This window comes from Podarcis muralis, chromosome 7 (genome assembly GCF_964188315.1).
Source record: "Podarcis muralis chromosome 7, rPodMur119.hap1.1, whole genome shotgun sequence".
In the NCBI taxonomy this organism is placed as follows: domain Eukaryota; kingdom Metazoa; phylum Chordata; class Lepidosauria; order Squamata; family Lacertidae; genus Podarcis; species Podarcis muralis.
Window position 1 is genome coordinate 71,215,964 of NC_135661.1, and position 144,179 is coordinate 71,360,142.

The following is a 144,179-nucleotide window of genomic DNA, read 5'->3' on the forward strand; positions in this document are numbered from 1 at the left end:
AGTGCAGATGAGAGCCGGAGTGGTGGTTAGGGTGTCGGAATAGGAACTGGGAGACCAAGGTTCAACTCTCTACTCAACCATGAAGCTCACCAGTTGACCTTCGGCCACTCTCAGCCTAACCTACATCCAGGGCTGGATTTTGGTTTGATGAGGCCCTAAACTACAGAAGGTAATGGGGCCCTTTATATATCCAGCTGTCCTTTGTCAACAACAAATTGTCAGTGCTTTTTGTGTTGAATATATGCTATATGGTAATTTATCAACCTAATAGGTATCTAAGGCCATTTGCACATGTTTCCATGCAACTAGTCCATGCAGAATGTAGGCACCCTATATATAGAAAGGAGTGAACCAGTGATATTTTAGGGAGCAGGCTAGCAGGCGGGGCCCATTACTTACATCATAGGAGCCTACAAAACACTGTTGCTGAATGTAGGGTTTTTAAAATTGTTTTTTATCTTATATTTTGGAAATGTACATCCAGGTTTTTTTCCTTTTTGGGGGCCCACAAGAGAGTGTGCCCCTAAGCTATAGCTTGTTTTGCTTATACGTAAATCCGGCACTGCCTACATAACAGGGTTGTTGTGAAGATTTAATTAAGACTGGGAGAAGCATGTAAGCCACTTTGAGCTCATTGGAGAAAAAGGTGGGATATAAATGCAATGAATAAAAAATTGCCCAACCTCCATCCTAAGGTCCTTACGCCAATCAGGTTGAGTTCATAACTCATAACTGCTGCCTCCCACATTGTTTGTGCTGCTAATGCAGGGTGCAAGCCAGGGCAGTGTGCATGGAGGTCTTGGGCTGCTATGGTCCAGTGGAAAGGAAAGCAATACATTTGGCACCAGTTTGGCTGCAAGAGTTGCTGGAAGGAGGCATCCAAGACACCAACTGTCTTAGGGACTCAATTTGTGTAGGGCAGGGTTACCAGACATCCCTGGTTCCCAGGGACAGTCCCCGGATTTGCAAATCTGTCCCCGGACAAATTCCATCCCCGGAATGTCCCCAGATTTGCAAATCTGTCCTTGGGAAACGTGGCAGCAGTGGCCTCAGCAGTCCAGAGCCAGCCTGGTAGCGCAGTTGGGTCTGGTTGGCTTCAGGAGCTGCTCGCTGATGCCGCCACTGCCAAAGGGGAACCAGGGGCGTCCAGTGGTATAGATCTCCTCCCCCTTTTGTTTTGACAGATCAGGGGAGGATAGGGCAGGCGTTGCCCAGTTTTTTTAAAAAAAAACTCTGCGCATTTATGTTTCACAGGGTGCGAAAGAAGAGCTTTGCACCTTGCCTGACAGAGAAACCGTGTTCCTTGTGCCCCTCCTGGGCAATGGCCACCCGCCCGCCACTCCCAAGCGTCCCCCGATCTATCAAAACAAAGGGGGAAAGGGGCAGGAGATTGGGGAAGGCTCAGGAGTCATGGGCGGGCGGCAAACCATTGCCCAGTTTTTAAAAATCTCTGCATATTTATGTTTCACAGGGTGCGAAAGAAGGGCCATGAACCTTTATACAATATGCATGTGTGCTTGGGCCCAGGGTCTTTTGCCTCACCATCCACACTACTGACTCCCTGATGCTACTCAGCTTCCAAAAAAAAGTGTCCCCAGATCCATTGAAAAAGATCTGGTAACCATAGTGTAGGGTTTACTCCTTAGCCTTTTCTATTTCCCATGGAGGCACATATTTGTTAGAAATGCCATTCAGATTCTACGTTCCATTTCCTGCATATATATTTGCGTGTGGTTTGTTTTTGTTTTTTTAAACATTTTCCAACACCCTTTATCTGTCCAAGCTGCAGAAAAAGCAAAAAAAGAACTCAGTAATCCCAGCAGAAGGATGCAAATGAGGTCAACACACAACTGAACTGCGAGTCCTGCCTTCCAGCTATTCAAAGCCTCAATCATGTGCAGCACATGGCGATTACTTGTGGGGAGGGAACTGTTGTGTCCCACCATCATCCAGGACTGGTCTAGACCTCAGAGGAAATACTTCATGGAGTTCAAGGTCAGGTGGACACAGATAAGTCTCCTGGGCGATGGTGTGGTTAGAATCATAGAATTATGAAGTTGGAAGGGACCCTGAGGATCATCTAATTCAAGTCCCCTGCAATGCAGAAATATGCTGTTGTCCTTTTTGGGCACTGAATCTCCAACCTTGGTGTCCTCAGCACCACGCTTTAAGCGGTGGAGCTGTTTGTATGCAGCTAGAACAGGAATGGGAAGGAGCACAGCTCTGGGTCAAACAGAAGCAATGATGCCATTTGCCAGAGCGCCAGGACAATGGACAAGTGCTCCCTGCTTTAGCAGATTAATGAGGAGATAGCAGGGCATTCAAGTTTCGCTGCTGTTTGTGACTGACTAGCAAAGAGGACATCGGAGAATGAGGGAAATGAACGTGCAGAGAGGATTCCTGTTCCATCCCAGCAGCTTAAATGGTAATACTTCTTTGCAAGGTTGAAATAATAATAATAATAATAATAATAATAATAATAATAATAATAATAATAATAATAATAATTTATTATTTATACCCCGCCCATCTGGCTGAGTTTCCCCAGCCACTCTGGGCGGCTCCCAATCAAGTGTTAAAAACAATACAGCATTAAATATTAAAAACTTCCCTGAACAGGGCTGCCTTCAGATGTCTTTTAAAGATAGGATAGCTGCTTATTTCCTTCACATCTGAAGGGAGGGTGTTCCACAGGGTGGGCGCCACTACCGAGAAGGCCCTCTGTCTGGTTCTGTGTAACCTCACTTCTCGCAATGAGGGAACCACCAGAAGGCCCTCGGCGCTGGACCTCAGTGTCCGGGCTGAACGATGGGGGTGGAGATGCTCCTTTAGGTATACAGGACCAAGGCCGTTTAGGGCTTTAAAGGTCAATACCAACACTTTGAATTGTGCTCGGAAAAGTACTGAGAGCCAATGCAGATCTCTCAGAACCGGTGTTATGTGGTTCCGGCGGCCACTCCCAGGCACCAGTCTAGCTGCTGCATTCTAGATTTAATTGCAGTTTCTGGGTCACCTTCAAAGGTAGCCCCATGTAGAGCGCGTTGCAGTAGTCCAAGCGGGAGATAACTAGAGCATGCACCACTCTGGCGAGATAGTCCGTGGGCAGGTAGGGTCTTAGCCTGCGTACCAGGTGGAGCTGGTAGACAGCTGCCCTGGACACAGAATTAACCTGAGCCTCCATGGGCAGCTGTGAGTCCAAAATGACTCCCAGACTGCGCACCTGGTCCTTCAGACTTGATTATCTGATTAAAAGGTTGCATTTCAGCTGACTGAAGAACTTTTGTTCAAACTTCTATGTGTTTTACAAGCTGAACCTATGCAATGACTGCCAGCTAATCCTAATAAATTAGGGGTGGTAGTCAAGTAAGTTTTACTCAGAGTAGACCGGTTGAAATTAGTGCACTTAAACTTCCTGAATATTCTCTAGTACAAGGCCTCTGCTCAATCCATATCAAAATGTCTTTAAAAGATGAATTTGAGGGGAGATATGTTTTTATGCCTCCCCCTCTCTCTCATAAATACCAGAACCCAGCGTCACATCCAATGAATGGTGGGAGATTCAAATCAAACAAAGGAGGTGCTTTTTCACACAGTTCATTGTTAAACCAAGGAAGTGGTGACCATGAGATAAGGTGGCGCTCTCCAGCCTGGATGACTTTGAAAAGGAATTGGACAAATCCAGTGCTTTTTTTCTTTAAAAAAAATATGTTTAGGGGTACTCTCATTTTGACTCCAGAAAATCACCAATTTATAGTTCAAATCAGGATAGATGATAGATAGATGATAGATAGATAGATGATAGATAGATAGATAGATAGATAGATAGATAGTAGATGATAGATAGATAGATAGATGATAGATAGATAGATAGATAGATAGATAGATAGATAGATAGATAGATAGATAGATGATAGATAGATAGATAGATAGATAGATAGATGATAGATAGATAGATAGATAGATAGATAGATGATAGATGATAGAGAGAGAGAGAGATGATAGATGATAGATATAGATAGACAGATAGATGATAGATAGATAGATAGATAGATAGATAGATAGATAGATAGATAGATAGATAGATGATAGATAGATGATAGATAGATAGATAGATGATAGATAGATAGATAGATAGATAGATAGATAGATAGATAGATAGATAGATAGATGATAGATGATAGATAGATAGATGATAGATAGATAGATAGAGATAGATAGATATAGATAGATAGATGATAGATAGATAGATAGATAGATAGATAGATAGATAGATAGATGATAGATGATAGAGAGAGAGAGAGATGATAGATGATAGATATAGATAGACAGATAGATGATAGATAGATAGATAGATAGATAGATAGATAGATAGATGATAGATAGATAGATAGATGATAGATAGATAGATAGATAGATAGATAGATAGATGATAGAGAGAGAGAGAGATGATAGATGATAGATATAGATAGACAGATAGATGATAAATAGATAGATAGATAGATAGATAGATAGATAGATGATAGATAGATGATAGATAGATAGATAGATGATAGATAGATAGATGATAGATAGATAGATAGATAGATAGATAGATAGATAGATAGATAGATATAGATAGATAAATTATTTGTACCCTGCCCATCTGGCTGGGTTTCCTCAGCCACTCTGGGCGGCTTCCAACAAAGATTAAAAATACATTAAAATGTCACACATTAAAAACTTCCCTGAACTGGGCTGCCTTCAGATGTCTTCTAAATGTCAGGTAGTTGTTTATCTCTTTGACATCTGATGGGAGGGCGTTCCACAGGGCGGGCGCCACCACCAAGAAGTCCCTCTGCCTGGTTCCCTGTAGCTTGGCTTCTCACAGTGAGGGAACCGCCAGAAGGTCCTCTGCGCTGGACTTCAGTAAATGGACAAAGTACAAAGGTTCACAAAATGTTTAGGGGTATGCGTAGCCCCCCAGAAAAAAAAGCACTGGACAAATGCATGCATGAAAGGGTTCTCAGTGGCTACTGGTCATGATGGCTACATTATTACCGCCAGTATAAGAGGGAATATGACTCTGGATTCCAGTCACTGGTGATCACAAGTACAAAACAGCTATGGTACTGGTGAGTATTTTGCTCCCAGTTGCATCTTCATCAGAATTCTCTGACATGCCTGCTCCTGGATGGGCATTTCCTTGGCCACTGTTGGGATAGAAGAGGTCTGGGATAGAAGAAGACCTGGACTCTTCTTCGGTTCTTAGAAATGCATAGTTTGACAGCATATGTTTTAAATCTACAATGATTATTTTTGTTTTTAAAAAAATTCAGATTAATTTAGAGATGGGATGGAATTCTGAAAGAACACGTCTGAAAGTGACATGGACTGCAAATAGACTGATTTTTCTAGTCCTAATTATGAGTTAATTTGCATTCCAAACTAGGTGATTATGAATTTTGGCACTAATCACTCGAACAGGCTTGCATTCTGCGCACCTTGCATTGACCTTTACATCAATTTTATTCACACATTCAGCCTTCTTAACATGTATATAGGTGGCATATTTGATCATGTGACGTCTGCGTTTCTGGCTATATACCCCACCCAGTAACAATATTCTTTCATTGTTTCAAAGAGGCTAAAATGTTGAAAAGGGATTTAGCTTGAGAGCCCGTCTCAGACCAGTACCCTGCATTTCAGATAACCAAATTCCGAGAGCTGATGAGTAATTTGGTGCCAAAGGAGAGGTTAATTGAGAGATGCATTTAGTTACAATACATGTGCTTGCATGCCGTTTTGTTTTTGTTGTGGGAAAAGTCCATTATGGGAGTTAATGAGACTGGAGTGGCTTAAATCTAAGGTCTCCGGTTTAGAATTCTTCTTGATCAGACTGCGTGGGCAACATTCCTTAAACCAAGCGTGGGAAGCTACTCCATCTAGCTCAGGAGTGGCCAACTCCCAAGAGACTGTGATCTACTCACAGAGTTAAAGACTGGCATTGATCTACCCCTTTTGGGGGGTTCAGGTCAAAGTTGTTGAGCTATTTTAGGAAGGAAAGCCCTGTTTTTTGGGGATCAGGGCAAAAATGTTGAGCTTTTCTTAGGGTAGCCAAATTTGTTGAGCTTCTTTGGGGTGAGCCAGTGATCTACCACAGACATCCAGTGATCTACCAGTAGATCACAATATACCTGTTGAACATGCCTGATGTAGAAGAACATGTCTCTATCGCTATTGCTCCTACTTTGCTGCTGGTATTGTCAGCATTGTGTACAGTGGTACCTCGGGTTAAGAACTTAATTCGTTCCAGAGGTCCGTTCTTAACCTGAAAGTGTTCTTAACCTGAAGTACCACTTCAGCTAATGGAGCCTCCTGCTGCCGCTGCACCACCACAGTGTGATTTCTGTTCTCATCCTGAAGCATAGTACCTGATGTACTATTTCTGGCTTAGCGGAGTCCGTAACCTGAAGCGTCTGTAAACTGAAGCGTTTGTAACCTGAGGTACCACTGAATATCTAAATACACAAACCCTGCAGTCTCAATACTGTACTGCTGTGGTGGGGGACCGAAGGTCCTCCAAAAATTTGCCAATCCACCTGTTGGACGTGCCTGATCTAGCTCCATATTATCTACACTGACTGGAAGTGGCCCTCTAGAGTTTCAGCCAGAGAGTCTTTTTGCCAGCTAGTGTTGAGTGAATACTTCAATTTCAGTTTCACATTTTTTTCACTCCTCCCTTCAGTTGCTGCTTCAGACTGAGATTCTTTTCGTAGAAATCAGCAGGGAGGCAGATGGGTACTCAAGCAAAGTTAGTTAGCCCTGCCTATCATTGGGCTCCAGTGCCAGATTTACGTATAAGCTAAACAAGCTATAGCTCAGGCTCCAGTTGCTTGGGGGGCCCAAAAAAATGTAAAGGGAAGAAAAACCTAGATGTCCATTTCCAAAATATAAGATAAAAGATACATAAAATAAAACCTACATACAGCAACAGTGCTTTGTGTTGTGTAGGCTCCTATGATATAAGTAATGGGCCCCACCTGCTAGCCTGCTCTCTAAAATATCACTGGTTTGCTCCTTTCTATATATAGGGTGCCTACATTCTGCATGGACTGGTTGTATGGCAACATGTGCAAATGGCCTTAGATACCTAGTAGGTCCATAAATTACCATATAGCATATATTCAACACAAAAAAAAAACAGTGACAATTTGTTGTTGACAAAAGACAGCTGGAGATATAAAGGGCCCCATTACCTTCAGTAGCTTAGGGCCTCATCAAGCCTAAATCTGGCCCTGCTGGGCTCCCTGTGTTCCACCCCACCAGTCTCAAGGAACACCAGCCAATCTCGCTCCATATGATCTGTTTATTGAGCACTCAATTGCCTCCACAAAACTTATGTGGGGGTTATGTTGGCTGTTAGTCATACAGAGTAATGCAGCGGTTTCACCCTCAAAGCCCTAGTGAGGAAGCAGACTCCACACAGATTTTGAAGGCTACTCATTACTTATAGGGCGGCAACTATTAACAAGCAGTAGTATTTATGCGTATCAAGTCCAATTTACAATGTGTTTCTCTCCCTTGAGCCCAAGAGAGGGTCTTCTCCCTTCTTGCTTCCAAAACTCCTTTGAAGCAGTCCATAAATGATAGCTTGTCTGTGCTCACCAATTCCTCCGGGCAGCACATTCTTGGAGTCTCCACACTCGGCGAAACAACCAGCCAACCAACCTCCAAAACCCACCTCTCCTCTCACTACCTAAGACATACACATGCTCACTTTTAAAGGGAATTAACAAATTGACAAGGCAATGATTCAGCGTTTCTGTGACCTTAATTGGAGACACAAGATTTTGCATCTGCTGCATTACAATACTTTACATAGGTTTTCTTTTCCCCAGTAGAATTTATTCTTTGTATAATCCATCTTCTAACAAATACAGTACAAATACTAACAGGTTATACCAGGGGTAGGCAACCTAAGGCCCAGGGGCCGGATGCAGCCCAATCACCTTCTCAATCTGGCCCGTGGACAGTCCAGGAATCAGTGTGTTTTTACATGAGTAGAATGTGTGCTTTTATTTAAAATGCATCTCTGGGTTATTTGTGGGGCATAGGAATTTGTTCATTATTTTTTTCAAAATATAGTCCGGCCCACCACATGGTCTGAGGGACAGTGGACCAGTCCACGGCTGAAATAGGTTGCTGACCCCTGGGTTATACTATGCCTGGACTTTACTGAGCATTCGTTCTGTGTGCGGGGAGGTTATACAATTCATCCTGATTAGCATAATACCGCATTTATCTGTCTTCCCATCAATCATTCATTCATCATGCACTTTTCAGCGCATTTCCCCATCACTTTCCTAGCTGCAAAGCATCTGTTGTTTTGGATTTGTTGCATCAGGCAACAGAGCACTTTAATCCTCTTTAATGGCACACATCTCAAGTTCTGGTATGTACTGCAAAAGTAACAGTCTGGAGCACCCCTCCCGCCTGCCTTCAGGTTACAGATGAGTCAAAAGTCTGAAGGTTCCCACTCTCTGCTCAAGTTTTTTTCTGGGGCAAATGAAAGGGGTCCCTAAAACTTGGGAGGTGAGAACAACTGAACATCAGTGACAAAACATTTGTTGGAAAGATAGAAATGTCACAAATGTACCACGCAGCTGAAACGTATTTAGAGCATGTGGCTTCCCCCAAAGAATCCTGGGAACTGTAGCTTACAATTCCCAGCACCCTTAGCAAACTACACTTCCCATGATTCTTTCATGGGCCACTGGCCCGCCACTAACAGTAAGTGCACCTTAGCAAAAACTCTTTAGAAAACTCCCCACTCTGAAATGTTCATTTGCATTTCATCTCACTACTGTATTCCAGCCAAGGGAGGCAATGACGACGGTTTTGGTAACTAATTGTTGATATTCATTGATTTAAATGTTTTTTAACTGCACACTTACCTGGGAGTAAGCCCCACTGAATTCATTGAAGCTGACCTCAGAGAAGATAATACAGTGGTACCTTGGTTTACAAACTTAATCCGTTCCAGAAGTCCATTCTTAAACCAAAGCGTTCTTAAACCAAGGCGTGCTTTCCCATAGCAGCGGGGGACTCGATTTACAAATGGAACACACTAAACAGGAAGCGGAACATGTTCTGCTTCCAAGGCAACGTTCACAAACCAAAACACCTACTTCCGGGTTTGCAGTGTTCTTAATCCAAGTTGTTCATAAACTAAGCTGTAGGATTGCTTTGTTAAGCAACTGAAAATGTGCTGTCCCACCAGTTAATCAGACAGCAGGTTTGAGAGAGAGAGAGAGAGAAAGAAAGAGAAAGGGAGGAGGGGTGCCAACTTGAATTAAATATGGGGGGGTCAGTAAGCCCTGCCTCACATAATTGATCACATGGCATGGTGCATGCATACCATTTGAATGTCAATGCCCATCAACTTTGGGGGAGGCCTGGCACCCTCAAATATTTTATTGGGGGGCAAAGACCCCTTGGTCCCTAGGAGTTTGCTCCTATAAAAGGGAGAATACATTTAAAGCACAGACACACACAAGAATCCCAGGAAATGTAGCTTGTTAAGGAAGAGGGGAATAGTAGCTCTGTGAGGGACAAACCACAGGTCCCAGGATTTGGCAATGGTGGAAGGGAGGATGTGCTTTTAATGTGCTTTAGATGTGTGGTGTGGAAAAGAAAGGCATTTATATACAACCATTTGACCCTAACAGACCCCCAATGTGATAAATAATTGTGAATCACAAAAAGAGCTTTAACCAATAAAACATGTTAAATCAGAGCTTTAAAGCCAAGACGAGCAGAATTAAAACATTCCATCTCATATAATTCTTAAAAAGCCAAGTGGGATAGGATTTTTGTTTTGTTTTTTCTGCCTGTTCAAAAATAAAAACCCCAACGAGGGACAGGGCCAATCTAAATCTAATTGAGAGAATTCCACAATTGGGGCACTGCCACATATAAGAAGTTTGGGCTCTAGGGAGTTATCCCCAAAGGAGGTCTAATTTATTACATAAGAAGAAAAAATACCACCAAGAAGCTTGGAGGGTGCATGTCAGAACAGGGGTGGAGAATCTTGTTCAGTCCGAGGGCCACATTCCCTTCTGTGCAACCTTCCAAGGGCCACATGCCAGAGGTGGGCGGGGCCAGAGGCAAAAGTGGGCGGAGCAACCAATGTGATTTTTATCTTTCACCGGTAGGCTGGTTTGTCCATCACTTTCTGTCCAAGCAAGCAAAAAGCATCATCAGAGTTCAAGGACATATACCAGGCTGGCAAAAGCACCCAAGGAGGCTGCATCTCAGGACTGCTGAGGGGTGTGGCTTAGGACAGCGCATAGCCTGGGAAGAGTCCTAGGGGCCAGATGGAGAGGGCTGAAGGGCCACATTTAGCCTCTGGGTCTGAGTTTCCCTACCCCTGCTTTAGACCAATTGTTCTGAGAAGACAAATGGCAGCCAGCTCCTCCTTCTCTCCACAGAGATTCAAACAACTGGAGCATTTTTTCCCTGACAGCAAAGCCATGGCTGCTCTCCACAGCTCTCTAGCCATCTGCAGGGCGATCAGATTTTATCTGCACATGGCAGGTAATCAGACCTGCGAATTCCCCGAGACAACTCACGCCAAGTAATTTGTCAGTGGGGATTTTTTTTATTATTATTATTAGTTTAATGACAGATGTGCTAAGAAGGAGTACATTCCTTTCCCCGTGATTCAGAGCCAAGCGGCTACCCGTCGCCAAAGCCGAAATGTAACAGGAAGCCGCGCGCTCGAGCCTCACCCTTGCCAACAACGCAAATCGCACATGCTCACCCTTTGCTTTGCTGCACTGCTAATTAGCATCATAACAAATCTGCAGCTAGCCAGAACTTCCCAGATGTCCCTCTTCGTTTCCCTGTGGGTTGGCACTCAGCATTCTTTTGAAGCGCTAGGAATGGAACAAGGCCCCTGCTGTACCAGGGAGATGCCACCCCAACCATTTGGTCTCGAGGCATCGTGGCCAAGCAATGGGTCTTCAGCACTCAACGTGACCAGATTTCAGAAGCGTGTAAGGAGAATGGGAGAGCAACAGATACAGAAGAATGAATGACCATGAACTTCCCACTTGTTTCTATATTTTCCCATTTTTATGCCCCCTTCACACCAATTGATTGCCTTAATTTTTTAATTTACTAAGCTTATATTATTACATTTTTTTAAAAATCCCCATTGAAATTGATGTGCCTAGATTTGGGGTGAAGGACCTGCGGCCAGTTCATATCCTGCTAGACTACAATTCCCATCAACCCTGATCATTGGCCATGCTCTCTGGATCTTCTACTCTTAACAAGATCTGGTGACTTTAAACCATCAAAAACATCAACATGCAATAGCTACCTGGAATGGCTCCTGAAACATGCATTGCCATCCTCCCAGTGTCCTCCCAGGGACATTGTACAGGAAGAAGAAAAAGATGCAACAGCCTTTTCGTCACCTGACAAAGAATGAGAAATAATGGGTTATATTCAATGTAGCTAACTTGGGTCCATTAATTTCAGTGGCTCTACTCAGAGCAGAACTTTGTTGGATACAATCCAATGATTCCTATGTAATAAACTGACCCACCAGACCTGGCTTCCCTTTTCCATCAGCTAACCTGAGTCTTGTGATCCACAGTCCTGATCCACTACAGGAGAGGCGATGGCCCAAACAAAGGGATGTCAGGAATTCCTGGTTTCCAAGGCATGGCCCACCACATTACCACACACCCTTCACCCCAAAACACCCCATTCTGGGTATTTGCACTGGTTATCACCAGCAGGAATGCTACCAGCTGCAGCTTCTGTCCACCATTTTCAGGACACTAGACAGAGTGCTCCTTAGTGACAGGGCTCCCCTAGTGGCAGAGGCGTGCAGAGCTGGGCGGATGAACACCCCCATCCAAACCCCATCCAGCATGTCAGATCGGAGCTTAGATTGCTCCTCCCAACTTCCAAATATATATGTGGATGACTTCAAAGTGGGATCTGCTCAACTGATTTTAAAAACGGAACTTTTTGTCACCTGTCATAAAGTGTGTGGGTGCAAGATGACAAGCCGCTGGAAAGAGAACTGTCTCCCGAAATCAGTATATCTAGACACCTCTCTTAAAAGTTACCAAAATGAGAGAAGGGTCGAAGAAATGTGACATTTTTCTTAAGTTTTAGGAAACTGAAAAAATCAATCTTTTCAAAACTTTCTCAGGGGGGGATAATTTGGGCAGCTTCCGGTCGGGATTTGTGATATTACATTTGAATGCTGCTCTTAGGATGCCTCATACATTCTTATTTTGTTGTTTATTTGTTAAAAATACTTTAAGATGCCTGGGCTAATCTATGGGTCAAGCTTCCTATGAAGACCATTTCGTCCAGAGTCCAGGAGGCAGTGGCGTAGCGTGGGTTGTCAGCACCCGGGGCAAGGCCAGTAATTTGCGCCCCCTAACCCGTGGATTTGCGCCCCCTAACCCGTGGATTTGCGCCCCCTAACCCGTGGATTTGCCCTAACCCCAGATGTTGCGCCCGGTGCGGCCGGCCCCCCCTGCACCCCCCACGCTATGCCACTGCCAGGAGGTAGTGTTTTTCTGGCACTGAACCATGCTCAAGCTCTCTCGCATCACTTCTGCAACTTCATCCTGATGTTAGCAGGCTTGCAACAATAGAGGGACCTTCATGCATTTATGGTGGAAGTGCGACAAGCTTACTGGGGTTTTGGCAAAGCATTCATGACATTGCTTCCAATATTGTTGGTCAACCACTGAACCCAAACCCAGCTCTGTCCCTTCTGTCACTAGACTCCGATCTAAACCCTTATACAAAACGATCTAACTGTCATGTTGTTTACTGTTACCCATTTTAGAGACCTCTCTCCACTGGAAGGATTCCAAGGGACCATCTGTGATAGGGTGGCAAGGGAAAGTTTGAGATCTGGCTGTTTCTGAGCATCCGACACAACACATATATCACTGATACAAGATGTAACACTCTACTGGAATTGACCAATGAATAAAAAATTCAACAACAACAAATATTTTAAGCTAGTTTTTAAAGCTATGTTCTCGCAAAGTGATATAAAAAGGAAGGAGGGGAAGACGAGATGCAACAGAAAAACAGTCACAGTAGGACAGAGATCATTGGGAGAAGCTACTTATGGTAGTGATTAAAGGACAATGTGAAGAAGTAGATCCTCCAGCCTGGCCCAAATGTCTGTGCTGAAGGGCCAAGGAGAAAGCCCATTAGAAGGCAGTTCCAGAATATGAGGAACACCACTGAGAAGGCCACTATCTCTTCTGCATACCAACCCAACTGATCTTAGCACTGGGCCCTCAGCAAGGACTGTAATAGATCTTAAGGCAAAGGAAGGAATATATGGGTGAAAGTAGTCCTTCAGATAATCTGGACCCAAGTCCTTGAAGGCAGGGGTGGGAAATCTTTTGAGCCCAGTGATCCAGATTGTTATCTCCCACTCCCTGCCCAGGCCAAGTGGGCGGAGCTGACCCAGATGCCTATTTTTGCTCACAGGAAATTTCCAGAGCCCCTCTCAAAACTCTATTTTGAAAAGAGCTTCTGAAAATCCAGCAGTCAGTTGATAATACATCTATCCCTTGGTCATCCGAGAAGCCCAGCTTTTAAGTCCTGGAAAATTCACTTTCTATCTCTGTATGACTGCAGGATCAGGAAAGCACTGTGAGCACCCTGCTTATTATGTATGGAATCCTCCCAACTTCTTGCAGAACTGAACCTATATAGGCTACTATTTCTTGTCCCTTCCAGCAGAACTTGATACAGTGGTACCTCAGTTTACTAACTTAATCCTTTCCGGAAGTCCTTTCTTAAACCGAAACCGTTCTTAAACCGAGGCGTGCTTTCCCTAATGAGGCCTCCTGCCGCCGGCGCCCTTCCACCGTTCAGATTCCGTTCATAGACCGAGGTAAAGTTCTCAAACCGGGACACTATTTCCGGTTTTGGGGAGTTTGTAAACCGAATCGTTCTGAAACCGGACTGTTCTTAAACCGAGGTACCACTGTACTCTAGCAAAGTTTCCCTCAAATTGGGTTGGTCATTGGGTCCCTCTAGAGGCAAAGCTGCACCACTGCGTGTAGGCTGTACATTCTGGGCAATGAAGCATGAAAAGATCTGTCAGATATGTACGCCACAGTTTGTGCTGGGTGCTGCAGGTGTGCTTGTGTGTATGTGTGGGAGGGAGGGAGGGAGGGAGGGAGGGAGGGAGGGAGGGAGGGAGGAAGGAAGGAATCCTTCATTACTAAAGTCCAGAACAAACTACCATTGCTGTTTCTACTCTCCCAGCTGCTAACACATTCTGAAATCAAATATGAACACAGGGGCATCTTACCCACAGAGGCTAGTGGTGCAAGGTGCCAGGGCGCCAAGTTCTGGAGGGTGCCAGGGAAGAGGCAGAGGCTGGACGCGGCGCCTCCTGGCATCAGCTCACCGCCCTCGCCCGCCTCCGCCATGCAGCGCCAAAGCAGCACCGTGCCCGGAGCCTCTGCCTGCCATGGCCACCATGGCACGAAGCGGCCAGCTGAGCCAGGAGGGGCTGCGTCCAGCCTCTGCCTCTTCCCTGCCAGAGGAGCTGCCCTTCAGCCACTGCCCGCCTCCTCCAGCCCAGCAAAGCTGGGTGCGTCTCTGGCAGTGCCGTCCTCCCTTAAAAAGGTCTGCAACTCTGGGAAATGGGGGGAGGGGGAGCACCAGAGGGATCTTTGCACCACGGCGCTGGATATGCTTAAGATGGCCCTGTATGAACATAACAGCCTGCAGGATCTGGCCAATAGCCCATCTAGCTCAGCATCCTGTTCTCCATGTGGTCTGCCAGATTCCTATGGGAAACCCACAAGCAGAATCTGAGCTCTCTCACCTCCTGTGATTTTCAGCAATTGGTATTCAGGAGTGCCTGTCTGTCTCCAACCATGGAGGCACAGCAGAGCCATCATGGATTGTCTTTTCAAGACTGCTGATTAGCATATCTTGGACAGAGGAAAATAGGAAGCTCTCTTGACTCAGGCCATTGGTCTATCGAGATCAGTATTGTCTTCACTGTCCAGCAAATCTAAATCCTTAAACCTGTTCCTCACTTCCACTGTGTATTCATAAGGGATTTGATTTAGATTGTATCTTACCAGCCCAGTGGTCATTCCTACTTTCTTCAGTTTAAGCTTGAATTTTGCTATAAGAAGCTGATGATCTGAGCCACAGTCAGCTCCAGCTCTTGTTTTTGCTGGTACGGAAGTGAGAGCTGGCCCATAAAGAAGGCTGATCTCCAAAGAATTGATGCTTTTGAATTATGGTGCTGAAGGAGACTCTTGAGAATCCCATGGACTGCAAGAAGATCAAACCTCTCCATTCTGAAGGAAATCAGCCCTGAGTGCTCACTGGAAGGACAGATCATGAAGCTGAGGCTCCAATACTTTGGCTACCTCATGAGAAGAGAAGACTCCCTGGAAAAGACCCTGATGTTGGGAAAGATGGAGGGCACAAGGAGAAGGGGACGACAGAGGATGAGATGGTTGGACAGTGTTCTTGAAGCCACAAACATGAGTCTGACCAAACTGCGGGAGGCAGCGGAAGACAGGAGTGCCTGGCATGCTCTGGTCCATGGGGTCACAAAGAGTCGGACACGACTAAATGACTAAACAACAACAACATTGTCTACACTGACCGGCAGTGACTGTTGAGGATTTTAAAAAGAGGGCATCCCCTGTCCTGCCTAGAGATGCCAGGAACTGAACCTGGGACCTTCTGCATGCAAAGCAAGAGGCCTACCAAAATATGGCCCTTCTGCTATCTTGCCAAGTGGTGACTTGTACTACCTTACAGGGACATTGTGAGAATAAATTGGTGGAGAACCGTGCCTGCCTTTTTCCTGCAGCTTACAGATGAACACAAGCAGCCTGAGTTTGTTCTGCCCGTGCCCCATTTGTCCTAATGGCCAGGCGCCGCCAAATCCAAGGTCAGATGAGGACACAGCACTTAGAAAGTACTGCGCCTCTGATGGCTTCAGCTGCTTTGCCACCGTTTCTGCTGAGGCGGCAGAACATCCTGCTGATAAGTGAGCTTCAGTTCATATTTAATGCCACAAAGTGTATGAAATGGAGGGGCTTGTCCAAGCAATGTTGGGACCAGTGCTGATGGGAGATAGCAAAGGATAGCTAAAACCCTGAGGAGGGACATTCTCTTTTTTTATATATACTGTCATAATTTTTATTAAGTTTTGCAATTTTGTATTCAACACAATCATCATTGTCACCAAAAGAATATGTAAGTCCCAAACTCCCCTCTCCCTTGACTTCCCTCAACTTCCTCTTCTGGTTCTTTAGATATTTGCTTCTCCTGCCTATTTTACTCTACCTTAATTTTGTATTCTTTTAGCTTAATATTATTACAGTCTTATCATTTTTATACCATATTTTTTCAAACTACCTCTTACACTTTGTTACTTTCCCAATTGTTACATCTTAACTTTTACAACTGTTTTCTCAGTTGTAAGTGTTTACTCAAACCCTGCTAGTGAGTCCACTTCTTTACAATGTTTCTGTAAATACAGTGGTACCTCGGGTTCAGTACTTAATTCGTTCTGGAGGTTCGTTCTTAACCTGAAACTGTACTTAACCTGAAGCACCACTTTAGCTGATGGGGCCTCCTGCTGCTGCCGCGCCGCCGGGGCACAATTTCTGTTCTCATCCTGAAGCAAAGTTCTTAACCCGAAGTACTATTTCTTGGTTAGCGGAGTCTGTAACCTGAAGCGTATGTAACCTGAAGCGTATGTAACCCAAGGTACCACTGTACACCATATACAGTTCCCAGTCCCTTTTGAAGTCTCTGTTGTCCTTGTCTCTAAGTTTTCCAGTGAGCTTCACCATTTCAGCATAGTCCATCATTTTTGCTTGCCATTCTTCTTTCGTTGGTATCATTTTTGGGCTAGTAATATCCTAGCTGCTGTTATAGCATACATGAGCAGTTTCTTCCACTCTTTTGGCAAGTCTTGACCTGTAATGCCTGGCAGAAAAGCTTCTGGTCTTTTAACAAAGGTTGTCTTAAACATTTTTTTCATTTCATTATAAATCATTTCCCAATAGCTTTTGATTACTTTACAGTTCCACCACATGTGATGAAACGTGCCTTCTTTCTCTTTGCACTTACAACACTTATTGGAGCTTGTTCTATACATTTTTGCCAATTTAATAGAAGTAATATACCATCGATACGGGACGTGGGAGCCTAGGACTTGCCGATCAGAAGGTCGGCAGTTCGAATCCCCGCAATGGGGTGAGCTCCTGTTGCTCGGTCCCTGCTCCTGTCAACCTAGCAGTTCGAAAGCACGTCAAAGTGCAAGTAGATAAATAGGTACCGCTCCGGCGGGAAGGTAAACAGCATTTCCATGCACTGCTCTGGTTCGCCAGAAGCGGCTTAGTCATGCTGGCCTCATGATCCGGAAGCTGTACGCCGGCTCCCTCGGCCAGTAAAGCGAAATGAGTACCACAACCCCAGAGTCGGCCACGACTAGACCTAATGGTCATGGGTCCCTTTACCTTTACCTTTACCTTTACCATCAATACATCATTTTCAGAGGGGGGACATTCTCAATCTGTGCTGCATTCAAGAGACACAGTAAAGGTCCCTTCTTCACAGAAGAGTAATTTCATCACCATGAGACACTTTCAGGTCTTTGGGCAAGAGCACGACCTGCCTAGCATATGTTCCAGCTATCCCCATTCATAGGACTGGCTCTGCAGTTAAGCAGAGGTAGCCAGTTGCCTCAGGAAGTGGGTTCTGGAAGCAGAGAACGACGGCAAGGTGCTGGAGTAGAGAGCCGAGTGTAATTCACAGCCTGTTCTCCTAAGCTAACTTGCTACCCACCAGTGCTGTGGAGAACGTGATGCCATCAACACTGCTGAAGAAAGGTCCTTTCAGCTGCCAGCTTCAAATGTGTATGAGAAACATCAGGCAGCACAACGGGACTTCCTGTTGTTACCATCCCTATTGTTGCAAGACTGACGGCAGACAAAAGAAAGTAGTTCTCCACACAGTGCATAGTTAAGCTATGAATTTTGCTCCTGCAAGATGGCCGCCAAGATGGCTGCAAGATTGGGAGAGGGCCAAGGGAAGTCCTGAGGTTCAGATGGATGTCTGGACCTCAGGACTTCCCTTGGCCCCCTCCCAAGGCCATGTCCCCGACTCCCCACCTCACTCAACTACTTTTGCCTGGTTGAGTTGTGTCCTTGCCTGGTAATAATGCCTCTTGTTTAGATAGATGGAGAGCTGTTCTGGTGGACGCCTTGGGAGACGCTTGCAAAAAGTCATGAGGTCCACAGAGAGAAACCTGGAGGGCTGTATTTAGACCTGTTTCCCCACCCACAATCTAAAAAATAAGATCCAATAAAACCCTTGGTTTTCACATAGCTCGAATGTCACTGAACGCACAGGGGGGAAAGCGGCATCCTTTACCATACCCTCCAACGTTTCTCCAATGAAAATAGGGACGCCCCATTCCATAATGATAATTTTACTCTTTATACCCCACACATCTTACTGGGTTGACCCAGTCACTCTGGGCAGCTTCCAACATATATAAAAACATAATAAAACATTAAACATTAAAAAAAAACCTTCCCTAAACAGGATTGTCTTCAGGAGGTCGGATAACTCCATACCCTAAAAAATTTCTCCTATGAAAATAGGGACGTCCTAAGGAAAAGTGGGACATTCCAGGATCAAATCAGAAACCAGGATGGCTTCTCTAAACCAGTCCCTGGAAAATAGGGGCACTTGGAAGGTCTGCTTTGCTCCTCCCATGCTTCTAGCCTCTGGCTGCATCCACTTTTGACCTCTGGCCCTGCATATCAATGGCAGGTATCAAATATCACCTGTAAAGGAATGTGGTCCTGCCCCTGTGTTCGAGGATCCACAATGGATCTCCTTTAGCACATCTTCTTCTTTCCTCTCTTGATTCCTTCTTTTCTCCCCTTTCTTTTTCAAAGGGTGCATTTGAAGAAGAAGAAAAAGTTCTTTAATTTTATTATTTTTTACATAAAATGCCCTGAGTACCCACTGGTGGGGGGTAGGGGAGGCACAACAGAGACAAATGCACACATCAAATCAGCCCTGCTTCTCTATCCACAAGACAGGATGAACTGGTTCGCCTCCCCCAATTAATTAATTAATAACGGCTGTTTGCAAGTTTCAGCAAAAAAAAATATGGGGGGGGGGTGAATGCTTCACGTAACTGCAGTAATCTAAAGTTTCAGCTCATGAACCAGCTAGAATGGCCGTTATCAGAGATTCCTGGTAGACATTTTCCTGACAATAACTGGGCATCCTTCCCAGCCCTTTTTTTTTTTTAATGGCGGGGCGGGGGGGGGGGTGAGCGTGGAGTGGTGTTTTGAGCTCTATTGTGAAGCAAACACCCAGCACCCTCTACTGGGGGAAAATAATCCTGCTCTTCGAAGCACCAAATTGCTACAATTACCCGAAAGATTCTGTTGCCAAGGAAACCATGCGTTCTGCTTTTTATCGTGTTATGAACATTTACTTTGGCGGTGTTACTCCTCTGCGTCTCAGACTCCAGAGCAGGGCTGAAGGATGGGGGGGGGGGAATGAGTAACGGAGCTGAGCTGCTGCTGTGACTTACAGGCTCAAAGACGCCATGCGCACACATGCACGCAGGCACACAAATCCTTAAGGGATTCCCAGGGATTTAGGGTGGCTTCTCAAAGAGTCTTTTTCTTTTCTTTTCTTTTTTTGCACTGGAGTACACAGAGATGCAGGTATAAAATACAGGCAACGCTATGCTGTTCTATTAATTATTATTATTTTAATTTATTGTTGCTTGCCAAATAAGTCTCCAGGTGACTTGTAAAATTTTAGGAGCATGCAAGGACGCATAGGACAGAACCAATAAAGCTATATAGCAGCAAAAAAAAAATATATATAATCAGTGCACAACAACATCACCATAATCAATCAAATTCGTGGGAGAGGAGATCAGGTTTTACACAGTACTGAAATAATGTTAATGATGGCACCAGGCAGACTTCACTAGTTGTGAAGGACTTGTAGATATTGTCCATCAGTGGTCCTTTTTTAAAATGTGCAGAGGCAAGTACTATTTTTATTTATGTAGCTTACACACACACACACACACACAGCTTATCAGGAGGCCCATTCAGTACGACGTACAAACTTGGGGCAGATCTACACTCATGGTTTATAACGTTAAGGAAGAGTTAAGGAACGATTTTCATAACGTAGATAGACATATGACGTTTTGCTTGCAATGTTAATAATGTGTTATTAAAATGTGACATCACAGGGTGCTGCAGAGCAAACCGGAACCAGCATCAGGGAAACTGCATTGGTACGGACAAAACGAGATAAGGAACATTTTTTAATTTCCTAGTATGCCCTGTGACATTTTAGAACGATCATCTGATATTGCTCTAATAACATTAAAAAAAGATCAGTGTAGATCCAATCTTTAGTGTGGTGGCATCGAGCCTTTGGAACTCCTTGTCATTACATATCAGACAAGCACTAACTCTCATTATCCCGTCAGTGCCTGCTGGAGGTCTTCCTTTTCCTTTTCATCCCAACCTATATATGTATTGGATTTGAAATTGGTTTTATACAGTGGTACCTCGGGTTACATACGCTTCAGGTTACAGACACTTCAGGTTACAGACTCCACTAACCCAGAAATAGTAATAATAATAATAATAATAATAATAATAATAATAATAATAATAATAATAATATCTTTATTGTCATTGCCCCCTCTCGGGGACAACGAAATTACTTGGCTGCTCCATCCACCCAGGTAGGGCACTCCACACAAAATCAAAACAACTATAAAAACACTAATTAAAACAATACAGTATAATACAGCAAGGAAGATTAGATGACTTTCAAAGTCCAGGCTTCCCATTCAGTGCCGAGATCGCTCTGGAGAAGAAGCTGTTCTTAAGACGGCTCGTTCTTGTCTTCATCGTCCTGTATCTCCGTCCTGACGGCAGGAGCTCGAAGAGACAGTGACCAGGATGCCTTGGGTTAAGAACTCTGCTTCAGGATGAGAACAGAAATCGTTCTCTGGCGGTGCGGCGGCAGTGGGAGGCCCCATTAGCTAAAGTGGTGCTTCAGGTTAAGAACAGTTTCAGGTTAAGAATGGACCTCTGAAACGAATTAATTACTTAACCTGAGGTACCACTGTATACGTTTCAATTGTTAGATCACTTCAGAATGTTTTATGGGAAGTGATTCATAAATTTCTGTTTGTGTGTCTGTGCTGCCCCACAAGACAATGTCATTTTTAAGCAGCTTACACAATTAAAAGACAAAAGGCAAATATTACTGCAGTGTAGCAGCAATCAAAATACAACAATAGCCAACAAGCAGTGGCCACAGAGTTCCTTGGAAAGAAGGTTTGACTGCTAAACCACTCTGTAAATCGTAGCTCCGGGAAGGCAGCAGGGCTCACCTCTCTCAACGCTCTCTCAACGCTCTTAACAAACTTCAGCTCCCAGAATTCTTTGGGAGAAATAATGCCTGTTTAAAATGGTATCATCGTGCTTTAAATGCATGGTGTGAATGTTGCCTGAGCCTGACAGTGTTCCTAATTTGGCCTGCAAGGGCAGATCCACATATATTTAAAGTACATCCGACACATTTTTAAAGCACATGACTTCCCCCAAAGAATCCTGGGGACTGTAGTTTGTTAAGGGTACTGGGAATTGTAGCTTTATGAGGGTAGGCTGCAGTACCCATAGTTCTGTGGGGGGAAGCCATGTGGTTTAAATGTGCATTGAATGCACTTTAACTATATGGTGTGGATCTGCCCTTAGAGGGGTTGATCGCAATTTGAATTAATATGTGAACATTATATATAGCTAAATCCTGGAATGGCCAGATTGTACAGCAATTCCCCTGACCCCCATAACAACTAACCGCCAATGGCTTTGGTTTGCCTCCACTGCCAGAGGCTGTATGCTTCGAAATACTAATCACTGGAAACCACAGGTGGGGAAAGTGCTTTTGCACTCCAGCCATGTTTGTAGCACAGTGGACCACATGCGTCATGAGTCCCATGGAGACATCTTGGCAGGATTTGTCAGAGGAGGAGGAGGACTGAGATGAGAATGTGGAATTGGATCCTTGAGGACGGGCCTGGAAGGTTGGGAGATTCTGATCCGGATCCAGATTGAAGGGCTGAGCAGACTTATCAGGAGAGAAGCCCACCTTGGACACCCGGAGTGTTATGTCACAGCAGACTGACGTGAATGCCTCCTATCAGCTAAGAGCCCTCTCTCCTGGAGAGGTGCCTGGAATAGATAAAATATTGGTACAGTGGTACCTTGGTTCTCAAAGTTAATCTGTTCCAGAAGTCCATTCCAAAACCAAAGCGCTCCCAAACCAAAGCGCGCTTTCCCATGGAAAGTAATGCAAAATGGATTAATCCGTTGCAGACTTTTAAAAACAACCCCTAAAACAGCAATTTAACATGAATTTTACTATCTAACAAGACCACTGATCCATAAAATGAAAGCAATAAACAATGTACTGCAGTCACACAGTCAATCAATCAGTAGCTGAACTGGGTTCCACACAGTCACAAAAACAAAACAAAAAAGCAGCGAAAACAAAAAACGGCAAAATAAATAGCAAAAACAGACAGACCTCAGGGTGGCACTCAAAACAGAGCACGTTCAGCTTCCGAAAAAGGTTTGCAAACCAGAACACTTACTTCCGGGTTTGCAGTGTTTGGGTTCCAAGTTGTTTGAGTACCAAGGCGTTTGAGAACCGAGGTCCCACTGTATGTCTCTATGTGACTCCCGGGAATTTGGCTGCACTTCCTCCCCAGGACACATTCCCTTACTGGCCTTGCTCTGTGGCCTTCTTGAATGCTTTTGCCTGGCCAGGATATAATAATGGCTCTTGTTAAGGGGAACAAAATGCGTGGATGGAGGCTACAGAGGTGTGGGTGGAGAAACCTCTGACTTTCCATGGCTGGGGTGTAGCCTACTATACAGAGCAGTCATAGCCCCTGTCCGACCGACTTTGTGCCTCTGGCCTCATCCACCACTGGTATGTGGGCCCCCTAGAAGAATGTTCAGCAGGGAGTGTGGCCCTCAAGCTGAAAAGAGACTCTCACGCTCCGGTCTATATGGTCAAGCCAGTCCCAGGATCCTCTCTCTGCAGTCCTCTCTCTAGCATGCTTTGGCCTAAGTCTGTTTTAACTGCTCTTCCCACCAGTCTGCTGAACCAGAGATATAATTTTTTCTACTACAAAGGCAGCTAATGAGTTACAACAGGGCCAGGCACACGGTGTGAGATTCACAAGCACGATCTCTTTTTGATAAGAGGAGGGATGGGTTTGAGAACTTAGCGGAATGGCCCAGCCAAGCCAACGGTCCCAAATCGATTCTTTCATGTGAGAAGTGCCTTGTGTCGCATGGGATGTCTTTATCGCTTGGGAGGGAAAGATCAAAACGACCAAGGCATGAAGCGTGCTAATAAGCACAGGCACTTAAACGCTTGCTCTGTCCTTCTGCCCAGCATGTATTCATTTAAGCCAGCTGTCACGCTGACCTTCATTCTCTTACGGCAGGGTTTATGCCATGGGATAATGTGAAATTTAACGTCAGATGGAGATTCAGAGGCAATTTCAAGGTAACAAGGAGAAACTGAGCTCAGTATCGGGAGCTGTCACTCAAGTATATGCAGGGAGAGCTCTTACTAGCCCGGTGACTGACTGAACAATATAGCACACCCCACCACAAGGAAGGAAGGAGGAGATACGAAGCTACTGCTTCCATTCACCAGGCTACATGTGTATCTAAGGTAAACAATGGGATGCGGGTGGCGCTGTGGTCTAAACCACTGAGCCTCTTGGGCTTGCCGGTCGGAAGGTCGGTGGTTCGAATCCCCACGACGGAGTAATAATAATAATAAATTAGTATTATTATTTTTAATATAATTTTTATTAGTTTTTTTTTAACATATCATTTTCAACAGTAATTAAACATACTTTTACATCTTATTCAAATTTTTGACTACCCTCAATCCTGTCTGAAAATTTTCCAATCTAATCTCTCAGTATGCATTTCTTATCTTCCCAATACATTTCAAACTCATAACCAATATCTATATCTTTTTATACTTTGTAACACTTTGTATATTTCTCCTTACAAAACTTCTTGTAGTCCTACTAGCGTAATTTGTTGATTACAGTTTCTCTTCAAATAATTCATATACTTCTTCCAATCTTCTGTAAATCTCTGGTCCCGCAGGTTTTGAATTCTTCCTGCCATTTTGTCCAATTCTGCATAGTCCATTAATTTCATCTGCCATTCTTCTTTCATCGGAATTTCTTCTTGTTTCCATTTCTGGGCTAATAATACTCTTGCCTCAGTTGTTCCATATAAACATCTTGCCTATTAATGTCCTGACCTATAATTTATTATACCCCGTCCATCTGGGGAGTGAGCTCCCGTTGCTCTGTCCCATTTCCTGCCAACCTAGCAGAAAGCACGCCAGTGCAAGTAGATAAATAGGTGTGGCAGGAAGGTAAATGGCATTTCTCTGTGCTCTGGTTTCCGTCACGGTGTCCCGTTGTGCCAGAAGTGGTTTAGTCATGCTGGCCACATGACCCAGAAAGCTGTCTGTGGACAAATGCCGGCTCCCTTGGCCTGAAAGCGAGATGAGTGCCACAACCCTATAGTCACCTTTGACTGGAATTAACCGTCCAGGGGTCCTTTACCTTTACCTAAAGTAAATATGCAGACTTCCCTCCCGCTTCAGGATCACGATGTATATTCTTGCCCTCCGCACTGAAAAATGGTGAAATGCCTTCCTCCAATCCTCTGCCCATGGGATGGTAAGTTTGGAAGGGGGCATCTTACAACCCAAAGAAAATGTAGAGGGAAATCAACTTCTTTTAGAAAACGAGGACAACCCCGAGGAAAACTAATTCATGTGCGGATGAATCACTACTGAACTTTGCCAGGGAAGAGATGTACTCATGAGAGATGCATGAGCTTACTCAAGACAAGAGTCATCCGTAACTTCTGATTGCAGCAGCTCTGTGCCGGCTCCTGTAACCTACGCCTAAATTCTCTCTAAGCGAAAGGAGGACTTTGATCAAAACACTCCACACGTTTGACATAACGAGGGGTCTCTGCAGAGTGCCATTAGCCATATAAAAGCAATTGAAGGGAGTTTCACAGGGACTCGGATTGTAGACTGATGCCGCTACTGTCACAGTCTCAGAGGAAATCATGGTTCCTCTTAATTAGCAACAAAGAATCGCAACCGCAAGGACAACATCAAAACATGATTCAGAAAAGATGTAAAGCGCCCATTCGTCTGCTAATCCTGAGTACCAAGCTCATGTGCCCAGTGCAGAAACAGATGGAAGTAGAACTCTATCCTTTGGTCTTAAATTGTTGTTTCTGATGCTAAAGGGGCAGCCAAAATTATCAAGGGACTGGAGCAACTAGCCTATCAGGAAAAGTTCCAATCTTTGGGGCTTTTTTGGTGGGGGGGGGGAGCGAGTCAAGGAGGGCACAACTAGAGAAGGGGGAGAAATTTGATTCAGTTTGCATTCAAAAGCAAAACTACTTAATATCACTTTCCAAAACCATATGCCAGGGTTTCCCAAACTTGGATCTCTAGCTGTTTTTGGACTGCAGTACCCATCATCCCTGACTACTGGTCCTGCCAACTAGGAATGGTTGAAACTGTAGTCCAAAAACAGCTGGAGACCAAAGTTTGGGAAACCCCGGCGTACGTGAACCGAAACACAGCCGCCCTTTGAAATTCACACTTGAAATCTGGCAATGCAGTTTTGCAGTCAAGTAATGTGGACAAAAATGCACATACTAGGGTAAAGTGTGAATATAAGTGCATATATTCATGAAAGTTGCATCCAGAAATGGAATATATTTGGGAAATTTTTATCAGAAAAATTAGCTGGTTATGAGGACTTAAATTGCAAACCAATGTGGAAATGTGGGGAAATGAACTTAAAAGTGAAGAAATGAGAAATAGAGAGAAAACAAAAGGGACAGACTCGCCTAACTTAGACAGTGATGGATGTGCATAAAATTGTGCATGGCACAATGAAAGTGGATAGGAAGGTGCTTTTCTCCCTCTCTCCTAATGCTAGAGCCCAGGGTCATCCAATGAAGCTGAAGGGTTGGAGATTCGGAACAGATGAAAGGAGATTCGGAACAGATGAAAGGAGGTATGTCCTTACACAGCGCAAAGTTAAACTATGGAATTTGATCACATGAGATGCAGTGAAAAGGGTGAAAAGAGGATTAGACCATATCATGGATGAGGCTATCAACGGCTACTGGTTACTTCCAGTATCAGAGGCAATACACTTCTGAATACCAGTCACTGGGCATCATGAACAGGAAAGTGCTATTGTGCTCATGTGCAGCTTCTGAGTTTTCCACCAGCATCTGCTTGACCCAGCAGGACTCTTTCTATGTCCTTAACCAAATTTCTAGTTTAAATTTCAGCTAGTGAACAAGACATAAAGGTAAAGGTAAAGGTACCCCTGTCCGTACGGGCCAGTCTTGACAGACTCTAGGGTTGTGCGCCCATCTCACTCAAGAGGCCGGGGGCCAGCGCTGTCCGGAGACACTTCCGGGTCACGTGGCCAGCGTGACATCGCTGCTCTGGTGAGCCAGAGCCGCACACGGAACGCCGTTTACCTTCCCGCTATAAAGCGGTCCCTATTTATCTACTTGCACCCGGGGGTGCTTTCGAACTGCTAGGTTGGCAGGCGCTGGGACTGAACAACGGGAGCGCACCCCGCCGCAGGGATTCGAACCGCCGACATTTCGATCGGCAAGCCCTAGGCGCTGAGGCTTTTACCCACAGCGCCACCCGCGTAGAGGATTAAGAGAGGATTAAAAAACAACGGGTTGGATCCACTCTGGGGCATACTTAGAACTAGGGGTGGGGGGTGAAATTTGATTAAATTTACTTTTCAAGGCAAACCTACAGAATCCACACTTTCTGAAACAACACACGCACTGAAACAAAACCATCCTTCAAAATGTGCACTTCATACGAGTGATGTGCACAAAAATGCATTCATATGGGTAAAGTGTGCGTATGAATGCATGGTAACATACAAAAACACATGACATACAGGGAAATTACTTTGCCAAAAAAAAGGTGTGTCTTAGGCAAAATTGCATAGAAAAATGTCTTTATTGGAAACAATTTGTAATAAAATGCCAACAAATTTTCATGAGGATTTTTTTAAAAAAAAACAACCACAGATTTCTGCAGAAACACAGAGACCTGAATTTAAGACTGGAAAAATGAGAAACTGAAAGTACCCCAAACTGACAGATCCATCCCTACTTAGAACTTAGATACTTGTTGAAATCGAGAGTCTGCATAAGTCATGCTCATTTCAATGGATGTGCTCTAAACAAAACAAAGCCTAGATCCAATCCAGTGAAAAAAGCTTCCCTAGCTGTGTCATCCTGCAAGAGGTCCAGAAGCGAAGACCTTGTCACAAACGAAGAGGGACCCAAGCTGTCTCCAACTCATATTTCTTGCCTCAGCTCATTGTAGATGAACTTCTTCCATTCCTCTACAATGTGGTGACTATTTTGGAACATGTCGCCAGTGCCCCACTGCCTCTACCTCCAAGGGGGACATAGGAAGCAGAGGGAACTATGGAACTGGGATCCAAATTGTTGTAGAATAGGTGAGCAAGGGAATAAAAAGTAAAGGGACCGCTGACCATTAGGTCCAGTCGTGACCGACTCTGGGGTTGCGGTGCTCATCTCGCTTTATTGGCCGAGGGAGCCGGCGTACAGCTTCCGGGTCATGTGGCCAGCATGACTAAGCCGCTTCTGGCGAACCAGAGCAGCGCACGGAAACGCCGTTTACCTTCCTGCCAGAGTGGTACCTATTTATCTACTTGCACTTTGACGTGCTTTCGAACTGCTAAGTTGGCAGGAGGAGCAAGGGAATACAGGGTCCCAAATTAGTGTGTGGTGCCTCTAGCTCCCACGTTTCATGAAGAGAGGTAAGGGAGGGTGGCAACGTATGCACCTGTCGCACTCAGAAGGAGCACCAAGCAGGTGGGGGGGGTCCTTCCTCAGAGTGAAACATTCTGGGTGAGTTAACCAGGAAACTGCCTGAGATGCTACCTTGCCTCCATGGCTAGAAGTGCTTCACGGTCTTGGCCACTTCAAATACCTTTCTCTGAACAAAATGTGGAGCTGGGCTTTGGCAGTACAGTGTGGCCACACTGTGGATTTCTACAAGCGCATGATGATATGGTCAAGTTTATTTGTGATCAGTGCCAGATTTACGGATAAGTTAAACAGGCTATAGCTCAGGGCCCCACTCTCTTAACGGTAAAGGGACCCCTGACCATTAGGTCCAGTCGTGGCCGACTCTGGGGTTGCGGCGCTCATCTCGCTTTATTGGCCGAGGGAGCCGGCGTACAGCTTCCAGGTCATGTGGCCAGTATGACTAAGCTGCTTCTGGTAAACCAGAGCAGCGCACGGAAACGCCGTTTGCCTTCCCGCCAGAGCAGTACCTACCGGTATTTATCTACTTGCACTTTGACGTGCTTTCAAACTGCTAGGTTGGCAGGAGCAGAGGCCGAGCAACAGTGTAGCACCCTGCTTGTGGTTAACGCTTAGCTGGAATGAAATATTCAACGCAGCAATAGAGAAATTAAAATAATAATTTATTTGTCAGACAAATAAATGAGAGGCACAGTGGTATATGGTTACCAAGCTCTGGCCTGGCCTCCTGCCATTATGGCCAGCACTTATATTCCCTTAATCCAGCCCCCTTTGCTCCTCCTTGGGCTGCCTCTGTCCAATCAGCCTGGTTGGATTTCCTATTGGCTGATTGCTATAACCAATCCTAAAAGATACACCCACATCCTCCTGTCCTTATATGGAGCACAAAGAGCTATATATTGTTACATCTATAAATGACAAATAAGTAATAATATATCTTACATGTGTCTCAACAAGGAATATTAATTACCAGCTCACCTCTTGCCCTCTTCGCCCTATTGCCTTCTAAAACAAATGGTTAATCTTAAATTTTTATCTTAAACATATGTCAAGGATCTTGAGTTTCACATCAACATTGAAAGATCTCCTTCATTTTGAAGGTTTCTAAACAAATGTCTGACAACTATATATCAGGAGCGCCCAGATGGCGTCTTCTTGTCTGGCAGGGGGGCTAGGCTGGTGACTGACTTAATTTCAGGATAAATACAACTCTTACAACTATATGAAATAAGAATCTAGCATTTCTTAAATCCTTTGCATAATTACATTTAAGCCAATATATTTAAGCTAATATATTTCATACATTATCATAGGTAACCTTTTAAAAGAATAAAGCTTCTCAAAGTAGAAAGGAAGGAACTCAGTAAAAAACAGCTTTTAAAAGGAACCCCTTCAGTTTACCCCCCCTTCAGCCATCTGCTCTCCTCTTTAGCTGTTCCCAATATTTATTGCTCTTTTAACTCTCTCAGTTTAAGAAAGAAACTGCCTTTAAAAAAGACTTCCCAGAAATGCTCTTTTTCTGCCAGCTAGATGCTTCTCCATTGCTCTTGGCCTTTTTAACCTTAGGAAGAAGATCTGGCTCATTTTACTGGGAGGCACATTGGTATCATTTTACTCATTCCTAATTATGTTTATCTCTGCTTTTTTTTAATCTTCTGTAACATGTAGGTCAATGTCCTCGCTCTTAGTCTGTAATTCCAGCTTTTACGACTTTGAAAGTTATTTTCCTGCTATAAATCAAGGGGGCCCCTTGTCTTAGGAGAATGGCCAAGGTTTTCTCTGCCTGGCATGAAACATTTATGAATTCAAGCCCTTTTTAGACTTTTTGAACCTGATCAAAATATAAGCCAATATAAGTCTTGATAAAAAATGCAGTCTACATTCAGATGCCACATTCCCCCCTTTCAAGCTCAAGGACCTTCATCCCAAGTGTCCTTGATAGCTTGACCTTCATCATGTTCCTGAGGTAAAGCTCTGTATAGGGCCATGATATGAGGTAGAGTTTCATTTGAAACCATCTTGCTAATTGTACTTCTAAAACATGAAATGATACATGGCATCATACATAAAACCATTACCACTACTGTCAAGAAAAACAAGCAAGACAATAGTATCCCTTTGAGTCCTGTGACATTAGGTAACCAATTGGTGAGCCATCCCATATCCCATCCTTCCCATGTTTGTACTGGGACATGTGCTATATTCTCCATCTTTGTAGCCAACACACGGATTGCCTCACCATTATCAGAAATGTTAAAGCAACAGGCATTCCCTGTCAAGTTCAAGACTCCACATAGGCCTCCCTGCCTGGCAAGTACATAATCCATTCCCATTTTCAGCTGCAAAATGGCGGCTCTACTTTCATCCAACTGTTGTGCAATAAGTCTCAAACTCTGGGCCGTTGCATTGGTTACCAATTCCACTACTGCTTGCAATCGAATTATTCTGTTTAGATTATAAATAGGATCCCGTGCCCCTTGTATGAGCTCACCAGGATTCCAGGAGGCAGGATCATAATAAGCTATAATGCGCTCTGGTGGCCAATCATCAGTACCGCTCCAACTTTGGGTACTTCCTCCTGCTATACGAGAAATATCAGCATTCCTTCGTGTTCGCTTGGCCGAACTAGTGGGCATAATCCACATTGGTGGTAATACCCATCCCAGGAAACAAGTCCCACTCCATTTGGAAGGGAGTTTCTTGTATGCCCATTCTCCACATATCCACCACAACCATCGGGTCTGAGGTTTTTGGTACGTGGAGTACAGAAGGCGAAATATCAAAAGAGGTAGAGAGTTCACAGTGCAGTATGTTAGATTGCCTTTTTCTGTCACAGTTATGTTCCATACCACTTTCCATGCATGAATAAAAGGAGGTGCACAGGGCAAGGTATTCCGAGTTCGATAGGTAGTACCGTGTGCCCAGGTATGACTATTCTTAAAATAATCCCAAGTATAGTGACAATGAGAAGAGCCTATCATGGTAGAATCAGCTGCATCTGATGATTTATGTACACAGAATTCCCCTTGTACAGGTATAACTCATAATGGTTTAGTTGAGTTCCATCCGGGGAAATTCTGTATTTCTGTTTGGTGTGGCATTTCGCTTACCATACCAATGGCATCTAATGGTATCGGTAATAAGGGCATACCTCCCTCTGAATCATCTGGCCCAAGAGAGCAAACAAGGCAATTGGTCCTATTTGCAACATTGGCTACCATTTCAGCTAAACCTACCCACATATTGTGGTCATGGCTGAATCCATATTTAGCAAATTTGGTCAGATTCAAGGACCCTTCCCCTTCCCAAGGGATCAGGATTAATAATAAAATCATGTTGATGTCTAGCATATGCATTCCTTCCACAAAAGATTACCTTATTGTGATAGCATAAAACTATTAGTCCCAATATAATTCCCCCAGTGACAGAAATGGGGAACCACCAAGACCAAAACATATATCCCGAGGATCCCCAGTGAGTAATATCTCTGATAATTGTTCCACAAGGGGGGGCCAGTCAATTAATTGTATTAGAGAATCTTCCCGTTCACAATCGCTGGTTCAGATGCTCCTCAAGCTTCAGGCGTGCGCAGGTCAGCCAGCTTCCAGGTTGTGGCTGCAGCAGGCCGGTCGTCTAATGTTGCCCGTGACCTAGCCCGTTCCCGGTAGGGCTAGATACAGGGGTTTTTGGAGAGAGTCAGTTTTAAAGGATTAGAGGGGTCACCTTTGCACGTCCAACTGCCTTCGGACTTCTTCAAACGGGAGTGATGAATCCAGGGGGTCACCTCAGCTACCTTCACCGCTGTTGGAGTAGAGAGCAAGACGGTGTAAGGTCCACGCCACTTAGGTGCGAGTGGATCACGTTTCCACTCTTTCACCCATACGCTATCGCCAGCCTGGAACTGATGAATCGGCTCGGCAATGCTGCACGGCGTGCGCTCGAGGACCCACCTGTTAAGAGAAACAAAAACACGGGAGAGAGATTGCACTTGTCCCTGTGTCACATGGTCTCCTATTTGTTTAAGGTCAGCTGGAATATCCTGAACAAAGGAGGGCGGTCTCCCATACAGGAGCTCAAAATGTGACAACTTAAGTCTTTTTGTGGGTGCACACCGAACACGAAACAGTGTTATGGGTAACACATCTACCCATCCCAATCCCGTTTCCTGGGTTAATTTTGCCAATTGGGTTTTCAGAGTCCGATTCATTCTTTCAGTTTTCCCTGAACTCTGAGGCCTATATGCTGCATGCAGTCTCCATTTCACTTGTAGGACTCGACATACTTCTTGTACTACTTGATCAATGAACGCTGGCCCATTATCACTTCCAATGCATCTAGGTAATCCAAACCTCGGGATCAATTCAGTGAGGAGTCTCTTAGTTACCTCTCGTGCCTTTTCAGTTCGGGTGGGAAAGGCTTCAACCCATCCGGTAAGAGTGTCTACAAACACAAGGAGATACTTGAATCCCTTAGAAGGGACCAGCTCTGTGAAGTCCACAATTAGACTTTCCATGGGGACATATCCCACATGTTGGATTCCAGGAGGTTGTACCGGTCCCTGCCTGGGATTGTTTTTAGCACAAAGAACACATTTCTGTGAAATGCAAGTTGCTAATTGTGATAGGTTAATAATATACAACTTCCGACTGAGACTCTCTCTGGTTGCAGTACCGCCAAGGTGAGTAGATTCATGATAATTTCTTACAATTGTGCCTGCTAGATGATGAGGTACATAAATCCTATTGTCCGGCAGGATCATCCAACCGTCCTTCACAACTGCTCCTTCCTGTTCAGCCCACTTCCTCTCTTCTGGGGTATAGTGAGGTTTAACTTCTTCTGGAACTACCTCTGGTATGAGGGCTGCTATAAATCCTCCCACAGGCTTTTGGGCTGCCTCTCGGGCTGCTTTGTCAGCCGCATGATTTCCTCTGGTTATTGGATCCCTTCCACGTCCATGACCTTTGCAGTGCATTACAGCAATCTGTTCTGGAGCCCATACTGCTTCTAACAGGATTTCTACTTCAGGTCCATATTTCAAGGCCTTCCCGTGGGCTCCTATTAGACCTCTTTCTTTCCATAGAGCTCCATGTGCATGCAGGGTTAAGAAGGCATATTTAGAATCAGTATAGATGTTTGCCTTACATCCGGCTGCCAATTGCAGAGCTCTAGTTAAACCTATAAGTTCAGCTTTTTGTGCTGAGGTGCCAGCAGGCAAAGCTTCAGCTTCCACAACTTCCTCATTGGTGACCACAGCATATCCTGCTCGTCTGGCACCTTCATGCAGGTAACTGCTACCATCAGTATAATATACAACATCTGGATTTTTCAATGGTTCATCTTTCAGATCGGGTCTACTGGAATAAACTTCATCCATTACTTGGAGACAATCATGTGATTCCTCATCATCTACCTCTGGTAGGGGCAGCAAAGTCGCTGGATTGAGCATATTCACTACTCGTAGATGAATCCTGGGATTTTCACACAATAGGCCTTGGTATCTAGCCATCCTTGGGTTCGTTAGCCAATAACTACCCTTATATTCCATGAGTGTCAGAACAGCATGAGGTACATTCACATACATCGTCTGGCCGAAGGTAAATTTATCAGCTTCTTTGACAAGGCTTGCAGTGGCCGCTACTGCCCTTAGGCATGGAGGCCATCCTTTTGCTACTGAGTCCAATTGTTTTGACAAATAAGCTACTGGACGGTTCCAACTTCCTAATCTCTGGGTCAGGACTGCCGCTGCAATCCCATTCTGTTCATGTACATACAGCTGAAAGGGTTTTTCCGAATTAGGCAGTCCAAGGGCTGGGGCCTCCATAAGTCGTTGTTTGATAACTAAAAAGGCTTGTTGCTGCTCAGGTCCCCATACAAATGGGTCCTTCTCTGCACCTCGAGTGCTTTCATGTAAGGGCTTGGCCAGACTGCTGAAATCAGGTATCCATAGTCTACAAAACCCTGCTGTTCCCAGGAATCCTCTAAGTTGTTTCCTTGTGGTAGGTTCCTTGATAAGGCAAATAGCTTCTTTCCTCTCTGGTCTCAATGCTCGTTGTTGGTGTGAGATGTCAAAGCCCAAATATTTGACCTTTTCTAAACATAACTGTGCCTTTTTCTGGGAAACTCGGTAGCCAGCTTGCCAGAGCAAGTGGAGCAGTTCCTCTGTCCCTTCTTTACAGGTATCAAAATCCTTTGCTGCTAGTATAAGGTCATCTACATATTGCAGAACCACCTTTTCTCCAGGTATTGAGGGGTAACTTGTTAGATCCTTCGCCAAGGCAGTGCCAAATAAAGTTGGGGAATTTTTGAATCCCTGGGGCAATCTTGTCCAGGTTAGCTGGCCTTTTGTTCCTGTTAAAGGGTCTTCCCACTGGAAGGCAAATATAGGTTGGCTCTGTGGTGCCAGCCGGCAACAGAAGAATGCATCTTTCAAGTCCAATACAGTAAAAAATGTTGCTTCTGGTGGGATCAAACTCAGCAGGGTATATGGGTTTGGTACATTTGGGTGCAAGGTCTCGATAGCCTGGTTTACGAGCCTCAAGTCCTGCACTGGCCTGTATTCATCTGTCCCAGGTTTCCGAACAGGCAAAAGGGGTGTGTTCCATTCTGATTGGCAGGGCTTAAGCAGACCATATTTTAATAGGCGGTCCAAATGTTTCTGGATGCCCTCTGCTGCTCGCCGGGGTAAAGGATATTGCTTTACAGATACAGGGGTAGCCATAGGTTTTAAGGTTACTACAATTGGAGCTATATTCTTGGCCATTCCTGGTGGGCTATTTTCGGCCCATACTCCTGGTGGCACCTGTAGGGTTCGGAGGAGCTTGTTTAATTCTGTATCCAATGTGGGTTGGACTTGCAAGGCTGACATTAGGCGCCATGATTGTTCCTTAGGTACTGAGAGGGTAATTATTCCTGCTGCCTTTGATGGCAGTTTCATTTCTGGACCTCGAGGAGTGAAGGTGATTTGGGCCTGCAGTTTGGACAGCATATCTCTACCTAAGAGAGGTATTGGACACTCAGGTATATACAAAAACTGATGGGTTAAACGATGTCCCCCAATCTGGCATTCCAAAGGTTGGAGGAAAGACCTCTTAGCTGACTGACCAGTGGCACTTTTAATGACTACACTTTTGGATGCCTTTTTCTGCAATAGTTCTGGGAGTACTGAGTATTCAGCCCCAGTATCAATCATAAAGTCTATTAAATGGCTCCCTAATTGAATCGTGACCGTGGGCTCCTGGAAGCCTAACTTTATGGAGTCCGGTCGTTCCTAGTCTTGGGTAAAATCCTCCTCTGCCAGTCCAATGAAATTGTCTCTACTCTGTCCTTGTCCAGGTCTCTGATATCTTCCATTTCGGATCATTCCCCGTCCCCGTCCCTGGTTTCTTGGGCCGGAGCCTGGGCCTGGGCCTGGGCCTGGGCGTACTTCTTCCAACCTCAGGGGTTCAGGACACTCCCGCTTCCAATGACCCTCCTTCTTGCAATTCGCACATTGATTCCTTCCCAGTGGTGGATTCCTTCCCCGCCCTCTTCCTTCATTTAAGGGGCGGTAGTCTTGCTTCACTGCTGTGGCTAGCATTACCATCTTTTCCTTCTGCCACTTCTTCTTCTCTTGCTTCTCAGCCTCATCCCTATTCCGATAAACTCGGCGTGCAATGGCCATAATTTGGCTCATCAGCATCCCTTCCCATCCTTCTGATTTCTGAATTTTCTTACGAATGTCAGAAGCGCACTGGGCCACAAATGTAGCAGTAATCATTCTACTGTTTTCAGGGGCTTCAGGGTCAAAAGGAGTCCATATACGATAGGCTTCTTGCAGCCTCTCTAAAAAGTCTCCCGGACTCTCATTTGGTTTCTGTTCTACTTCTGAGACTTTAGACATATTAGTGGGCTTCTGGCATGCCCTGCGGATACCTTGCACAAGCGTCTGGCGGTAAGTGGTAAGTCTGGCCAGATGAATTGCATTGTTTGGATCCCAATTAGGATCTTCCAAGGGAAAGTTATCTTGGAGATGACGGTCAATATTAAAAATATTTCCCACTCTGGCCTGCTCACGCAAATATATCTGTGCCTTTTCAATTATGTCTCTTCTTTCCTCAGTGGTGAACAGAGTATTCAGAAGCTGGCGACAATCTGTCCAAGTAGGACTATGAGTATTTATTATTGAAGTCACCAAGTCCATCATAGCCTGAGGTTTTTCTGCAAAAGATGGGGTGTGTGTTTTCCAATTCATCAGATCCGTAGTTGTGAATGGAATGTACTGAAGGGTTGAAGTTCGAGGTGGCCTTGGTCCAGGTAGCCCGTTAACCAGCACAGGCTCCTCAAGTGCATCAAATACTCTTCTGAGAGGGGCTACTACGTGATCTTTCTCTTCGCTTTGCTCTAGGGGCCTCAAATCATAGGGGATGGTATTTGTCCCAAGGCGTTCTTTTAGCAGCTTAATACGCCTGGCTGTATTGCTTGCTGACCGATTAAGGTCTCCCTGTAACTTCTGTAATAATTCTCTAGGACTTGGATGTACAGGGGTTTGGGGTAGGCAATCAGTTGTTCCACTAAAAGAGACTGTAGATGGAGTTCTACTGGGACTCACAGATGGAATAACCACTTCTGCTTGGGCTTCATTATAGGACTCCAATGCCTCCTGAAGATATTTATCATAATCTATCAAGGAGTCAAGTTCTGTGTCTCTACCCCCATTATTCGTTCCACTTTCTTGCCTTGGGGTTACAACTGGTGGAGGGTTTGGATTATGCTCCCTTCGATGTGGAGCATAGGGTGGAGGTGGAAGCACCTCTTCCTCTGGTCCCTCAAAAATGGGTTTGAGTTTATTTGGCAAGATTCCTTTCCTAGCTTCGGCTTTTACAGCCAATAATTTGCATCGTTGGACTTTGCATTCCCTTATCCATGGAGGATTTTTATTTAATGTGCTCAGCCAGGAATCTATATATGAAAATTGTTCTGGGCACCCTCCAGTTTCTTTGGTGATGTTAGACCAAAGTTTGCTTACTAAATTTATATCAAAAGTTCCCTGAGATGGCCATCCAGTATTTTGTTTTGGCCATTCTAGTTCACATAACGTTCTCAAGCGCTCTGGCGTCATTTTGACTCCATATGCCCCTGAGAAGGCTTTCTTAAAATTATTTAACATACATTCAAGAGGTGTATTTCCCCCCTTTGAACCCCCAACTCCCATTGTATGGCCCTGTGAAGTATCCACTCAGTCACTCACACACACGCTTCGTGGGGTTTCTTGCCCAGATGGAGTCACCTCACTGGGAACCGAAGTACTACCCACTCCACACTCAGGTCAGCTACAGATTGCTCTGTACTTTCTCACACATACAATGCGCAAGATACTTCACCACACTCTACCTCCCATTCTTCCCTTTCCCCCCACCAGACCACCATCTGATATACCCAACCACCTAGCGTACTCAGTTCCCACTTACTGAGACGCAGAAGTTTGATCAAGACTTCTCTTCCTCCCAATTAATTGGAGGGCCAAAAATCCCTTTGTGCACTTACCCCTTGGTTGGTTCCGTTTCCCCCCGGTCCGTCGCCGCCAGTGAGCAGGGTATCAGACAGACGAGACTGCTGCGTTCCCCTGGAAAAAAATTTCCCATGCGCGCTGGGTAGGCAGTTTAGAGATCCTCTCTCTTGTACCCTGCTCAGTAGAGCGAAGGGGCTGCGTTCCAGCAGACCACTTATCCGAGTCACAGGAGCACCATAAAATGTAGCACCCTGCTTGTGGTTAACGCTTAGCTGGAATGAAATATTCAACGCAGCAATAGAGAAATTAAAATAATAATTTATTTGTCAGACAAATAAATGAGAGGCACAGTGGTATATGGTTACCAAGCTCTGGCCTGGCCTCCTGCCATTATGGCCAGCACTTATATTCCCTTAATCCAGCCCCCTTTGCTCCTCCTTGGGCTGCCTCTGTCCAATCAGCCTGGTTGGATTTCCTATTGGCTGATTGCTATAACCAATCCTAAAAGATACACCCACATCCTCCTGTCCTTATATGGAGCACAAAGAGCTATATATTGTTACATCTATAAATGACAAATAAGTAATAATATATCTTACATGTGTCTCAACAAGGAATATTAATTACCAGCTCACCTCTTGCCCTCTTCGCCCTATTGCCTTCTAAAACAAATGGTTAATCTTAAATTTTTATCTTAAACATATGTCAAGGATCTTGAGTTTCACATCAACATTGAAAGATCTCCTTCATTTTGAAGGTTTCTAAACAAATGTCTGACAACTATATATCAGGAGCGCCCAGATGGCGTCTTCTTGTCTGGCAGGGGGGCTAGGCTGGTGACTGACTTAATTTCAGGATAAATACAACTCTTACAACTATATGAAATAAGAATCTAGCATTTCTTAAATCCTTTGCATAATTACATTTAAGCCAATATATTTAAGCTAATATATTTCATACATTATCATAGGTAACCTTTTAAAAGAATAAAGCTTCTCAAAGTAGAAAGGAAGGAACTCAGTAAAAAACAGCTTTTAAAAGGAACCCCTTCAGTTTACCCCCCCTTCAGCCATCTGCTCTCCTCTTTAGCTGTTCCCAATATTTATTGCTCTTTTAACTCTCTCAGTTTAAGAAAGAAACTGCCTTTAAAAAAGACTTCCCAGAAATGCTCTTTTTCTGCCAGCTAGATGCTTCTCCATTGCTCTTGGCCTTTTTAACCTTAGGAAGAAGATCTGGCTCATTTTACTGGGAGGCACATTGGTATCATTTTACTCATTCCTAATTATGTTTATCTCTGCTTTTTTTTAATCTTCTGTAACATGTAGGTCAATGTCCTCGCTCTTAGTCTGTAATTCCAGCTTTTACGACTTTGAAAGTTATTTTCCTGCTATAAATCAAGGGGGCCCCTTGTCTTAGGAGAATGGCCAAGGTTTTCTCTGCCTGGCATGAAACATTTATGAATTCAAGCCCTTTTTAGACTTTTTGAACCTGATCAAAATATAAGCCAATATAAGTCTTGATAAAAAATGCAGTCTACATTCAGATGCCACAACAGGAGCTTACCCCGTCGCGGGGATTCAAACCGCCGACTTCGCCGATCGGCAAATCCTACGCTCTGTGGTTTAACCCACAGCGCCACCCTCATCCCTCCCACTCTCTTAGGAACCCCCCAAAAAATAAAAAATAAAAACTGGATGTACATTTCCCAAATATAAGATAAAAAAACAAATAAAATAAAACCTACATACAGCAACAGTGTCTTGTGTTGTGTAGGCTCCTATGATGTAAGTAATGGGCCCCACCTGCTAGCCTGCTCCCTAATATATCAGTGGTTTGCTCCTTTCTATATATAGGGTGCCTACATTCTGCATGGACTGGTTGTATGGTAACATGTGCAAATGGCTTTAGATACCTATTAGGTCCATAAATTACCATATAGCATATATTCAACACAAAAAACAGCAACCATTTGTTGTTGACAAAGGACAGCTGGACATGTAAAGGGCCCCATTACCTTCAGTAGCTTAGGGCCTCATCAAACCTAAATCCAGCCTTGTTTGTGATCCCTTTTCTGATAATCCCTGGAATGGAATCCACTTTTGTCACAGCTGCTGCACTCTGGGGCCGACATTTTCATTGAACTAATCATCACAACCCCAGTAGCAGGATCTCTTTTTTTCCTAGTTATTTATTCCCAGTTCAGACTTCACAAGTCCACCGTTAAGATCTATCCAGTTGGCAGCCCAAGAAACAGGGCCTTTTCAGTGTTGGCCCTGTCCCTGAGAAGTCTCATGGCATGTACAGGATGTGTATTTTGCTCCCGCCCTAGTGGTTTTAAAATGGGCTTTTAAGTCTTGGCTATTCTAACCCACTTTTAACTAAATAATGTTATTGATTTATAATTTTAATGGCTGTTGTTTTTCGATGTTTATTGTTTTATGCTTTGCATTGCTTTATATTTTAAATTCATTTCATGCTTTTAATTGTGAACCATCCTGGGAGAACCCTTGACCCTGAAAGGTGGTATTGGTGTTGCTGGTCTCATACGGTAGAACATTCTTCCAGCAGAGATTCAATAACCCTCATTTTTAACTTTCAGGCATCTCTCAAATACCCTTTTATGCTGACAGGCCTTTGCAGCTGTTTCAATTGATATGGCAGTCTAGATATACTGTTATAAATAAATCTAAATAAATAAATAAGGCCAAAACTTGGTATATACCACATGTCATACTGCACAAAGGCTCAAATTAAGACTGAAACCCTAAAAAACACCTAACTGAGTTCCCTTAGGCACCTTCTCCACATATAATCTAGACTTTGCAAGTGTTTTTTATGTTGATTTTTTAAAAAAGAAAATACTATGATAATTTAACAACATGGGCATGAATGTAGAAATTAACATGTTTTGAGAGTGAGAGAAAATTGCTGCACGAGGGACTTCTGTGCTTGTCATTTTGAGTTTTTATGCTGCAGATTTGCTTGTTCGTAAGAGAGGAGAAATATTATTTCCATAGAGAATTGGGACTGCACGGGGGGCAGGGTCTAAATTCCTTTAAAAAGAATAGATGCAGTGCTTTTTTTCTTTAAAAAAACTGTGTAGGGGTACTCTCGTTTTCCTACTCATATTGAAATACTGCCCCACAAGGAGGCCAAACTTAGAGTCACAAAATGTTTAGTGGTATGCGTACCCCTGCGTCACCCCAGAAAAAAGCACTGAATAGATGTAAAACTTATGCATGGTATCCTCGCTTTATTTTCCTCCCTTTCCATTTTGTTCCTCTCCTTTTTTGCACACACACCCAGATTCCCATTCTCTGTTTTAGATCATGAGCCTTTGGACAAGGAATATTTATACAACACTATTGCCTGCCACAAGCCCCTGAGACAGGCAGGCTGCAAATCTCAATGACTAAATATTCCCACATGGAGCACTTAGGATTCAAGATATATAAACAAAATAATTTGTTCCCTGCTGCGGAGAGATTCTTGGGAACTCTAGACATAATACAAAACTCTCACACACCTTTCTGAAAATTATAGCAAATTAGCACCAAAGCCAGTCTCGTGGGTCTAGAGAAGTATAACTAACTGGAAATAGCACTGGAAACGGATAGTCACACCCAGCCTCGCTCCCTCACATTTGGGTGAAACAGGATACATCCTTCCCCTCCTCTCTCTCTCTCTCTCTCTCTCTCTCTCTCTCTCTCACACACACACACACACACACACACACACACACTGAGATCTGGCCAGCTCACTCCTTTAGAATACTTGACTAAATATCATTATTAGGCCATGCTGACTGGAATTCATTTAATAACCAAATATTCCTCAGCAGTCTCTCCCCCCCCCCCCATCCTTATTGACCTTTCCCATTCTTCATCCCCTTTCAAGCTACAATCTATGCACATGTACCTGGAAGCAATTCTAATTGAACTCAATGGGACATAGTGTAAACATGCATAGGAGAATACTGTAAATGTCTCTTCACAGCTGTCTTACTTTACAAAGATTTGTTATTTTTGCCTTCTCTTTTGAGATCAGTCTTCAAAGTAGAAGTATGGTCCTTGCATATCCTTTGTCTTTCTGCTGCTTCTAATATTAAAACATTTCTTCTAATATTGAAAAGACTTATAAAATATTGCCTGCTCATTGCAACTAATCTGTATCTGTGGCATGAGCATTTTGTTTTGAGGTGTTCCATATACTGTACTAATCTACTGATCCTGGAAAGGGTGGGAAGACAAGGGAACATTGCAGGATGTCCTAGCCAGAAACATAATAACCTCAGCTGAATCCTTGTTGGACAATGTACCTAATCAGTTTCATGCTCATTGCATGTCACACACCAGGCACAGTTCTCTTCCTTGGCTGAATGTGTACTTTTTTTGGAAGCAGGGGACAGGGAAAACAATAGGTGACCAAACAGTCCGAACTGTTCACATTCATGCATGCATGCTTCCTATATATAGCTGATAACTTGCAGAAAGAATAACCAGGGTGTCTAGTGGGTATAAATATTGTTAGGAACTCTCTGTATTATGAATGCAACGGTTATCATTGTTGTAGGGAGGGTGGTTGAAGTGATGGCATATTGCCTCACCTGTCAAGAGACCCATGTAGGTTTTATATAGGGGCACAATGTGTTAAGGACAGGAAGGATGTGGTGGAGAATTTATATGGAAGATAAGTAGCAGACAATGAAAGTTATATGCTGTGGAGTTTATCAGTTTATAACCTCCCCAATGTAATTCTTATTAATCTTATTCCATGGTGCACCAAGAACCAATGTGATCTATCTGCTCCCGCTGTCACCGCCGCCAACGCCACCAAAACACACTAAGGTCCCAGTTAAGTCTTTCTAAATTCTAGGGAAATGTAGAAAGCTGTTGTTGTTGATGAAGATGATGTTGTTGTTGTTGTTGTTGCTACTACTATTACAGTGGTACCTCGGGTTAAGAACTTAATTCTTTCTGGAGGTCCGTTCTTAACCTGAAACTGTTCTTAACCTGAGGTACCACTTTAGCTAATGGGGCCTCCCACTACCGCTGCGCTGCTACCGCGCAATTTCTGTTGTCATCCTGAAGCAAAGCTCTTAACCCGAGGTACTACTTCCGGGTTAGCAGAGTCTGTAACCTGAAGCGTCTGTAACCCAAGGTACCACTGTACTATTATTATTAACAGAGGCAAACATTTCTGATAAGGTATGTTTCCAAATTAGTACTGAATCAGCCCTGCTGATGTGATCCTAAGGAAAGGAAAGCAATAGAAAAGAATAAATGGACAGAAATCTGAAATATCAATATTCCAAAACCAGTGGGGGACATTTTAACCTCCTGGACACTGTAACTGCCCTTAAAGTGCCTATTCTGGAACAAAGGGAACTTCAAAAGGAGATAAAGTGAAACTGCCAAATTGCAATTCATCAAGACACCCAGTGATTTGAATTAAGAGGATGAATTTCCTAACACTATAGTGTTGATTCATCCTAAGTTCCCACGGCGGGTTACAACATTTAAAGCACAACAGTACAGAGGGCAGGGTATTATTGGGTTATTGCTTTTATTTTAATTTTATATACCATTGGTCTTTTTATGTGAACCGCCCTGAGACCTCCCGGCAGGGTCGGATTTAGGTTTGATGAGACCCTAAGGTATATATGTCCCTAAGCTATATATTTATATGTCCAGCTGTCCTTTGTCAACAACAAATGGTCGCTGTTTTTTGTGTTGAATATATGCTATATGGTAACTTATGGACCTAATAGGTATCTAAACCATTTGCACATAACAAAATATTTACATCATAGGAGCCTAAACAACACAAAACACTGTTACTGTATGTAGGGTTGTTTTTTTTCCTTAAATTTTTTTTTGGGGGGGGCAAGAGTGGGGCCCTAAACTATAGCTTGTTTAGCTTATACGTAAATCCGGCACTGATTGGGTTATTGCTTTTATTTTATATACTGTGATCTTTTTATGTGACCCTCCCTGAGACCTCCGGGTTATAGGGCGGTATATAAATTCAAACAACAACGCTACGTTAAAAAAGCGAATGCAGCTGGAAAAGCAGAATATCTGTGCGGCGCGATGGGAGGGTTGGAATTGTGTGTGTTTGTGTTGGGCCTATTTAACTGCCTCTTGTTTTGTGTGAGGCGGAGACGCGGCGGCGGCCTTTTGAGGAGGGAAACGGCGCGGAGAGGCCGCGGACTGATGTTGCCGCCGCCGCCGCCGCCGGGGTTGCAGGCGAGGCTCCTCCTCATCTCGGCTGTCGTTGTCTCAGCGCTGTGAAGCAGCGGCGCTGCTCCCGCCACCCGGCGCGAGGCGGAGGCGGAGGATGTCTGGGCTCTTTCCCGCTTCCCCTGACAGGCCGGGGCTCCCCGGCTCGTCCTGAGGCGGCAGGGGGCGGCGCTGCTGGGCCGAGCGAGGCTGGGCCGGGCAGGCTCCTTCCTTCCCTCCCTCATCCCCCCCACCCCCTTCCCCACCATCACCACCTCCCTGCGCTTCGGAACATGGCGGCGGCGATAACGGTGGCGAGGGAGTGAGAGGAGGGAGCCCCGGCGGCCGCAGGTGAGCAGCAGCGAAGAGGCCGCGGCGGCGGCGGCGGCGCTTCCAAGCGGGGAGGCCGCCTCGGCCTGGAACCTGCCAGCAGCGGGGCTTCGGAGCCGGGCACGGCCTGGCTGCCCAGCGAGGGGTTGGGGAGAGGGGGGCTGTGCTCCCCGCAGCCCAGCAAAGGCCCGGGCCCTCCAGGGGCAGCCGAGCCCATCCTGGCGGAGTGACAGCAAGCGGCCCATAGCGCTGCCTGCCTCACGCATCGTGGGCCCTGGCTTTCCCCCTTCCTTGGGGTGATGCCTCCTGACCCCGCGGGCCTGCTGGGTGGGGTGCAGCGCCTCCTTGTCTGGTGGGTGCTGCTGCTCACTCGCTTTAACGGGGTGCTGTTGCTGTTGTTGTTGTGGCCGCTCATTGTTAAAATTATTGTTCCAAACCGCCCCCCCCCCCCCGTTATACGAAGCCTGCTCCTCTATTCCTTCGCCTTGCTCTCTTTTCTCCAACCCCCCCCCCCCCCGCCATCTCTGGAGCATCCTCTGGCACACGAGTCTAATTAATTCATATGGAATTGGCTGCCATATGATGTGGCGACGGCCACTTTGTGTGTGTGGCCAGATCCATGGAGGAAGATAGATCCGGTCGATTTATCGAGGGCTGTTAGTCATGATGGTAAAATGGAGCCTCTGTGTTTAGAGGCAGTATACCTTTGAAATAACACGTGCTGGGGGAGAAGGGGGGAGAGCATATAAACGGGCAGGATAGCTGCCTTCCTGACCTGCTGAAGGTTTCCTGGAGGAATCTGGCAGGATAGTTGTTGGAAACAGCATGCATGCTGACTACTTTTCCTTATTTAAGAAGACTGTCTTTCTTCTTAAGTTCTGATCCAATGTTTTGATATCTTTCACCCATGCCCTGCCCAGTCCTTCCCTTTTTTCTCTCCTTTACCTGGGAATCCTCCCTTATCGGTCTTTTGGTTCTTCCAAAATAAAAGTTTACAGGAGGCTGTTAAGCACACACTTTGGACTAACGCCCCCCCCCATATACTTCTCTTCTACATTATTCCAGAATAACTCTATATTGTGTTGAGACTTGGGTGTTACCTGCACTTTTTCATTTGCTTCACTGTTTCCCCTTGATTGCTTTGAATCTGTAAAAGTGACTGAGATTGTCACATGTGGATATGAGCTCATTTGTGGATTTTATTACCAGATTGGTTTTATTATTGTTGTTTTGAAATGTGTTGAATTATTGATAGACGAACTTAGTCTGAACTTTTTCCATCCTCCCCTATTATCCAGATGTCCTCTCTTAGCAATGTCTCACATTCAGATCCTAAACATAATGTCAGGTGGGGATGTATGTTCTGTTGGAATGAAAGAAGTTTAATATATAAAAAGTTCTATATAAAGTATATGGCATCAGGATAGTTTATAGAATTTAGGAAATAGGATAGTGTATTTTGTTATGAACAAATGTGGAATATAAATATATATCATTTGGTCTCTAGTCACCGACAACCAAAGCAATATATACATACACTAGAGTCTAGTGTATGTATATATTGCTTTGGTTGTCGGTATATATCTGTCATTCTTGCAGTTTTGAAAACCGAATGCACAAATCAACTTAAGGGGTTTCATCTTTCTACTTTGAGTGTAGTTATATGTTACAAGTTACAACTTAAAAAACAAAAAAAATATGACAGACATTTTGATAAACTGCCGTATTCCCTTCTGGGGAACGGGTTCAAGTTCAAAGTGAACTTTCTAAGCACATTACTAGTCAAATCTCTGGACTAAATGAGACTTGCTTTCCACAATCATTTTAGGAGTGAGGATGAATTAAATTAAATGCTACCTGCAAAAAGTCTTGTACTGTACTTGTCTGCATACTGCAGTCAGTTGATAGGCTTGCTCTAGCTGTTGCTTTGATTATTGATGCTTGGTCTGTCATGGTGATTGTTCACTCATCAGTAAACTCTAGAATCTTGTCTAGCCTGTCAGAAAAGGATGCATGTAGTCTCTCCTCTAAAGGATTAAAATCTTGGCTAAACACATGTATTCGGGAAAACAAGGAGGGACCTAGCCATCTAAATCAGGCAATTTCATGTTGCTGAAATGGAGGCCATACAGATGATAGTGGCCCAGTTCGCATATTAACTCTAAGCCAAACTATGGCTTAGCTAATGCAAGCAAGCTTGTGGGTACCCAGAACAAAAATCTCATCTACTTCTATCCTCCCTAGGTCCTGCTGCTGCTGTGCTACCCACAGCTAAGCTATGGCCTGACTTAGCATTGTGTGTGAACCTAGGTTTGTCTCACTCCGAACAAACCATGTGCTGTAACCAGTGTTAGAAACTGAGATATGAAAGCTAGGAGCTGAATTGCACCTTAAACCTGGGTTAAGGGCACAACAACAGAATGTCTAGGCGCACTCTTTTTTATAACAAGAATACAAAGCTGAAAATGAATGAACTGTAGCTAAAATATTGTGTTCATTTTTCACATGGTCTAGTTCTTCTCCTGCCCACCCCCCTAATATTCTTAAGAGGGTCTCTTCTCCAGTCTTCAGAGATTAGCTGAAAGTGGGGAGACAGAAAAGGATCCTCCTTTCCTTCCACACTGCAGTTTTAATCTGAAATCGTGGGCGCAGTACTGTGCCTAGAGCTCAGAAACTGCTCGTGCTGATTTCCCTGTCGCAAAATGCGCCTAGAACAATGGGAGTTTCAAACACTGGCTGTAACCAAGGTTTGATATTGGTTTATCACTCATTGTTTGTTTGGCTCAGCATTACCTGCAAACAAGGCAAATATCTTGTGCTGTTCAGTAGATTATAACTGAAATGCAAGAATATGCAACATACTACTGAATCATCTTTTGATGTACAGATGCACAGTAGCCAATATGTGACATAGTAAAGATTGTGTTTTGGGAAACATTTGGCACAGAGTAGAAATGTAACATATGTATGTACCAACGCCCCATTTTTTAAAATATTTTTTTTAAGCTAACTAAAAAGCATCCTCAAAAGTCTGCAATTTTGTCTGGAGAATAATCACCCTTTCCCTGCTGGTAATTTTGCCACTTAAAACTGCCCCCCTCCACTGCTTCCCCCTTCCAAATTCTAGATGCCTTTTTATAAGAATAAATGTACACTTGGCCTGAAGGCATGTGATGCAGCTGCCTTGTGAAGCTATGCAGGCCTAGGTCTAGGCAGTGTCTGGAAGGGAGACTGCCTGGGAACCTTATATATGCTGCATTGTGTTATATGTGGAAGAAAGGTGGGGTAATAAATAAATAAAAATGTGCAACCGTCCATTAAGAAAGAGGAAGGAAAATTGTTCTTCTAGTTTACCAGATACAGTGCTATAAGAAATAGTTTTAAATAAAGACCAGTTTAAGATAAGCATTAGCAAAAGCTACTTAAAGGTCTATCAACTCTAGAATAATTGTGAAATTGTCATCCCTTGGAGGTTTCAAAGAAAAGCTGTGGTTTTACCTGTGGGTAATTTTTCTGAAGAAAAGTGTTTGGGCTTAAGCTTTTCTAGAATATGGAAATGTTACCCCTCTATCTGCGATACTTGGAAACTGACCAAGTTTACTTATGGCAAGAAAGTTGATTTATGCCTAGAGGCGTTGATTTTAAAATACAGTTGACTCACATCTTGCACACATTTAACTTGCGCGATTGCAGCTTTATACACTTCGCAACTAGCCAGTTGAAAATGCATCCAAGGCGAATAGCTTAAAAACTAAAGAGCTTTTAACATTCTCAAACTTGCTTACCGGGCTGTGGTAGGCTCTTGCAAGATCTTGGACAGCCTCACAAGAGCCTCCAGAGTCTGCACAAGAGCTTGCCATTTGTTTCAGCTCAGTGGCAAAAAGACGAAAGTGGTGCGGCAAACAGAAGTATGGAGGAGCTCTTTGAAGGAAGCTTCTGTTGGAAAGTGCAATTGAAATATGCTTCTTGTAAAATGAAACTTTGTCTTGGTATTTTATTGCAAATATACCATTATACATGGTCTGGAAGAAGTGCATAGCGAGAACCTTTTGAATTGGTAGTCAGCCGCCCAATGAAATTGATTGGCAATAGGTTCAAGTGAGTAGTAACCAGGTTGGGCCAATGGAGGGGGTAGGCCCCAGCTGAAATCCTGGTTGGAATTTCACCAACCCACCTCCTGTGACTGCTATCCACAATGGGAGGAAAGCTTACATTGGTACCAATGGGAGCAGGTATGAAGGTGCAATTCTAAAAAAAACCAAAACAAAACCCTCTTCTCTTACCACAGTTCTGATTCAGCTTAGCTTCCCCCGAACTGGCTGTTGGCTTGTTTCCTTGAGCAAAAGGACACACAAGGGCAAACAATAAATGTTGCATGGTGCATCTATTTTGGCCCTGTATCCTATAGTTCACAAGCCAAGTTCAAAAAATGTAAATGTATCACTTTACAATGTGCTGCCACTTGTGCCTTAGGGGTAGTTTTGCCTTTGATCTGCTGACTAGAGCAATACAGCACCACCAGAGAGAGTGGGTGTATGTGAGAGAGAGACATTTTATCCCATGGCCACTTACAGTGCCTATGCCACTTATGGAACTCAGCCCGCAAGCTTCCCACTCTTACTCGGAAAGGGAAGCTGAAGGAAATATTAGATTGACTTGTTAAAAGCAAGGCTGTTGTAAAGGTATATTTGACCATCAATTGTTTTTTGTCTTTTTGTATCATAGGAAGTGGATGTGATTTCCTCTTTCAAGATCAGCCATTTGAGATGCTGGTGAAGGCCACCTTTCTGGTTTGTATATATCCTTATGATGGACTTTGCAGAGGTGCTTAGTGCTTTGGGAGTACCTTCTTCCTTATGTTCGTCCTCTTTGAGTTCTAGGAGGGAAAACCTATTGGCATTCTCATAATTTATTAATGTTGTGGCAGGCACTGAAAAATTGTTTTCTCTGGTGGCCTCCAAACTATGAAATCAGTTGCTAAATTCAGCATAACAGATTCAGGAGATTGGCCCTTTTAAAACAAGTTGCCAAGATCTTTCTCTTTTGGCAAGCCTTTTATAACTGCAGTGTTGTTTCAGCGTCACCTCTCTGCTTTTCATCTGCAACTTTTATAATGCCCCACTACTATTTCTGTAATTTTAAAAGTTCTTTGTTTTTTCTTTATTTGTAACCTGCAGTGAGAACAATTGTTGAAAAATGGCTCCATAATCTCCATAATCAGAGCGAGAATTTCCACAATTGTCATTTTATTGTTCTTGTTTGATAAGGGAACACGGGGAAACACTTTTCTTCATCTCAGAACAAGGCAAAGTTGTAAGACCTGTTCTCACAGGATATTTATAACTGTGCAACAGTATATGCAGGAGAGGCAGTATATCAACTTTAGAACTTAGTGACTTTTAACTCTCTTAATTATTTCTACAGTATTACTGAAAATGGTCAGTGATCATGGTGCCTGTTAGACATCAAAATTATAAATTCGCACAAACCCTCTGAGGTTACTCCCTCTACTTTGCTAAAGTTGGCACTTCTACATTCACCCAAAATGTTGGCTCCTGCTCTAGTTTGCTCTTGCATCTACAGCAGCAAAGCAGTCCAGAATCCTTTCATGCTGTGGTTTTTCTGGCATGTCACTGTAACCATGCAAGTATATGTGGCTGTTAGCTCTTCTCCCATTCAAAAATACAGTCTGTTCTACAGTTGGAACATCTGACACTGTGCCAGATACTACAAGAGACTCCCACTCCTTTGTGATAGCGCTATCTGAGGAACTACTCCAGTTTATAAATTGCTGGAAATGTTTGCTGCTCTCCTGTTGAACATGCTGAGAGCATAGTGTAGTGTTTTTCCCAGAGTGTTAATGATGCCTTCAGTATTTAAAGGTACCCCTGCCCATACGGGCCAGTCATGTCCGACTCTAGGGTTGTGCGCCCATCTCACTTAAGAGGCCGGGGGCCAGCGCTGTCCAGAGACACTTCCGGGTCACGTGGCCAGCATGACGAAGCTGCTCTGGCGAGCCGGCACCAGCGCAACACACGGAAACGCCGTTTACCTTCCCGCTATAAAGCGGTACCTATTTATCTACTTGCACTTAGGGGTGCTTTTGAACTGCTAGGTGGGCAGGAGCTGGGACCGAAAGACGGGAGCTCACCCCGCCACGGGGATTCGAACCGCCGACCATGCGATCGGCAAGCCCTAGGCGCTGAGGTTTTACCCACAGCGCCACCTGCGTCCCTTTCTTCAGTATTTAGAAGGATGTAAATAAATGTTTAGGGACGCGGGTGGTGCTGTGGGTAAAACCTCAGTGCCTAGGACTTGCCGACCGAATGGTCGGCGGTTCGAATCCCCACGGCGGGGTGCGCTCCCGTCGCTCGGTCCCAGCACCTGCCAACCTAGCAGTTCGAAAGCACCCCCGGGTGCAAGTAGATAAATAGGGACCGCTTACCAGCGGGAAGGTAAACGGCGTTCCGTGTGCTGCGCTGGCTTGCCAGATGCAGCTTGTCATGCTGGCCACGTGACCCAGAAGTGTCTCCGGACAGCGCTGGCTCCCGGCCTATAGAGTGAGATGAGCGCACAACCCTAGAGTCTGGCAAGACTGGCCCGTACGGGCAGGGGTACCTTTACCTTTACCTTTAAATAAATGTTTGGGGAGGTGGGGGTTAAAGAGTTGATCCTGTGAGTACACATACCAATTGCTGATGTAGGAAACCAGTTCTCTTAGAAGCTTCTTAGTCCTATGATTTATGCTTGGTCTCTCACAGTATATTCCGGGACATTAAAGATAAGACTTTAGAGACAAGCCAAGAACTTCCTTCATATGCCTTGTAATCGTCTTCAGCTGACTTACAGGTCTAGGATCCTTCTTTTGCCTGTATATTCAGAAATGTCTCCCCTCTTTGCAGTAGCTTAGGCCTATCTCCTGCCATCTCCTGCTTAGCAGGCTTGATTCCAGCTTGAAGAACACACAGCCAGGTGACTTCTCAGTAGACAGGGAACTTATGCTCCCTGGTCACTGCCTCCTGGCGTTTCTGTTAGCTCAGATCCTTTCTGGGCTGACTGCCAGAAGGTCTTTGCCCTGTTCTGCCCTTCCAGTATCCCCTGCTGTTTTGCTCTTTTAAGTGGAGGCCAGTAGCCAGAAAGTAGGTTCCATGTGCATGGATGTTTTTCAGCTCAGAAGAGCTTACTGGAAGGTAAATATTCCCTGCAGTAAAGATGGGTTGCCTGCAATATAGAGGGGTGTTTACTATGGGACTTGGTCTCTATGTACACATTCTGCTTTTTTTTTGGAAAAACTGTAAGAACGCTTGAGGAAGGTGAGGTGGGGCAGGGGTGTTTCGGCCAAAGGCTAGAATCAGGAGTAGTTTTTGAGAGTGGTAACACTTTCTATATTATATCCACACTATAGTTATCTCATGGTTACCTCTTGCAAAGCAGGTTTTTCAAACAACACAAAAGTAAAATGATTGCACATGTTTAAGTTGCAAGCCCTCTTTCAAATCATTTGCATCTCTTGCTGGGGGGAAACAACTGTTCTCCTGCCACAATTAATTTTAATTTAGTACAAGATAACTTTATTAGTTAGCATTCTGTTCATTTTAATTTTAAAAAATTGGCGGTTCCACACTAGGACCTTGCCTGGGATGGGAGTAAGTCCTCTGGGACTTAGCATGACTTTTATTTTTGAATAAATTAGCAGAGCAGCAGGTTGTAAATGTCTCTAACAAAGATCAACTGAGTGGGCACAAAATATTTTGTGTAATAAAACCCAAATGGCTGGTGACTATAATTGTGCTAGCTTTATTTATTTTTTTCTCCTAATTATTGTAACTATCAGGTCTGTTTGCTTCTTAAACAAAGGCCAAGAGCAAAACCTTTCTTGGGATCAAATATAAAAAAGCAGACATAGGATGTTCTTCTGAATTTATTATGTTATCAATTATACCTGTAAACTTAAAAGTTTGATGTTTATAGTGAAAGCAGTTGTTGAAGTAAACTGTCAGCATTTCATTAGTGAGTTGGTTCCTTGGCTGTTTCATAAAGTTGTCAGTTTATTTTTATTACACACCTTGAAGTCTCACTGGAAATCATATGAATCTCAACTTTTTGTTGCAAAGCTGCATTTCTGGCACTCATAACTTCAAAGCATTATTGCAATGAACTCAACTCTTAGAAAACAAGGGAGTTACAGTATATTACAATAATGATTTATTTTTAGCAGAATAAATTATTTTTAAGTTGGCCACAATATTTTTGAGATATGAGTTGGTTAGAAAACATAATCACTCTTGAAGTGCCACCCCCCTCTTCTAACTAAAAGGAGCCTTGTGGTTTCCCACAGGCCAAAGGACCTGGGGTAAAACAGCTATCTGCAGTCTCCACTTTCTAGAGCCATCTGTCCAGATACGAATGGAACCAATGAAGAGTGGTATTGCGTGTTCCCATCAAAGCCAGGAAACCCAGAAGGGTACCATGGCTGATGGTATCAAAAGATCTTGAAGTATAGTAGAGTAGCAGTTCTCTATCCATCTCTTGGCACAGATAATCCATTAGGATAACCTTTGCACTTTCTGTTCCAAAACCAGGCCCGAAAGCAGACTATAATGGATCTGAATCAGGTTAATTTAGGAAATCATGGAGCTGAGATTACTTATTTACCTGTATATTGGTTGCGAAAAAGTCATGAAGTTCCTAAGAGGCTGTAATATTTCATCTCTTTTCCCTGCTAGATAAATTCAGATTAGAAAAGCGGAGCCAGTTCCAGGGTGAGGACCTGTAAGAGGCAATATAATGCGGAAACCAAGCCCTCAGAAAGGTAAGCAGTAATCCTCAAACAAGGAAAACCCATGTAACTGGTTTATTGATATATCCTTAAATATATTAATGGGGCCAGATATGAAAGCTATAGATGCTTTTTCAACCATCTGGACAAGCAAAATTATGGACAACATTTGGAAACTGGGTCCATAAAACTACCTCAGATTTCTGTGGAGAAATAAAATTAACAGACGTGCATATCCCATTTTGTTTTCTTCTTTCACACCAACAGATCTATACATAAATTCATCCTTTTTCTTTCTTTTGTGAGTGTGTTCAGGGCTGCTTCAGACCAGACAGAATTTATTACACCATGATTCATTATGCATGATGAATGCATGCATGTGTCTCAGTGCAGTGGGACCCACTCTGAAGTAAATCTCCAAGGGATTTTCAACTTTATTGTGAAAGACCCTTCAAACATGGGATATGTAACAAATGTCTATCTTCCCAAAGAATATTCACAGCATAGGCTGGGCAGATCTCATTGCCGAAAGCCTTATTTCTACATTTATAATGGAGCATTTCATTCAGATGTTAGCACAACCTCTCAGCCATCTTTGTGATCCCCGTGTGATGAGTTGTTTTTCTTCAGATGCGTACAGATATCTTCAAAACCAAACTTTTGTACATGATGATAAACAAGTACGACACAGTTTGGTAACCTGACATTAGGAGCTGGGGATGCATGCACAATGAACTATCATTGCACTGAGACTTGAGTAATACACAGGTGAAGGAGAAATGTTACCTTGAATTCTTACCGAACTTTTTGCACTTTTCATTTTCATTATCTGAATAGTTCTTTTGAGCTGCAAATGGAGCAGTTCTCAGTGAGCAGGTAGTGTGCACACAGCATACAGCCCCTTCCAAGATTGAGGTGTGTATAGTATGAGTGGGGAACCTTTTTAGCTGCATAGGCCAAATTCTTATCAGGGTCACCCTGGTGGACCAAATTTGGCAAGTGGGTAGGGTCTCCCACTTGTCAGCCACCTGACATCATATGTAAGGTACTTGAAGCTGGGACCTCAAAGCGCCTCGCAAAGTGCTGCTAAAAGGGGAGGGTTTCTTCCCTCATCTTAGCCAGGGGTTGAATGGAATCCCCTGCTAAAACAGTGATTGAAAAAGTCTCAATTCCAGCATGGGATCCTGATGCACACCTGTTGCTGAATCAGATAAGGGGCGCCTCAGAATCTCCCATTAAAGGGTGAGTGTTCCCATCATTTTAGCATGGGATCCCATGCAAGTTTGCATGGAAACCTTTGTGAAAATAATGAGAAACTCTTAGCAGGGGATTGCAATGCCAACCCCTTCCTGAATCAGGTAGGGATTTGCATGGAATCCTGCGAAAGTGAACAGGATTTAACCTCCTCATCAACTAATGAGCAGGTTTATAATCTGCTCAGATTGGATGCACAGTGCTGGGAACAGGGACACCCTGCTAGCACAGGATTTAACCCCACCCTTGTGCCTATCAGGTGACCACATTAGTGATGGCAGTGGTGGGTGAGTGCGATTTGAGTAAAAAAGCGTCTTGGGACAACTTGTACTCCCTAGAGAGGACTCAGTCTTTTGTAAACATACTCCCATAGACCTCAGAAGCACTTAATGAACAATTTTAATCCTGATTGTGGGGTAGAGCAGGGGATTAACTAGCACATCCTTGGTATGGGTGGAAGGTGGGGGCACTACTTTCTGATCCACAGCTGTTGGCACCCCACCTTTAAATACTTCCTTTCCGCTGGCTGCCTCTTGCAGGAGAATACCTGGCAGTAGCTTGCCATCTGAGTGGGCAAGTTGGGTCTGCACTGTGGCTGAGCTCCCTCTTCAGCACCCCCCCCCCAGCAAACCCCAGTGTCACTCCTCCTCTCCAGTGGAGACTTAACAGAGGAGAGACTATGCAGTATCCTCATCCACCCCGGAGGGTTTGGATTGCACTGCTCACTGGTATATATATCTAAGGAAGTGACGCCTTGGTCAAGCTTAAGTTGGACAGGGGTCTGCCTTCTATGTAAGTTTGTTTTGTATGCTGCCTTGGCCACTGACGTTGCAATGTAGTTGGAGCTGATACTGCACTTAGTTTGACTATGTTGCTTCGTGGTAGGAAGTGTTTTGGCTTCCATCAGCATAGACTCCACTTTTCTGCACACACACAAATGAACTTTCTGCCCATAATTACTTTTTAAGGGAGCCTAGCTTGCCATTCTGTTTACAGCTAGGCCAGCTGAAGGAAGCTCTTCTGAGCCTGTGTTGCTGCTTTGGCACCATCTGCTTATACTCCCAGCATGGTGCAAGCCGGTGCTGTGTTGGCAGATGCATCCTTCCCTTTAATGAGGCATGAAACCAACAACCAGCCTACCTCATGGCACTTTTCTCTAGTGACTATAATATTTTCTCCGACTGCAAGGCAAATTGTGATTGTGTCTGTGGCATATGCATTTAAGGCAGATTTTTCTTTGCAGCTGAATTAGCCTTTTTCTCCCTGACTCTGAGCAGTTGACTAGCAATTTTGACATAAAGGAGAGAAGGAAAGAAATCCAGCTAAGAAGGTCGTATCTGCTTCTGCTTTCTATTCATATATGCCATACAAAGTGCAAGGGTTGTTCCAAGAAATTCCTTGTCTGATTTACGGTGCTGCTACTCCTCCTTTCTCCGCCAACCCACTTCTTTCAGATTGTTTTTGCACCTCTTGTTGTTCATCTTGCAGAAGTTAGTCCCTCTCTAGCACCACTTGTCCTTTTAATAGTGTGAAAGTAAATGGAGGAAAACAGAAGCCCATGTGAGCATGCTGAGAGGCAGCTGGAGAACTTGATAATAGTGATGCTGGTTGATTAGTCTGCAGCGTGGTTGTCTGGTCTTTGATTTCAGCCTTCTGTTCAGCTGATTATTTTCTTCATGGAATCTGTATCCTCCAGCCACTGCTACCGTTGTGACCTCTGGTGATGAATATTATGCAATATGCTTCAAAAGCAGCACCTGTCTTAGCCAGGCTGTTTCCTGTCATTGCAATTGGCTTTCTGGAAAGCAGTTGAAGGTGTGTTTGTTTTCTCTAATGGAATTATTTTAGCAGTAGCTGTTGTACACTTCATGAGTGTCTTTAGCTCCCTGTTTTTCTCCTTTTTTTCATCTATTGGACCCTAACAAAGCTTTGTCTATATAAAAATTTGATGAAAAATTAGATTCCACTCTCTAAGGAATCCTAGAGAGTGTTTAGCAATCCTATTTGTGTTTACTCTGAAGTAAGTCCTATTGACTTAGGAGTGAGGAGATGGAACAATAAGCATCATTAAGGCATGTTTATGTAAAGATTTATTTATATGCATTTTAAATAATTATGGTCCCTGGCCCCACAACTTACATTTCTACCATATAAATATCAGAATTGCTTTTGAATTATTTCTTGTTACTTTAGAAAAGGAACTTCTCCCCACAACCCTTTGGGCCAAAACAAATGTTGTTTGCCATTATGCGGTTTATTTGTATATTTATTACATTCATATACCACCGTTACCTTCCAAAGATCTTAAGGTGATCTACATAGTTCTCCTGCACCCCATTTCATCCTCACAACAACTCTGTGAGGTAGGTTAGGCTAAGAGATGGTGACTAGCCCAAGGTCACCCAGTGAGCTTCATGGCTGAGTGGGGATTCGAACCCTGGTCTCCCAGGTTGACTTTTATTTCTTTAAAAAACAGCTAGTGTGGTTAGAGAGTGAGCTGGTTTGGGAACATGGCATGGGAAGAGGGGCTAAGTTATTGTCCCTGACATGGTGCTGATAGTAATTGCCTTCCCCACTATACCTGCTGTTCATAGTGGGAGGAAAACATCCATTGGTGCCAGTAGCAGTACCATTACTAGCATTTCAAGCACTTTTTCATGTTTCTAGATGACAGCCAGTTTCCACAACTCTCCAGTTTGCTATTTGGCTCACAATGAAACTTCTGTTAATGTTTCAGCATCTTCATCAAGTGCTCAGAAGTTTGTGTTGGCTACATTGATTGATCAAGGCATCACTTGTGATTTTGTTGTTGTCTCCCTCCTGGACCCCAAAATTCTCTTAATTCTGTTCTCTCCCGACCCCTGACACACCACTCTCCTATTTCTGTGTGAATTACCAGAGACTGCACAGGGGGGAGGAGTGTAGGGTTACAAACTAGATACAGCAAAGTGGCATCCTGTTTTCATCAGCTTGCATCCTGTCACATCAGAAGGATTGTGACTTGGCCATTTGGACATGGGCATGGAGCTTTTTCTTCAGTTCTCAGCAGTGTCTTTGCTGTGTTTTGCAGCTGGCAGGGATCAGACAAATAAGCAGAGACTAAGGAAAATAAATTTTCCCACTGACTGTTGTGACCTTTGTGGAAAAGGGCAGATCTCCTAATTTGAGGTTGGCCTCTGAAACTCAATATTTTAAACATCTCATTATATGTTAGCATGCAGTTGGTTTCATTTTACTTCTAGCATAATTAGTTTGAAGGGAATTTTGGTCCAAACAGTGACACTTATACATTGAAGGGTAAATCTGCTTGCGGTTGACCAAGAAACAGTAGGCAGCATGGAGCATAAATTCTTGCTGATGAAGGAAAAGATATTTGTGAGGTTATTCTCTCTCTTTGGTCTTAGCAATAGACTGGAAAGATGGCAAAAAGCACAAGTATGGGCGCCTGTCAGAACCTCCGTCTCAGTACCAAGGTATGATTCAGATCCACATTCTTTTCTGTTCCCCTTTGTTAGAGGAGCAGCTAGTGAGTTTTCTGTTGACCACAAAAGAGAAGGAATATAGAGAAGGTAATATAAACTTTTAATGGGCCATGTGAACATGTGAAGCTGTCATATATTGAGTCAGATCATCGGTCTTTCTGGCCTCAAGGTCTCAGGCAGCGCTCTTCCCTAATCCATTTTCCCGAAATCTTTTAAATAGAGATGCCAAGGGTTCACTCAGAGCAAATACCTGGCCAGTGAGCTATTACTCCTAAATCAATCCAAGTTGAAGGAGGGATATCAGCTTTTTAGTCCTAAAGAGCTTTCCACAGAGCAGCTGCTTCTATTTGATAATTCTAGATCTGTTTGCATCTTCTTTATTAGCATACCTGATTATGCTGTAATTGCAGTGGAGCCCTTCTCTGCAAATAGTTTGTGAAAATGCATAGTATTCATACAGCACAGGTACATAGGACTGGTTCATGCATACATGTATGTCTCTGGTTGACTTGGAACTGAACATACAGAGTAACTCCATCAAGAAGCAGTGTGTCTGAAATGATACAAAATATTTGAGACTTGATGGATTTAGGATAGCTTGTTCACATCTGGGGGGCTCCATGTGATGTTGCAGTTATCATGTGGAACATGGCATATGTGAACCAGCATAAAGAGGGGTTTCCTTTGGTTGCTCCGCAACAACATGAAATCTTGCTGTCCAAGATCATCATCAATGTCTGGCATCCAAGGCATTGAAACACACACAGTTCAAAACCTAGATTTCAGTGAATATCAGCAGCGGAATCCCTCAGTGACAAAAGGCTAACTTGTGGCTAACTTTGAAGACACAGACAAGTCAGAGAGCTCCTAATTAATTTGCTGGTTATCGTGGCTTCGCTCTGCTTTGTCCAAAGGCAGTAGTTCTGTCACGGTGGGACCTTTTTCAGTATAATCACTGTGGTGTGTTTCTGCTACCACTGTACCTCTGCATGCATGCTGCCTTTCTGTATAAATGTGATTAAACTTAATGAGTTACACTTCAGTGTTTCTGTGCTCAAACTCCTATGAGGATTCACAATCTTTCAATCCCATGCAAGAGCATGATATGGCCTACAGCTTGTGCAGAACGTGTGGCTTCTGAGGAAATAAAGGCAGCAGCAAAAAACATCAACTGACAGGAATAAAAGCACCAACAAAAATCAGTTTAAAGGTACCAGGTGAACAGGTCTAGAGACCACATGATTAGCAAGTTAAAATGGCTGCACCAGCCGCGCCAATTTTCCTAATTGGCTTTGCCAGTGTACCATCCCACTGCCATGATAAAGAATTAGTATTTTGTTCCTTTATTTCTCTGGTAATTATCAACAGAGGGGATTGTTATTGCCTGGTGAAAATCTAGTTTGCCTGAATGAGTTATAAATTGCCTCAAATCTAGGTGCTTTCCAAAAATTAAAAGCATGAGTCATCCTCTGCCTGCAGTCTTACAATCTCTTGAGATAAGAAGGGTGATAAATAAGGCAGAAAATGAAGTTGAAGGAAGAAATGAAGGGAAATCACTAGCTTATCTTGTACAGGCAATCTTTTTGGCTAACAACTCACAGTTAATGCCAACCTGGGACACTCTTGGATCAGTGAATAACAGAGTTAAGTTTAGCAAATGTAAACCCATTATCACTGAGTGGGGAAGACAGCCCTTGACTTTTTAAAAATCAAATTAGTTGGTTAGCAGGTGATTTGCCTGAGATCTGCCTGAGATCCCAGAGAACTGTTGCCAGGCAGAGTAAACAATACTGGACTATGTAGATCAGGGGTTGTCAACCAGGTCCCTACCGCCCACTAGTGGGTGTTTCAGGATTCTAGGTGGGCAGTAGGGGGTTCTCTGGTACAAACTGAATTCTTCCATAGAGCACTGGTGGGCGGTAAGGAAATTTTACCATCGACAAAGATGCATAGTGGGCGGTAGGTATAAAAATGTTGACTACCCCTGACATAGATAGACAAATGGTCTGACCTGTTATAAAGTAGCTTCCTTTCCTATGTATCGGCTGTTCTGCATAGTGAGTCACTGTAACATTAATGTACAATTGGTTTCTTCCATTAAATTAACTTTGTTCTCATCTCATAGTATGCCACCCTCCATGTGGCTCTGTGTGGACAAGTCCTCAGGAAAAAGGGGACTTATACAAAATAAGATGGACAGTTTATCAAAATACCATGAGGCTACCACATGAAACAAAATAGCATTCTGCTAATTGTTTAGTGGGCTAAAACAGGTTTTCTGCATTGTAAAGATATGTTCTAGTTGTACTGTGGTGCTCCATGCCAGAGATGGGCCATTACTAAATGTAAAAAAGTAAAAGGATTTGTTTCTTTGGTTTCTTTACCTAGGAATTGCTGGCAGGTTAAATGTGGGCATAATCTGTCTACAGTAGTGTGGCATGTGCAAGCAGTTTAAAAAGCTATTATGCCACTTGCACGCCAGTTACTGTGTAAGATACACAGATAAAGGCTGCAATCTTGAATATTCTCTCTTGAAAGATAGGGCCGTAAATTGGTAGACTTCACTTTTTACAAAACATGTTTAGGATTGCATGTAAGAATCCTAGCATTTAAAATAAAAAAGAAAGGATCCCCCTACGACTCTGTACTATATTTGTTCTGTTACATCTGAATAACCAAGAAGACCTCTGTTTTCATTGTATTGGGCAATAAAAAGGGAAGACTTTGGAGAGGTGCCGCTCAAACTAGCAGCTAGTTGTGTGTGTCAAGTTCCCTCCCTCTCAATCCTTAACATCTAGTTGCTGTGTTCACTGTTCTGACATCTGCATGGCATTCATTTCCTTGACACGCTGCAGCCGCCAATGATATATGGAGGTTGTTCAAATGATGCCAGGGCCCTGAGTAAGTTATGAACAATTTGAACTTCACATTAAAAAGTGGAAAAGGGAAGGAATTTGACCGTGGCTGCTATTTTGGACTGGAGTTTCCTGTTCCTTGTAACATGTAGCTGTGCCCTCTCCAGCTTGGCTGACTGACTTTGTCAGCTACTAAGTGTATGAGTCATCTTGAGGTCTCTTCGGCTTCTTAAGGCATGGAGAAAACCTTAAGAATGTTGAGAGAATAATGTAAAAGTGCTGCATGCAGTTCTACGACTGAAGCAAATGAACGATACTGTATGTCAGCTGCTGTGTGTGCCTGTGGGAGATGAAAGATATTTATCACTGGTCTTCAATTGGGGGATTGAAACCCACTAGTGGGTTGTGTCCTGATCCAAGCTAGGTCACAACAGGAGTGCTAGCGCCATGCAAATATATGGTAAAAGATGCTTGTTTGAGTTAAAAGTATGTCCTGGGTCTGAAAAGCTTGAAGATACCTGCAATACATGAATAGATACATAGACTAGGATTCAGGTATAAAGCTTTTGTGGTTGACTTTAGACTTAATTTAAGTTTCTCTATCACAATTGGTAAATCTGTACTCTCAGCCCAAACAATTCATTGTGATCATTTGAACTTGAAATTGTTATCATTGTGCAATTCATTTTGATCAGCTCCTCTGCCTAATTATTAATACAATTATAGGTATTTCATTAAGGTTCTTATAAAGACTGGTCATTTTCCAGAATTATTCTCAAAAGTTCCATTGCAGTCTTTATTTTTCTTCTCCTTTACACAGGTCACTTTGCCTGGGATAGATACTTGAAAGAGACATGCTCCATCCCTGCTCCTGCCCATTGCTTCAAGCAGGTAATGGAGCATTCCATGTTGTAAAAGAGTTGGGATGAAGGGGTCAGCTTCTAGACAGCTCATGGACAAGTGTGGAATAAACTCCTGTACCTTCTCTTTGTGGGGGAAGAGCAACCGATGCAGGTACCCGGTTGTAAATTATATAACAGAGCAGAGCTTTTTAAATAAAGGTGCAGTCACATGACCTTTAAGGTTGGTGAAATAGCTCAGGAACCTTTGTTCACAGGTAGGTTTGAACAGGAACATTAGATTTCTCCCTGCTTGGACTATATATGTATCTGGATCATTGCATGTGCCGACATTAGTTTCCTTTAGGTCTAAAGTTAAAATAAAGATAATTTCTTCTCTAACGTTTGTTGTAGTTCCTTGAGTTATGAGATGATTGTACAGGCATCGTCTTTGGCTACAAACTTAAGATGCTTTCTAATGAAAGTGTCTGCCTTATAGGTGAAGCCTAGACAAAAATATGTGAATTTTGAAGGTAGCATAGTGCCTGGGTTTTGATTTACTAGCAAATTGGGTTGGCAGGAAATGGAGGTCCAAGAGTACAGTAAGACTCCAAGCCAAGTTTTAAGTATTGTTGAATGCAGACTATCCCAGGTTTGATCCTTGACATGTCCAATTAAATTGGATTAATTTGGAGATAATTTGAAAGAACTCTGTCTGATAGCCAGATGCGTCAGCTTGCCCACGCGATTTAGGGGGCTGGCGATGTGCTGACACCACTAGTGTTCGAGGTGCTGATGTGCTGTGCGCACACCACACAGCTTGTGCAAGTGATACAAAATATTGATGGGACCCAGCCCCCTCCTTGAAAAATTCTGGGGGACCTTGTCCCATCTGCCCCTTCTAGATGTTGATAGCCCAAAAAACTACAAAGGCAACCAAAGAACCTTTTGGCACCTTAACAGCCAACAATTTTTATTATGGCATAAGATTTTGTGGACTGAAGCCCACTTTGTCAGGTGCAAGATGAAGAGCTGCTGCCAGTCAAAGTAAGCAATAGTGGGCTAGATGGACTCAGAAAAGTCATCTTCCAATGACCCCAAGAGTGCCTGATCAAGGAGATAAGCCCAGTGCTGTGATGTTGTGCAAGCTCAGGGTTAACCACCATTAACAAAGCATGACAGGTTGGCTTGAGCTCATTTAGTTTTTTAAATATACATAAACTTCTCAATCAAAAAGTTCTCTAAGCAATGTACTGTACATAAAACAATATAAAACAATTATCAGCAATCCACGTATAAAATCAAAATTTTAATAGAAAATATTAAATTATAAGTCTGGATAGACTTGTTTAACTAAAAAAGGGTTTTAGCGGGCATCTTGAACAGTATGGCAAAGGTGCCTGCCTAATGTTAATTCTGAAATATAGGTGCTGCCACAGAGAAGGCTTTCCATTTCTCTTGAAAGACAGCGGTGTTTTATTTCAAAAGCAAAAATAATGGGAAAAGAAGAGAATTTTGGGGTTTAGTGGCTGTAAGTGAACGTTTTGGAGGAGAATTTTTACCATGTTGATGACTGGATTTCTTTCACTTGTTCCTTACCCTTGTTTCTCTTTCATTGCCTACTGTGACATCCAGTTCTAATAGGCTCCTGGCATTCAGGTGCTGGGAACAATTCAGGGAATAAGGAGGAGGTTTGGGAGGGAAGAAAAATGTATCTCTCAAGTCACGCTGAAAGCCTTGTTCTCCTCAGTCGTACACCCCACCTTCCAATGAATTCAAGATCAGCATGAAGCTAGAAGCCCAGGATCCCAGAAACACCACTTCCACTTGTATTGCTACTGTGGTGGGATTGACAGGTGCCCGTCTCCGATTGCGCCTGGATGGCAGTGATAATAAGAATGACTTCTGGCGTCTGGTGGATTCTGCAGAAATCCAGCCTATTGGCAACTGTGAAAAGAATGGAGGGATGTTGCAGCCTCCTTTAGGTGAGTTGAAACCTTGTTTGCCCTAAGGGCTACATTTATACTATAATCATGTTTTCTAGATTCCAAGTGATCAAAAGAGCTTTGGAATTGCAGTAAACAGCGATATGACAGCGATATGACATGCTCTGGAGAAGGGAGGCTTACTTAGAGGTATCTACTGTGTGCTCCACTCATGTTTCTTCCCTGCCTGGTTTCCTCTAGGCCATGGGTAGACAGACTAAGGCCTGGGGGCCGGATCCGGCCCAATCACCTTCTAAATCCAGCCCACGGACGGTCCGGGAATCAGCGTGTTTGTGTCCTTTTATTTAAAATGCATCTCCGGGCCTGCCTGGTGTTTTTACATGAGTAGAATGTGTGCTTTTATTTAAAATGCATCTCTGGGTTATTTGCGGGGCGTAAGAATTCGTTCATTTCCCCCCCAAAAATATAGTCCAGCCCCACCCCCCACAAGGTCTGAGAGACAGTGGACCGGCCCCCTGCTGAAAAAGTTTGCTCACCCCTGCTCTAGGCACTTGTTACTGACCATAGGTAGCCATGCTAGTGGCTCTGCATCTCTGAATTAAGAGCAGATTTAAATATGCAGAAGGACTCATAATACACTCTTCTGTACAAGTGAGCCTGAGGCTGTACAGGGCAGATCACTTGCTTTACTGTAGTTCACTGTCAAAAGTGACACAGCTGAAGTTTTCAGGAAAGTTCTTCTAATTTCCCAGCAGAATGGGTCCACAATGGATTACAATAAGAGGGTTGTGTTAGCTGTGATGTCATGATTAAGCCCACTATAAAACACCAGTTCACATTCTTAAAATACTATTGCATTTATTTCCAAGTTCTGCTTATGTTACCTATTAGAAAATCTTGGTGTACTCAAGTAGTTGCATCAACAAAAAGTCCAGCCAATAGTATGGTGCAAACTAAGCTTCCTTAGACTCTCTCAAGAGAAATATTCCTTGATTTTCAGTACATTTGCTAAATGTTATGATGAATACATCAAGGTACCTTCATGATGGAAGGATGGCAGAACTGAAAGCTGCTGCTAAGCTTTTTATGGCCTCCACCTCTGTTTGTTGCAGGGTTTCGACTGAATGCTTCTTCTTGGCCCATGTTTCTCCTGAAGACTCTGAATGGAGCAGAAATGGCACCTGTTAGGATTTTCCACAAGGTATGGCCAACATCGTTTCCTGTTCTGAAGACAATGTAGCTGCCTTTGATGTGCTTATGAGTTTGGTTCTCCATTTGCCTGGAAGGAGTGGGGGTTGAGGCCTTTGTTCCACTCCTCTTCATTAACAGTACTCCTGTTCAGAGAATATAGATAGCAAGACCCTAAGTTTCTGAAAGAAAGGAAGCGAATGTCCCTAAGTTTGATGTGGCGGTGTCATGGATGGCACACTTAATAACTTTACAGGCGGGGGGGGGGGGGGTATGTTGGCCAAAGAGGTAAGTCACAGAAGGATTGGGTCTAGTCAGAAGGCAAAGTGGGATCAGATTCGGGGCAGGAGCAAGATGGGATAAGAACAATATGAACATGAGCACAGATGGAAAGTAGGGATGTGAAAAGGCAAGATTGAAAATTATATTTGTGGAGAGTAAAAGGGAGAAAATAATTCAGCAAAAGGTTGGCAGCAGGGCATCACAAGGTATGCCAGAGGACCAAGGTTTGACAGGATCGTGTAGGGGGCCAGAACTCTCAATGTCCCCATTTAGACATAACATTGAACCCTAGTTGTTTTTATACTGAGTGTAATCTTTCCCTGATTACTGTAACGGTGAATATGTTGCATTCTAGAAGTTATTGGGGATCCCATCTCTTTCCCAGCTAGCATGACCAGTGGTCAGGGATGTTAGGAGTTGTAGTACAGCAATATCCGGAGGACCTCAGGTTCCAGTGAACCAGGTTAATGTGTGATGCACAGAGTGCTACTCCTGCTACTGCATTGCGCTATGTGCTTCCCCTCCCCCAGTAGTGTTCCATACAGCCCTCCTTTGTTATCCTTAACCAACCCATCATCAGGGTAACTTGGCTTAGACTTAGGAAAGACAAGTGTATGAACTGCAGTTAGCAACTTCCTGGATTAAGCTCCCAAATTGAGAAGCTAGGTTGACAGCAGAAAATGAATGAAGGTACTGTTGTTTGAACGTAGAATTTAACCTGGTTTAAGAAAAATAAGCCAAAGTTCAACATTGCATCTGAACTTGGCCTGTGATGCAATTAAGTTCTGTAAATCAGCCCACCAGTAGCCTTTGTCTGATTCCTTGTGCAGCAGCTGCTGGGAAACAAGGGCTAATGAGTGCACTGCTAAGTCAGCAGCATAGGTCTGTAAAGTAAGCCCTGTGTGTACATGCACACATATGTGTATTAATTGAGTTGCATCTGATCCTTTTTCATGTCCCTTCCCCCTCCTAGGAGCCACCATCTCCATCCCAGAATTTCTTTAAGATGGGGATGAAACTGGAGGCTGTAGATAGGAAAAACCCACATTTCATCTGCCCTGCCACCATTGGTGAGGTGCGGGGTTCTGAGGTCCTCATCACTTTTGATGGCTGGAGGGGAGCCTTTGATTACTGGTGCCGTTACGATTCTCGCGACATCTTTCCAGTTGGTTGGTGTTCACTGACCGGTGACAACTTGCAGCCCCCTGGAACGAAAGGTAAGAGTCCTATCAAAGCATTACTACATTTCACCCCTGAAATGGGTAATAGTTGGCTATGGACTGGCAACATATCATTGTGCACATATCTTTGATGGAGGGTTATGTATTTTGGTTTAACATAGTTTTTAAAAAGTGAGCTAATATTTTGTTGGTGTTGTCTTTTGCACTCTCTGTTGTGGTATTGGGTTCTGTGGACGTTTATCAAATGGGATGCTTTGAAATCTTCCCAGTATAGTCATGGTTGTGGTGGAAGCTATGTCAAGCACAAAAATATTTTGCCGTGTCTCTGTGCTTTCTCTCTCTTAAGCATGTTGCAGCTTATGTTCTCCATACAGCCTTCTCGTTAAGGCTGGCTCCTTATAGCAGCTTCCCATAATATTGATTGTACATTACTGCAGTGAACTTTGAAGCAATAGTTTGTATATCTTGGCTTGGCTCAATCAGCCATTGTTTGTGGTAGCTATCAGCCTATCGCCTGCATCCTCTTTAAACATGCAGAGAACATAGGCAGGGTGCATGAGTGCATGTGTCTTGCATTACACTGCACTTTGGAGTAGGCAGAAGTAGTGCAGATATCTCCCTCCTGTCCTCCAAGTCCTTGGGCAAACATGTGGGGGAAGGCTGGTCAAATGAACTTCAGAGAAAACTGAAGCTTCTCTTGGGTTATCTGCAATTTCAGATAACTTGGGGGAGAAGATCTGTGTGCTGCTGATGCCCTGACAAGGGCAGGTGAGTGATGGCAGAGGGCCTAAAGCATTCTTTCCTGGGGATTTGTGGAATCCTGGCTGAAAGCATGCCCAAAAAAGATTGCACAGGACTATCTTCTTGTTCTGTGTTGTCTTTACCAACCCTGATAATCTCATTAACTGTTCAGACTAGAGAATGCCAACATAGGAATTGACCCTACAGTTACTTGTGCTTGTCAACTCTGCTGAACCAGAAGTTCAGGGCTAATATTCCAGTAGCTAAGATATTAAAATTATAATGGCTAGAAAGCAAGGTGTGTACTCATGGGTTCTGGAGATGTGAACTTAATTTAACCATTTAGGTTTTCAGCCCATCCCAATAACTTGACTTGGGTGTAAAAAAAAACAACCTCTGGAGTATTTTTGCTTCTTTAGCACTAGAGGGAGCAGAGTATCCACCTGTCCATCTTCCGCTCACGGGAGCCACCAACTTCAGATACATAGTCTGCATTCAGGTGTGGGATTTATTACGTTAGTTTTGCTGATTATAATGCTAGTGCTTCTGTTCTGGTCCCTGGTGTTCCTTTTATACTGCATTACCTGTTGCATTATGGAACTGTGGCTGTGATCAACATGCCACCATGTCATGCTATATTTCATTCACACTAGTATCTGTGGTTGTCACAACTAATATCGCCACTCTCCTACTCTTTCTGTGCATATGCGCTTCTGTTCCCCTATGATTCATCATGTAGTATGCCAAAATACCTGCCAGAATTTCATTACATGAGCAGTGGGGCATGATCTCTAAAAACTGCAGGAATCTTACAACTCAAAACTCCCATGATCTTCCAGGTTGCCAAGATTGCAATCAGTTGTTTTTTTCTGGAAACAATTAACATGGAAATGAATGCTAAACATGGGCTAGATTTCTAGAAGTAGCTTTTACATTGTGTGAAAGGTCATATAAAATGCAATAATTAACAGGTAAGGAAACATCAAGAAGATGGAGTCATATAGTAAGCAAGTAGATAACTTTCTGTATCATCTAGGTGGAGGCTTTTATGTCCAGGGCCAATGTGTAAGTCTTTGTGATCGTAGTTTCTGATCCTAGTTCATAGTTCCTGATCGTGTGTGCTTGTGTGTTTGCATGTATAATAACTACTAGGTTCTTTATTTAAGAAAATTCTGAAATTTCTGGAAAGTATTAGAAACCTCTGATCAGAAAGTCTGAAGAATGACTAAAGGATTTTACTAAGTCCATGTAGTTTCATCCTTGCTTCTGTCATCTAGAGGTACATATCATTTATTGGTACATGGCAAGGCACTTGCTAAATATTTAGAACATAGTCTTCTCTGACATTTAGGAGAATATTTGAAACCATTTGATCCCTTCAGAACCACTGGATCCCTTCAGAAAATGATCCCAGTTATCCTCCTTCTCTCTTGATATGTAGCTAGTTTTGTCGGGCGGTCATTTTCAGAAAGAAGGGAGTCTGTCAACCCAACACCTCAATACCCATCTTTCAAAGTGGTCCATTATGGCTGCTGATGGCCCCCTTACACCCCCGCCCCTTCATTGGCAGCTCTGGGCCTCATGGAGTTCTAATCATTTTTGGCCTGTGGCCACTGATTTCTAATCCCACCCACCAAACTCCTTACACCAAATTTACAATATTTTACACAAGGTTGTTGTCTGCATCGGTATATTTTCTTTACACACCCTTATCTCTGGTAATACACAAGTCATCTTTCTTTGTACATTTTTAATTGCCCATGGTGCAGATTTCCAGCTCACAGAAATGGCATTGGACAATAGTGATAACGAGAAGAAATCTGATGCAGCATCTGATCATCTGTGCTGTCTTGCACAGAGACCTGTCTAGTCTTACATAGGGGATGGAGGGGCGATTATAAGGAAACAATGATGAAATTACAACAGTCGCCTAAGGCAAGTGGTGGTGGTTGTCAGGTTTTCTGACATTTTTACCATTAACCTCCTAAAAGATTAAAAGGGTAAAGAGTAACATTCACCAAGTTTCTGAATATTTGCCATATACACCATTGGACCACATCATCAAGCTTTACTTTGGGGATTTAACATGACTATAATAAACCCTAGTGGAGCTGGACAGCACTAATGGATATTATTGTATCTGTCTTGTTTAAATCTGTGTAAGCCGTGTTGAGTCTTGGTTTGAGGAAAAGTTGGGAAATATGGAGAGGAAGTTTCTTGGATACAGTAGCTGCGTGGCAGGACTGCAAGAGTTAACTGTCCTTGGGCAGACTGTGAGCCAGAAGCAGTCTTCCACTTTATCAGGAGATCTGGAATGCAGAGGAGTGGAGTTTCTGCCTTGGCACTATCCCAGCTGGCAGGAACGCACAAAGATCTTGCCAAGCAAAGGAGACCTAAGAAAGGATGCACTCCCTTCATTGCTGTGCCAAGGGCGATGAACGTTACTGTGGGTACAGCAGAGATCATAATTGCAGACGCTTGCCCCAGTTTCCTTTGTTCCCGTTAATGCAGTCAGCCTTTTCAACACAACTTTACTCTGCTCAGCAGGCAAGCAAAAGTTAATCGTTTTTAAGTTGCCATGGAGATGTGTTAAGTGGCACCATACATTCTTCTTGTATTTGTCAGCCATTTTTTTCCAAACAATTGTGTACAGATTAAGGGCCCGGCAAGCTTTACTTCATTTGCCTGGAAGGGAGAACAGCTTCAGGTAGAAATTAAGGAAAGTGGGATCTCTGTAAGAAGACCTGTAAGCGTCTACACCACCTCTTCCATTTAGGGTAGCGTGCCTTCAATTGGACTACTAGGAGGTGAATAAGTCGAAGTGACACTGTAGCATTGCCTCTGACGGAAAGGTAACAGATTTTGACATTTGTTTTTAGTTGTATTTCTAGTGTTCGTTGCTTGTGTTCTCTTTCAAGCAGAATCTTGGGGGCTGGATGACTTATGTGGGAGCAAAAGATTCAATGTTGGGAGTTAAGTGGTTGTTCTTTAGTCCTTCCTAGAAAGAGAATATCATTTCTAGGCATTTTGGCTTGCAGCTGAATCCGAGTGGGAATTCTGTGAACAGGCAGCTTTCCAAACCTTGTGGGCAAGCTGTTGTCAGACTGTTTTGTACTGTACCCACTGACTACTTCAGAGAGTTAAGTCCTTGGACAGTGTTAGAACGACAGAGGGTATGGGTGTGTTTAAAATATTTTTATGCTGCCTTTCAGGGAAACCTCCACAGTAGTTTACAAAAGGAAACACAAAATTAAAATACAATAAATTTACAGCATGCTTAAAATAATACAGTTTAAAATAAGGGAGAACAGAAATGTCTTTAGCTGGTACTGACAGGATAACAATGTTGGCATCAGGGTGGCTTCCCTTGCAGTGGAATTCCACAAAGCAGGCTCTGCTCTTTAGTTGCTACCTGCCTTATCTTGACTGGTAGGGAAACCTGGAGAAGAGTCTCTAAAACGAACTCAAGGTTTGTATACAAGCAAGTGTGCACTTAGGTACCTGGGTCCTAAGCTGTCTGGGGTTTTAGGACTAAGAAGCAGCACTTTGAATTTGTTTGGAAACAGACTGTAGCCATTCGACTTATGAGTGGTTGCAGTCAACTGCCCAACATTCTTTAAAGTCAACCCTACATATATTGCATTACAGTAGGTGGTCCAAGATAGACAATGAAAACCTGTGGTCAGGCAGTCTCTGTCCAACAAAGACCACCAGCCTAAGCTAAAAAACAGGGGGGGGGGGACTGCTTGGCACAGAAGCTACTCATGCCTTCAGTGACAAAAGTTGGATCAAGGAGCCGGATCTGGAGTGAAAACTTGATCCATCTCTTTGAACAAACTACTTACCTAACTGCAGAACCACCATCTTGCCTGGATCAAGCTCCTTTGTTTGGCCCTCATCCAGCCCTCTATGAGTGTGAGCAAAGGCAGAATTAGAGCTAGATATCATCAACATGTTGATAGCACCTCACCTCAAATCCCCAGGTGACCAAGGTTTCATACAGATATCAAAAAGCATGGGAGACTAGATGGAACCTGCAGAACCCCACAAACACCCTGAGGCTGAGAAGTAGTTCCCAGGCATAAACTTAAATCAGTGTTCCCATGGCACACTATGCCTCTTAACTCCCAACCCCGAGAGCCTATCCAGAAGTATGGAAAGACTAGAGGTCCAGGAGAATTAGTGAGATCTGACACCTCTGTCCTTCTCCTGTGTTGGAAAGGCACCTCTCCCAGCAGCTTGCTAAACTGCTGGGTGAAGGACCTCTCCACCCCTCCATATTAAACCTCACTGCAGGTGTGCTGGGGGGGAGGTGCTTTGCACCTCACCTCTGCTAATAAGCAGCTTGCCTGGGCCAGCCGACTGTTCTTCATGCTGTAGTTGGTTTGGCTGCCACACATACTACAAAACTTGGGGCTCTATGTTCTGGAACTGACTACAAAGCATCTAGAAACACTGCTAACTTCGAAACAAGTGTTGTCAGTAAACAAGCCAGATTCTTGGGTAGTGCAAAGGATGGGATTGTCGTACTTAGCACTAATTTCCATGATTCCCCTATATGTTGGAGGGAGGAACAGGTTTTTCATAACTTGCCTCTTTTTGAGCAGCAGAAAGGTAAGGAGATACAAAAATGCAGGATCTTGTAATAATCAGTAAAAGGAAACCAACATTTAGTGCTGTAACCTTGAAGAAGCAGAAAGAAACCTCATGAGAATAGTTGGAAAGGCGTAAGATAAGGTTGCTCAAAATGCAGCTAATAAAACAGGATTATATGAGAGTATCTTATCCCTAAAGTATGCTTCACAAATGATTCTGTCTCAGGGTTAGGGGGATGCTAACATAAGAAGAGACCTATTGGATCAGGCCAGAGGCCTATCTAGACATGCATTCTGGTCTCATGGCGGCCAAATTGATGCATTGGGAAATGTGCAAGCAGATGTGAGTGCAAAAGCACTCTTGCTGCTTGTGATTTCCAGCAACCGATATTCAGAGCCATATTGCCTGCAACAGCATACTACCTCCAAAATAAATAGTGTATCTGAAGAAGTGTGCATGCACACGAAAGCTCATACCAAGAACTAACTTAGTTGGTCTTTAAGGTGCTACTGGAAGGAAATTTTTTGTTTCCAAAATAGATGTTATGGCTAGTAAGCATAGCTAGCCCTATCCTCCCTGAATTTGTCTAGTGCTGTTTTAAAGCCATCCAATTTGGTAGTCATCTTTGCATGTTGTGGGAGCGAATTTCAAAGCTTTAATTGCACACTGTGTGAAGAAGTACTTTCTTTTGACAGTTCTGATCTTCCAGCATTCAGTTTCATTGATTGGCCCCAGGTTACAGTATTTGGGGGAGTAGAATAGTCCCCATCCACATTTCCCACCATAACTTTGCACACCTCTGTCATGTCTTCCCTGCCTTTCCTTTTTTGAAAACTAAAAAGCCCCAAATGTTGTGAATTTTCCTCACAGGGAAATTGCTCCAGCCCCATGATGATTTTGATAGCTCTTTTGTGAACCTTTTCCAGCTCTACAATGTACTCTTTCTCTCTCTTTTGTTAATGTTGGAACTGCTTAGTAGGTGAACATTTGGGGGCATGGTTCTCTGGTTTCCCCTTGTGATTTTCATTTCAGAAGAGCTTTTATGTTCCAAGCAGGCCTCTTGGAAGCTATAACACCTCTGAACAACTATCTTAGAAAATACCATATTCTTGGATTAGTGGCAATTTAAACAAAATAAAGTTTTTTCTGTAAATAAACACACAGTTTTCTTGGAAAGAGAATATTTGATTTTTTGTTGTGATTTATGTCTAGTCTTGCATAACAATAGTCAAGGTTATAGATTGCACTGGAGTTTCCGTATGGGCTGTATGGAACTTCATGAAAGAGTAGTTGAAACGGTCTCATTTCTCTTAGATTGCGTCCAAGGCCTTTTTTATGAGCAAACTGCCACAGAAAATGACTTTTAGGTGGCTGCCAATAGGAACTGAACTTTCGCCTTGCCTTTGAGGCAGATTTCGAACGTTAGCAGTATATTGGACATGGCCCTTGGAGCTGTCTTGGGGCTTATCTAAATTGCAATTTATCACAGTTCAGATTGTACAATGTTGGCTTGCACCACACCCACATATTGGCTTGAAGCAATGTATAGTGACATATCTCATGCTGCAAGTCTAAATCACCCTCTTTAAAAAAATCACATAAAAATGTAGCATATGCGGCCAGAACAGCAAAGTCTGGTAACCTCTTAAAATGTGGTGTTGCAGAAGCTTTCTTGGGCTACGTGTAACAAAGTGGGCTGTGGCCCATGAGAACTTCTGCCATCATATGTTTGCTCGCTGTTTTTTTAAGGTGCCACCAGACTGCGTTTGCCGCAACAGATTAAGACTTCAGGTCCATACTCACATACCTGGGAGTGTGCCTCATTGATCTCTACTCCCAGTGGATTTTACTTCTGAGTAGACAAGCACATAGGAAGTTGCCTCATAGCAAGGCAGGTCATTGATCCACCTAACTAGTATTGTCTAAACTGACTGACAGCAATCCCCCAGGGTTTCAAACTGGAGTTTTTAACCTGAGGATGTCAGGGATTGAACCTGTTACCTATCAGGCAAGTGCTCTACCACTAAGTCACGGCTCTTCTGTTGAGTGTACAGTTGAATATGCAGATGTCCATGAAAGTGCTTTTGCATAAGGCTATGTTGGTACCTGATGGTCTTCCCTCTCCTTTTTTGTGGTAGTGGTGATTCCAAAGAGCCCATTCCCCCCTGTGCCTGATGTGATCTCTGAAAAGGGCAGCATGCACAGTGGCACAAAGACTCTCCTGGAACATCAGCCTGGACAAAGGGGACGCAAACCTGGTCGTAAGCGAGGCCGGACACCCAAGGCTCTGACCAACCACGCCACTCCAACCCCCTCCAAAGCTGTGGAGCCTTTGAAATTCCCCAAGAAGAGGGGACCAAAGCCTGGCAGTAAGGTATGTATTCATGACTTCACAGTTGATGTGTGCTTCCTCAACTAGGAGCAGTTCTACTTAGGTACCTTTCAAAAACTATTCAAGCAAACAGATCTGTAGAATCAGGGATTTTTTTTTGGGGGGGGGTCATACTTCGGTTGTTGATCACATGATTTCTTGAACATCTTACATTCATTTCCATTTAAAAGCATCCAGTATCAAGTAATGGGAATGTCATCATATGAGAGACCCCAGAGTGCTGGGCTAAATGCACAAGTAGTCCAATGCAACTTTCCATCTTCAGTACAGTTTCAAGCTGGCTAGAGGTGCAACTGAGGTCTGAAAGTACCCATTTCATTTCTAAAACGAAGGTGTTGGTCTGACTAGTACCTGGATGGGAGGTTGCTTTTGAGCTCTTCAGAGGGTGGGCAGGATGGAAATGTAACAAACTAATAAAGTTTGTCATTTTAAAATACCTGTCCCATTATCATTTGTAACTAAATTGTTCAGGCCCCCTTACATGTTGCTATTATCTCAAGTCCCCCCCCCCATGCACCATTTCCTCCCAGCTTCCTTGAGATTAGGTCCTCAGTGCCGTGTTATCCACTTTGTTTTTTGTCCTTTTGCCTGTTTAGAATGATTTTTTATTTAAAGTTTATTAATATTATCTCTTTTAATATTATCTCTTTCCTTTTTTTTTGCAGAGAAAACCTCGAACTTTACTAAATCCAGCACCAACCTCCCCTACAACAAGTACTCCCGAACCTGACACTAGTACAGTACCACAGGATGCAGCAACCATCCCTAGCTCTGCTATGCAGGCCCCTACAGGTGCGGAATGCATTTCATCCTCTTTCTTGGGTGTAATATTTTTTTATGGGGGAAGTTATTTTAAGGTAATATACAAACTAAAGCTGGTAATACATATATATGATCCCTTCCATTTCTGTCTATACCGGTGGAGGGAGTGGAAGACTTAAGAGGGGGAAATTGCTCAGTTTCATTTTACAGTCACATTTTAAAAATTACTGTTCTGTGATGAGAGCCTTTTGATGCAGCATCAAAATCGGTCCTCCAGTACTGAGACCAGCCAGATAACTGGCCCTTGGGGTAAAAGGGTTTGGGAAGTGTCTGACTCTGCAAGGAAGCTATTTGGAACATCACGTGATAGTTTTCAGTGGAGCAGACCTACCAAGTTAGTAACTGCGCAGTCAGTTACAGGCAAACAATATAACACCAGTCTTGAAAGACCTACATTGGCTCCCAGTACATTTCCGAGCACAATTCAAAGTGTTGGTGCTGACCTTTAAAGCCCTAAATGGCCTTGGTCCAGTATATCTGAAGGAGCGTCTCCACCCCCATCGTTCTACCCGGACACTGAGGTCCAGCTCTGAGGGCCTTCTGGCGGTTCCCTCACTGCGAGAAGCCAAGTTACAGAGAACCAGGGCCTTCTCGGTAGTGGCGCCCTCCCTGTGGAACGCCCTCCCACCAGATGTCAACGAGAACAACTACTACCATACTTTTAGAAGACATCTGAAGGCAGCCCTGTTTAGGGAAGCTTTTAATGTTTGATGTATTACAGTATTTTAATATTTTTTTTGGAAGCTGCCCAGAGTGGCTGGGGAAGCCCAGCCAGACGGGTGGGGTATGAATTATTAATATTATTATTAATTATTATTATTATTATTATTATTAACCAGAGTCCAGTTATTAAAGGCTTCTGCCTTTCCCCCTCACAGTTTGCATCTACTTGAATAAAAATGGTAGCACTGGGCCTCACCTGGACAAAAAGAAAGTCCAGCAGCTGCCTGACCATTTTGGACCAGCTCGAGCGTCTGTGGTGCTGCAGCAGGCAGTCCAAGCTTGCATTGATTGTGCTTATCATCAGCATACTGTCTTCTCATTCCTGAAGCAAGGCCATGGAGGCGAGATCATTTCAGGTAAGGAGCCAGCCCCATTTGTCTGCCTGCCCTACTCTGTTTTGAACAGTCCTCCAGGGGAACACTTCTACAAGCTACAACCCAGTCGTCGTGTTCTCAAGACTATCTCAATGTATGCAAGAAAAGACAGTCAACTGCAGTGTGGCTTCATTAGGCCAGGGTCATTTTCCCACTCTTGCTGGGGTACATTGCAAGTATTTAAAGCAGTAAAACGTGCACCAAGAGGTGTGTTGCTGTTTTTTCCCTTTGAGGCAGTAGGAATTCCTTTTCTTCCCACACTCTTGTGCAGTCTCTCTTGAAGTTGGTGGATCTGCTTTCTTATTTTATACTTAATCATGAATGTCTACAGCAGTTATTCCAGAGGGTGTGGGCAAAGTGAAACAATGAAAGGAGTCAGTGGCAGGGTTTGATTAAACACTTCCAACTAAGAAAACAAGTTCAAAGGTCAAGAAACAATAATATGAAATATAATTGAGTCTAAGATGTAATTTTGAAAGAAAATTCGGTATAAAATTGATAAGAAAATAAGAGCATTTAGATATAAGATCATAAAAATAAGACAACAATTAAGCAGAATTAGTAAATTTTTTAAGAACCTGACGGGGAAGTTGAGGGAAGTCATAGGAAGGGTTTTTTATATATATATGACAAATGTTATAGTCTGTTATATGGTTGAATATTGTAAAATTCAATAAAAACTTTTTAAAAAACAACAACAATGAAAGGAGAAGACTAGTTTCTCACAAAAATTGAGGAGAATTGTGCCTTCACATTTTGCCTTATAACTCAAGCTTTACAAAAGCTTTAAAAAGAAGAAGCAGAGGAAAGAAATCTGGGAATCTGGCAGTTATGGTTCATCTGGGGAAGGGGACTGCCCCCCCCCCCCATGGATGCTCATGTACTTTACTTATAGATCACCTTTCATCCAAACAGAATCACAGGGTTGTTTGCAATGCAATAATACAGCAATAAAAATATAATCCATAAAACCGTCAGCCACTGAACATTAAATAAAACCAGGTGTTTACTTGATTTCATTCAACCTGAAAATCTAAAATAATCAATCCAATTAAAAGCAGACCCCTGATGGAATCAATTCTATTAGTTCAAAAAGTAAATTGGAATACTGTCATTGGGTGGTATTCAATTAAGTTTTCAAGTCTAGACATGTTGAAATTAATAGACCTAATTTAGCTATGTTCACTAATTTCAGTGGATCTGAGTAAAACTTCTTTGAATGCCACCCATTTTATTTACTCATCTAAGCCATGGTAGATTCATCTACAGTTGCTGCAACTTCACATTCTGAAGGTGTTTGTAATCCTCAAAAAGCAATATTTAAATATTTGTGTTTGATATTTCAGAAGGCAGTTGTTCTCATAAGTATTTTGCGAAACCCATCTCTCTGCTTTCCATGCAGACAATGCTCCAGAGGTAGGTAGGTAGGTAGGTAGGTAGGTAGGTAGGTAAAATCTGCAGTTATTTCATAAAGATTGCTGCTTCCATAATTGCTAGCTTGTGCTTAGTCTAGTGGAAGCCAGGAAAAGTTGTGGTTCTAGTCATTCAGTAAACTGAATTGCAGGAGAGGTCTATGTGATCCAGCAATCCCAGACAATCTGTTAGACTTTTATGATTTGGCTTTGTTCTCTTTCCTCCGCCAGCTGTGTTTGATCATGAGCAGCATACTCTGACCTTACCAGCAGTCAACAGCATTACCTATGTCCTCCGCTTCCTTGAGAAACTCTGCCACAACCTACGTAGCGACAACCTCTTTGGGAACCAGCCATTTACTCAGCATCATGTCCAGCACTCACGCGAGTACGACCACGACAGGTACCTACCAGGTAGGAGTTGGGGCTAAGAGTTGTTCCAGTATATCTCTGCAGATTGATGCAATAGCGCAGATATATTTATTCCCCAGGCAAATGCCTTGGGGGGGGGGGGCTCCCTTGGGTTCATTCTGCCTGCAGGCTGCCTCTTTTGTACGCCACTCCAAAATTTGAAACGAAAGTTTCATTAAACTTTTTATTTCCCCTGTCAAAGAACTGGAAGGGTTTAAGAGCACTTCCTTTGTAAGCAGGGCTGGGTGCACTGTATGATGAGAAACCTCAGATTCTGTGCTCTGAATACATTATGGTAAACCTATAAACGTAGTGGTGGCCTTAGATTACTGTGAAGCATTACAAGGGTTTGAATGGATTTTCTATGGATCTGCTACTCTCTGGATCCCCAAAACACCCATCTCCCATTGAGGAACTAGGTCTTTTGCTTAATGGTGCTTGCAGTCTGCATAACAAGAGCGATCCGGAAGTGTTACATGAGACAAGTTCTGCTGGCCAGTCACCATGTCTCAGAACTGCCATGGTAATTCATTGGTTACTTGGAAAGGTGGAGATAGAGGTTACTGTCTGGTTAGATAGATAGATAGATAGATATGCAGGCACTGGCAAAAAAAAAGCAAGGCTTAGGGCTAGACATAATTAAATTGTTCTTTTCCCTGTGCTAAAAGTCCTATGTGTCACTGGGTGGTTTCTATCTTTAGGAATTTGACACATAGGAGTCAGCACTGTGCAAAAGAAAATGTGCTAATGATATAATGGATGAGCTGTATCTATTTCTGTGAGTTTGAACACTCAGTTTTATCAGGTTGCACCCTTCCGCTGTTCAGAAATGTCATACATAGACGTGAACTAACTTCACACTTTTAGTCATGCTCACTGAAACTAAGACACCCAGGTTCCCTACAGTCAGCCAATATATTTGAGAACCATTTTGAAAAGCACCGTCCAGCGCATCTACTGCCACACCTGCACTTGTAAAGGAGTAGAGCTGTGTGTCATCAGCATATTGCTGACAATGTACTCCAAAACTCCTAGGTCTCTGTGGTCTATTAAAACAGTGCTGTGAAAAATTTGAGCCTTGATTAAAAATGTTCAGCAGTTTCACATTCAGAAGAACTGAAGTAATATCATTTCTTTTCCTAAATTGCACACACGCTTAAAAGGTAAAAGAATGGCTTGAGAACAGTATGCGAAGTGCCACTGTCCCTTTCATAAGCCTTTCTTTATTGAATGGACCAAAGTGCTGGCAGGTATTATTTATTTTGAACCAACTAGATTCCAAAACAATGATGCAGCTCTGCAACTCTGATGTCTATTGACTGAGGTTCGGGCTTCCATGCATAGTGGAAGTTCTGGTGATCTTGGGCGTGGCTGTTTCAGAAGGAAGACTCTGATCCTAAGCAGGGCTTGTTCTCTCTTTCTAGACAGGAGCATTTCGTTAGATGGCTCTCTACTGGGACCAGGACGGGGTGCAAAGAGATATTTACAAGATTCCCCTCCATACAGTGCTCTCTCCCCCAAGTTACCAAAGAATGACCATCACCCTTTGGAAGGTGAGCACAGCATCTTTTTCCCAGCCTGGCTGTTAATATTAATTATGAATCAGCAGCATAGGTTGATGAAGATGTAGGAAGACATATAACAGCTCCAAATCTAGCATGCTTCTATCCTGGTCATTCATTGTTTAAGGTAGCTTTTGCCAGCTCGGTGGTCTCCAGATACTTTAGATTACAGCTTCCACCCCCCACCAGCATGGCTGTTCTGACTGAGACTGATGGGAGTTGTAGTTCAAAACATCTGAAGAACATCAGGTTGGCAAAGGTTGATTTAGGGCTATCAAGACAGTAACTTCCTGCCCTTTCTATGTCTGTTCTTGAATCTACAATTAGGATTGAAGGAAGTGTTTCAGGGAAAGGGAGGTACCTCCCTTCCGCACCTTCCAGTGCTGGATTGAACAGCCTGCTTGGTCCCTGTTAGCTGTGTGCACCATTGAGGGGTGAAGCAACCAAACCCCACTCCTGGCCCCCCCAGACTTTTCTGACCAGCTCTTACTGAATTTTGAGAAAGTCAAGACAGGGGAAAGGGGAGTTTCTTTCCATCCCTTCAATCAATCACTACGTTTCCTGAAGCCTCCTGCTTTTTCTTGTACACAATACAATTATCCAGTTGTCTTCAGACAATCCAAATGCAATGTTTACAACATGACTTCTTTCCACAATAAGCTTCATTTGGCATCACACTTTGGAGCTGGAAACCTTCCCTAGCTCCATACTGTCTTGTTCCTCACAGCAAATGCATGCAAGTATGTCTTTGGCTTGCAAAGAGCTTTATAATCCTTGAGTAGCAATTGGAGCTGAATCTACTGTAACCCCTTATGATTATTATAGCTTTTATTATTATATAGTTTTGATGGTTTCAGAGGTAACATACTGCTGAATGCCAGTTGCTGGGGAACAATAGCACAGGAGGGCTATTGCCTTCATGTCCTGCCTATGGGCTTCCTGGACAATGATGGGCATGATGGACCCTTTTTTATGACCCAGCTGGCATCTTATGGAATAATAATAATAATAATTTATTATTTATACCCCGCCCATCTGGCTGAGTTTCCCCAGCCACTATGGAAGTTTCTTTCTCTTTCTGACAAGAGTTGGCACTGTAGGTGGGAGACCGTCCGTAATGTCCTGTTGACTGGTACTGTTCCCCGGGTATACTGCCCTTGGAACAATATTCCTGAAAACATTGTTCAGCTCAATGATGCTGTGGGATTATCAATACAGTAGAGGGGCGGGGCTGTGGCGGTCCAGATGTTATGGGACTCCAGCTCCTGTCAGCCCCAGTCAACATGACCAGTGGTAAAGGATGATGGGAGTTGTGGTCCAGCTACATATGGAGGCCCAGTGGTTCCACAATCATGCAGTAGAGAATGGACAAAGCCTTTCTACTTTTTTTTTCCAGTCTGCAGTCCAAGTTTAACCCATGCAAGAGCCTGCTAGGGATTATTCACGAATGCAGAGACTGAGCCTGTGGCACGCTCAGTAAAGTTCATTTCTAATGATAGGATTTATCAGGAAAATCAGGCAGACAGAGAGTGGAATTCTGCATCACACTCTTCAGTCATTCAGTCTGCACAAGCATTTCAACTTGCCAGATGGAACAATTCCACCTCACTTTCCTCACCCCACCCCCATGTTGTTCTGGGGGTCCTCCCAACTACCCTGAAGTCATTGCAGGGATACACGGGGCGGGGAGAGGGGGGGGGGAGCCCTGTTGCACAAACAGGTCCTTGCCCAAGGCTGCCACAGACATATCTGGTATAGTGAATCCAGCCCAGATGCTGAGGGATCATTTGGACTGCACTTCATGTACACCGAGTTTAGCAGCAAACAGATTGGAGTACAGAAAGATCAGTTTTTTCTCTTATTTATCATTGTGGTACAGGTTTCCCTCTGTCACCTGTAGTATTGTCTCCCCCACCCATCAGCCCACACGATTTAGTTTAAAACTCTCCATATCAGGTTTGCAAGACTCTTAACAAACACATTCTTACCAACCACTGTGAGGTGTAACCCATCTCTTGCCAGAAGTCCTTCCTCCAGGAAGTGGAGACCATAGTCAAGAAGCTAAACCTTTCCTGATGACACCACCTGTGCAGCCAGAGGTTTACTTCTAGTATTGTCCTCTCCCTGACCCATGACCGTCAACAGGAAGGAGTGATGAAAAAACCGCCTGTGCCCTATGGCCCTTCAGCTTCCTACCCAGAGTTTTATAGTCCCTTGCTGTATGTCAAAGGCTGGGTCTGGCAGTATCGCTTGTACCCACATGAATCAGAAGGAAAGAGTTGTGTTCAGTGGGCTTATCAAACTCAGCAGCCTCTGTCACATTGTGAATCTTTGTGCCTGGAAAACAGCACAGCTCCCAGGACATCCTGTTATCTCTGCACACTGCTGCCTCTGTCCCCCTCAGTAGGGACTCACCCACCACTACCATGTCTCTTCCTCTTCTGGGGAATGGCAGGAATTGTTCTGAACACTGTGCCTTCCACAGCCCCTAGAAGAGTGACTCGAAGGGGATGCGGCCCTTGAGCTGGAAAGAGTTCTCTTCCCTACCCCTGCTATCTTTTTTTATGATGGTCAGACTAAATGATGAACATGAAATGTAAGTAGCAATATGTTTGGATTAGTGAATGAAACTGGTAGGGAAGGGGAGGCCACCAAAAGGACTGGAACTCAGTTGTGAGCAAAGTGATTACTCCTCCTCCTTTCCTTTGTTCTTTTCCTGACTTTCTGTCTGGGCAGAGGCAGGCTGTTTCTGCAGTTTGGATGTTCTGCGTACTTTGCAGCATTGCAGCTGGTGGCTGCACTTCTCTCATTAGTTGGTTGTATGTCTTCCAGGTGAAACGTTTGTTTTGAGTGATGGCCTGCCAGGTCCCTTGGAGCCACGCCTAGACCCCATGGACTCCGCCTTGAATGCTGTCAGTGCATCCAGTCCCAGCAGGAATTCAAGAGACTACAGACTTCAAGGATACAGGCACCTTCACCAGCCCTCCAGTCTTTCTCAGTGCAGTACCTCTGCCTTGCATAGACTTAGTGCTGGGGGTAAGGGCAATTAGAACATCTCTTCTCTCTAATGAAGTATCCCTAGCTCCATTCTAGGGGACGCGGGTGGCGCTGTGGGTAAAAGCCTCAGCGCCTAGGGCTTGCCGATCGAAAGGTCGGCGGTTCAAATCCCTGCGGCGGGGTGCGCTCCCGTTGTTCGGTCCCAGCGCCTGCCAACCTAGCAGTTCGAAAGCACCCCCGGGTGCAAGTAGATAAATAGGGACCGCTTACTAGCAGGAAGGTAAACGGCGTTCCGTGTGCGGCTCTGGCTCGCCAGAGCAGCAATGTCACGCTGGCCACGTGACCCGGAAGTGTCTGCGGACAGCGCTGGCCCCCGGCCTCTTGAGTGAGATGGGCGCACAACCCTAGAGTCTGTCAAGACTGGCCCGTACGGGCAGGGGTACCTTTACCTTTACCTTTAGCTCCATTCTTGTGTTTCCATGCAATGTATTATTTCCCATGCATGATGGAAGAGAAGGGGGCAACCGGTGACACGCACCAATGTTCACGTGAAAATGGCTCTGTGCAAACTAACACTGACCAAACGGGTGGCAGTCTTTTGAAAAACAACCATCTGGAAAAATCATGAGCCCTGCAGTATCCTGTCATGCCAGGACACAAATGTGTTTGGGTTTTGTTGATTTGTTTCTGTTGTTCCCTCTAGGCTCTGACAGATACCTTGGTCCTCGAGACACCTCACGGCTGGGCAGCCGAGACCCATCTGGCTGGACAGTGGAAGATGTCATGCAGTTTGTGAGGGAAGCTGACCCACAACTGGGACCCCATGCAGACCTCTTCCGAAAGCATGTAACTATAACCAACACCATTTGTGATTTGTGGGGTGGGGTGTCTCTTTCACGGTCACACTCTCCTCCTGCTGCAAGAATCATGGCACAAGCACTCACAGCCACCATGAGGCAGACTTTAACAAGGAAGCCTTACTTTTTGCCAAACTTCCTTTGTACCAAGTTCCTTTCCCCTTGAGGAGCTTTGGTGCTTGTCTAGTCAGAGGAAGAAAAGCTGCAGCAGGGTGGATGTGCTTGATCATCAGATGTAGAGCAAAGACCAAAGCACAAGAGATAATCTCTGCTGCATGTGTCTCACTGAAGGCACCGCAGGCTCAGCTTCACAAGTATTGTATGACAGACGTCTTGGTTTGCACATCTTGCGCAGATCTGTGCAACTGCCCTATTGAAAGCGACATACCTGACTGGGCAGAATGCCAGTTTTTGCACAGTTATAATGTGCGTATACATATTGGAAACTGGTTTGCATCTTTTGTAGCTTTAGTTATTGAAAGCAGTTAATTGGTAATGAAATAATGGTATTTGCATATCCCTCCACATTCCCACTTCAATGTCTGAAAAAGATGCACAAATTTTATTATATATTGAGCCATTTCAGTGAGGGAGTAGTGCAATAAGCGGGAGATGTTTTATGTAGAATGGAGGAATTGGGGGGAAAGTGAGACTGTGAACATTCCTGGTGGTACTGAGTTGGCAACTGAGCCCAGGAATAGTGATCTATTTTATTGAACTGAGTGCAGCCCTCGCATTTCCATTCTCCTCTGTGCACCTTTTAGCAGGTGACTAATAGCTGGGATCTAATAAGGATCTGTCTGGTTCCCCTGGGGCCTCTTGGGATTTCACATATTTGGTTCAAGGAATAAACAAAACATCCCCAGCGTAGATTGGAGGGGAGAGTTGAGGCAAGACTTGTTCCCACAGTACATAAAAGGCTCCCATGAAATCTCCCTCCCCCTAAGTCTGGTGATAGCATCATCTTAGATTTCATTTTTATTCATGGGAGTATGTGCTGGTGAAGCAAATCTATACAGTTCAAGAAGGGGAGGGAGATGAGGTAAAATGCTGGTGGCGGGCATTGTCAGGAGAGAGAGAGAAAGCAGGCAAAGTTGACACTAGCTGATAGCCAGCATGAAACCTTGTCTGGGCTTTCAGATGTGGCTCCCTGACAATCTCTCCTTTCAACCCAACAATGCAATTCAGCCTTTAAAGTATTTGGGCAAGACTGAAAAAGATATCCAGTGACTTACAGAAGTTGTTGTCTTCCCTGTTTTTAGCAAAAGCAGAATTGTGCCAAACAGCTTCTGTGCTTGCAGAATTTGGATTTATTTATGTATATGCAAAAAGGGCATAACTGCCTTTGGTGAAGAGCAGTTGGGTTGTGGGGAGGAACAAAAAATTGCTACAGGTCAGATTTTCCCCCAATAGCTATACTGGCTTTAGACAGGGAAGACCACCCTTTTCATCTTTTGGAATAGGAATAGAATGGGTGTCCTTCCAGATGTTATTGACTTCAATTTCCCTCAGTTTGCAAAATCAGGTACGATGGGAAATGGGAGTCCCGTCACTTGTTCCCCGTGCCTGCTGTAAACAATTGCAGTGTTGGTAGCAAGGCTGGAGCTGGAACATAGAAACATAGGAAGCTGCCTTATATTTAAACAAACCATTGGTCCACCTAGCCCACAGTTTTGTCAACTCTGACTGGCAGCAGCTCTCCAGGGTCTTTGGCAAAGAGCAGTGTTACCTATCACCTGCTAACTGAGCCTTTTAACCAGAAAGACCATGGATTGAACCTGGGACATTCTGCATGCAAAACATGTCCTCTACCACCAAGCTGTCCCTCCACTTTGTTGCTAGCCTGCAACAACCCTGTGTATATCTAGATGTGCAGCCACATAGTCTCAATATCCTACTGCAGGAGTGGGGAATGTGTGGCCCTCCAAGAAGTTGTTGGACTCCATTCCCTCAGCCATGATGGCCACTGCTCAGGGATGATGGGAGTTGTAGTCCAGTAACATCTGGCGGGCCACACATTCCCCAGGCCTGCTTTAAAGGTTCTACAGCTGAGATTTCGGTATGTGCTGCTTGTTATGCCATAGTGCCATGCAGCTTTGAAAAAGCAGTTCCTGGAACAAGCTCCATCTTCTATACAAGTAACATTGAAAAGTCCACCAGCCCAGCCATAGCATTATCTCAAACTAGTGCTAGCCCCGCCCGTCTCTTTAAAGTTTTGCTTCTGGCCATGTTGAGGCATTATCTTGCTGTGAGAGGCTTGGCCAGACAAATGTGGTTCTCTCTGTTCTGTGTTTCCAGGAGATTGACGGCAAGGCCTTGCTCTTGTTGCGCAGCGATATGATGATGAAGTACATGGGCTTGAAGCTTGGGCCAGCACTGAAACTCACCTACCACATTGACAAGTTAAAGCAGGGCAAGTTCTGAAAAAGAATCCTCCTGGTGCAGTCTTGGCCAAAGTGGCACTCTCAGCTCCCCACGCAGGCAGGTATACGTGCCTACATTCCTTGCCCGACACATCTCAGCACTATGAGGACACCTTCGCCAGCAGACAGGAGGTGGTTTCCTGGAGGAAGACCCTGGGCACCCCTATCAATCAAATGAGACTTGGCTTGTTGGTACAAAGGGATGAATGCTTCCTCTATTTTCTGCTGATGGCGTTTTGGGACCGCAGTCCAACTTGTAAGGAAGAATATGCTTCTCCCTGTGTGTGTGTATATGTGTGTGGCACTCTGGCAGAGCCACACTCATGTCGGATATGGTTGTTTTGGCCCTTCTTACTTTTCAGATGCCCTGCCTTCTTTTGCTGCCCTCCTCAAGAATCCCCTTCATGCCTTATGAAGAGTACGGTTTGGACTTGAAAGTTGGCAGTGCCAGGCGGTGTTCCCTTTTTCTGTGCCATACAGGACAGATTGACTGCGAGAATCCAGCTCTGGCATATGACAAGCAGCTGCTGCTAACCAGATTGTTTACTCCCTTGGGTGGCAAGGGTGGGTGGGTAAGGCAGAGGACACGCCACCCTACCATCTCTTCACTTGGTGCTGTTACAGCCTTTTCCTCCATGGAAGTCTCAAGCTAGCAGTTTTACTGAGTTGCTGGCATGTGGGCAGAAAGCTCTAATATTTATTTGGAACAAGGAGGAGAAGGTGATTATGGTAGGGCACAGCAGTGGATCTGTGTTGATATGCCATGTAGCTCTCTAAGTGAGCTGGGAAGAATGGAGAGGGAGGAAAACGTAGGTTCCCTTATCCTAGTGTCGCAGGGCACACAGCTGAACAACTCAAGCTTTTTCCCCCCTAAGATCCTGAAATGTTTTTTCTACTTGCTATGGGAATAGCACCTGTTTTAACCTTTTATCTGAGGAATCAAATGTTTCTTATTCCACAACGGTACCGTTCAACTTACCCCTCCAGTCTGTCAGAGCTGTTCAGTTGTAGCTACCTGACCAAGTGTGTGGGATAGCAGATGGATGGGAAACAGGTATATTTAGATGGTTTGTCCTTCCCAAACTCAAATTGGGAACATGAATTGTTTTGTTTGTATGTATTCTGAAAAACGTTTTAATGTATTTATTTTTTATGGCACTTGGGCAGTGGCCTGCGTTGTCTCATAGTAGAGGGCTTTTTTTTTTTTTTTTTTTTTTTTTTTTTTTTTTTTTTTTTTGCTGCTGGCCAATGAGAATGGGAAAAGAAGGTGGTTAAGCTGGTGCCCCAAAGCTCTGCCCCTCTCCAGGTCCTAGACTGAAACCTCCTTTGCTTTGAGAAAGCAAAGTAGTGTGTGTTTCATTTCCTCCACTTTCTGGAGAGTAGCCTTAGCAGCTTACCCTTTGGGATGAGGACAAATGGACCTTGAGATTCAGTTGTGCTTGGCTGTTTCCTGCCCTACACTAATGAAGTGAGGAAGGGCAGCTTTAAGGTGCATCTCCTCGTAGGCACTTCTCTCTTCCTAACTTGCTACCCTTCCAGTGGATGCCAGGCTCTTGTGGAAGAGTGATTTAAGACTAGCCCAGAAGGAGAGATTAGAGACAACCTAAATTGATAATGCAAAAAATAAAAAACCCCAAGCAATGAAAATTCATAGGCAATAAGCCACTTCTAGGAAGGAGCCAGAGCTCACTGCAGTGCAATGGGGTATTAGTGTGACTCGGCCGATATTTTGGGTTGTCTGGCGTAGCTCTCTTTGGTGGGAGGGGGGTGGTTACCTCTGTCTGCCATCACTGCCTGGCAGCAGAATACCATTTCTGTGAGCACTGCCTGCTGCAGGTAACGGGGGGCAAGGGGCTGCCAATATTCTTTTCTGCACTTATTCTGTTGATTTTGTTTATAAATAAAAGAGTGGGGGGAAATAGGATAGGTGGAGCTGTGCTGTGATTCTCCGCTGATTGATTACATGAACAACTTAAGACACTGCAAAAGAGTGGGGGCAGGGATTCATCCATCCAAAATCAGTACTGGGTCTCTAGGCTTATCAGAAAAAGCTGAGAGAAACATCATTCCATCTCCACACCCTTAACAACAGAGTCTGAGATGGAGGCAGTAAAGACCACTACCAAGTTTTCCACTTGCAACCCTGTTTTTCTCATTCCCTACAAGAGAATCTTCCATTTACATGGTAAATGCATTTAAATATGATCTAGCACAACTGAAATGCATACACGGGTAAGGGTTAGGTTAACTCGTACCTTTTGTATGTATGGTAGGCAGCTTTCCAGCCATGCAAAACTCGAAAGGAGATTTCTGCACATGCATTGTTCAATTTTCAATCCAGGTAAAACCAAAAGCATTTATATCACTATTCAGTGACACATTCCAGCTGGGCAAAAACACTCAAGGAGGTCATGAAAAGGTGTGACCTGGGGAGAGTGTCAAGGACCAGTGGTAACAGACTGGAGTGCTGCATTTAACCCCTAAGACTTGGGTTCCATACCACTGACACACACACACCCTCAGTTGCTGCAGTCCGGGTATTTGCTCGCTGCAATTCTAATGCCTTCCTATTGCTGGTATCTTGAAACCTTGCTGTGGTATTTAAGCTTCAAATTGGAAGCAGTTGTGTCCATCTTCCTTTAGGTGAGCAAGTACTGCTTGTCCACAGGAAGCATAGGCCTCCTCCTTCATTGTGGGATCCAACTGAACACAGGTTAGAACTGTAAGTAGCAAGGGCATCTATGACCTCACAATTTAAGCTCTATTAAAGAGACTCAGAGGGGACAGGCCAAAGAAGGGCCTACCTGGAAGCAGCAGGGCTTCTGAACAACAACAAAAACCTGTTCAGTCCAGCATGAGCACCACCTCCTTCCATGGTAACTTGATTTTTGAGGATGCTGCAGAGGGTAGGGAAATAGAAGTTATCCTTGGGCGAAAAATTAACTCTGGCAGAGGTTTATAAATGAATAGAGAGAATGTTCTGCCTCTCATACATTGGTAGAACTTAGTATCCAATCAGGCTAATTTGCAATCAGTAGGGATAATTCTCAACATCATTTATACTGAAAGATACTGTAATGGCCACTTGCTGGGGTGGCTTTTTCAAAAGGATTAGCCATTGATGGACACAGACCTTGTCTCCATGAATATTAGCTACTGTAAGTAAGTAAAACCTTTTGGTACAGAAGCAGCATGCAGCCAGGGACCACCTGCTGAAGATTAATAATGGCACCTGCTCTTGTGAGCTTCTATGTGCATCTTCTGGCCACTTTTGGAATTAAGAGTGCTGGGATATATGAACCTTGGGTTGAACCCAGCAAGGCAATTATGTTCTTAAGTCTCATTGACCTACTCTATATAAAAGAGAGGACCAAGGAAAAGCAACTGCCTACTGGCAGATTGCAATCCTTGCCTCCAGACAACATAATGACTGCTAGAAGCAAAATTCAGGTTTATTGTGGGTTCTTTTCCCCCGTAGGCTTTGAAACCATGCCAAGGCCTTTTCCGCCACAGTTCCTGTAGCTCCCTGTTTCTTCATCGACCACAGAAATAAGCCAGAAACTAGTGACCATACTTCAGTCATGTGCTAAGTAATAAGAGTAAGTTCAGCATAGAATTAGCAAGGCAGTCTGGCCTCCTGTACACCAGCCAGCTATACCCCAATGAGGAATAAGAGCAACTACCACCAATCCCGCTTCTAGAATTTTTCAGACCATTTTTTAGGTCTGCAAATGGAAGCAACAACCATTCCAGAGATCATAGTAGAATGTGCATTACCAGTTGACAACGTTGACCAGGCCACAGAGCAGTCTTTGACAGAGGCGAAAGCTGAGGAGGAGGTAGAAGAAGATGAAGATTCTGGGCAGGCACGTCCCTATGTTCTCTACGTTGGCAACCTGAACCCCAAGTATTCCCGCGAAGTTCTCTGCAGCATGCTCAAGGACATCTTGGGCATGGCTAGCGTCACCCTCCAGAGACACAACATTGAAGTGGTAAAGAAACGCAGGCAAGCCTATGCCTTTGTCCAGGTAGCCACAGACTCCAACTTGGAGCATGTCATAAAGCAGCTGCTACTTGCCTCTGAGACAGAGTCGGAGCTTACCAAGGAGCTTGTGAAGAAAGGGAAGAATCTCGTCGTGGGACATGGCAAGACGTTTGCATTTCATGCCAAAGGTAACAGAGAGGTAAGGCTCCAGCAATGGGAACACTGAAAGAAAATTAATAATAATAATAATAATAATAATAATAATAATAATAATAATAATAAATTTGCCCCGCCCATCCGGCTGGGTTTCCTACAAAAGAGAATATTCATTAGACCTTCAGAGTACTGTACATTACATTTCTTGATACTGATCCAAGCAGTGAAAGGAAATAAATTAATCATCTACATTCCCGCCCCCATTTTTTTGATAGCTTCTATAGTCAAACATCTAAGGCAAACACCCCAGATTTCACTTTCAAACTTCCAATAACTGTTTCATAATCACCCAGGTCAACTTGTTTCGTTACTAGATAAACGCATTTCCTCTAGCTCAGCTCCTACCAGAGTCAGACCCTATTGTCTCCTTTTGCATGTCTCAGATGATGAGTTGTCTAACTCCCAGCATAAGTGTGAGACAAGAAGGGAGAGGGTTGTTAAAGCGGTTTATATGTTATAGCCATTATCTAAATAATGGCAGCAAGACTGGTGACTGGGAGCGGCCACCGAGACCATATAACACCGGTCTTGAAAGACCTACATTGGCTCCCAGTACGTTTCCGAGCACAATTCAAAGTGTTGGTGCTGATCTTTAAAGCCCTAAACGGCCTTGGTCCAGTATATCTGAAGGAGCGTCTCCACCCCCATCGTTCTACCCGGACACTGAGGTCCAGCACCAAGGGCCTTCTGGCAGTTCCCTCACTGCAAGAAGCCAAGTTACAGGGAACCAGGCAGAGGGCCTTCTCGGTAGTGGCACCCTCCCTGTGGAACACCCTCCCACCAGATGTCAAAGAGAACAACAACTACCAGACTTTTAGAAGATATCTGATGGCAGCCCTGTTTAGGGAAGCTTTTAATGTTTGATGTATTACAGTATTTTAATATTTTTTTGGAAGCCGCCCAGAGTGGCTGGGGAGGCCCAGCCAGATGGGCGGGGTATAAATAATAAATTATTATTATTATTATTATTAAATGGCTTCCTAGTTTGAATGACGCTACCTCCCCCCACCCCCAAAGAATTGTATTTGCTATAGCCCATCTCCATGGCATTTGCCCTTACCTGTTTTTCCTTGTCATGTCTGCAGAGTGACTCTGTTGGCAGCAGCTCAGAAACATTTCTGGGAGGGCAAGGGTATGAGAGAAGCAGGAAGTTGATTCTAAACGAACACCATCTCAACCGCATCAGAAAGTTTCCTCAATACTCCTGTATGGCAGAACGGCCAGAGGCCTTTCTGAGCGGCACCCGCTCAGACAGTGCCATTGTCCAGAAAGCGATCGTAGGGAAAGAGTGCCTATTCTATGGAGCTTCCATGGGCAGCGAAACCCGGAACGTGGAATTCAAACGTGGAAGTGGGGAATATCTGGCAGGTACCCTAAAACATCATGTGCGGAAGTATATGTGTGCATTTCTCAACAGTGAAGGTGGCAGCCTTTTTGTGGGGGTCGAGGATAACGGCATGGTACGTGGAGTCAGGTGTGACCACAAAGATGAAGACAGGACCCGGCTGCTCATAGATTCTCTTTTGAAAGGCTTTAAACCACAGGTTTTCCCATCGGACTACACACTGAGCTTCATCCCAGTTATCAAAGCCGAAGACACTGGCATCTTCCTGAAAGTTATCCGACTAAGTGTTCATCCTCCAAAGCAGAACAAGCCGCTCCTTTATGAAACAGACCAAGGGGAAGTATACATGCGACGAGAAGGTAGTATTCAGGGCCCCCTTACTGGCAGCGCCATTCAAGAGTGGTGCCGGCAGGTAATTTTCAGTTTTTGCACAGCCTAGCAGGATTGAAATCTACTGGTCTATCTTCAAGTGAAATGCAAGGCTTCCCCAATTGTTTTAACAATTGTTTTGTTGTTTAGTCGTGTCCGACTCTTCATGACCCCATGGACCAGAGCACGCCAGGCACCTCTGTCCTCCACTACCTCCCGCAGTTTGGTCAAATTAACAATTGTTACCATTGTTAAATGGGGGAAGGGCCATAGCTCAGTGATAATCATTTGCCTTGCATGCATGCTCAACTCCTGACATCTCCCCTGCCTGCAACCCTGAAGAGCAGCTACCAGCCAGTGTAGAGAATACTGAAGGGTGAACTAATGGTCTGGTTCAGTATAAAGCACTTTCCTGTCTCTCCCCACCCCCCCCTTTCTCAATTAGGGATTTCCTCTCTGCTTTTCATTTCAGCAGCCTAAGTGGATTTTTGTGTGTCACTTTGGGTCTGGGTTTTGATACGTGGCAGCAGAGTGGGAGTGTTTTTATTTTGTCAAAATTATTTGCAACTTGGCTCAATAGGCATAGGGAAAGTTTAGCCACAGACGAGCACCTTCACTGCTTTCTTCAGAAAATGTTACACTGGAGCTAGGGGAGGATAAGAACTAAGTGACTTGTAACTACCCTGAGGGTATAGGGCGGTATATAAATTTAGTAATAAATAATAATGACCTTTAAAACATTTAAGACCAAATTACTTTCCATTGGTTATCAGTGAGGAAGTGGACCTTGTTGTTAAAACAGATGCCTCAAAATATGAATTCTATTAAGGAAAAAAGTATAAAACCTTTTGATCAGCTTCCCACATAGTTCTAGCCCAAAAAAGCACTATTGACTAATTCTGTCCCTGGTGGACTGACAATTGTGGCAGCCATAGCAGGCAGATGCAATAAATCACATTATCTGCTGTCTTTGGCCTTTGATTGCTATTCTTTGCTTGATGATGCACACCGTAGCTATCACTTACTGCTGCATTTGAACCAAGCCAAACAGCCTGGCCTGAAATACATACTGCCAATTCCCTCAAATCTATTCACCCTTCTAGCAAAACTCACTGCCAGAGATCAATTTTGGACAAAAAGGTAATTTGGCAGCAGCTGCAAATATCTGAAAGGAAATAACTCCTGCTTTTTATAAATCTCCAGAAATGGACGGAGGAGATCAAGAAGTTGGAGGTGAAAATAGAGAGCTTGCTGAAGGAGAAGGAAGCCTTCCAGCAACAAAATACCAGCAATGCTACCTGCTGTTTTTTCAGGTGACAGCTAAACACCACCACAAGCCAACCAGTTACAAAACCTGCACACAAAGGAAATGTAGCCCAATAAAGAGCTTGCGTCTAACAGGTTTCTTGTATTTGTAGGTGGTTTGCAGGAAGAATTCTGGAGCCATGACTGGGTCTTATTCCTAAGTTGGGTACCTTCTTCAAGGCTACTGGAGAGCATTATTCTCCTTTGGCATCAAGACAGCACATTAACATTTAAACTCTGAATGGCACCACTGGGTTTTGCTTCCTATGGAAAAATGCCATACATGGTGGTAAAGCTATGAAAAAGTGGGAGGGAAAATTTGTGTATTAGCAATCTGTACAGATAATTAGCCCTTGCTTTCCATAACAGCATTTTTCTTCAACTACTTATCCAGGAAGTTGCTGACATAACCCATTAGCAGGAAGGAGAAACAGGTATGAAGTAGACACCATCTTACAGCAAGATGGTGAAGGGGGGCGAGTGTAAAATGAGTCCTCAAGTTTGATAGATAACCAGAACAGACACACAGATTGTGTTCCCCAAGTTTTATTAAACTCAGAAGTGTTTAGATATGCGGTACATTTTTTTAGTAACAGAGTTTCTCCTAGCTTGCTGGAAAGGTAGCTTACAACCTACACTGGAAAAGGGGAGATTACAAACACTTGTTTCATGCAGCTCCCGCCTTTTGCAGAAGCCTAGCGTCGCCCTTTTCCTCTTCTTTGGGATGGAGTAAATATATTGCTGAGCACAGGCCACATATTGCATATGTGTCACATGACAAGTTCCCAGCAGTGTGAGGCCTCGGACTTTTTAGTCCAAGGCAAGTCTCTCAATGAGAGTTGCAAAGGCAGCTTCTGAAAAGTCTTTCTTGTACACGTGGCCCCCTTGATGCAAGGAGTTATGGCAGTCCAGGAAGCAGGACAAAAACAAAAACTGCCCATCACAAGCTTCTAAAAGGGGTGGTGGTGTTATATCACTATATAATTATATCACTGCAGCATAATATGACTTGTTTAGGATTAGAATTAACCAAATACCCTAAGATTTGACCGGCAGGAAGAGGAATCTCCTGGAACAAAGGTTCAATGGTGGCACCAAATCTCAACACTTTGCTTCTCAATATGTGTCGAGTTAGCCCCTCTTTGTGGCACCTCTCTTCCCACAATCCAAAAAGAGAGTAAATACTGTAATTTAAACCAACCACAATGGAAGTGAACAGAAAGCCTAGACACATATTCTCCTTGGCAACACTGACCACTTACATTGGTGTATCAAGGCTCTTCGGAAATCCAGAATTTGTCCCCCTCTTTGCTCTGTTTCTGAAGTTCTTGTTTTTAAGCTCACCATCATGCACGGGTGAGCCCCACTGTGTCAGCTTCTCAGAATACAAAATAAGTTTAAATGAACAAAAGAAGTGTGCCATGATTTTTCAAAAAACAATTAACGTGACGTGATTTAAGAGACTCCAGCAGTTCAACTATTGCATCAAAGGAATGAAGGATCTTCTGAATATTAGGCATATCTGGAATGGTGGGGAGGAGGGTAGATAAGAGAGACAAAAGGATTTTTTTAATAAAAGAAATGCATTTGTTTTAGTATATTTACATCACAGGTGAGAAACCTCAGCCCCAGAAACCACCCAAGCCTCTCCCATCTGGCCCTTGGGAGTCTCCCCAGGCCACACACCATCCTCAGCCACCCCTCTCACTGCTCATGCTCCATACTTTCTCGAGTATTTTTGCCTGGCTGGAAACTCCTTGAACTCTGACCGCCTCTTGTCTGAATGGAGGATAATCTGTGTGTGTGTATAAGTGTTAACTAGTCAAATTTATGTTTCCTTCTGACACTACCCACCACTGACATGGCCCCCAAACAGTTACTCAGAAGGGAATGTGGCCCAATTTACATGCTAGCTAGCTTTCAGTAGCATAAAATGTTTGCCTATTTCTCTCCTGACACATCTTTACAGAACAGGTTAGTCACTGACATCACCCAGAGAACTTCATGGCAAGCTGTGGATTTGAATCCTTGTCTCTTTAGTCTGACACTCTAACCACTACACCACACTGCTTTTCCTTTCCACCAAAGGACCCAAGGCAATGTGCATGGAAATGTCACTGCTACCAAGGCACAATAGCCAGGTTCAACATGTAGATCTCATGGTATATTTAGCTTTGCCTGTATTTGTGCATTATGCTTTGAGATGCCACTCCTCCCAGTCTGAAAGCACTAAGACCAGACAATTCCCCCCCCCCATGGTTAAGAAACGCCCAGAGATTTGGCCCAAATTCACAACTGGGAGAGATGGAAGAAAGATAATTTGAAAGTTCAGAACATGAAAGGACAGCATTACCAGCAATCACTCATGATTCACCGCAGTGAATTTCAGTTCTGTGATCTCAGAGTCTGGTGAACTACTTCCGCTTCTGTCGCTGTAGGTATCCCTGTAACATTCAGACCATTAGAAAGATAAGCACTTCTACACACTGGCTCTGGTTCATTAGTTACAAATGCAAGTTCATCTAAATGATCTAGCCAGTCAGGAACTACAGCCTATGACAGACTTCCACAAAGTAGCCTAGCTGGTCCTCAGAAAATCTGGCAGTGACAACAGCAACATTTTAATTTCTCACAGTGCCCCACAGCATCTGACCTAGTGTCACTCTAGGGTACAGAATGAAATAAATATGGCTTTCGGATCCCAGTCACCTAACTGGGGGTGGAAGGGGGGGCAGAGACATCAGTGCTGGTGGGTCTTACTGGGCCACCAGAGTCCCAACAGCTGCTCTAGGATATCAGGTGCTGACACCAGGCCTGTTTTCCAGCCTTTGAGGATTCTTATACATCCAATTTGTGGCTTGTATTGTTCTTTAAAATAGCCCAATTGGTTAAAAAGGCATGGCCCTTCTTAGTGCAGAGGGCTGGCACGGACCAGGTGACATTAAGGATTCTTGCAGCCTTTTATTCTAGGGGCAACTTCAAGTGCTGGGCAGACTAGCAATAAAGGATACCATGTGCGGCGTACAAGGGGGGGGGCATGCATTTTGCCAGAGGAAATATACAGGAGACTGCCACATCTCTAGAACACACACCAAAATGCAGGGGAGATGAATGGACTTCCTCCTTCGCTATGTTGAACAGAAAATGTAAGCCTTGTGCACGTCCCCTTGCAGCTTCTCCGAGACAAAGCTCCTAGAGAGTGCAATTTTGTGAAGAGTCATTCTGAGTCTGGCAAAACTCCACAAGCCTTTGGCAGGCAGTACTATAGTACCAGACTACACTGGGATGGAAAGCGGGGAAGAGATTGTTTGGTAGCAATTTCTTTGTAAGTGGAATGATACCAGAAGACTGGCCTTAATCATGACAAAGAGCATTTAGGACACTGATACCCAAAATATGTGTCAGCAGTATTCTCCACTACTTAACGAACAGTATACTGATGTCAGCTGCAACAAAAGATAAAAGCAGACCAATTTTCCTAAGGAGGGAGATTACGCCAGAGACTAATGAGCCACAGTAGAAGCACAACTCCCTACAATTTCATTCTACAAAGGCATTACTGATATTGCAGGCCCAAGTTCAAGGAAGGAAGATACAATACAGCCTTAAGGTTTTTATGCCTAACAGAAATAGGAGACAGCCTTTCATTGGTGCACCATGCTGAACAGAAAACACTGCCAAGCTGGCAGTTATACCACGAGCCAAGACACTCAAGCTGAACTTACCTTGGGGAGAGTCTGCATCCTTTCTGTAGATAATGTGTGAGCCTCCCTGCAGAAGCCAGGAGGAGGCCAAAGTAAGGAGGAGATGGCTTTATAGGTCTGGAGAGGAACTCTGGATGAAACTGAACACCGACAAAAAATGGATGCTCTAGGAGAGAAGGTGGTAACATGCTTTGTTAGGTTACTATCTGAAGCCCTCTCAATCAGCAAGGCCAGGCCAAAGTACATAGGCAATATAAAGCTTTTCTGATTACCATCATCCGTCTCTCTGCTGCATCTACTAACTATTGCGGTACTTGCCATTCATTCTCCCCATCCAAGGAAGGAAGAGTCCCTCTTTCCATATTTGTTGTTGCCTAAGACAACAGTGTCAGTCTCCCAGCTACTAATTCAAGTGCTTACCTTCCAGCTCAACCACCTCCATTCGCTCTCCTTCGACATCCTGGCCCACAAATTTCAGACCGTTTTCTTCAAAGGTGTTTTTCAACTCTGGGTTTACCTGTGGAAGGGAAAGTGGTGTCATACAATCACTTCTCTTCAGAAAAGCCAATGTGGTGGCAGGGGTTGATAAATATTGCTGCATACCTCGTATCTGTGTCTGTGCCTCTCTTCCAAATAGTCACCGTCTCCATACAGTTTTCCTATCCATGGAGAAAATATGGCTGTGCTTATTACAGACTGGCTAAACACATTAACACCACACCTTCGCCTCCAAAGAATAAATTTCAGAATTCTACTGGACCACCAAAGAAGATAAAGAGGAGACTTGCTGGACCGGCCTAGGCATGTCCAAAGTCTGTTTTGGGGACCTGACTGGCCCCCCAGCCATTTTTATCCAGCCCCTGTGGCAGTATATTTATTGGGGTCAAATCCTAACAAAAGCTCAACAAGTTCAATCCTAAAAAAAGCTCAATAACTTTGGTCGGCCCTCACGCATGTTCACTTCATCAAATCTGGCCCTCTTTGAAAAACCTTTGGGCACCCCTGATCTAAACCAACGTGCTACATCCCAGTGGCCAACCAGATGCCTCCAAGAACTTCAATAATGACATCAAGGCAATTGTCTCCTCCTGTCACTCCCCAGCAACTGGCATATCATCTCTGGACCTGGTTCTATTTAACCATCACGGTCAGCAGCCACAGACTGAGCTGTCTAATCCCCTTGAAAATCAAAACTACTGGCCATCACATCTTCTAGCAGTGAATTCTATAATTTACATATGCATTGTATGAAGTAGTATTTCTTGTCTACACTAAACTTGCTACCATTAAGTCCCTGTACCACCACAAAGTTTTGGTATGAAATGAGAGAAAAAGTCTCTGTTCCTGAAAAGTTTGTTCCAAGAAACTTTCCAGCTGGATCAACACATCTCTGCCATATTTATCCATTTTGTATTGCTTTTAAACTCATCTGTTATTTTTTTGTGCCGTTTTGAAACTGCTTTTATTATATGTTGTGTGCATCGCCAAGGGACATACGTGGAAGGAGACTGATCAATTAAAATAACAACAGGAGTGGGAGCCATTTAGCACAAAATCTTCCAGTACTTAACACAATAGATCATGCATTTGTACCATCACTGTTCACCAACAAGCAAAAGGAAAGTGGAATACAAAGGAGGAGAGATAACATAGGTCTAGGAAGAGCCATACTCATGACTGAGTTCTTGGTGTGAAAAACTGTCTTCCTCTTCCCAAGCCTCATGGTCCCACCCATTTGACCAGGATTATGCTCCGGCATGTCTACGATCTGAGGAAAGTAATTAAAAAGAGGACAATGGGATTGAAAAGGAATTAGAAGATAAGCATACATCAAAGGGTAGCTCTTGGCATAAACAAAAGGCCATAAACATCAATCTTAATCATTTGTGTTCTACAAGTAGAAAACTGGTTTCATCACATTTAAATCAAGCCAAGAGATTACTTTAGAGAGGAGTCATGGGGCTCTGTAGTGGAACGGCCTGGAATTTCCATACAAAACAGATAGTCATTCAGTTCTATAGGCTGGGGGCGAGGAGGGAGAAGAGAGATGCAACAGACACATAGGCTCAAGGGGACCATGGGCGAGTCACTGTCTCTTAGCCTAAGCTTCCTCACAAGGCTGTTGTGAGGATAAAACACGGAGAGAGAAAACCCTGTATGCCACCTTGAGCTCCTTGAAGGAAAGGTGGGCTATAAATGTCCATAAATTTAAAAAAAATCAAAAAAATCAATAAAATAACATAAAAGCAGAAATATGGTGTTAACTGTAAATGATCCTACATCCTGGGCCTATATGCATCAAATTTGACATGCCATATTATAATGTATTTGAACATTATGTCCCACATGGATAGAGAGGTCTTGCTTTATCTCCAGGCATATGGGCCAAAACTTGTCATACCCAGAGTAGACCTACTAAAGTTAATGATTATGGTTACATTAGGACTATTAATTTCAATGGTTCGACTCTGAGTAAAACTCAATTGAATACAACCTTGAAAGTTTTGACTTATACAATGCAACAGAGATAGGCACCATAGCCACAATGCTCCATTCATCAATTTGTGGTTGCATTCCATAAGACCATAAGGGGAGTACGTTTCACACCCCAGCCGTCTATTCTTGCCATTAATTTCTGTGCAATCCAGCCAACGTATTTCATATTTTTGGTTCTCTATGGAAAAATGCTAAATGCTGAATGCTCTGGACGTGGAAGGAGTAAAACCACCCTAGGCTCAAAAATTACACCATACTTACCACTGGATGTGTAGTTTTGGGGTCAAATTCTGTAGAGTTGGCATCTGCCAATTACAAATGTTGATCAGATATGGCTAGCAGTGCAAACCCCAACTTTCCATCAGTCACTAGGTCTGCAGGATAGGTCAGCATTAACCCCAAATTGCAGGGCTGCAAGTGAGGGTTTGAGATCATGACCAAAGCATAATTTAGCTATGGGCTTATGGTTCACAGTCCAACCTTTAACTACTCACATCCCATACCATATAAGGCTTCTTTTTTCAAAAAGGAGCCTCTAGGCACAAAACTCAGAAATATTAACATAACACACAGCTAAAGAATACTTTTCAGGGTGCTCATGATGTGAGTTGGGCTGTACTGGTCATGCTATCATGAATACCTGTGACCCATCCTGCAGACTTGATTCAGGGATTACGGAGACAATATGTCCCTAAAGCACTCTCAAGCTACACAGATCTTAACTATTATCCTGTGAAACTCTAAGATCAGTAGTAAATGCACTGGAAATACTACCTCCTATTCCAATCAGTTCAATTGAATACAACAGTTTGCATAGCAGATGTCTGTGGCTTGGAAAACAGTTACAAGGACAGAGTGAAGAAAAATGGGTGCTGTTCCCCTTTAAGGCTAGTCATTTTAAATGTCACAGGTAGTAATTTATACCAATCCACTAGAAACACCAGTCATTAGCAATCTTAAGTATTGGCACCCATAAATCCATCCCCAATGAAGTGTTTTTACATCATTGCATTTACCTTTCCAACCCAGGATATTGCGGGCAAATTCCACAACTGCTAGCTGCATTCCCAAGCAAACTCCTGCAGAAAAAGACAGCACAAGCACTCTCTTCAAGTCCCCAATAACTCTGCCTTAGCAACCACTATTTGCATCAGGGGCCACATAAGCACAAAGATGACAAAAATGTTATAATGATGGGGGGGCGCTGTACAGGGCATGCTGATCTCTGCTTGTATGTCCCCCAAGCAAGCTCAAAGTCATGAAGAAAACAGCTATTGATCAGTGTAAACCAGAAACTCCTCTTGCCAGTTGCCTCTTACATTTGACAGGCTGCACAGCAACTCAATTACCTGATCCTGAGGTATTGAGTGGATTATTGCCTAATAGTTAAAACCTCTACCTGGTGTGTAATAATAATAAAAAATCATCTCTCACCTAAGAAGGGTTTTTTCTGTTTTCTTGCCCAAGAAATAGCTTGGATCTTCCCTTCCGTTCCTCGAACACCAAACCCTCCTGGAACCAAGATTCCACTGCATAAAAGGGGGGGGGGAGAAATCCATTCAGTGACACCTGAAAGACTGTTACACTTTCATAGAATCATAGAATTGTAGAGTTGGAAGGGACATGAAGGGCCATCTAGTCCAACCCCTGCAATGCAGGAAGGTGAACAATCTGCATTCCACAAAGCTTTTCATTATTATTTTAAACTTCAAACGTCTACACAGAAACAGAACAGAGTGACTCAAAAATGCAAATTACACCACCAGGGTATACAAATACATTCCTTTCGGGTCCTATGTCCAGTACATCTGCCAACGATCTATAGAACATGTCCATTTTTCAGCATATTAACTTTCTAACGGCTACCATTCTTCCTATATATGACATTCACTAATTTGTCCATTTCTTTCATGCATTTCATTAATCACTCTCAAGGGGCGGGAGTTTCAGAAGTTCAGTGAACACTCTTGGATCTTTTCCAAATAACTGCAAAGCAACAGCAGAAAGGCATGCTTAAAGTAAAGTATATTGTGCAGGGTTGCCTGCTGCATCTGACCTTCAAAATCTCTTTGCTACTTAGCAGACATGCAGGTTTCCAGACAAAAGTCTCCACCAAATGTGTAGTTCCCCTCAAATGTTTTACATTTATAGCTGTTGTTTAATTAGAGTAATCCTGGTGAAGCCAGGCAACTGAAGCATATAAAAGGGGACTGGCTTCAAAGGCTGAACACCATGGCTGTTTTGCTCCTCATCTCCAAAAGAGACTATTCAGAATGATTAAGGTGCTCTGCAGTATCAATCTATGTATGACATGGGTCAGAGATGCAAGTAGACGTTCCTTCCAAGGAAGTGCAAACCTTCAACCGCTGCCTGCAGTATCCTTGGAAATTTGGAGGGCACGACTAAAATGCAATATACACTACTTCTGATCATGTATACATGGGATAGAATTGTATACATATATTTGGTTTATGCCCCACTCTATCTTTTTGTGGTTTTATTGTACTATATTGCCTTTGTTTTGTATCTTTATACATAAACGCTCAATAAAAATATTTATTGGGGGGAAAGGATGAATTCACAGCTAAAAAGTGAATCTCATTAATATACTCTGTTCCAGAATCCTGCCACCACCATCAAAGAATTATAGAGTTGAAAGGTACCATGAGGATCATCTAGTCCAATCCCGTGCAGTGCAGGAATCTATGACCCAACATAGGTCTCGAACCCACAACCCTGAGATTAAGAGTCTCATGCTCTACCAAATGAGCTATTCTTCAGAGTTATCAACTGGTATTCAGTGGCAAATTGCCTCTGAGTATGCAGGATCTATGTAACAATTGCAATCAACTGCTATTGAAAGACCACTGGTTATTAATATATAACTAGACTCTTATTTGTGGCAGTATGATTTCTTGCCATTGAGTAACAGGATATGTGGCACGTTGGGTTTTGTGCAACTACGTTCTGCCCTGAACAGACCTACTGATATTAATGAACCTAAGTTAACCTCATCCATCCATTTCCACGACTCCACTGTCTACTTGGCTCGTAAGATAAAAAGGAAAACGGCCACTCTAACTCTATATAAACAGGCCCAGCCAGACTAGACTACTGAGCCAACCAGGGAACAATAAAAGAAGCCTAGAATGGTGCCAGTAGGAGTCACTGCGTCTCAAGGAGGAAAGCAAGGTTATGTATGCCTTACTCAGCACTGCAGAGTTTCTGCCAGGCCTCATGGTATCGAACTGGTTCTTCTTGGAGAGTAGCTGGTTCCAAGTCAGCAGAATCAATGTACTAGGAAGAAATCCATTTTTAAAAAACGTGAGATTAAAGCAGAATCAGAGGTACCACTTTTTTAGCTCACTAGAGCAAAAAGCTTTTCTCCTCCCTCACTGCTGGTATTATTATTGTACAACCAGATCAAACACTATCTGAAGAGATTGACACATATTTCTTTTTGTTTCCCCAAAACTACGTATGACACAACTGTTCCAATTATTGAAGCACGGAATTTTTGCACCCATCAAAAAATACAGGTCTTGTATTGTAAAACAGATGTTATTTTTGATGGTCAATTTATTGTTCTGTTCACAAATCTTTACCATTTGGAGCCAAAAGGGCTTCTACCACCCCTCTCCAATATCCTTGGCGCTCTAGAATTGGAGGGCCAGTCTCCAAGTGCAGAGACTGCCTCTGGGTATAGTAAGAAATGCAAGAGAGAAGGATGGGTGGGATGCAAACAATCTTTTCTGAAACAATCCGATAATCCAACAGTTTGTGAAGGAAGACATCCACATAGGCTGAAACAGTTTAAGAGCCTTCCATTTGGTGGAGGGCTTCTGCCATCATGACAACTGTTGTCTTCTGTCTGCTCTGAAGCTCCAAAGATGGAGGTTTCAAGGTGTCACATTACATACATGAGCTCTTCCAAGAGGGTTTTGAATTCCTGTAGCAGCAAACTGTAGCCCTCCAGACATTCTGGACCTCAAATTCCATCATCCTTCACTATTGTCCATGCTGACTGAGGCTGATGAGAGATGTAGCCCAGAACCTCTGAAGGGCACCAGGCTGCCTACCCTTCCCCTGTAGTTTCTAGATCTGAATTGCTGTTTAAAGTAAAGAAAACCTATATTCTGCTTAGTGACCTTCCTATCCACTTTTGTGGGGGGCAAGGGAAGAATGGATTGCCTCTTTCCCCATTCATGTATTTTATATGGCAAGCTTCCCAAAATCTTTTGTCCCCTGGAAAGGAAGAGTACCCAGTTGGGGATTCGAAACAGAATCACCATTATGCTTCTATACCACCAATTATGTCCAATGGCTATGCAAGTAGCAGCAGGTTAGTAAGCTTTTTTATCCTCAGTGCTGCTTGAATGTAACATTAAATGGATTGTGTTTTTTCTAAATACAGTAGTTTTTTGTGCAAGAGTATTTATGGGCTGGAAATATTGGCACCTTGGCTGCTGCTGAAGCACCATTCTCAAAACAGGAAAGTACATCCTGTTTATTGCTGCCCTTTGCTTTAAACATGAATCCAGAGGAGACAGCGATTCTGCTGGGGCTAGTGGAAAAGCATACCTTGATCTCAAGCTTGTGATTGATAGCCAGGGCAGAATGTTCCAAAGCTTTGATGACAGAAGCATAGGAATCTGAAAACTTTGTGTATTTGCCAACAAGAGCAATAGAGCAGGTCTCCAATAAGCGATCATATCTGTGTGAACAAAACAAAAAAGCACAACACTATATCTTCTATCTTTAACCTTTAAAAGCGCAGACTATATACTTTTAGCTAAAATAATTAGTTAAAAGATCAGACCTGCATGATCAAGCAGCCTCTCGCTTTGGCAGCACATATGCAATATTGTATATGTTTAGAGCCCGGGCATACAAAGCCAAATGTTGAATGAATAATATGATTCAGCATGAGAATTCTCAGGTCTGGTCTATATATGCATATAAGATGGTAGATCCCTGAGGTTATAAAATTGATTCTACCACTACAGAATGAAGATATGGGGATAAGAGGGGGTTTTTAGGCTTCTCGACATGAAGGCATGTCTACTGAGAAACAAGGCATTGGGCTCAATGGGGCATACTCCCAGCTTAGTGGTATAGGATTGTAGCCTTAATTAAGTTTAAATCTTTCCCTTAATTCCCTTTACTGCAGGTTTTTAAGCAAAGGTTGGATGGGCATCTGTCATGGATGTTTTAGTTGAGATTCCTCCATTGCAGGGGGTTGGACTAGATGACCAGTGGTGCCCCTTCCAGCTCTATGATTCTAAGTACTCATCCACATATTATAGCTGCTTCAGTCCAGTTAAGATAAAACTATAAAGGTTAACACAGGAAATTTGCCAAGTTCTAACTTACTGTACCTGTAAAAAGATTTATCTACAGTTTTTCTGTAGGTGAATAGTTAGGAAGAAAATCTATTCTTGCCAAAATACTCTGGAGCTCAGGAGGGCTAAGGAAACAAGCTCTCCTCCTAGCCGCTCCTCTGCTAACACAGTCAGTCAGAATAGCACAGTTGCTTCCTACAAGCGAGCTCACCTGTCAGCCATCTCCTTCCATTTCATGAGCATTCTCCTAGGCTGCTTTTCAATGGGAAGGTCAAGCCGGTGTCGGAAATAATCAACCACCCCTTGCTCCTCTAGTAAAAGAGGTACCCGATAGATGGAAGAGACATCATGAACACAAATTACCTGTTCAATAAGAGAAAGAATACTCACTGTCACATTTATGATGTGCATAATACACAGCTCTAGTACCTGGGAGAATTATTATTAATTTTTTTTTGGGGGGGGGGGGGGACTTTATATGCTGTATATGCAAAGGGAAGATTTTTCTACATGCACAGACCAGATCTATGACCTAAGTACAGTGGTACCTCCGGTTGCGAACAGGACGTCCGGCGGTATCCCGAAGTTTTCGCAACCGGAGGACCGCTTCTGTGCACACACACGGATGTACAACTGTACACAAATAAATGTGCCAACGATATCAAAACACATACATTTAAAGAATTTTTACCTGTTCTGGTTCTACATGACAGAACATGGAAATCTTCTCTTTTACTGAGGTATCTAGAGGCGTGGAGCATCTGCATACAATCTAGGAATGAAAACAGTAAGTTATCAAACAATACTGCACCAGGTTATAAACCTAACCTTTAGCACTTGGTAGGTTAATGAAATATGCCTTGTTGCCTTCTGCAAACAAAATGCTTCATGGCTATTTGTTGATATGGCATCATTTAAAACAACTCTCTCCACCCCATGACTTATGACATTTGAAAACTTCTATAAAACCAGCCGAGTGTTTCTACATGCCACAGCAAACTTACCAGATCTGGTGAGAGACCAAGACCCCGGAGTTCACGAACACTATTCTGGGTGGGTTTTGTCTTCTGTTCTCCTGTAGAGCTTGGCTAGCGCACAAGCATCAAGAAATATGTATGAGAAGACAGTGTGTCAAATCTACAGCCTCCAAAGTATTATGTACTGCAGCAACATATACAGCCATCATCCAGGTTTTAGCAAATCTAACAAATCACTGAAGGAAACAGCAAGCAATAACAGCAAAATAAAGTATTTTTCACTGACCCAGAATAATGTAAAATTGATTTTCTCTGAACATCATTAGAAGACAGCTTCACATGCTATAATAAGGCTCGCTGAACAATTTAGTATTAAATGTGCCTATACTGATTAATTCCTTATCAGATGCTTTCAGGAACATGATTAAATGCTTCTATTTCGATGAACAAAACTCACAGGAATTTTGGGTATTTTTCTATGTATACAAGTAAGGCTCCACTAAATTTATTACAATACAAATGGAAGCAGCTATCAATGTTATGGCCATATACTAAGATATATACTTACATTATTTCAGAAGCCAGTGATTTCTTACTGGATATTAAATACTTGAGTAATCAACTATATGATAGCAACCTTGCCACAAAAAGCTGACATAAAAAGAAAAGTTTATGTGGCAGTAGCTCCTACTATTTCCGAAAGGATTTAATACTGTATATAGGATTTTGTAACCTAATTGTTATGATGACTATATCAAGTGAAGCAGTCGTATCTGAGATGCCAAAGCTCCAATATAAAGCATGTAAGAGGGAGAAGACCCATTGAACATAGGAAGTACTTCCACGTAAACCTGTACAGGACAATTTAGGTAGTGCCTGGTAGATTCAGGTTACTTCTCCAGAGACAATCTATGCAATTTGATACAAACATCAACTAGTGTTTGCATTTTGAAACATATGAATATCGCCTGAGTTACTATATTTTACTTAATATTTTTGCCTTTAGGCCCTTTTTCATACTTTTTTTTTTTTTTTAAGTACTGGTGTTCATAATGCTAAAAAAATGCCAATTTCATTTCCCATTTCCAAGGACACACTTCTAATCATCTGAGATGGAGCAACATCATTAAAGAACTGATACATTTTCCAAAACTAGTTAAGAAGGTCACAAATGAAAATAGTTTGTTTTATTTTTAGAGAAACTTATTTTTCCACACTACCAAAATGAGGGAAGCTTACAAAATTTCCTTATGTACTGCTGCAACAGTCAGAAACAACAAACGCAACCTTATACTGAACATCTTACCTGTGGTACCAGACTGACATGAATATTACAAAACTTTTCCCGCTTGACTTTGAATTGAAATTGGCGGAATGCCTCGATGAAGGGCATACTTTCAATGTCTCCTACAGTTCCTCCAAGCTAAAACAGAGAGATCTAGAATTAAGCACCATACTCTGTTTTTAGAACACAAAGACAGTGTCAATGTCACTCTGTATAACTATCGGCAGTTCACCTCAAAGTATGCTATGTAATAAGATGCTGGATGATGCAAGCCATAGGTTGGATCCAGACTAAATTACCTCCACTTCAATTTCATTTATTTCAATGGGTACTAAGCAATAACTAACCATCCTATCCCAGTTCTTTGAATGGAACTAAAGTTCAACTCATTCAGCCTGGATTCAAATAGAAGTGTTTACTAACCAAGCAAGATCAACCCAGAACAATTAGGTATTTGACACTTTCACATTTCCAGTTGACCCAACCAATATTTTTTCTTTTAAATTTCCTCCATATTCTGTGGCTGCAAGCAAAATCTTCCCAGAAAATTAGTGCTATATGTTATCTGGAGAACACAGGAAAGATTATGCTCTTTGGAAAGGTTACTTTAATGCAAATAAATCCTTAGATGAACAAAGATAGAACTTGCTAAAAGGAGGGAGGGAATTGCTGACACTCTCTCAAATGCCCCTATCAGAATTCTAACCAGAGTACTGTATCAATATATGATAAAAAGATATTGGGTTGCATCCGTCTACGTTTTACTCGGAGTAGACTCACTGGATTTAATAGAGCTAGGTTAGTCATGTTTGTTAATTTCAACGAGTCTATTCCAAGTATGAGTAAAATTAGATACAACTCTTTGGCCAAATTTGCATGTTACTCTAAAAAAATACATGGATTACTGCAAACTGATGACCAGAACAAGCTGCAGCAAATCTTGGGCTCGTATGCCACCTATCCCTCCTCCTCCTCCCACACAAGGAGGAAGAGATCATAAATTTTCACTTACACTTTTGCTTTGCTGTTTCATCCAAAATAGAAGAATACTGTTAATGTTAACTATGGTTTGCCTGAAACAAGCCAGCATGAAAAACAATGGCCAAGTGAGAAAGAGAATAAGCATCAGGCACAACCTTCCTACAGCTCACCCACACTGCAATACACTATGGTTTAGCAAGACACATCAACATTCAGCCTTTAACCTGTGCAACAGATCATGGATACCAACCTCAATCACACAGACTTGAGGTTCTATGCCATCGTCATCTACTGGGATTCGTGCTTGCCTCATTACCCACTCCTGGATAGCATCTGTAATGTGGGGTACAACTGCAAAACGAGACAAGAGAAGAAGTGAAGTGTTTGAAATATATTTGTCCATTTTCAAACTAAAAACAATCATAAAAACCAGTATCTTAGATTTCACATGCTCCATACCCAACACAGAGCAGTGCCCTATTAATCAACAGATATTTGTTGTGACTTGCATGTAACATGACTAGGGCTGAAATCCTATTCCTCAGCTTATGTCTTAGTTTTAGAACCCTCTCAACAGGGACTACTCTTCTTTTATATTTATTTAAAATAAGCAGACCCTGCCACTGGAAAACTGGTATCAAGAACCAGAGCTACTATGTACCATATTTACCCAAATTTATTGCACACCTTTTTTTGGCCAAATTAGGGTGCGCATTAGATTTGATGGCACCAGCAAATACTTCTTTGGTTTCAAAAATTGAGATGTGCATTAAATTCGAAGGTGCATTAGATTCACGTAAATACGGTATTAGAAAGCACTGCAAATAACAAGGCCAGTGGAAGTGATGGTATTCCAGCTGAACTATTTAAAATTTTAAAAGATGATGCTGTTAAGGTGCTACACTCAATATGCCAGCAAATTTGGAAAACTCAGCAGTGGCCAGAAGATTGGAGAAGATCAGTCTACATCCCAATCCCAAAGAAGGGCAGTGCCAAAGAATGCTCCAACTACCGCACAATTGCACTCATCTCACACGCTAGCAAGGTTATGCTTAAAATTCTACAAGGAAGGCTCAAGCAGTATGTGGATCGAGAACTCCCAGAAGTGCAAGCTGGATTTAGAAGAGGCAGAGGAACCAGAGACCAAATTGCAAACATGCGCTGGATTATGGAGAAAGCTAGAGAGTTCCAGAAAGACATCTACTTCTGCTTCATTGACTATGCAAAAGCCTTTGACTGTGTCGACCACAGCAAACTATGGCAAGTTCTTAAAGAAATGGGAGTGCCTGATCACCTCATCTGTCTCCTGAGAAATCTCTATGTGGGACAAGAAGCTGCAGTTAGAACTGGATATGGAACAACTGATTGGTTCAAAATTGGGAAAGGAGTACGACAAGGCTGTATTTTGTCTCCCTGCTTATTTAATTTATATGCAGAATACATCATGCGAAACGCTGGGCTGGATGAATCCCAAGCTGGAATTAAGATTGCCGGAAGAAATATCAACAACCTCAGATATGCAGATGACACAACCTTGATGGCAGAAAGTGAGGAGGAATTAAAGAACCTTTTAATGAGGGTGAAAGAGGAGAGCGCAAAATATGGTCTGAAGCTCAACATCAAAAAAACGAAGATCATGGCCACTGGTCCCATCACCTCCTGGCAAATAGAAGGGGAAGAAATGGAGGCAGTGAGAGATTTTACTTTCTTGGGCTCCATGATCACTGCAGATGGTGACAGCAGCCACGAAATTAAAAGACGCCTCCTTCTTGGGAGAAGGGCAATGACAGGCCTAGACAGCATCTTGAGAAGTAGAGATGTCACCTTGCCAACAAAGGTCCATATAGTTAAAGCCATGGTTTTCCCAGTAGTGATGTATGGAAGTGAGAGCTGGACCATAAAGAAGGCTGATCGCCGAAGAATTGATGCTTTTGAATTATGGTGCTGGAGAAGACTCTTGAGAGTCCCATGGACTGCAAGAAGATCAAACGCATCCATTCTTAAGGAAATCAGCCCTGAGTGCTCACTGGAAGGACAGATCGTGAAGCTGAGGCTCCAGTACTTTGGCCACCTCATGAGAAGAGAAGACTCCCTGGAGAAGACACTGATGCTGGGAAAGATGGAGGGCACAAGGAGAAGGGGGCGACAGAGGACGAGATGGTTGGATAGTGTTTTCGAGGTTACCAGCATGAGTCTGACCAAACTGCGGGAAGTAGTGGAGGACAGAGGTGCCTGGCGTGCTCTGGTCCATGGGGTCACGAAGAGTCGGACACGACTAAACGACTAAACAACAACAACAACAACAAATACGGTATATTTTTCTTTGATATACTTTATATATTTTCATTAATATACTGATTTAGTTCCCCTCTCAATATTCCTAATAAATACCCAGATGACGTAGGAATTAGCATAGCCTTGTCCCAAACACATTGTTCCCATGAAGTTGCCACTCCTGTTCCAAAGAGGAGAAATACTGACAATAATATGAATCAAGGCAGAGATATTTTAGGTCTGCAAACAACATAAACGATCAATTTGAACTTCACAAGCCAAACCACAGCATAATGATTTATATATTGTCCACATATATGTATATATCAAGTGTTGTCATGCCTTATTTTTAGAATTATTTGTATACTTTTCTCAACTGTGCATGCCACCATGAGAGCCAAGAACAAATGAGCAGAAGGGATAAATGTAAACATGCCCATCTTTGCCAGCTACTGATCAGAACAGCATTCAGCTGAAGTACACAGAGAACCAAGCATTGCCTTTGTGGTACAAAAGGCACAAGGCCTGTCATAATACTGGAAACGCTGATATGCTGACTTCTATTAAATCCAGGTGAACCCAGTTCCAATATCCTACCTTGAACTGTTTTCCCAAGATAGTCTCCTTTCCTTTCTTTGTTGATGACATATTGATATATCTTCCCTGTGGTCAGATTATTGTCTTTTGTGAGTCGGATATCAAGAAAGCGTTCATAGTTGCCCAGATCCAAATCCACTTCCCCTCCGTCATCCAACACAAACACTTCACCTAAAACCAAGTGACATTCATAAGTTAGACTTGCTTGAAGCAGTAACTACCTTCTTCCCTACAAATACTAACCAGTATTTCTATATTGCACCCTAAAAAAGTTGTCACCAACTCACTATCTATAGCACTGGCAATTCCAAACCCTCACCCCAATGCAACAGTTAGTGCAATTATACACCACCATCCCTAAAAACATCCTCAGCGTTATTTTATTCTTAACATTTAAAAGTTTGCTCTTTCTCTCCATCTTACCATGCTCATAAGGAGAAAAGGTGCCTGCATCAATGTTAATGTATGGGTCAATTTTAATTGAAGTTACGTGCAAGCCACATGATTTTAGGATTGTCCCAACGCTGCTAGCAATTATTCCTTTCCCAATCCCAGAGATAACACCACCTGTTACCAGAATGTACTTCATTTGTTTTAATACCTGGAAAAGAAAAGAAAAATTAATTTGACAACACAGTAGTAATAATAATCTCTGCCTAGATACTGGAACAATGGTATTTAAATCCAAACATGGAAACTATGTTGAAAATGAAACAGAAAATGTTTTGAGTTTTTACAGAATAAATGCACTAACACCACCTACACAAAACTGTCAATGGTATGTGAAAGATCTTTTAGCCAATTTATTTCTGTGAACTTTGTCCAATTAAAACTAATAAAGACAGAACAATTATACTTTAAACTTTATTTTCCATTTGGATGTTGTTGTTACACTCTAGGCTTAATTTATACATTTAATTCCATCCCCTTATTGCCTTAGGGAGCAATTCTAGACACACCTTCCTATACAGTAAGCCCCATTGAAGTCAATAGGATTTACATCTGAGTATTCTGTAATGAATAAGGTTTTCTTATAATGTTGATTGTATCTTGTATTCTGCTGCTGTTAAAACCACTTTTTGCTTTAAACTGTTGTATGGTTTCACTGGTCATTTTGTTTCCATTTTAGATTGTATTTCTGCATTTTCACGATGTTTAATATATTTTGAAACTTACTTTGTATTGTATTGGTTTTACGTAAGCTTTGTGTACTTTTTTGGCAGGCAGAGTAAAAATTAAACCACAACACACCAGGCATACTGATAGCAGTCTATAAATATAATAATATAGCTACCAATGAAAAGTAGAATAACTTGCAACAGCCAAAGCAAACTGGCAGTCCATCTAAAAATAGGATATTGACTTCCAAGTTCCCAGAATTTTAGGGACAAATTTGATACAAACTACACTGACTCTTCACAGTGCATAACAGGAACAACTGTATGCAAAACTTCTTACTCCATTTAAAAGTTAATGTGACACATTCTTTTACCTATAAAATTTTAAACCTCATAAAATCCACTACTCTTATTTATAGTGTATGCCTTGCTTAAAGGAACAGTGAGACAGCAAATCATAAATATGTCTTGTTCTGCGTAATCAGGAGAACAAATCATAAAGGAAAGCAGGACAGGGATGGGAGCCATCAGTCATTTATTTATGCTATTAATTTCTAATCCACCTTTGATATATATTTAAAAATTAAGACAGCTTACAAAATAAAATTTAAAATCTGAATAAAAACAAAAATAATAAAACACTAGTGTATAAACCAGCAGGCACATCCAGCAGTGCTTTCAAAAAAGGAAAATCTTCACAGATTAAAAGCCCTGGCAAACAGCATGATTTTGCAGAGTTTGGGGTTGACCTCGGTAAGATCTCTGAAGAGGCATTCTGGTAGACATAATTCCTCCACTGCTGCCAGTTGTGTCCTCCAGCATGGAATAAGGGAGAAGAATATAAGTGTATGATAGTGGTAATGTGACCGGGTGGGGCCAAAAGGACTCTTGCATCACCATAAAATCCAGCATATTAATTGTGTCTTAAGTCACAAGCAACAGCAAACAGAATGAATAGCCTTAAAAACTAATAAATGTATCATGGCACAAGTTTCTGTGGACTACATTGCATCTGATGAAATCAACACTAGTCCACAACAACTTATGCCATAATAAATGTGTTCAATCTTTTAAGAGCCAGATACCTTGACAACTGCTGCAAGAGACTAACATGGCTACTCCTGTGGAAAAAGAAAGTTCCAGTGTGCCACAGTGGTTAGCTTCTTAGACTAGAATGGAGAGATATGGCTTCTCTGCATAATCTGCATTGGTCACTAATCCATTGCAAGGATAAAATGAAAAGACATGAACCACTTACATTATCCCGGAGTCCTTGGAAGGAGAGTACTGTATACTAAAAGTGTCATAAACAAACATATCAGCTTACACAGTCTACAGCCTACTTGCATTTGATGAAACTTACAACACAGCAATTCTGTTTGTCTATTGCAGGAAACGAAGGGATGCGGGAAGTCTACAGATTACTTCATCTGTTCATATGAAATAAAAAGTTTTGGAAAAGCTGCCAGGGTACATTTAGCTGGAATGTGTGTCATATCCAACACATTTGATGCCTCTCCAGGCACATTCCATTGTTTCCCCACACACACACATAAATATTTCAAGAAATGGGGGGGGGGATTAACTGGGGCAGGGGAGGGTGGGAGGAAAGAGACCAGGGAAAGAGAAGATTGATGAGAACCAAAAAAATCTCAATCAGATGAAAGGGCATAAAATATGATCTTCATTTAAGTTTTGAAATATTACCAGCCGTATCACCCCAATTTAGGGTATGGCTGGAATGCACATAATTAATAGGAACCTCTTGAGGCACAGAATTCAACTGAGGATGGGATCAGAGGCCTTTCTTTACACGGGAGGGGAGACAAGAGGAAGAAAAAGAAAGAAGGAAGGGGGTGTACTCCTATTATTTTTTTTACCTTTCCTCCAAGGAAGCACACCTTTTATCCTCTCAACAACCCTGCGAGGCAGATCTGGTTGTCAGAGAAAGTAAACCTTCATGGGAAGGGGGAGGTCCGAGAATTTGAACCTTGGTCTCTGTCATTCCTAGAGCCAACACTTCAACCTCTCTAGGCCATGCTGACCAAAATCCAGCACCAGCTGTGGGGCAGTTAGATAATCTGACACAACTGGGCTTCATGATGTCTCAGCTCCTTCCCTGGCCTGTATCTAAATACGGGGCAAAGCCACCTCTGCTGCATTGGGGGGGGGGAGCTCCTGATCCGTCTGCTGAGGTTTTTTTGGGGGGGGCGTCTCTGGATTTCAACGCCCACCCTCCCCCCCCAAAAAAAAAACCAGCATCGCTGAGCATCTGTGGTACGCAAAGGACGGAGGCGGCCCCCTTGAAAGAGAGGGACGACCCCACAGACGAGGCAGCCTATGGGGAGGGTTTGGCCAAGGGAAAGAGGCGACCCCTTAGCTCAGCCTAACCGCCTTCCCCCCTCGACTCTCCTTTCTGGCGGGGGGGGGGGACCCCGACAGTGTGGCCGCCTCCTCACGCGGCAGCCTCGAAGCTCGCGCCCCGCCACCCCTTCCCAGCCACGACGTGCATGCGCGCGCGCGCGCTTTGCCCCCCGCCCCTTTTAACGGCCGTTTCCCCCTCGCGCTCTCCTCACCCGCGAAGCCGAGGAGGAAAAACGGCCCGCCCGCCTCGCCTGTGCCGAATCTCTCAAGGCCGGAACCGGAGGAGGTGGAAGCAGCGCCGCGAGCGCGTGAAGCCGGCACCTCGCGGTTAGAACACATGGGATGGGGACGGGGAAAGAGCAGGGAGGAAGAGGAGGAGCCAGGCGCCGGCGGGCTCCCGAACATGTATACATAGGCATATTTTCATGAGGAAGTGCGCCTGCGCAGAGCTTGGCGCGAGCACTCCGCCCGCCTTCTTCTCTGGGCCCGCTTCTGATTAGCTGGGGCTTGACAAGGGGCGGGGAGAAGGGCGGGCGGGCCGAGAATGAATGGAGTGAGTGCATGAATGAATGAATTGCATGTGCGTTAGATGGGCGCCGAGGATGAGCCGTGGAGGCCGTACAGGCTCGCGATCGTATGCAGGTCTGTGGACGCAGGAGCCGGATGCCAGGGGACGAGGTCCTTTAGGGGCTCCCGATAAAATATTTTCCCCAATAGTGATGTATGGAAGTGAGAGCTGGACAATAAAGAAGGCTGATCGCCGAAGAATTGATGCTTTTGAATTATGGTGTTGGAGGAGACTCTTGAGAGTCCCATGGGCTGCAAGAAGATCAAACCTCTTCATTCTTAAGAAAATCAGCCCGGAGTGCTCACTGGAAGGACAGATCCTGAAGCTGAGACCCCAATACTTTGGCCACCTCCTGAGAAGAGAAGACTCCCTGGAGAAGACACTGATGCTGGGAAAGATTGAGAGCACAAGGAGAAGGGGACGACAGAGGACGAGATGGTTGGACAGTGTTCTAGAAGCTACCAAACTGCGGGAGGCTGTGGAAGACAGGAGTGCCTGGCGTGCTCTGGTCCATGGGGTCACGAAGAGTCGGACACGACTAAACAACAACAACAATACAGTGGTACCTCAGGTTACATACGCTTCAGGTTACATACACTTCAGGTTACATACTCCAGTAACCCAGAAATAGTGCTTCAGGTTAGGAACTTTGCTTCAGGATGAGAACAGAAATCGGGCTCCGGCAGCGCGGCAGCAGCAGGAGGCCCCATTAGCTAAAGTGGTGCTTCAGGTTAAGAACAGTTTCAGGTTAAGTACGGACCTCCGGAACGAATTAAGTACTTAACCTGAGGTACTGCTGTAAAATATTTGAGGGGGCCGCCGCCCACCCCCCCAAGTTGATGGGCATTGCTGCCCAAATGGTGTGCGTGTGCCGGATATTATGATCAGTTCTGCAGGATGAGGCTTACCTGGGCTTCCCCCACCCCAATATTTTATTCAAGTTGGCACCCCTGTCTACGGAGACGTGTGTTCTCCTGTGTTGCGCAAAGGCTTGCTTCCCGGTAAGCTGGCACAGGCTTGCTGCTGCTTTGGTTGTCTTCCTTGAAATCCTCCTGAACAACCCTTGCTCGCTGCATATTTGGCCACGCAATTGTAGCGCCTGCCACCTCCAACCTTAAGGTGTGGCCAGGCATCAGAGAGGGTACGTACAGCAGAGGAGGCATGGGAAACAGGGCCCATTCCATTGACGTGGCTGAGTGACAAGCTTCATTGGGCTCCTGATCATTCACGCTGGTCCTTTGCAGCAGGCTTTCCTCTTCCCTCCCCTTTTCCTTTTGTGTTGTAGCTTTTTGTTGCCATTCTCAGCCTGTACACGAGGCTCATGCAGTAAACATGCATTACATATAAAACAAATTGCCTTGACCCTAAGTCAAACAGATTTACAGTATTTGGTTTTGTGAAGTTTCTATGCTGCCCATCAGTAAAACCCCTGAGAACAGTCTACAACAAAATAACAGACAGTAAATATATAAAACATGTTCAAAATAGGAAAGGGGGGATCTAGCCCAGTATTGTCCACCCTGATATCAGATCTGCAAAAGTGCAGCTGTCAGTTTGTTTCCAGTCATGGCGAATCTTTAACTGGAGATTGTACAGATAACAGAAAATAAGGACAGTTGAAGCAGCTGACTTTCATAAGATAGATTATTAAGAACATAGGAAGCTGCCTTATATCTAGTAAAACCATTGCTCCCTCTAACCCAGTATTGTTAACTCTGACTGGCAGCAGCTCTGCAGGGTCCCAGGCAGAGAAGCGTGTTACTCATTGTAGCGATCACACAGGGTCCCCGGACGTTTAACGGTCTATTGATCCCTGTGCCACCACTGTGATTGCCTCTTCGCTTTCGGGTACATACGGAGTCCAGACAGTTGTTAACATTAACAAATAATCAAGTTTATTTTTATAAGCAACTTCAACTTCCTAACAACTTCAAACTGATTATCCCAACTATCTATCCGACTCCACCTAACAGTTCCTCTCACTCTCTCACCACACAACTCTACCAACCCACAAACTTATCCTCCCTCTTCCTTCTCCAACTCCCAACTCTCAACTGACTTCCACACACCTCCAACTCTAACTTTTACTCCTCCCCTCGGGTTCCCACTGGCCAATCACATCACACTCATTTAACCCTTTCCTTATGACCCACCTAGGAGGCAAACGCCACACTCATCAGTTGCTTTTAGCTGAAAAGATAATGGTTTGAGCCTGGGACCTTCATGTAGAAGAACGTGGCTCTATCGCTATTGCTCCTTCTTTGCTGCCGATATTGTCAGCATTGTGTATATCTAAATACACAAACCCTGCAGTCTCAATACTGTTCTGCTGTGGTGGGGGACCTATGGTCCTCCAGAAATTTGCCGGGCTCCAACCCCCAATGGTAAGAGATGATGGCACTGGCAGAGGAACAGGGGTGTGGGGGGAGCGCACCACCTCTGGTGGCAAGATCCCGATGGGGTGCCATCATGCCTCCCCCCCCCCCCGCCGCTGGGTGCTACACCCCTGCAGGCGGCATGCCACATCCCTGGGATGCGCACCAGCAACGCCCCTGCCTGCTCTCCGCCCCCCCCCCGCCAGAGCTTGAAGCTCCACCACTGGATGATGGGAGTTGTAGTCCAGCCACATTTCCTATAACCAGTGTAATCCCGTGCAAATTTACTCGGAAATCAATTCCACTGTATCCGATGGTGCTTAGCACCTCAGCCTTGTTGACAGAAATGATAACGTATTTCTTTCATTGTTTTACCACTGCCATCATTTCCTTCCCTCCCTCCGTTGTCTGCCTAGTGTCTATTTTCAGACTGTGAAGTCTTTTGCTGCAGGGACCTGCCCTCTCGTTCTTGGTAAAACACAATGCACATAAGAAAGAGTATCAATAAATGAATAAATAATAACTATGTGTGCATATGGGAGGGAGGACTGCATGGTCTTTTAATATATATATACATCATATACATATACATATACATACGGGACGCGGGTGGCGCTGTGGGTAAAAGCCTCAGCGCCTAGGGCTTGCCGATCGAAAGGTCAGCAGTTCGAATCCCCGCGGCGGGGTGTGCTCCTGCTGCTCGGTCCCAGCGCCTGCCAACCTAGCAGTTCGAAAGCACCCCCGGGTGCAAGTAGATAAATAGGGACCGCTTACTGGCGGGAAGGTAAACAGCGTTTCCGTGTGCTGCGCTGGCTCGCCAGATGCAGCTTTGTCACGCTGGCCACGTGACCCGGAAGTGTCTGCGGACAGCGCTGGCGCCCGGCCTATAGAGTGAGATGGGCGCACAACCCTAGAGTCTGTCAAGACTGGCCCGTACGGGCAGGGGTACCTTTACCTTTTTTACACACACACACACACACACACATATATATATATATATATATATATATATATATATATATATATGCTTTCGTAGATTTTCACGGGTACAGGAATGCAGGTTTTGGTGTCCTCGGGTGTCTTCCCGTGTAAAAGTTGGGGTGTCTAGGCGACGTTTCGACGAGGTCTCACTCGTCATCTTCAGGCTGGTGCTTTCGGCTTCTTGTTACTGTAACAAGAAGTAACAAGAAGCCGAAAGCACCAGCCTGAAGATGACGAGTGAGACCTCGTCGAAACGTCGCCTAGACACCCCAACTTTTACACGGGAAGACACCCGAGGACACCAAAACCATATATATATATATATATATATATATATATATATATATATATATATATAATTTCCAATATAATAAGAGAATAATTGACACACACACACAACCCCATTAAACTGATGTGTGCCTGGAGACACTCAAGACCAGTACGAACATTCCACATGCAGCTTGAAATTACTTAATTATCAATTTCGGAGGAGAACATCAAGATGTATTGGTGCATTCATGTGTTCTTGTTTTTTAAAAAAGCATAATTCCCAAATGATGGAAAGAAACACTGGGGCCCTGGCAACTGCCGGAAGGTGTTGGATGCTGACACCAGACTCCTGATACTCTCCTAAAGCAGAGGTGGAGAATCCTTTTGGGCCCTCCACCTGGGGGCTATGAAACTAATGGGGCTATGAAATCACTATGAAGGAAATGGAGCTTAAGCTTCGGGGGCCCTAATTCCAGAGGGGCCCCAGAAGCAAATTTAGCCAACACTGCTTAAAATAAATTAGGTCTAGTACACCGAATTTGAGTCACACAACTCCATTTGATTATTTTGTTGTTGTAGATATTTCAACTATCCCAGAGTTTAGCAGCAGCGCAGATGTTATAAAGGTGTGGTGATCTGTCCTGGAACAACCCCAATGAAGATTGCAATGGTTACCCACTCCTTGTTTCTGGGTGTGGTGCTATTGTTGGAATCCATCTGTCTCGAGAGACAATGGAGTGCGCCTCCTGGGGTGAAGTCCAACTCCTGGAGAATCACAGCACCTGCTGTGGCTGTAGAGATGAGTAACTTGTAACTGCTGCTGTGTTAGCAGCACCAAAGTGACCTCTCCAGGGCACAGGCAGTGTGTATGGAGGTCCTGGGCTGCCCAGACAACAAGACCCCCCACTTGGCCTCACTGATGTCCAAAGGAAAGCAGAGCAATACATTTGGCACCAGTTTGGCAGCAGGAGTTGCTGGAAAGAGGCGTACAAGGCACCATCCCATGCCCTCCAACATTTCTCCAATGAAAATAGGGACACTCTATTCCATGACGATAATTTTACTATTTATAGCCCACACATCTTACTGGGTTGCCCCAACCACTCTGGGCGGCTTCCAACATATATATAAACACAATAAAACATTTTAAAAAAACTTGCCTATACAGGATTGCCTTCAGGCACCTCTGTGGTCAGATAACTCCATACCCTCCAACATTTCTCCAATGAAAATAGGGACGTCCTAAGGAAAAGTGGGACATTCTGGGACCAAATCAGAAACTGGGACAGCTTCTCTGAAAAATGGAAAATAGGGACACTTGGAGGACCTGCCATCCAACTGTCCTTAGCCTTTTCTTTTCCTGAAGATGTCCCACAAGGCAGTGAGTACCAATTGTTCCTCCGGGTTTACTCCTGAGGCCTTTCTCACAAATGAGTATGGCCACAAGGCAGCAGAGGTTTGGGATCAGAGTTCTTCTCCCAGATGCACTACCTTCCCAGGTTAACAAGCCCCTATATACGTATATGCATGCATAAATATACCATAGAATAGGGGGAACCGTACAATACATTAATATTCCATACAAGGTATTGGGAACAAAAAATCAATACACCAGCCCATCCTCACATAACAGCAAGAAAAAATCAGCAATATGCAGAGAATAAACAAAGCAATGGCCCCATCTAGTACCTAGCAGATAAACATAAAAACTCCACAACACACACACACACACACACACACAACCCCTAGTGTCAGATGGTGGCTTTGGGGTGGATGAGGGCAAATAGGTCCATAACAGATGCAAATCAGATGGAGGTATTATGGATAGGGGAAATGATAGCTGCAAGGTCACACCACTGTGTTTGAATTACCATTTAGTAGGGGCTTAAAAGTGAAAACCTTCAGATTGACCCAGAGAACAGAGCTCCTTTTATCGTAATAGGAAGACTGGTTTACATACAGAAAGTGCAAGTGTCATAATAGGAGGAATCAGAATGGTGCACGTACAGAAAGATAGAAAGGCCAGCCCCGTTACACAGAGGCACAAACCAAAGAGGGACAGCTGTCTCGGAGGTATCCATTATTCAAGTAACACAAGGCCTCTTTGTCTTGTATATAAAAGGAACTAGTGTGCATTAGGGGCTCTGCTCACTAGATGGCGGAATTAGACCATACAACATCACAAGGGAAACAACCGAACAAAGAAGTTGTCCAGCAATAACACCATATCCACCTATCATTAGGCAACAGTGGTGCAGATGCACATTCTGCAGCTAGGAGGATTATTAGCAGGTTTTAAAAAACATTTGTCTGCAAATGCTCAAGCCCCCCCGCGATATTTAGAGATTATGGACTGGAAACTCGTAGCAGGAGCTTATCAAACTGTAATGATGACACCGGCATGGCTATAGAGCTGTAAAAGTAGAAGGAAATCTCCTAAGGCCATGGTTTTACAATACTGTAAAGCAGGGCAAAGACTGCCTCTCCCCACAACGCAGACCCTGCTATCATGATCTGAGGTCCTTCTTTGTATTCCTCCTCCATAGAGGTCTGGAGGGTAGCAGCACAAGAACAGGCCTTTTCTGCAGTGGCTCCCCGTTTGTGGAATGCTGTCCATAGGGAGACTTGCCTGGTGCCTTCATTACATGTCTTTAGGAGCCAAGCGGAAATGTTTCTCTATAACCAGACCTTTGGCCGATTAACATTCTATAGCCTATTACATGTGTTTGTGGGAGGGAGGGATTTATTAGTTTTCTTTTTGTATTTGTGTTATTTTGTATCTGTTTTGTATTTTTCTGTTGTGAACCTCCTTGTGATCTTCGGATGAAGGGTGATATATGCAAATTGAATGAATAATGAAAATAAAATAATAACTAGCCCTGTTCACATGGCATGACGATAGTGCAGTTTGACTGTTGTTTTAATAATGTGGAATTTTAGTGAACAGCCCCTAGACGTGTACAAAATTGTAGCCATATAGACTACAGTATGTGACCAACAAAAAAACAGGATCCCTGATTACCTATATACAATAGGGGGCTGTTCACATGGACCATTGAATTATGTGAAGATAAGGGGTGACCCCAGAAGGTGTGCTCACATCTCTCCCCTCCGTTTCCCCCTCCCCCCTCATGTACACGTCATGTTGCTTGAACAGGGCTACAGCCTTCTTGTCTCTCATTGATCCTTGTGGTGACCCTGCTGAAGTCAAAGTTAAGCTTTCCATTGATCTGCCTGGTTATTATTTGTTACTTTGGTATGCATAGGCAAACTCGGCCCTCCAGACGTTTTTTGGGACTACAACTCCCATGATCCCTAGCTAACAGGACCAGTGGTCAGGGATGATGGGAATTGTAGTCCCAAAACATCTGGAGGGCCGAGTTTGCCTATGCCTGCCTCAGGTGAAGGGTGGTATTGAAATTTAATAAATGATGATGATGATGATGATGATGACTCAAGTCAGCTGGGTGGCAGGCTGCCCAAATGCCATCTATACCAAATGCCATTTCTTTTTCTTTTCCTTTTTAAAAACACAATACAGATATTTGTTCTAAAAATGCAGCGGCGCTTGCAACGCATCCAGGAAACAACAGATAAACATCTTGATTCTGCACAAAAGTAAAAGTAAAAGAAAAGAAACCCCAGAGCTTATTCTAAGTCAATCTGGTTGCAGCTGCTATAGCGGTTCCACTTTGGAAGTAAACTTTCCCCAGCATAACAGATGCCGCACAACATGACAGCTCCATAAGAAACGAGTGCAGAGAGCTATCAACGAAGAGAATATTGACTCACTGGAACTGAAGTAATATTAGTGAGATCCGACGCCATTCATTGGCCGGGGGGGGGGGTGAGCGGGAGAGACGGCTCTCAGTCCCAGCAGCTGAATGATGACATTACAGCAAACCAAGCCAGCATTGTGCTTTAACTTGAGCTGACCTACTATTTATCCTGCTTTCCATCTTCCACTGCAGAACAATCCCAGCCAGCCAGAGGCAATGTTACATGTGTTCGTGGGAGGGGAGCAGCATGTGTTTGTGGGAGGGGAGCAGCCTCAGCAGCATCTTTTGCTGTTCCAGAAGGACTGTAGAGAGATTCAGGCCCCTCCAATTGTTCTAGAAACCAGTCAGAAAGTAGCCCAGATCTGGCATGACTTAGAGGACAAAGAGTACATTCACACCGAGGCTTCTTTTTTCTTCTTCTTTTTTTTGTACTAAGAAAAGAAAATGGAGATGCCTTATTGACTGTGATTATCATTCACACTTCGCCAGAGAAAGCTGGTCCTGAATGGTGAGCTTCCAGCTGCAGTTGTTTGCTGTTGTGGGTTGCAGGCTCCTCCAAATGACCTATTTATTCAGCACCCAGCCTCAAGTGCTTGCACAAAGCTTACGCAGAAGTTAGATGAGAGCCTATCTTTATCGAGCATTCGTCCTGATTTGCTTGTGGGGCGCTCATATTTCTTCCCCATTGGTGGCTGGTGCCCACTGGGACTGATAGGGCAGAATGCAGGAGGTCCAACAGTAGGGGGCGCCAGAGCCAGTGACAGGCAGAGCCAACTAATTCTAGTTTTTTTCCCATCCTTCTCCCTGCTAAGATCTACAAGGGACAGAGGAGGAGGAGGAGGAGGAAGCTGACAGGCAGTGCCACCACCTGGATTGCTTGTAAGTAAGAAAGCAGGCAGGTGGGAGTTGGCTGAGGGAGACCGAGGTTGGTGGCGCAGTACCCCATTCGCTTTAATTGATCAGCCTCCACTGGTAAAAAAAGTGCTCTAAATCTAATGCCTGCTTTTGTGCCCTAGATGTTATGGAAAAGTGAATTATGTCCGAATGGATCACAAGATGGGAGTGAAGCCATTCGATACCCCGAATGCAAATGGCTACTTCCAGGGGGGTCTTGATCAAATTAACTAGCAAGCCAAATGAGCCCATGATTGAATTAGCTGGAAGGCAATGCGTCCCTTCTGCGTGTCACAGTGGAGGCTAATCCAATAGCTTAGTAAAGATCGCCAAATGTCCCCCTGAGATGCATTTCTGCTTCTAGGAAGAATGTGCATATTATAAAAGGCCACGTCTTTCTTTCTTTGAAATGTTTCTCCCTGTACACTTCCTTCTTTGCAAACCCAGAGAGCAGCAGGAAGACCAGCTCTCTTTCATTTCTATTTTGCACACACCTAGACATGGATGGGGCATTTGGGGAGGGTGTTGTTGTTGTTGTTGTTTAGTCGTTTAGTCGTGTCCGACTCTTTGTGACCCCATGGACCAGAGCACGCCAGGCACTCCTGTCTTCCACTGCCTCCCGCAGTTTGGTCAAACTCATGCTGGTAGCTTCGAGAACACTGTCCAACCACCTCATCCTCCTTCGTCCCCTTCTCCTTGTGCCCTCCATCTTTCCCAGCATCAGGGTCTTTTCCAGGGAGTCTTCTCTTCTCATGAGGTGGCCAAAGTATTGGAGCCTCAGCTTCAGGATCTGTCCTTCCAGTGAGCACTCAGGGCTGATTTCCTTCAGAATGGATAGGTCTGATCTTCTTGCAGTCCATGGGACTCTCAAGAGTCTCCTCCAGCATTTGGGGAGGGTAGCTGAAATATACTCAGAGTCGCAAAGTGATTTCATGCTCTTTATTCAGCTCATAGTGGTAAGGAGGAATGAATGAATGTCTGAGGGGTCTGCTTTATATACATTATTTACACAATGGGCTGCACATGATTGGCTAATTCTGGAATTCTACTGTAAGCCAATCAGGTTGTGGATTCACTTCTATCTGGAGCATGATTGGGTGGTTCCTGCCAACCAATCATACTGCTGCATTGTTCTAAGACCAATCAGACTGCTGCCTTTTGGATCCTATTGTTCTAGGACCAATCAGACTGCTGCAGTTTGGATCCTATTCACTCAGTACATAACACCCCTCCCCTCTAAGTTCCAGTCCTGCCCGGGAGGTCGCATTCATAGTCCTCAAGGTATGCCGGCGGCCTACGTGTGCGTTGCGGCCTGGGGTGTTCCCTGGTCTGGGGTTCAGGTTCTGGCTCGCGTTCCAAGGATGCTGGCTGTGATGGGGCTGTTTGGTCTGGTGCAACCTGCTCGCTCAGTCGTAGTTCTGGTTCCGGTGTCCTTTCGGCCTCACGGGTCCTCTCTGTATTTACTGATTCTGCCTCTCCTGCTTGCCCTTGCTGCTCTATGGGCCTCACTGCCCCACTGTTCCCTTGGGACTCCTTTGACCTGTCCTCCTCCTCCTGGTTTTCTCCCGGGAATCGTCGCCGTATCTGGTCGCAGTGGCGGCGCCAGCATTGCCCCCCATCTGTTAGCACCTCGTACGACACGGGGCCAGTGACCCTGGTGACTGTGGCGGGTACCCATGCAGGGCCTGCCCCAAAATTCTTTGCGTACACTGGGTCCTGAGCCTCGAAGGTCCGGGGGTTCCTGCCTTCCCCCACCCCTACCTCATCCTGAGCTCTATCGGGGTGAAGGCGGTCCAATCTGATTGCAAGGCGCCGACCCATTAGTAGTTCAGCGGGGCTCCGGCCAGTCGTTGAGCTGGGGGTGCTGTGCTGTGCTAGAAGGAATGTGGCAAGGCGGTACTCCCAATCCCCTTGCGTCATGCGGCGAAGGGTGTCCTTGGTGGTCCGCACCATGCGTTCTGCTTGGCCATTGGTGGCCGGGTGGAATGGCGCTGAACGGATGTGGCGGATGGCGTTCTGCGCTGTGAAGGTTTGGAATTCTCCTGACGTAAATGCAGTCCCGTTGTCTGAGACGAGAGTGTTAGGGAGCCCGTGGGTTGCAAACAGCCTGCGTAGTACCCGGATGGCTGCGGACGTAGAAGTGGACGGTACCAGTGCGACTTCCAGCCATTTGGTGTAGGAGTCCACCACTATGAAGAATGTTTTCCCCTGAAAGGGGCCAGCGAAGTCCACATGCAGGCGTGACCATGGTGCTCGGGCGGACTCCCATGACTGGACTGGGGCCCTTTGACCCAGGCCTCTATCTCTCCGTCGATCCCCGGCCACCACACATAACTCCTGGCAAGGGCTTTCATTCTTACTACCCCTGGGTGTGTCTCGTGTAGGGCTGTGAGGACCCTTTTGCGGAGGGGCTGGGGAACAACGACCCTGCTTCCCCATAACAGGCACCCCTTGTGGGCTGACAGTTCATGTTTGCGGGTTGTGTAGCCGGCGAATTCTGGCCCGGGGCTGCTGCTGGGCCATCCCCTCCACACCCAGTCCAGGACCCGGGAGATGACCCTATCTTTCTTGGAATGGTGTGCGACTTCTTGTGCCTGAATGGGGCGGTCGGGAAGCAGCTCCAGGCTCATAACCTCTTGTGCAGGTGCTGGGTCGGGGCCTGTTTCCGGTAGTGGTAGCCTGCTGAGGGCGTCCGCATGGCCCATCGCCTTCCCAGGGCGGTGAATCAGTGCATACTGGTAGCTGGCAAGGAAAATTGACCACCTGAGGACGCGAGGAGACAGCACTTGGGGGGTCTGCTTTTCGGGGGCAAACAAGCCAAGCAACGGCTTGTGGTCAGTCACCACAGTGAAGGGCCGCCCGTACAAGAAATCATGGAATTTTTTTACTCCCTTCACGATTGCCAGACCCTCCTTGTCGATTTGCGAGTAGTTCCGCTCGGTTTCGTTGAGTGTCTGGGAAAAGTATGCCACCGGTACCTCTCTTCCATCCGGGAGTTGGTGTCCCAGGACAGCGCCAATGCCATAGGGTGAGGCGTCGCATGCTAGCACTACCGGCAGCCTCTCGTCGAAGTGTGCCAAGACCGAGTTTGAGACAAGCAAGTCCTTGACTGCCTGGAATGCGGCCTCCTGACGCTGGCCCCACACCCAAGGGGCCCGCTTGTCAAGGAGTCTGTGTAGGGGCTCCGCTACCGCCGCCTTGTGGGGAAGGAAGGAATGGTAAAAGTTCAATAGTCCCAAGAAGGCCTGAAGTTCAGTCTTGTTCTTGGGCGCTGGGGCATCACAAATGGCCCGTACCTTGTCCCCAGTTGGGTGGACCCCTCCTGCGTCCACCATAAATCCCAGAAAGTCCACCTGAGGCACTCCTAGTAGACATTTTTCCCGCTTCACCTTGAGACCCGCCGTCTGGAAACGGTGCAGAACGGTGCGGAGGCGGTCCTCAAACTCCTCTGGTGTGGGCCCGGCAATCAACACATCATCAAAGAAGGGGGTGACACCAGGAATCCCTTTAAGGAGAGAGTCCATTAGATTCTGGAATATGCCTGGTGCCACGCTGACCCCGAATTGCAGCCGCTTTACCCTGAACGCTCCTCTGTGCGTCACAATCGTCTGTGCCTCTGCTGTAGCCTCATCTACTGGCAGCTGTTGATATGCTTGGGCCAAGTCCAGCTTGCCAAAAATTTTCGACCCAGCCAGGGTGGCAAGGACATGGCTGACCACTGGCACTGGGTATGCATGGGCCGTGAGGGCCTTGTTTATGGTACATTTGTAGTCTGCGCAGATGCGTACCGAACCATTAGGCTTGACGGGTGTGACGATTGGGGTTTCCCAGGGGGCATTAGGCACCGGCTCCAGCACTCCTTGCTCCACGAGTCGGTCCAATTCCTCATCTATACGGGGTTTCAGGGCGAACGGGACCCGGCGGGCCTTGAGCCTGACTGGTCGTACTGCGGGGTCAAGCTGTAGAGCAATGGGGGGCCCCGTATACTGTCCCAATTTCCCATCGAAAACCCCCGGAAATTCCTTGCATATGGCGTCCACGTCCACTTGTAAGCTCATGTGGTTCACCCCGGTGATGGCTAGCCCCAGTGGTCCAAACCATGCCAATCCCAGTAAGCTAATGTAGGGGCCCTTGACCACAAGCAAGTCCAGTTGCCGCGTCCGCCCTCGGTATTGCACCCTGAAGGTCCCCACCCCCATTGTGGGGACCTTACGTTTCTGGAAGTCCCGGAGGGTGAATGGGGCTGGCCTGAGTTTGGGACCCCCAGTAGGACACAGTTTCCTTAAGGTCCTTGCCGAGATTATGGATAGAGTTGAACCCGTGTCAAGCTCCATGCGGCATGGGGCCCCCTCTATCTGTACCTCTACATAAATTTTCTCTACGTTGGGGTGGGGCAACTGGTATACCTGGAAGTCCGTGAGCTCCGTCGAGTTGCCTTGGTGCGTTGGGCCCCGGGACCTGGGGCTCTTGGATTGGTCATCTGATGCCTGGCGTCGGGTGGGCCGAGCCCGACACACCCGGGCGATGTGTCCCAATTTTCTGCACTGCCTGCACTCTGCGTTGCGGAAACGGCAGGTCCTCCTCTCGTGACTTTCTCCACAGCTTGCGCAGTTCTCTCCTTCTCGTCGAGGCAGCTGTGGTATGTGGGCTGCTTGAGTGCGCTGCTGTACTCTGTGCACCTCCTCCCTGTCGGATCCTGAGTCGTCGGTGAGGTCTTCGTGGTGGACCCTCGGTTGGGACGGCTGGCTCGGCCGTGCCTCTTGCGTTGACCTCTCGGCAGCTTCCGTTGCCAGGGCCTCCTCCAGAGCGACCTGGAACGTTAGGTTCTTCTTAGCGTAGAGGCGTCGTTGCAGCTTCTCATCCTTCAGGCCACCGACGAGGCGGTCACGAAGCATGTTCTCCAGCTCTGAGAAGTTGCAGAACCGGGCAGCTTGGCGGAGAGAGGTCACAAACCCAGTTATGGTTTCCCCAGGGGCTTGCCGCTTTGCGTAGAAGGCATTTCGACAAGCCACCACTGAGGGCTGTGGCGAAAAGTGCCCCTTCAGCTGTTCCATTATTGTTTTGTATGGAACAGTAGCGACGTCTTCAGGTGCAAGGAGAGCCCGGGCGATTTCAAACGTCTCCTCTCCGCAGACACTGAAGAATATTGCCCTCTTCTTGGCGTCTTCTGCATCGGTGACCCCTTTGGCTTCTAGGAGGAAGGTGAAACGGGAGGCGTACGCTTCCCAGTCTCCAGATGCTGGGTTGAACGGCGAGAAGCTGCTGTCGGTTGCCATTCTGAGTTCCTTGTGTCCCGGAGCTGAAGCCTGGATACACGGTGCGAGGCAGCGGTGCGGCAGGTGGTGGTGCTGCGGTGCTGTGTGTGGCAGTCAGCTCAGCGGGATCCCATCCTCGTCGCCAGTGAAATATACTCAGAGTCGCAAAGTGATTTCATGCTCTTTATTCAGCTCATAGTGGTAAGGAGGAATGAATGAATGTCTGAGGGGTCTGCTTTATATACATTATTTACACAATGGGCTGCACATGATTGGCTAATTCTGGAATTCTACTGTAAGCCAATCAGGTTGTGGATTCACTTCTATCTGGAGCATGATTGGGTGGTTCCTGCCAACCAATCATACTGCTGCATTGTTCTAAGACCAATCAGACTGCTGCCTTTTGGATCCTATTGTTCTAGGACCAATCAGACTGCTGCAGTTTGGATCCTATTCACTCAGTACATAACAGTAGCATCTGACAATCCACAAAGCTCATAGGCTGCAAGTTGGAGCTTCCCCCATTTTTCTTTCTTACTTTCAGTGACAAGCAATTCATATGACTGCTTTATCCAAGTTTACCTGTGCACAACATAGTTAGGAGGAAGCCTGAGGCACCATGAAACAAAGAGGCTGGCAGCTGAGCTACAGGTATAAGTGACCCAAGGGGGCGGTGAGTGGGCCAAGAGCCGCTCTCCAGGCAACCAAGGGTGGGCAAACCTGTCAATTACATTCCCTCATCTTGCCAATCTTAGGCTCTGTTCTCCATATTTCCAAATCAGCTTGCATTTTTTTTTAAATAAAAAAAACTTACAAAATTCATCAGCATTTTAGTGCAATTTCCCCCTTAGCATGCAGTTTTTTTGCATGCAGTTTTGCCTTATTTTATGAAGCATGCTTTCCCGAATATTTATATAACATGAAGTTGTCACAGTAAGTGCCACACTTTTAATATTTTTAAGGTTCTGGTACGCTGTACCATTGAGTACCCTCAGAAAAAAAAGCACTACCTATATATAGTGCGTTGTGCATGTTATTTTCATGAATAGATGCATTTTGATGCACATTTGACCCCAGTATATGCCTTTTCGTGTACGTTCCTTGGCTGAAGAAGTGCATTGCAAAATTCAGATTTCAAAGGCTGGATGTGTTTGGTTTGCATAGTATTTCTGAAACTAATAATTAGAGAGGTATGCCTTTAAATAAGGATTGGATTTCCCTCCCATTCTTTCCCTCCTACAAAAGCATTCAAGCAACAGACTCTGTAATAAGAGAATACAACATTTCCTCACATTTAAGTCTTGCCTGGAGTCAGCAAAGCACATGGAAGAATACGAGGCAAGCAGCAATTTTTTAAAAGTTGCTTCCTACATTCTAAAATGTGCGGAGTTGGTGCTTGCTCTCAAAGAGAGAAAACTACACATCCATCTCCATCAGCAGGCAAATGAAAAAGGACGATCTGAGACGAGGAAATACGAAGGATTAAAATCCTTTGTTTAAGTTTCCCGCCACAGGATTCAAGGGAAATGACATCAAAGAGGTGTTCTCTCTAGGAATTCAGCTCTCTGTGAGTCTTAACCCCTTGACAGATAGATAGATAGATAATATTTATTACGGCCATAGGCCCATACAGGTAAAAACAACACATAAGTGGCAGCTTGTGCCGTGGGGAAAAGAAAAAAACAGTCGCTAAAACACCACTATAACAATAAAATACTATAAGATGGAAAGGCATGCTACACCTTAATTAGCTTGTAGCGCTCCTTGGCGTCGCTTTTGGGAGAGGACAGCGACCAGGAACCTAGCCACTTTCAGGGTCGTGTGGGAATCCTTATCCTGCAAGATTTGGGCAAGGTGGAATTTTGGTGGGGTACCCTCTAGTTTCTGTATGATTGATCCCAACAAATTTGCCCGTGGCACATTGAACAGGGGGCAAGTGAACATAATGTGCTGGAGCGACTCCGGCGTCACCTTATCACATTCGCACGTGGCGGGGACTTGGCCCTTTGAGACCCTTGACATACAGTGAACATAAATTGTCATCAGAGCTGCAGATTTTCCCCACCGATTTTTAGTAGACCTTCCTCACATCATTCCATTTGATTAGTTGTTCTGCGATGCTACCCCAGTGTTACTGCATTATTGCCTTGGCAGGAGCAGGGGCATACTTGTGCTACACGGCAACAAAGCGGGACAGAAGAAGTCGGAACATTTGTGGAATGAAAAGTGACGAGATTTCAGCAGGAAGCTATGGGACATGCGCCGACTGGAAACCAAGCAGTACGTCTGCCCCAAAACATTTACGGGCACAAATAGTATTGAAAGTTGGGGGTCACCTATAACCACCCCAGATACCATCATGAGTACAAATCATCATGAATGCACAATAAAAAGAACCTCTGGAGGAGTCCAATTTAAGTGCGCAAACCCATAATATGCCATTGAAACCCCACTCTGCAAAATACTGACAGTTGTGTGGCACCCAGTGTCATGTAGCTGCCCCATAAAATGGGAGTGAATTAAGCATGGCAGCTCCCCACAAAATGCCTAGTGTGAAATCACCCTGAGGGTTAATATGACAGCTCTTGTCATATTATTTTTAACTTGAAATTTCCAGAAGCCCTCAAATAAGTTTACTTGGGGAACATATCAAGTCAGGACTTAGCTGGCAACTAGTTCAGGCAACTTTTTTAAATTTTTTTGCAGAATAGATGATCATTATCCTGGTCGTCTTCATCAGTCATTTATTTGTAGCTTTCTCGGCACATTGCAGCTGCTTCAGCACATTGTTAATTCCTACTTCTTCTTTTTTTGCAAAAAATAACAGAGCGGTTCTCTTGGAAATGACAATGCAGGGAAATGACTACAGTTGAGATATTAGCTAGAATTAACATTTGTAAAGAGGACGGAAGACAAAGGCAAATCTGGTGATGGGGAAGAAAATGAAATGGAAATAAAATCATGCTCATTATCGAGCTATAATATGGGATTGAGGCTGTGCCTCCTCCTGCATAAGAAGAAAAGCGCGAGCAGGCACTGGGCTGCCATCCATAATTTGTCCTGGAACAATTCTGTCCATGCTGAACTGAAAATGTGGAGTGGCACAATGCCTCATTCTTAAGAGGGAGATAAATCCCTGGCTGGAATGGCTTTTGCTAGCACATTGCTCAGCCCTCGGTCTCCAAAACAAGGGGGAATCAGAAACAGGCCGAAAACACCCAATTTCTGCTTCTGAAAATAGAGGAGAAATAAAGAATGCTAAGTCTGTTACAAAGGCAACAGCAGGGATCCTTCATTTTGTATCTTAAGGGTTAATTCTGTTAATGTTAAAGTCAACTAGCCAAGAAGGGATAGAGGAGATTTTTCCTTGTTGTGTTTGGTTGTATGTTTCCCTGCCATATACAAGGCCTGTACTGACAGTCAAAAGCTCTCTGTTCCTTTATCCTCAAATTATACTAAGTTTGCTTAGTAAACATCTATTGCGACTCTTCTCTCTGGACTCCATCTATGTTTTCAGTGACTTTGCTAACAAAGTCTTCTGTAAACAATGATGTTTTGTGCATCATTAGGACCTTTACCTCCCATCACTGGTCCCATCACCTCCTGGCAAATAGAAGGGGAAGAAATGGAGGCAGGGAGAGATTTTACTTTCTTGGGCTCCATGATCACTGCAGATGGTGACAGCAGCCACGAAATTAAAAGACGCCTGCTTCTTGGGAGGAAGGCGATGGCAAACCTAGACAGCGTCTTAAAAAGCAGAGACATCACCTTGCCAACAAAGGTCCGTTATAGTTAAAGCTATGGTTTTCCCAACGGGACGCGGGTGGCGCTGTGGGTAAAACCTCAGCGCCTAGGACTTGCCGATCGTCAGGTCGGCGGTTCGAATCCCCGCGGCGGGGTGCGCTCCTGCTGCTCGGTCCCAGCGCCTGCCAACCTAGCAGTTCGAAAGCACCCCCGGGTGCAAGTAGATAAATAGGGACCGCTTACTAGCGGGAAGGTAAACGGTGTTTCCGTGTGCTGCGCTGGCTCGCCAGATGCAGCTTGTCACGCTGGCCACGTGACCCGGAAGTGTCTTCGGACAGCGCTGGCCCCCGGCCTCTTAAGTGAGATGGGCGCACAACCCTAGAGTCGGACACGACTGGCCCGTACGGGCAGGGGTACCTTTACCTTTACCTTATGGTTTTCCCAGTGGTGATGTATGGAAGTGAGAGCTGGACCATAAAGAAGGCTGATCGCCAAAGAATTGATGCTTTTGAATTATGGTGCTGGAAGAGACTCTTGAGAGTCCCATGGACTGCAAGAAGATCAAAACTATCCATTCTTAAGGAAATCAGTCCTGAGTGCTCACTGAAAGGATAAATCCTGAAGCTGAGGCTCCAATACTTTGGCCACCTCATGGGAAGAGAAGACTCCCTAGAAAAGACCCTGGTGTTGGGAAAGATTGAGGGGACAGAAGAAGGGGACGACAGAGGACGAGTTGGTTGGTCAGTGTTCTCGAAGCTACCAACGTGAGTTTGACCAAGCTGCGGGAGGCAGTGGAAGACAGGAGTGCCTGGCGTGCTCTGGTCCATGTGGTCACGAAGAGTCGGACATGACCAAACGACTAAACAACAAAGGACCTTTCACTAGTGGTATCTTCATGGTGGGAGCTGCTGAATGGCTCCAACTCATCTTCCAGATGTAAATATCAAAAGCCTCAGGCCATCTGGGAGGAGCTTAGCTTTGAGGAGGAAAAATGGTGACATGGCGAGCAGCTACAGTATGGGAATCTCCCATAAGATGTGTGACTTCTGATGTTGCCTTCATAGGATGACACGGCAGTGACTCTCACCCTGTAAAAGCAGTGTTTCCCAAACTTGGCTCTTCAGCTGTTTTTAGACTACAACTCCCATCATCCCTAGCTAGCATGACAGTGGTCAGGGATGATGGGAACTGTAGTCTGAAAACAGCTGGAGACCCACGTTTGGGAATCCCTGCAAGCACATGATAGAAAGGTATAAAAATATGCATGTTGTGGAGAAAGTGTGAAGAGTTGGTCTTCCACTCAGGTCCTGCTTTTGAGCTTTCCATAGGCATCTGATTGGCAACAGTGAGAACCGGGTGCTGGACTAAACAGGACGTTGGCTTGATCCAGTAAGGCTCTTCTTACATTCTTATAACTTAAGATAGGTAAAGGTAAAGGAACCCCTGACCATTAGGTCCAGTCGTGGCCGACTCATCTCGCTTATTGGCCAAGGGAGCCAGCGTACAGCTTCTGGGTCATGTGGCCAGCATGACTAAGCTGCTTCTGGCGAACCAGAGCAGTGCATGGAAACGCCGTTTACCTTCCCGCCGGAGCGGTACCTATTTATCTACTTGCATTTTGACATGCTTTCGAACTGCTAGGTTGGCAGGAGCAGGGACAGAGCAATGGGAGTTCACCCCGTCGCAGGGATTCGAACCGCCAACCTTCTGATCAGCAAGTCCTAGGCTCTGTGGTTTAACCCACAGCGCCACCTGTGTCCCTTTTTATAACTTAAGATAGAAGCCATTTGATCAGGGAAATGTCGGAGGGAAGGAAGAGCCAGGTACAATGAACACTGTGGATATGCTGAGCTCCATCTTTTGCCGTCAGTCAGGATAGCTATAGTACGGTAAACAGAACAAAGGCAAGCACCATCCCCATTTGACGAGGCCTACATTGACCTAATTAGTCTCTCTGACAACAAATAGGGCAAAATATCTGGAGTCTCTGGCTTCTTAAACAAATTTGCTCTCTCTGCATTTGATGCAGTGGCCTCCGGGACATGTTCAAGGCAGGTGGCTCTCTCCTTCCTCTCCTCTCCAGTTCATGGGGTGGCAACATGCGGTCTTCTGACTTCATTAGCTTCCCTTTGGGTTGCTTTTTCCTGCATGCTCCAACCCTGTCAGTATGCTAATTGCTGCACAAAACTGTCTACAGGAATTTGTTCTGAGGACATTCCTTCACCAGCCGCAAAGCTGAATAATCACTGGTGGAGAATGGGGGAAACATACAACAGATAGTGGAAGGGGGCAGAACACAGTGGGACTTCTGAACAGCTGATCATCAAATCAGGGGCGTCTCAGAAAACTGAACAAAATAGGATGGTCTAATGATTATTATTTAACAGTGCAATCCTATACTAGAGTTATGTAGCTGAATAGACACACGGCATTTTATTCTAGAATTATTGTGTTCTAGACTCACTGACTACTTGTGGGTGTTGTTGTTTTTTACAAAGTCTCTTCACAAGTAATACCCCTCCCCACCCTCTCACTATATATAAGGATCTGGTGACTTCTGTTTCAGTGTATCTGAAGAAGTGTGCATGCACACGAAAGCTCATACCAATAACAAACTTAGTTGGTCTCTAAGGTGCTACTGGAAGGAATTTTTTTATTTTGTTTCTACACAAGCTGAATTTGTTGCAAAAAATTTTTTACCTCTGAAAAGAGCTTCTTGAGAAACCGGTTTCGTTCTGAAAATAAAAGCTCATTGTAGATGGATTCTGCATTACCCCACGGTGCATCTATTTGAAAACAGATCAAAGTGGTCCTAGCGATGGGTGGGTGTTTTCACAAATGCCCAGTGATATTGTGGGTGGGCAGATACCAATATCACAATCACCACTTCCTTCTTCATTCAGCTGGGGCAAGTGTAGGGAGGAAAAGGCATTGATAAAACTGAATACAAAAGACATCTTGATGGGCCCCTTTGCGGGGAAGAGAGGGATAGGAATTAAATAAATTAAAATAACATAACATTGTGCACAATCATATCAAGATTGCTTTTTTTTTTTGCACCATTCTATTTCCAATTTTCAGGTGCGTAATGCAGCTAAAACAACAACACCTACACACAGGAGGAAGGTATCAGCAAAACTCGGGGAACCCTGAGGTTTGCAGGCATACAGTACCTTTTTTAAAGAGGGGGTGACCTAAAATAATGTCAAACAATTGGGCATGCTCCGTGGCCACAGAATGTTAACTGACTGCTGGTAGAGTGAAATGGAAAACCAGGTAGGGGAAATGAAATGGAATGGAGTATGTTATGTACTGGTTTGAATAGGATCCAAATGCAGCAGTCTGATTGGTCCTAGAACAATAGGATTCAGAATGCAGCAGTCTGATTGGTCCTAGAACAATGCAGCATTATGATTGGTCCGCAGGAGCCCCCCAATCCAGCTCCAGGTGGAAGTGAATCCGCAACCTGATTGGCCTACAGGAGAATCCAGGAATTAGCCAATCACGTGCGGCCCATTGTGTAAATAATGTATATAAAGCAGATATTTTGGGGGAACTTTCATTCCTCACTACTATGAGCTGAATAAAGAGCATAAAAAACCACACTCGACTCCGAGTATATTTCAGAGTATCAGGCAGAAGGGTACAGCTAACCATAACACTAAAAAATAGAACTAAGTGGCAGATTTCCCTTGTGTTTCATCAGTGCACATTTCAGAAATGTAGAGGAAGAAAAGAGATATTCTGAAGAGACTGCTGCTCAATGCTCTATACATTTTTTTTAATGGAGCAATGCAAGATTATTAATAGGTTGGTTGCGCTCTGGAAACAAGACAGGGTAATTCCAAAATACAGGGAGAAGTTGAGAGGAAGAGAATCTGGGGAGCATCCTTAATGCCAAATGTCAAATTCTTCCCTTATAAATAAATTCATAAATACACAAGGCAGCTCTCATCCTCTCCGGGGAAAGAGTAATATTAAAAGCTCCATGTTCTTGAGATTGGATCCTGCTGCCGGTAGAGAGGTAATAAAGTATGAGGACACCATGCAGAATGTTTGGGATTGGTTCCGGGCAAACCATTGCCAAAAGTTAAACTGTTAGCGCATTACCGGGGATATCAGCACTTTCCCAGGATAATGGAACATCTCAACCCCCGAATTCCAACCCAGGAGGATGTGTATCGAAATCCTCTGTTTATAAAATGCTGACAAGGCTCTGCTATCACTCACTGCGCTGTGAAAAAAAGAAGAGCTGTAATTCACACCCTGGAGCTTGTCTTCCTCTGTTAGTGTTTATCAACATGAGTCAGTGGATATATTTGGAAGAAAGTAAGGCCCATGGCAGCCGATCCATCAGGAGAAAAGGTGAGAGGGATTGAGCTTGTTTAGGATGAAGCATAAAGGGCGGGGAGGAAGCAAATGAGAGGGTATTTTGCAGATAGCTGGGAAGACAGCCATCACACGTTAGGTTCAGGATGGACAATGGAAAATTCTTCTTCCAAAGCACTTGTAAGTGGTGCCCCGCAAGACGAATGCCTCGCAAGACGAAAAACTCGCTAGACGAAAGGGTTTTCCGTTTTTTGAGTCATTCCGCAAGATGAATTTCCCTATGGGCTTGCTTCGCAAGACGAAACGTCTTGCAAGTTCTTGCGAGTTTGTTTCCTTTTTCTTAAAGCCGCTAAGCCGCTAATACCCGCTAAGCCGCTAATACCCGCTAAGCCGCTAATAGCTGTGCTTCGCAAGACGAAAAAACCGCAAGACGAAGAGACTCGCGGAACGGATTAATTTCGTCTTGCGAGGCACCACTGTATCATGAAACAGTATCAAGAGAAAAATTGAACTGCATACCCTCCAATATTTTTCCAATGGAAATAGGGATGTCCTAAGGAAAAGCAGAGACAGGTGTGGCGCTGTGGTCTAAGCCACAGAGCCTAGGGCTTGCTGTTGCTCAGTCCCAGCTCTTGCCAACCTAGCAGTTCGAAAGCACATCAAAGTGCAAGTAAATAAATAGGTACTGCTCCTGTGGGAAGGGAAACGGTGTTTCCATGTGCTGCTCTGGTTCACCAGAAGCAGCTTAGTCATGCTGGCCACATGACCCGGAAGCTGTACGCCGGCTCCCTCGGCCAATAAAGTGAGATGAGCGCCGCAATCGCAGAGTCGCCCACGACTGGACCTAATGGTCAGGGGTCCCTTTACCTTTACTAAGGAAAAGGAGGACATTTCGGGATCGGAAATTGGGGTGGTTTCTGTAAATCCGGGACTGTCCCTGGAAAATAGGGACACTGGGACCGTCCTTCACTGAACATCTGAGTATGCTGATTGAGTATCACATTGAGGTTGGTTTTAGTTTACAGAATCCTATCATTACAGAAGTAGGCCTTTCCTCAGGATTTTTTACCTATTGACAGTGTTACCTTGTGGATAACTGAATAATAATAATAATAATACCCCACACATCTGGCTGGGTTCCCACAGCCACTAAAGTCCCATTGAGTTCACTCCCAAGTCGGCCCACATAGGACTTGCAGCCGTAGAACTTAATGGTGCAATCGTAGGCATGCTTGCTTGGGAGTAAAGCCCCATTTTAGTCTGTGGGACTTTCTTTCTAAGTAGACATGCATGCTTCCAATGTTTATTTCTAATTTTTATTTAAACTACTCATATACAACCTTATTGCCAAAGTTTCTTAGGAGTGTACATCAAAAGTGAGGGTTTTTTAATGCAACGAACAAGCATGGGCATAGCCAGGGGGGCAGTAAAATAAAATGAAATAAAAATACTTGACCAATTGTGTCACAAATAACTCAATACTGCCCCCCAACACAAAGCCTATCCCCCCAAAAAACTAAATCCTGGTTACGCCCATGTGAATCAGATCAATTGAAATAACTCATAAATGATTTCTTTTAAACACCTCCTGAAATGGTCTTTGTCCAGAGCCAGAAGTTCAATAGAGACTAGAGGATTAAAAATAAAATTTAAAAAATCTCTGTTGCACTGTTGTTTTATTGCTGTCATTTAAAGATGACAATCTTGCATAGCAATACACTGTTGCGGTTTTATCAAATCTTCTCATATGCCACCCTGGGAACAGCAAATGGTGCTGAAGGCGCAGAGTGCAAATTTTGGAAATTTTATATACAAAACTGAAAGGGAAGCCCCTTTGGGGCAGACCTTTATCTCCCCCCTCCCAAGGAAGGGAATTTGCTTCGAAAGGCCACATTACTTATTTAAAAATGCCATCTTTATTTCACGCTGTGTCACAGAGCAGGCTCAGTAAGGAGCCTGAGCAATAGACTTCTGCATGCCCAAGTATTTTTATATTAGCATTTCTCTTTCTCTCTCATTCATTCATTCCTTCCTATATATCCCGGGCTGTTGAGATAGCTCTGACAGCCGCTCCTTTGAAGGCAGCTTTATCTCTGTTTGGAAGGACTGCACTAACAATGATCTATATTATTTCAGCAAACTTTTGATAGCGCATCCCAGGAGGCTAAGAAACAGAGTCAATATCTCTGCTCCTGGAGAAAAAGCCCCTGCCAGCTGACAATATGCTGCTAACAAAGCTGTCTGCTACTTAATAGTCATGATCTGCCACGCGTGAAGGAAATCAGACAAATGCCAAGGCCTCTGTGCCCAGAGAAGATGCAAAAGGTCCAGACTTCTGCTCAAACTTGTAAGAAACCACTTGTCCTGGACCGCTTGGTTTCATCAGGATCTGGCTTGATTTGGCAACCCCAGAGAGAAGAGGAGGATGAGGAAGGAGAAGAAGCGATGGAGGGCTTTGTGTCAGGAGCTCGTCCTACACTCGAGTAGGACCATGGCAGAGACACATGCCCGACTAGCATGTTCTCTCCCTCCTGGTCGATCGTTTGGGAGCTTCAAAAGATTTCTTCTGCCCGAACATCACAGCGACCAATGCCAACAGACACCGGCACACTTAGGAATCCGCAGAGTCTGCGCAGTTCGTGTGACAGACCTCAGCAACTCAGCATTTTGGCTAATCTACTTTATTTACATATAGACACACAGGGAGCACTGCAACATGGCTCCCTCTTTCTCTAGCATCAGACAGCAAAGGGGGGAAAACAAAGGACAATAGTCCCACTTCACGGAACACTGTAACACAAACATCCTGTCTCCATCATTTCCCACTCTGTGGAGTCAAACATACCACGTCATGTGAAAGACAACAATCCCAGGACTGCAATCATGGAGCAGGAATTCTAACACTTTGAAGGCTGAAGGATGGAGGCCCTCCACTTGTGACTCCAAATATCTGAGAGAGGGAAGCAGATCCACTGGCTCTCTCACCACCACCCTTTCTGCAGAGCACAAAGCCTCATTGGAGAGAGGCATTGCTGGATTATCCAACAGGCCGACTAAGCAGAGCAGGGGCATAAAAAAGAGAGAGATAAATTTTTGAAACAATTTCATGCTTGATGTTTCAAAAAAGCATGGCTGCATCAAAGTAGATGGTAGAAGGAAATCAGTACTTTGTTAGACATTCTTCCACTCCACTCCACTCCACTCCACTCCACTCCACTCTCTTCCCCCATTTTTTGTTCTCTTTTTATTACCCAATCCCACCTATACCAGGGGGCATCCTACTGCCACGGATTAAAATAATGCAAGGAAATCAGATCCTTTCCTGTGTTATGCATGAAATACATTCATGCACATCTCAACATTAGGGTTGCCATACGTCCAGATTTTTTCTGGACGTAGCCGATATTCAGCCCCCTTAAGCAGTGTCTGGGCATGATAACATTTCAGCCCATGTCGGTAGTGTAGATTTTGGCGTATTCATAAAAAATAGCTCAAAACTCATTTTTCTTGTGGAGATTTTGCAAAGACTTTAAAAGAAGAAGAAGAAGCTCAACTCTTGTGTCCAGATTGTCACTTTTTGAAATATGGTATCACTTCAGAAAATAATTTAATTATATGGTTTAGCATTGTTTATATTTTGAGAGCCACTGTCATTGTGTTTTGGGACAGGAGACGGACGCCACTTACAGTGAGCGGGGAGTATTTGATCCCCTGCTAAATTTGCCCGTTTGCCCTCTGACGAAGGAATGACCAGTCCATAATTTTAATGGTAGGTTTATTGTAGCTGTGAGAGACAGAATAACAACAGGAAATAAATGTACCATTAAAATTATGGACTGGTCATTTCTTCGTCAGAGGGCAAACAGGCAAATTTAGCAGGGGATCAAATACTTTTTTCCCTCACTGTACTTCCACAGGCTCTTTAAAAGAAGAGGTACTTACAGCATGTCTGTCTGGCTTCCATACTTATAAGCCACCCAATAGCAAAAAAATTGGGGGGGGGCCTTACTGCACCAGTTGGGAACCTCTGGTCCGTGGGCCTCTTGAGGACCATCTCTGCCAATCTTGAGAAGGTGTCTTTAAGGATGGAAGCAGTCTTTGGGATATTTGAGGCCTAAAGTTCGTGTGTGAATTTACTCTGGGATACTTTCACAGCGACGGACGCAGGTGGCGCTGTGGGTTAAAGCACAGAGCCTAGGACTTGCCGATCAGAAGGTCAGCGGTTCGAATCCCTGTGACGGGGTGAGTTCCCGTTGCCCTGTCCCAGCTCCTGCCAACCTAGCAGTTCGAAAGCACGTCAAAGTGCAAGTAGATAAATAGGTACCGCTCCGGTGGGAAGGTAAAAGGCGTTTCCGTGCGCTGCTCTGGTTCGCCAGAAGCGGCTTAGTCATGCTGGCGACATGACCCAGAAGCTGTACACCAGCTCCCTCGGCCAATAAAGCGAGATGAGCGCTGCAACCCCAGAGTCGGTCACAACTGGACCTAATGGTCAGGGGTCCCTTTACCTTTACCTTTTACTTTCACAGCATTCCTAACCTGGCCAGGGAGCATTGGCTCAAAGTGGGGCAGAGCGGTAGATTGACCACTGTATCCTAAGCGCTGTCACTCACGCCAACCAGGGTGGAAGGTGGAGCTTTATTTTCCTCTCAGGGGGAATGGAGCAGCTTTGGATTCAGCATGGCCGCCTCTGCTCCACCCCCACCCTTGGAGTAACGACACGTTGGAATATCCATCTCAATGCTCTTGACGCCAATCCATTAAAATGAATGGGAGCCTCATCATGCTTTCAATTATGCCGAGCAGCAAATCAAATTTATACCCACTGTCAGGAAGCCAGTGTGAGCCACCAGCTGCCATTATAAACTCTTGCATCTGACGCCCCGCCGTTTTATCATGACATCTTTACTCATCTGTCAGTTTTACGAACTTCATTTGCCTGCTTTTACAAAGAGGCCGCTTACTGTTTGCAGGGCCGAGGAAACATTTCCCATCTCTTGTAATTTTTTAAAATTAATTGTTTTGTAACAAACGTAACAAAGAAAGAAAAATGGGGGGAAGGGGGGGAGGGGGGAACACCAGCTTACTTTGAGGATACAAAGACCGTCAAGACACCCACTGCAATTTTAAAAACATTTATAAGAAATGTGTTCAAATGCAGCTAGGGCAGCGAGGTCCTCAGACCATTGAACTATAGGTGTTTATAAGGCTGTTAGCAACAATAAAAGGTAAAGGTAAAGGGGAACCCTGACCATTAGGTCTAGTCGTGACCGACTCTGGGGTTGTGGCGCTCATCTCGCTTTATTGGCCGAGGGAGCCGGCGTACAGCTTCCGGGTCATGTGGTCAGCATGACTAAGCCGCTTCTGGTGAACCAGAGCAGCACACAGAAATGCCATTTACCTTCCTGCCAGAGTGGTACCTATTTATCTACTTGCACTTTGACATGCTTTTGAACTGCTAGGTTGGCAGGAGCAGGGACCAAGCAACGGGAGCTCACCCCATTGCGGGGATTCGAACCGCCGACCTTCTGATCGGCAAGTCCTAGGCTCTGTGGTTTAACCCACAGCGCCACCCATGTCCCTGCAACAATAAGGGCTCACAAAATCCCCCTTTGTTGCCCTGCTGTAAATCCTCATTTTACTTACTTATTATGCTTATAGATCACCTTTATCTTCCAAGGACCTCAAGGTGGTGTGCATGTTTCTCCCTCCTCCCCATTTTATGCTCACAGCAACCCTGTGAGGTAGGTTAGGCTAAGAGATGGTGACAGGCCCCAGGTCACCCAGTGAGTTTCATGGCTGAGTAGGGATTTGAACCCCGGCCTCCCAGTTCACTGTCCAACACTCTAATATTACTCTAATAAAAACAGCTGGAGACCCAAGTTTGGGGAACACTGTGGTGTAGTGGTTAAGAGCGGTAGTCTCGTAATCTGGGGAACCGGGTTCGCGTCTCCACTCCTCCACATGCATCTGCTGGGTGACCTTGGGCCAGTCACACTTCTCTGAAGTCTCTCAGCCCCACTCACCTCACAGAGTGTTTGTTGTGGAGGAGGAAGGGAAAGGAGAATGTTAGCCGCTTTGAGACTCCTTAAAGGGAGTGAAAGGCGGGATATCAAATCCAAACTCTCTTCTTCTTCTTCTACAAGTTCCCTACCTCTGTCATAAAATAAATTGTAACTTGTTCAGGGTGCTGAGAGGGGAGAAAACCTCTCTCTCTGCCTTCTTCACACAGCGCATCCATTTTATAAATCCTTATAACAGTTTGAAAACCTGGTTGTATTATAGCAAGCCAACAGGTGATTAAAAACAGATTCAAGAACTATCAGGAGCCTTGCAAAGGTGTATTTTGAACAGGCAGATGATATTACCAAGCACCTTTGCAAGATGAATTCCTATCCTGGGAGCGGTGGGTTTTCAAGGGCATTTGCATAATCTCGTTTGTTTACTGCCTCCGAGGCATATTTTCATAATCAAATAAGCACTTCTGTGATCAACTTGGTGATTTGGAATGTTTATTGTGTGTGACCACTGTAACATCTAGGCGAATGCGTTTCAACATTCGCACATCCACTCCCAATTCTACTGGAATCAGTAATCAAAATTACAGTGGTACCTCGGGTTACATACGCTTCAGGTTACAGACTCTGCTAACCCAGAAATAGTGCTTCAGGTTAAGAACTTTGCTTCAGGATGAGAACAGAAATCGTGCTCCGGCAGCGCGGCAGCAGCAGGAGGCCCCATTAGCTAAAGTGGTGCTTCAGGTTAAGAACAGTTTCAGGTTAAGTACAGACCTCCGGAACGAATTAAGTACTTAACCCGAGGTACCACTGTAAATGTGATGGCATTCCTTTAACCAAGCAATCAGACTAGGTTCTTGTTAAGGTAAAGTACCAAGTTAGTTTTGGGAGAGGACCCCACCCAGCCAAAAATAATCACTCCAGATTCTATCAATTCATTCCCACTTCATTCTGATGCACATAGAGCACCCACAGGTCCTTATGTGCAATTGATTGGCCTCTATTTGAAGGATTGTCTCTTCTTGAAGTGCCTTGAAGGTGTCCATGAGAGAGTAGACTGAGCAAGTCCACAGCCCACGTGATCACAGTATCCCCGCTACAGTGAGATATATTTCTATTGAAACGATAGAGGCAATTTCCCAATTTGCATCTGTGCCATTTTCGTGCAAATCCATGCCGTGTTTTTGTCCTCTTTTGGAGTGGTACATTTGCTTATTTACGGTGATGCCTAAGTCATGCTCTTCACAAACAGCTTGTATTAGGCAACATTGCATATAAACTTGAGGTACATTAAGAGAATTTTTGCACTAAAATGCTGGCGAATTTTCACAAAGGCCTTTTTTATTTTTAAATCATAAACTGATGTAGGAATGGAGAACTCAACTGAAGAGTGGAAAAATGAAAAACTGAGAGAAACTGATGCTGAAAGATTCTCCCATCCTTACTTTCAGTTTCATCTAGGAGGCCTCTTACATTTTAGGCCAAAAAGTATCCTGTTTCAGATGCTGAAATTCTGGGTTCATCATATATTTCCAGAATGCCATGACTTGCACCTTCTTAAGATTACAGACAGTCAGGGGCTGCTCTCTCAGGACATATACTTAAAGCTCACTTAGACCACTCTAACAGCCATGGCTTCCCCCAGAGACTCTTGGGAACTGCAGTTTGTTAAGGGCGGTAGCCTCACAGACCTCCAGTTCCCAGCACCGTTGGCAAGCTATAGTTCCCAGGATTCCCCATGACTGTTTAAGTGGTGTAAGACTCTTTCTAATGTATGATCTAAGCTGCAAGACAAAGCAAAATAAAGCCAGCCCGCCCCAGACAGGCTTTTGTTCTCCAACGGCAGGTAGGGTAGTCACTTCTGCATCACCAGAAAGAAGGACAAAAGGGAACACAGATTTGCATGATATGTGCACCTGCTGATTTTGTATGTATAGAGGCAAATTTAGAAATAATTACTATCATTTCAATAGAAATGCATCTCACCAGTACAGTGGTACCTCGGGTTAAGAACTTAATTCGTTCCAGAGGTCCGTTCTTAACCTGAAACGGTTCTTAACCTGAGGTGTGCTTTCACTAATGGGGCCTCCTGCTGTTGCTGCGCCGTTGGTGCTTGATTTCCGTTCTTATCCTGGGGCAAAGTTCTTAACCTGGAGCAACCACTTCCTGGTTAGCGGGGTTTGTAACTTGAAGCATCTGTAACCCGAAGCATCTGTAACCCGAGGTACCACTGTACTTGGGAAGTCTTTGGCCAGGTGGCTGCTGTAGGGTTGCCATATTCCAAAGCACAAAACCCGGACGGACACACACAACACCCCATATTTCCATCACTTGCCCCCTCCCTACCGCTGACCCCTTCTCACCTTCTCCTTCCCTCCT

The 144,179-nt window shown here is 44.3% G+C and overlaps 3 protein-coding genes and 1 long non-coding RNA gene across 12 annotated transcripts; 2 read left to right on the forward strand and 2 right to left on the reverse strand.

The window, feature by feature from the left end:
- Positions 1 to 28,720: 28,720 nt before the first annotated feature.
- Positions 28,721 to 39,074, reverse strand: LOC144328456 (uncharacterized). The gene is made up of 2 exons (XR_013393730.1): positions 37,602 to 39,074; positions 28,721 to 32,029 (listed from the first exon to the last, which is right to left on the reverse strand). It is a non-coding gene; the product is annotated as an uncharacterized LOC144328456 (long non-coding RNA).
- Positions 39,075 to 43,756: 4,682 nt separating this feature from the next.
- On the forward strand, positions 43,757 to 87,157 carry SCMH1 (Scm polycomb group protein homolog 1). 6 transcript variants are annotated; one of them, XM_028742761.2, is made up of 16 exons: positions 43,757 to 44,138; positions 48,843 to 48,907; positions 52,844 to 52,929; positions 57,555 to 57,623; positions 61,308 to 61,378; positions 63,077 to 63,311; positions 64,385 to 64,473; positions 65,716 to 65,959; positions 73,399 to 73,634; positions 74,318 to 74,444; positions 75,353 to 75,553; positions 77,215 to 77,397; positions 78,819 to 78,947; positions 81,789 to 81,992; positions 82,657 to 82,799; positions 85,109 to 87,157. In XM_028742761.2, exons 3-16 carry the CDS (start codon positions 52,905 to 52,907, stop codon positions 85,232 to 85,234), a joined length of 2,082 nt encoding a protein of 693 aa, XP_028598594.2. In that variant the 5' UTR covers positions 43,757 to 44,138; positions 48,843 to 48,907; positions 52,844 to 52,904; the 3' UTR covers positions 85,235 to 87,157. The 6 variants fall into 6 exon arrangements, with proteins under 6 accessions (XP_028598594.2, XP_028598598.2, XP_028598596.2 ...); XM_028742765.2 differs by lacking the exon at positions 78,819 to 78,947; XM_028742763.2 differs by lacking the exon at positions 57,555 to 57,623.
- Positions 87,158 to 87,308: 151 nt separating this feature from the next.
- Positions 87,309 to 97,031, forward strand: SLFNL1 (schlafen like 1). The gene is made up of 4 exons (XM_077932057.1): positions 87,309 to 89,417; positions 90,520 to 91,191; positions 92,352 to 92,461; positions 92,567 to 97,031. The coding sequence occupies exons 1-4, from the start codon at positions 88,965 to 88,967 to the stop codon at positions 92,595 to 92,597; spliced, it is 1,266 nt and encodes a 421-aa protein (XP_077788183.1). The 5' UTR covers positions 87,309 to 88,964; the 3' UTR covers positions 92,598 to 97,031.
- CTPS1 (CTP synthase 1) lies at positions 92,984 to 113,991 on the reverse strand. 4 transcript variants are annotated; one of them, XM_028742759.2, is made up of 20 exons: positions 113,804 to 113,910; positions 112,591 to 112,657; positions 110,533 to 110,710; positions 110,110 to 110,280; positions 107,489 to 107,589; positions 106,279 to 106,395; positions 105,000 to 105,083; positions 104,687 to 104,767; positions 104,207 to 104,358; positions 103,235 to 103,367; positions 101,862 to 101,950; positions 100,088 to 100,182; positions 99,670 to 99,732; positions 98,915 to 98,958; positions 97,829 to 97,925; positions 96,761 to 96,816; positions 96,578 to 96,674; positions 96,179 to 96,323; positions 94,807 to 94,897; positions 92,984 to 93,975 (listed from the first exon to the last, which is right to left on the reverse strand). In XM_028742759.2, exons 3-19 carry the CDS (start codon positions 110,696 to 110,698, stop codon positions 94,813 to 94,815), a joined length of 1,776 nt encoding a protein of 591 aa, XP_028598592.1. In that variant the 5' UTR covers positions 110,699 to 110,710; positions 112,591 to 112,657; positions 113,804 to 113,910; the 3' UTR covers positions 92,984 to 93,975; positions 94,807 to 94,812. The 4 variants fall into 4 exon arrangements, with proteins under 4 accessions (XP_028598592.1, XP_028598590.1, XP_077788182.1 ...); XM_028742757.2 differs by lacking the exon at positions 112,591 to 112,657 and having other exon boundaries at positions 113,804 to 113,991; XM_077932056.1 differs by lacking the exons at positions 112,591 to 112,657; positions 113,804 to 113,910 and adding an exon at positions 113,108 to 113,399.
- Positions 113,992 to 144,179: the final 30,188 nt, after the last annotated feature.

Bases quoted from the DNA above. Each gene is read 5' to 3' on its own strand.
- SLFNL1 (XM_077932057.1), top strand. From the start codon at position 88,965: ATGGAAGCAACAACCATTCCAGAGATCATAGTAGAATGTGCATTACCA. The intron at 89,418-90,519 runs GTAAGGCTCCAG...TCATGTCTGCAG, and splicing joins ATGCCAAAGGTAACAGAGAG to AGTGACTCTGTTGGCAGCAG. The intron at 91,192-92,351 runs GTAATTTTCAGT...ATAAATCTCCAG, and splicing joins TTCAAGAGTGGTGCCGGCAG to AAATGGACGGAGGAGATCAA.
- CTPS1 (XM_028742757.2), bottom strand. From the start codon at position 110,698: ATGAAGTACATTCTGGTAACAGGTGGTGTTATCTCTGGGATTGGGAAA. The intron at 104,768-104,999 runs GTAAGTTTGCTG...TTTCATTCCTAG, and splicing joins TTGGTCTCTCACCAGATCTG to ATTGTATGCAGATGCTCCAC. The intron at 101,951-103,234 runs GTATGCTTTTCC...ATTTCTTCCTAG, and splicing joins ATCACAAGCTTGAGATCAAG to TACATTGATTCTGCTGACTT.
- SCMH1 (XM_028742761.2), top strand. From the start codon at position 52,905: ATGCGGAAACCAAGCCCTCAGAAAG. The intron at 61,379-63,076 runs GTAATGGAGCAT...TGTTCTCCTCAG, and splicing joins CTGCCCATTGCTTCAAGCAG to TCGTACACCCCACCTTCCAA. The intron at 64,474-65,715 runs GTATGGCCAACA...TCCCCCTCCTAG, and splicing joins CTGTTAGGATTTTCCACAAG to GAGCCACCATCTCCATCCCA.